This window comes from Peromyscus eremicus, chromosome 8a, assembly GCF_949786415.1.
Source record: "Peromyscus eremicus chromosome 8a, PerEre_H2_v1, whole genome shotgun sequence".
NCBI classification, from domain to species: Eukaryota; Metazoa; Chordata; class Mammalia; order Rodentia; family Cricetidae; genus Peromyscus; species Peromyscus eremicus.
The window spans coordinates 36,695,284-36,837,828 of record NC_081423.1 but is presented as its reverse complement, the minus strand read 5'-3'; the positions used below and the strand labels follow the sequence as shown (position 1 = coordinate 36,837,828).

The 142,545-nt window shown below is 45.6% G+C and overlaps 4 protein-coding genes, 1 long non-coding RNA gene and 1 pseudogene across 5 annotated transcripts; 4 read left to right on the top strand and 2 right to left on the bottom strand.

Moving 5' to 3' along the window:
* Window positions 1-13,256: 13,256 nt before the first annotated feature.
* Il5 (interleukin 5) lies at window positions 13,257-16,995 on the bottom strand. Its single transcript, XM_059269336.1, has 4 exons — window positions 16,797-16,995; window positions 16,247-16,279; window positions 13,498-13,626; window positions 13,257-13,420 (listed from the first exon to the last, which is right to left on the bottom strand). The coding sequence occupies exons 1-4, from the start codon at window positions 16,932-16,934 to the stop codon at window positions 13,322-13,324; spliced, it is 399 nt and encodes a 132-aa protein (XP_059125319.1). The 5' UTR covers window positions 16,935-16,995; the 3' UTR covers window positions 13,257-13,321.
* A 13,969-nt stretch (window positions 16,996-30,964) lies between these two features.
* Rad50 (RAD50 double strand break repair protein) lies at window positions 30,965-89,916 on the top strand. Its single transcript, XM_059270550.1, has 25 exons — window positions 30,965-31,326; window positions 32,207-32,290; window positions 37,145-37,296; window positions 39,867-40,052; window positions 40,693-40,897; window positions 44,016-44,144; window positions 44,367-44,532; window positions 45,324-45,517; window positions 46,073-46,279; window positions 47,778-47,960; window positions 49,458-49,615; window positions 51,715-51,890; window positions 52,663-52,900; window positions 56,633-56,822; window positions 57,702-57,828; window positions 58,158-58,351; window positions 59,822-59,932; window positions 61,455-61,547; window positions 61,619-61,732; window positions 64,862-64,989; window positions 66,967-67,191; window positions 83,424-83,509; window positions 84,028-84,170; window positions 86,437-86,570; window positions 88,115-89,916. Exons 1-25 carry the CDS (start codon window positions 31,198-31,200, stop codon window positions 88,299-88,301), a joined length of 3,939 nt encoding a protein of 1,312 aa, XP_059126533.1. The 5' UTR covers window positions 30,965-31,197; the 3' UTR covers window positions 88,302-89,916.
* LOC131918188 (U2 spliceosomal RNA) lies at window positions 43,742-43,850 on the top strand (annotated as a pseudogene).
* Window positions 89,917-104,855: 14,939 nt separating the features above from the next.
* Window positions 104,856-108,412, top strand: Il13 (interleukin 13). The gene is made up of 5 exons (XM_059269335.1): window positions 104,856-105,058; window positions 105,230-105,591; window positions 106,682-106,735; window positions 107,335-107,436; window positions 107,744-108,412. Exons 2-5 carry the CDS (start codon window positions 105,448-105,450, stop codon window positions 107,840-107,842), a joined length of 399 nt encoding a protein of 132 aa, XP_059125318.1. The 5' UTR covers window positions 104,856-105,058; window positions 105,230-105,447; the 3' UTR covers window positions 107,843-108,412.
* LOC131916028 (uncharacterized) lies at window positions 105,242-114,175 on the bottom strand. The gene is made up of 3 exons (XR_009380490.1): window positions 113,890-114,175; window positions 107,626-107,832; window positions 105,242-106,848 (listed from the first exon to the last, which is right to left on the bottom strand). It is a non-coding gene; the product is annotated as an uncharacterized LOC131916028 (long non-coding RNA).
* Window positions 114,176-124,684: 10,509 nt separating this feature from the next.
* Il4 (interleukin 4) lies at window positions 124,685-131,376 on the top strand. The gene is made up of 4 exons (XM_059269927.1): window positions 124,685-124,816; window positions 125,083-125,130; window positions 129,609-129,761; window positions 131,266-131,376. Exons 1-4 carry the CDS (start codon window positions 124,685-124,687, stop codon window positions 131,374-131,376), a joined length of 444 nt encoding a protein of 147 aa, XP_059125910.1.
* The last annotated feature ends 11,169 nt before the right edge of the window (window positions 131,377-142,545 follow it).

The window sequence follows — 142,545 nt, the reverse complement described above, 5'->3', positions numbered from 1 at the left end:
TTCCACAAAGGATGTTAAATAGCCCCACTTCCTGTCAATATTTTGTATAGCAACCATTGGAAATAATTCATAAACAGTTTCCTCAATCTATAATTTATTATTGTATGGATGATATCTTACTAGCTAATTCTGACTCAGATACCTTAGGGGGAAAATGTTTGAAGAGGTAAAGAAAATTGTGCCTTCTTGGGGAATACAAATAGCTAAAAAAAATACAAAGAGGAAACTCTATTAATTACCTTGGATATAAGATAGGTTTACAAAAAATTCAACCACAAAAAGTACAAATCAGGAGAGATCAATTACAAATTGTTAATGATTTTCAAAAATTGTTGGGAAATATTAACTAGCTATGACCCATAATTGGATTGACAACTCAAGAACTAAGTAATTTATTTCAAACCTTTCAAGGTGATAAGGACTTAAATAGTTCAAGAAAATTATCATCTGAGGCTGAGAAAGAATTAGCTCTCAGGACTTGACCATTATTTCAATTTTATCCTAAGATGCCATCAGCCCCAGACAGCAGGAACTAATTTTAAGAACATGATGCCTACATTCTCAAGAGGTAGGGTAGGTGGTTTTTGTTCGCTTGCCGGATTGTGGATGTTTATCATTGTTTAGGGGGGTTGGTTGCAAGTTGTTGTTGGTCATAGTCAGAGAGGAAACTAAGCAAAGGGGATTAGATTCAGAGATTTAGTTCTGAAAAGAAAAAGGGGATATAGGAATGATAGGATAAAAGCATAGATTATTGAATTTACTTTAAACTAAAAGAAGCAACTACTAGTCTTAAATATTTTATATTGGTATGGATTTTTGTATATTGATACAAGTTTAAGATTATTTTTGTTATACTATATATAGTTTCTGCTCTTGTTTAAGGTATTTTGTAATATTGATACAAATTTAAAGTTATTTTTGTTTTAACATATATATATATATATATATATATATATATATATTTACTGTGTCAGAGTTAAACCCTTTCCTTTTTTTTGTTTTGTTTTGTTTTTCGAGACAAGGTTTCTCTGTGTAGCTTTAGAGGCTGTCCTGGATCTCGCTCTGTAGACCAGGCTGGCCTCAAACTCACAGAGATCTGCCCAGCTCTGCCTCCCAAGTGCGGAGGTTAAAGGCATGTGCCACCACCGCCCAGCCCTTTCCTCTTTATTTAGACAAAAAGAGGAAAATGTTGCAGAATATTTGTTTACACTGTGAAGATGTGTCTTTGCCAAGGTGCCTTCTGATTGGTTTAATAAAAAGCTGAATGACCAATAGCTAGGCAAGAGAGAATAGGTGGGACTTCAGGGCAGAGAGAGGAAGTTAGAGGGATGAGCCTAGGCACAGGAGAGCTGCCAATGGGATGTGGAACAAGTCGGGGCAGAGGAAAGGTAACTGAGCCACATGATAGAATAGATTAATAGAAACAGATTGATTAAGATATAAGAGCTAGTTAGAAAAAAAGCCTGGGGCTGGAGAGATGGCTTAGTGGGTAAGAGCACTGACTGCTCTTCCAGAGGCCCAGGGTTCAGTTCTCAGCACCCACATAGCAGCTCACAACTGTCTATAACTCCAGTTCCAGGGGATCCGACTATACTCACACAGGCATATATGCAAGCCAAGCACCAATAAAATAAATTAAAAAAGAAAAAAGTCTAAGCTGAGGCCCAGCTTTCGTAATTAATAATAAGTCTACCTGTCATTATTTGGGGTTGGTGGAGAAGAAGAAAGTCTGACTACAACTCCATCATGTCCTTCTTTCCCCAAACTGCTCCACCACCCCTGCTAAGCTCATCCAACTGAGCAGAACATTCTCAAGCAACCACACCAGTGGTTCCAGGAGATCCATTGTTTAATAGCATAAAACAAATTGATTTAATCAACTGAACTGGAACCTTTGGAATCTCAACCTCCCCTGCCATCCCACCCTCAACACACCTACCTCTCATGTGATGTAATTCAATGTAATGCTGAGGTTTTGGGAGTGTATGGCCAGTGGTGTACACGCAAGAAGCCCTGGCCTTAATCCTGAGCATCCAAAAAGATTGCTACAGATAGAATATTAGAAATATTCAGAGGTAATCTGAGTACGGTGTGGCCTTTAGTTAATGGTAAGTAATCAGTATCTACGCACCACACTTACAGCGTAGGGAAATTCTCATAGGTAGGGATTCTCCTACTCTAGGTGAATAATTCTGTTTAAATCTAAAATCATCCCTGAATTTAAAAACTTTACTTAGGCCTGGAGAGATGGTTAAGAGCATTGGCTGCTCTTACAAAGGATCCAGGTTTCATCCTCAGCACCCACATGTTGGCTCACCCGCTGTCTGTAAATTCCAGTTCTAGGGGATCCAATACCCTCTTGTGGCCTTCTCCAGGACCAGGCACATCTGTGGTGCACAGACATACATGCAGGCAAAAAATATTTGTATACATAAAATAATAAATTTTTAAAAATTTATTTAAGTGGGAAATGATGTCATATACCTGTAATCCAGCATTTGGGGGACTGAAGCAGGAGGAGCCAGATATTTCAAGGTCAACCAACATAGTCATTTCAAGACCAGCATGGATTACATGAGACCCTGTTTTGAGGAGGAGCGGGGTGGGGGAGTGGGGAGATGATGATGGGGGGAGATGGGGGGATGGGGGGTGGCACCGATGATTAGAAAAAGACAAAATTGTCTGTTTTAGGCAAGGCCATAAGTAGCTCCTGGCTAGGATTCCTTTAGAGCATATGCTGGACTGAAATTCTGGGTCACAGGGTGCATGCACCTGAAACGTTGGCTACTAGGAACTGAGGCTCAAAAGTACCAATTTATTCCCTCGAGTGATGTCTCAGAATTCCTTTTACTTCACGTCCTGGGCAGATGTGTAATATCGGACTTTCTGATTTCTGCCAGTCAGATGGGTGGGAAGTGTTATCTCCCTGTGGTTTAATTTTGCATTTCCCTGGCAACTAACTCAGTGTGCATCTCTTCCTGTGTTTATTGGCCTTTTGCATTTCCTGTTCTGGGCAATGCTGATTCATGTCTTTTACTTTTTTTTTTTTGAGTGGGCTATTTATCTTTTTCTGATTAGTTAAGAGAACTCTGTGACACTTTCTGGAAATGTATCCATTGCCTTCAATATTCCCTAGCTTTTGGCACATCTTCACAAATGCCAAAGTGGATGATGTTGAATGAGGTGATCTTTTCCTTCATAGTCTATCCTGGGAGGGCTTTCACCCATTAATTCCTCCATTCTGGGTGGGAGGGCCTGCTCTCCACCACTCCCAGCTCTCCTTTAGCCTTTCCTGGGTCCTTGGAGGTGGACCTCAGTGGATAACATAAATGAACTCTTTTTCTTTTTAGACTCCTTTTTTAAAATTTATTTATTTATGTTTTATGTATGTGCGCTCTCTACATGTATACCTGCATGCCGGAAGAGGGCATCATAATAACCACCTATTATAGGTGGTTGTGAGCCACCATGTGGTTGCTGGGAATTGAAATCAAGACCTCTGGAAGAGCAGCCAGTGCTCTTATCCTCTGAGCCATCTCTCCAGCCACCTTTAGGTTTCTTTGTTAATTATATTTGCTTAGCCTGGGGTTGGAGGGCACAAGTGGAGACTGGAGGTTCACAGTTGATTCTCTCGCTCCTCCATGTGGGTACCAGGATCGTCAGGTTCAACAGCAAACGCCTTGGTTCACTGAACCATTTCACTGACCCATTACCTACTCAAAAAACAAAAAAAGTAAGAGTTCTTTATCCATAGATTTGACGCTGGGTTGGATGCACTGAGCAGCGATTAAAGGGTGGGAGGACCGTGGAGTCAGATGTTCATCTTTGACTCCTCGCAAAGTCACCTCGCAGACTGGCCAGGTGTCTTAATTGGAAGTCCCAGTGTCCACAAAATACTCATCCACACATAACTCTGCACCCTGGAGTCTCAGAAGTAAGTGCCTCCTCTGGTACCACTCCTGTGGTTACTGGCTCCAGATAGGTCCCTTTCCTCACATCCTGTTCCCATTTTTAGGAGTCCCCTCATTAACCACTCTCCTCAGGTTATTCAGTGTGATGGCTCATTCTGATGGTCAACCTGACACAACTTAGAATCACCTGGAAAGGGAGTCTCAGTGTGGAACTGTCTAGTTCCTGGCCTGTGGCCGTGCTGGCGTGGGGGGTTGTCCTGATTGATGTGGGAAGACCCAGGCTGAAAGTGGCAGGACCAGTCCCTGGTTCTGAGCTCTCTCTCCACTGTAGGGCAGAGGTTAGCTGAATGCTAAGCATGCATGCATTCATCTCTCTCTACTCTTTAGAGAATGGTTCTTTGAGAATTTCAAACAACATGTTTTGATAATATTCAACCCTTCCCAACTCCTTCCAGATCCACCCCATGGCCTACCCACCCAGATTTGTGTCCATTTTTTTTTTAATTTTTAACCCATCAAGCCTAGTTTGTGCTGTCCATACACTCCTGGATGGGTGGCCTTACCCTGGAGCATGGCCGACTTACCGGGGCAACACTCTTACAGAAAACTGACTCTTCATTTCCCAATACCTATCAGTTGCCAACAGCTCCTCTGCTAGAGGTGGAACTTGGTGTCCATCACTCTCCTCCATGACGAAGGTTGGTCAGGCATGGGTTTGCACAGGTCTAGTGCATGCTGTCACACTGTGTGAGTTCACATATGTAGCTGTCCTACTGTGTCTGGGAGACCATTTCCCCTCAGTCACCCACTTCCTCTGGGTCTTAGCTCTCTCCACCCCCTTTTCTGTGATGATCCCCAAACCTTGGGAGGGGGTGTGTAATATAGATGTCCCATTTAAGGCTGAGCATCCCACAGTCTCTCATTCTCTACACCTTGACCACTTGTGGATCTCTGTGTTAACCACCAACTACTGCCAATACAGGTTTCTCTGATGAGCTGAGAGATGCATTAATCTATAGGTATAATCATAAGTCAGGAGTCAGCTTAATGCTACAACTGTGGATAGATAGGTCATAGTTCCTACCATTATTCTGCTAAATATATACAGTATTAACTTGATTATCTCTCTTCTTGACTGGATGTAATGTCCTGAGCTATTTCTGCCACCGTGGCTTCTCTGCAATGATGGGCTGTAACCTGGAATTGTGAGCTAAGATAAACCCTTTCTCCCCTGAGTTCCTTTTTGTCAGAGAATTTTATCACCCCAGCAAAATGAAACTAAGACATGCGGTATAAAAGTTCTAGCCATGTCTTGCGAGGAATGCTCGCCCAGACGGCAACTTGTGGGAGCTGTCTCCCTTTCTGCCATGTGGGATCCAAGGACTGAACTTCAGTTATCAAGCTTGGTGGCCAGCCCTGAGCCATATCATCAGCTCAAATCTCCCTTTTAGTAGATAGTCCTTCTAGTGGTTCTATTTCTCCAGAAAACTCTGACACAGGAAGGAAGACTATAAAAGGACATCATATGTCATCAGGGAATTTCAATTTAAAGCCAGATACCATTACACACTTATTAGAATGGCCTAGATCCAAAATCCTGCCAACACTAGATGCTGGTGACAACGTGCGCTGACAGAAACTCTTATTCATTGCTGGTGGAGACGCAGCATGGTGCAGGAAACAGTGGGCAGTCTCTTACAGAACTAAGCATGCTTTTACAGACTCCATAGAGTGTGCTCTTTGCTGTCTATCCAAATGAGGGGAAAACATACATTGATTGAAAAACCTACATGCGGATGTTCACAGAGGCCTCATTTATAATTGCCAAACCCGAAAGCAATCACAATGTGTGCTCAGTGGATGGATGCCCACTGTGGAGAGCAGTAGAGGAAGGCACTCAGTGTTGACCTCTAGCCTCTGCACATACTCACACACATGCACATGTACACATGCACACATTGCACAGAGAGAGAAGAAATAAGAGACAATGGAGATGTATCTCTGTGGTAGAGTGCTGACTTAGCATGTTCAAGGCCTTGAATTCTTATCCGGCGAAGACAGGGGAGGGGGAAGGGGAGGAAGGGTTCATCCTGAAAGGCATGGAGGGCAGGAAATTTGTGAGTTCAAGTTCAAGGCCAGCCTGGGCTATATAGAAAAACCCTGTCTAAACACAGACACACAGACACACACACACACAAAGCCCAAATATGAATTACTAAATGAAAAGAACCAACCTGAAAAGTCTATACTTGCGTCATTCCAGAAACATTCTAACTGTTGACACAGTACAATAGCAGCTGTTGTCAGTCCTTGGGGGCAGGCAGGAACGAACAGGCAGAGCACAGGTGGTTTCTAGGTCAGTGAAATGACTGGGTCATTACACATTATGGGTCACTGTGTTTTGTGGGTCTCTCTACCCATGAAATGTACACCACCAAGAGTGAGTGTAGTAAACTATGAACTTGGAGTGATAACCATAGTTCAATGTTGGGTCAACGGTGTGACAATGGGCTGAAAAGGACGACTACCGGGACTGGAGAGATGACTCAACAGTTAAGGGTGCTCGCTGCTCTGACAGGGGACCCAAGTCTGATTCCCAGCACCTATTAGGTGCTTCACAGCCACCTATAACTCCAGCTCCTGGGAAGCTGATGCTTCTAGCCTCTGATGGTGCCTGGACCTAAGTACACATATCCTTACACAGACACATAGCATACACATAAATACACAAAAAATCTTGGGGCTGGAGAGATGGCTCAGTGGTTAAGAGGTCCTCTTAACCTGTTGCAGCGGACCTGGGTTCCATTCCTAGCACCCACATGGCAACTCTCAACTGTCTGTAACTCAGGTTCCAGGGGGATCTAATACCCTCTTCTGGCCTCTGTGGGCATCAAGCATGCATGTGGTACACAAACATACAAGTAGGCAAAGCACCCATACACATGAAAAATAAAATGCACATTTAAAAAAAGACTGCTGTACCAAAACAGGTAGAATAGTATACACAAAGGATTCTGGGGATGTAGCATTGTTAGTAGAATGTAGTAGAGTGTTTACCCAGCATGCCTGAAGCCCTGGGTTCAATTCCTAACATGGCATGCACCAGGTATGACAGCACTACCTGCCATTTCAGCACTTAGAAGGTTATCCTTAACTATATTAAGAATTGAGCCGGGCGGTGGTGGCGCACGCCTTTAATCCCAGCACTCGGGAGGCAGAGCCAGGCGGATCTCTGTGAGTTCGAGGCCAGCCTGGGCTACCAAGTGAGTTCCAGGAAAAGGCGCAAAGCTACACAGAGAAACCCTGTCTCGAAAAACCAAAAAAAAAAAAAAAAAAAAGAATTGAGGCTAGCCTGGGCTATATGAGAACATGTTAAAAAAAAAAAAAAGCAGAGTTAGCCGGGCGGTGGTGGTGCACACCTTTAATTCCAGCACTAAGGAGGCAGTGCCAGGCAGATCTCTGTGAGTTCAAGAACAACCTGGTCTACAGAGTGAGATCCAGGACAGGCACCAAAACAACACGGAGAAACCCTGTCTCTCGGAAAAAACAAAAAACAAACGAAAAAGAAAGCAGAGTTATGAAAACTCATGTTCTAGAAAGAATAAGAGTCATTATTCCTACTGTGCAATAACTCTTCGATAACTATTTCCTACCTATAGTGTTTAATCCATAGGTGATTTTCATCAGAATTTTAACTGAAAAATATATTTATCTTCCCAAAATATTACTTTTTTTTTGAGACAAAGCTTAATGACGTAGCTTAAGGTGGCCTCAAACTCACCGTGTCACTCAGATTGACCTGAATTTCACAGCCTTCCTCCCTCAACCTCCTGAGTGCTAGGATTACAGGCATGTGACATGTCTCCAATGTAACACTGCAAACTTTTTGTTTTGGTTCTTTAAATTCTTTAAGGTTTATTTATTTTATTTTATATGTATGAAGTTCTTGCCTGCGTGTGAGTGTGTGTGTGTGTGTGTGTGTGTGTGTGTGTGTGTGAGTGTGTGTGTGTGTGTGTGTGTGTGTGTGCACCATATGCATTCCTGGTGCCTGCCAAGGACAGAAAATGTGGCAATCCAGTATTATGAAGACATCTCCTACATCCTAAGAGACTGGAACTTTTTCTGGACCTCACAGCTGAGTTAATAATACACCCTGAGGTCACTTATTCAGGCATGGTGGCACACACCTTTAATCCTAGTACTTGAGAAGCAGAGGCAGGCAGATCTCTGAGTTTGAGGACAGCCTGGTCTAACAGAGGGAGTTCCTCTCTGTAACAGTCAGGGTTACAGAGAAAAACCCTGTCTCTGGGTTGGGGAGGGAGACGGAGTGAAGCCCTTGGTTAAGGACAGACACACAGTAGGTACAGGGGCAGATTCACAAGCCAGTCTTTAGGCAGGTGCAGATTCAGACTCATGCAGCAGACAGACAGACAGGAGTTGGAAGACAGAAGGTACAGGGGTCAAGAAGTAGAGAATCTGAATCAGGACACATTCTTGGTTATATGACTCCAGGGGGAAGTTCTTTTGTTTCTTTTATTTAAAGTGACACCGATGCATTATTGGTGACTCAGAGTTAATCACTAATGTGTTTAAATTCTTGCATCCTCTAGACCTGGAGTCAGGGACCGTTATGAGCCACCATGTGGGTGTTAGGACCTGAACTCAGGTCCTCTGCCAGCACAAGTGCTCGTAACCACTGAGCCATCACTTCAGACCCTGGGTTTGTGTCTTTGAGACGGGTTGCCTTATATATCTTAGGCTGCTTTGAACTTGAAGTTATCTTCCTCTCTCAGCTTTCCAAGTGTGCACCACCATGCCTAGCTAGCAGCTCGCCTTTTCAAATGAAATAATGAAGGCAGTCAATGAAAACTTGCTGTCGTTTGGACTGGAAAGGTCCACCCAGAGGTCCAGACAGAAGCGTATTCCCCAGCCTGGGGTGCTATTAGGGCATTCTGGGACTGTTCAATGGCGGAGCCTAGTAGGAGGAAGTGACATCACTGGAGGCCCCACCTTTGAAGGGATTGTAGAATCCCACCCCCTCCCCTTTCTCTCTATTTCTCAGTCACTGTGAGATGAAGTTTCCTCTTTCATGCACGGCCACCATGATGTGCCTCACTACAGACCCAAACAACAGGGCCAGTCAACCAATGACTAACGCCTGCAAAACTGTGAACCCAAACAAATGCTTCCTTTGTAAAGTTAGTTCCCTCTGGTATTTTGCTACAGTCACAACAGAAAACCAACCTCAAGTCTCTAGATTCATTCTCAATACAATTGCCTGCTTGCTAAGACACGCCTGTAACCCACATACCAGAAGCCTGAGACACAAGGATGACCATTCCAAGACCTCTCTGAAATACAGAGTGAGTTCAAGGATAGCCTGAGCAATTTAGTGTGATGCTGTCTTAAGAAATAAAAATAAATAATTTCTTTATAATTTTATAAGAATTTTTTATAAAATTTTATAAAAGCAGTTTATAAGAAACTCATAAAATAAGAAATTAAAAAGAGAGCTGGGGATACAGCTCAGTGATTGAATGTGTCTAATGTGTGCAAGACACTAAACTCAATTCTCAGTACTAAGAAAGCAAGCAAATACAGTTAATAACATATCAGAATTCTCTCTCTCTCTCTCTCTCTCTTTCACACACACACACACACACACACACACACACACACACACGACTGTAGAGATTCTGAATGTCAACTAGGGGACTTTAGCATATTATATAAACAAAGCAACAATCACATTAGCTATTCACGATCGGGAAGTATTGCTTTAAGTATTACATCCTTAAATGGGGCATGGGTGGTTCACGCTTATAATCCTAACACTTGGGAGGCCGACGTAGGAGAGTCATGAGTTTGAGACCAGGTCCAAAAAATACACTGGACCCTGCATACTAAAATACCGACCTGCCCAGCAAGGTGGTCCCATTGTCATAGTGGCGTGACGTTTGGGGGGATGGTAGCCAACTGTGGTTTCTGATCATATTTAAGACATGCTCCACAGGAGGGAATGCATGTTTGGTACTGTAAACTTGGTCCGGAGCCCACGGACCCCAGAAATCGTAGACCCTCCAGGAAGCCTTCTATTGTTTTACTAAATGGTCGTGTAGTCAAACTGCCTTCTATGTTTCTGTGTATGTTTCTACCCACAGATCAGTGCCGTTTTTAACTGCCATCAGAGAAGCTTGTTTTTGTAGTGAGCAGAGGCTAATACAGAGTTATAACTGCTCAAGTGCTGAGGGTAAGTGGCTGTGCGTGTCCAGCCCTAAATGAGACCTCTATAGCACTCACACACACACACACCCCAAAGCTTAAAGAACAGGATGAAAGAGAGGGTGGAAGAATGTAGGAGCCAGAGAGTGGCAGAGGAGTATGTGACATGTTCTCTTCTGGATATGACATGGCCGTGGTCCTCATGAACTCAGGGCAGCAGGTTATCTGCACACGATCAAGCCAATCAAAGTTTCAGCATGAATAGGGAGGGAAACGCTCAAGGCTCCTCCCCTAGATGAGGGATTGTTGGTGGCTGATGGCTGCCAGGGAAGGGAGAGTAAATTGTCTTTGGGGATGTGGCACTGGTAGGGATGTGGAGGACCCCACACCCATGCACATAGGGACAACACTAACCGGACTCGGTGAGTTAAAAAAGAAGAGCGAGAAGATTTGAAATTGGGAGGAGGCCATATTGGGGAGTAGATATGACCAAACTATATTGCATAGAGGTATGACATTCTCAAGGAGGAAAAATATTATATTGAAAAAATGAACACATAAGTAAGCATATAAATAAATAAGTATCAATAAAAGTACGTGTTTAAAAACAAAAACATACTAAGGATCTGGGAGATGCTTTTGTGGGTAAAAGTGCTTGCTGTGGGAGCATGAGGACCTGAGTGTGAGTCTCTAGCATCCATGTAAAAATCCAGGCACAGCCATGCCTGCCTGTAACTCCAACACAGGGGCTGATCAGGCAGAGACAGGAGGGTCATTGGAGCTGGCTGGCTGCCAGCCTAGCCAAAAAAGGGAAACTCCATGTTCAACAAGAGACCCTGTCTCAAAGGAATGAGGAGGAGAGTGACAGAGGAGGACACCCAGCATCTTCCTCTGGCCTCCACAAGCTGTGCACACGCAACATGTACACACAGACATTTCATGGTGTTTTATACTTGAAGAAACAGGATGAAGAGCTGGAGTTCAGATATAATACTCTGAAATGTTCCTATTTGATATGAAAATAATGAGGCTCCTGGACATTATATGACATGGGAAAGAGCCTAAACGGTATTAGGCCACAGAGGTTTTTTATGCCCAACAGTGACATGGGGACTCAGTGACCCTGGCACCTTGAGTTGGGGAAACATGAGATCCAGCTTCTTGGAGAGAGAAATTCCCCAGGGCACAAGGCCATCAACAAAAACATTTCTAGCTTCCTTCATGAACTGACCTTGAGCCTGATTAGCCAAAGTCTCATTAGTTGGGAGAAATTAAGATACAGGTTCCCACCCTGGCCCCCTGTCAGGGGAAGCCTTAACATACATTTCAATTCTAGATTCAGTCTTGGAGGAAGGGCCCATATTCATTCTCTCTCTCTCTCTCTCTCTCTGTCTCTGTCTCTGTCTCTCTCTCTCTCTCTCTCTCTCTCTCTCTCTCGCTCTCTCGCTCTCTCGCTCTCTCTCGCTCTCGCTCTCGCTCTCTCTTTCTGAAAGTGGAGGCCAGAGGTCAACCTCAGGTGTCCTTCCTCAGGACACCACCCACCTTGCTCTTTGAGACAGATCTCTCATTGTTCCAGAACTCACCAGTTCATCTAGGTTGGATGACCAGAGAGCCCCAGGATCTGCCCGTTTCTGCCTCTCGGTGCTGGGATTACACCTGTGCCCTCACCATATCCAGCTTTCTCCAGTGGGTTTTGGAGCTCGAACTCAGTTCTTTATACTTGCACAGCAAGCCCTCCTCCTATGGAGTCGTTTCCCCATTCATTCATTCATTCATTCATTCATTCATTCATCTCTCATTCATTCCTCTGTTGTTCGACTCTACTCATCTGGTCATACAGCTGCACAGGGAGATCCAGGCTCAGTCCCAGCCCCTGTCCCTGCTCCCAATATCTCTACCAAGTCCTGCTGGGTCACTTCCACCCTTGGTACTCCCAGAAACTCTAAGGAGCCGGGGGTGCTAGGCCAGCACGTACTCGGACCCTCCTCAGAACACCATGCAGGTATACTGCATACATCCAGCATTGGAAGAGACCAGTGGCAAACTGAATGAGAGTTGTTCCTTTAGCTTTATTAGAATATCGCATACATTGCAATAAATAATAACTTACTGAATCCTTAAACACATCATAAATAATATGGACATCTTACAGAATTAAATAAAAGCATACATCTATTTTTTCCTGGAGTAAACTGGAGGAGGCTTCTTCAGTGATCCTGACACCTGAGTCACATCTCAACCATTTGGTGCTTTCTGCTGATGTGGGATGGTAAAGTTGCAGTACACACGAAGCGTTCACTTTGCTTCTCAAGTTCAGTTACACTGAAAAGGACGGGCCCACGTGTGGTTGGCCCCCATTCTCAGTGCAATGAGAGGTCCCTTTCCATCCCCCAAATCTGGCTACTCCAGGCCCAGAAAGACGATCATGACACAATCTGATTCATACAAAAGAACATAAGAACAGTTAACCTCCTAGGAGTTGAGAGCAGAGATGGGCTTACTGGAGGCGGGAGAGAGCAGCAGGGAGTTGAGGGGAGGCTGATTAACGGGGACTAAACTGAAGTTAGGAGCAGGAAGCCCTAGTGTGGCATCCCTCATCAAGACAGTGACTGAGTAAGGTCTATCTCAAAGGGCCAGGAGAAAGGATGTTGGAGTGGGGTGTGTGATCCTCCTGCTTCCAAATGGATCAAGAGTTCAGAGTCATCCTTGGCTACACACTGAGTTCAAGGTCAGCCTGGGATACTTGAGACCCTGTCTCAAAAAAGGGGATGAGGGCTAGGGAATATAGCTCAGTTGACAGAGTGCTTGGGTAGCATGCACAGAGCCCTGGGTTCCATCCCAGCACCACAAAAACTAGTAACGATGGTACATGCCTGTCAACTCATCATTCAGGCAGAGGAGGCAAGAGGATCAGAAGTTCAAGGTCATCCTTGGCTACTTTACAAGTTTGAGGCCAACCTGAGCTACAGGAGTTTCTGTTATACATACACAAAAAGAATGTTAAATATTTTTATATGTAAATGATCAATGTTTGAGGACATAGATAGGTTTAACTTGAATACATGATGTAAATATAAATGGAAACAGTGTATGGTAACCCTTAATTTGTACAGTTTTGTGGGTTTTATGCATCAGTTTAAAAATCAACTCGAGATCTGCAGTCCTGTCTTCACAGAGCCCGCTCAGTCTCAGTCTTCCATTGTCCACTCAGTACTCATCACACCAAGAAACTCTTGCAGGTAATCCAGGAACTGCCTCGTCCTGCGCCTCTCCTCGCCACACTGCTCCTGTGAAAAGAACACACTGTCATCGGCTGCTGGAGAAGCAGGTGCAGCCAGACTCGCAGGGCTCCCAGGGAACTTACTTTTTGGCGGTCAATGTATTTCTTTATTAGTGACAAGTTTTGGAATAGCGTTTCCACGGTACCCCCACGGACAGTCTGATTCTTCAGTATGTCTAACCCCTGGAAGATCTCTCCGATGCATAGCTGGTGCTGAAAGGGGAAGGAAGGTTATCAAAAACCAAGTAGATCAAGGTAGAGGAAGGTTATCAAAAACCAAGTAGATCAAGGTAGAGGAAGGTTATCAAAAACCAAGTAGATCAAGGTAGAGGAAGGTTATCAAAAACCAAGTAGATCAAGGTAGAGGAAGGTTATCAAAAACCAAGTAGATCAAGGTAGAGCGCTTGTTGTATCAGCCGGCCCACCAAGGACATATATTTCAAAATATCATGTTATGTGCAACGAATACATGCAATTTAAATGCATCCGTGTAAAACAAAAAATCAGATCATCCGGGACATAGTGGGGCTTATCTGTAATCCCAGCATTCAGGAGGTGGGGTTAAGAGGATCAAGACTTCAAGGACAGCCTCTGATACATAGAGTTTGAGGCCAGCCAGTGCTGCATGAGACTGTTTAAAAAATCAAAACCCAAGTTAGGCTTTAGACTGGAGAGATGGCTCCATCGTTAAGATCACTGGCTGTTCTGGTTCATTTCCCAGCACCCTTGTGGTGGCTCACAACCATCTGAGTCCTGGGATTAAAGGTGAGTTGCACTGCCAGGCGGCAGTGTCTCACGCCTTTAATCCCAGCACTCGAGAGGCAGAGCCAGGTGGATCTCTGTGAGTTTGAGGCCAGTCTGGTCTACAGAGGGAGATCCAGGACAGGCACTAAAGCTACACAGAGAAACCCTGTCTCAAAAACAAAGAAAGAAAGAAACAAAAAATGGTGAGTGGCACCATACCCAGCCCAATATTTCTTTTGAAATTTAGGCTGGTAATTCTTTTCTATTTAGAATAATTAAATAATGTATTTTACACTAGAATAAAATATATTGCATATGTATGCAATATCATTACATAGTCATGTTAATTCAACTGTGTAGAAGTTACTAATAGAGGGCATTCTTTCTATTCTTTATATCTACCAATCATCACCTAAGAATATAGCCCTCTGAGTGTGGTGATATATTGTGTACCCTAATAAAATTTGCCTGAAGATCAGAGAACAGAACAAGCCACTAAATTAAACATAGAAGCCAGGCAGTGGTGGACACACCTTTAATCCTAGCACTTGGGAAACACCTGGACTACATGAGATTGACTCAGTCTAGGGGAGAAAACAGAGCTAGGCAGTGGTGGCACACACTTTTAATCCCAGTATTGGGAAGAACACACTCCTTTAAACCCAGGAATTAATGTCTGGGTGGAGAAAAATATATAAGGTATAAGGAGACAGGAACTAAAGGCCTTTCGGCTAGAGGCTTTTTTAGCTGAAGCCTTTCGAGTGAGGACTCAGATGATTTTAGTCAGAGGATTCATGGAATTGGTGAGGTGAGACGTGGCAGTGGCTTGTTCCTTTGTCTCGCCAATCTTCAGGCAAATTTTATTAGGGTACACAATATATCACCACATCTAAGTTGGAGAGGTGGCTCAATGGTTAAGAGCACTTGATGCTCTTCCTGAGGACACAGGTTCAGTTCCCAGCACCCACATGATGACTCACAACCATCTGCAGCTCTAGTCCCAGGTGATCCGATGCCCTCTTTTAGCTTTCGGGGACACCAGACACTTGTGGAACACATACATATATGCAGACAAAATACTCATAAAATAAAAATAAATAAAAACAATATAACCCTAAGTTATTAGTACTTTCAGAAAGATTAATATTAGAGTGGGCCGGGTCTGGAACTCACTGGTAGAGTGCTTACCCAGCACATGCAAGGCCCTGGGCTTGATCTTCAGCAATGCAAAACAAGAAAAGGAAAATAACGAAATGCCACGGGCAGAACCTAACGAAGCCTAGCAGGACCTCTTGCCACATGTAGAACTGTGCCAAGAATCGTTGATGTGAGTCTCTGTTAGATGGAGGGCTGACAGCTTCACTTGGCCACTTATATATCAGATTTGCTCAGAGTCATTCCTAATATTGATTGATTGGTGGCTTTTGAGTGTCCCATAGCCCAGGCTGGCCTCTAGCTCAACAGGTGGCTGAGAATGGCCTGCACCCCTGGTCCTCCTGCTTCCCTTTGCCCTGCTGAGATTACAGACATGCACTACCATACCTAGTTTATGGGGTTCTGATGAATGAACCCAAAGCATGGTGCATATTAGGCACTCTATCAATGGAGCTCTATCTCCAGCCCTCTCTGTTTGTTGTTTGTTTGTTTGTTTGTTTGTTTGTTTTTTGATACAGGGTCTGGTTGTATAATCCAGGCAGGCTTTGAATTTATATGGAGCCTAAGGTGGCCCCAGACTCATGCTCCCCCTGCCTCAGGCTCCCGAATATTGGGATTACATCATTTGCCATCCCATCTGTCCCTTATTCTTCATATTTATAAGCACATACTTTCACATCCACCCATATAAAAAATTTCAAAGGAAGTCAAACAGTTTTTACTGAAAACAAATGATTAGCTAGGTGGGGTGGCACCAGTCTGTTGTGTTCCAGCTACTCCCACTGAGACAAGAGGACCACTCAAACCCAGGAGCTTGGGACCGAGTGAGATGCCCACCCCAAACACAACACCACAAAGCAAGAAGCAAATGACTTGTAGCTAAGTGTGTGAAGTCGACTTATTCATGCAACCATGGCATTGAAAAATAACTTACATTTTTGTGGGTAGGAACAGGAAGCCTCACCGTCTGCAAATGAAAGAGCATAGGGTCATTTCCAAAGCATTTGTGGCTGTTTTAATCCAGTGCTTGCTGGGGACAGGGTCATCACCCATGGACTAACACTGACACATTCATAATTGCATTATTTATAGCAGATCTTTATGTGCGAGAATGAACTGCCATAAATTATTAATGCTTTAAAAAATCATTTTTGAGTCAGGGTCTCACTCTGTAGCTGGCCCGGAACTTGCTATGTAGACCCCGTTGGCCTTGAACTCACAAAGACCACCTGTCTCTGCCTCAGAGTGCTGGCATGAAAGCTGTGTGCCACCACATCCAGCTATTCATGCATTTTTGAGACCCAAAGAGGCAGGTGAGGTAACCTGTGTCTACAGTCCTAGTATTTGGGAGACAGAGGCAAGAGAATCCCCTAGGAATTGGGACAGCTTGGTCTACATAGCAAGTTTGAGGCCAGTCAGGGCTGCATAGCAAGACCTTATCTTGAAAACAAAACCAAATCGTAGAAATAAAAATTGTCCTTTACCTCGTTGCTGGTTAGCAGAGCTCGGTGAGTGGACAGCTGTATCAAGGTCTCTTTCACCACTGTGCTCATGGGAATCTCCATAGCGACGGCCCAGACACAGGCGAGAGTCAGAACGCCCAAGCGCAGAAGCATTCTCATGATTCTGAAGCCTTCGGGGTTGGCCTTTAGCAAAGGAAGAGCGCAGGGCAGGGCTGCATCCCCAAACAATTTATTCTCTGTTTGAGGAAATGAATAATTTCTAACAATCAGATAGAGGACACCTAATAAAGGCAAGTAGTGAAACTCAGTGTTTGCAATAACTTCCTTGGGTCTTCAAAGAAAAATGCACTTTTTTTTCCCTCATAATAGTAAACATCTCTACCCCCACCCCTTTTTAAAAAGCATTTTCTATAACAAAAGAAAATTGGTTTCTACAACCTTGATCCACATTTACACTTCATTCAGAACACTCAATTTCTCTTTAAAAGATGTGCAAATAGGGCAAGTCTCTGTAGAGATGCCCACACTCATACTCTGTCCTTTTCCCAAGCATCTTTCTTTTTTATCAACCCTCTGCCCCAACTTAATTCCTAATAAAGTAAAAAAAAAAAATGCATTCAAACATACACCTTTAAACAGACTGTTCTGCTAACGTACAAAACTCTTGGGAATGTCTTCCTGGGTGTGATGGCGCACACCAGCAGGTACCGGAGGTACAGTCCGGAGGATCAAGAGGTGAGGTCATCCTTGGCTACATAGCAAGTGTGAGGTCAGCCTGGAACACATGAGCCCCTGTTTCACACAACCCAAGAGCAAAGGGAAAGGGGGTGTCTTCTCAGCTGAACTCAGCTCTACGTTGACTGAAGCTGGAATTATCTGTGCTTCAGAAGGAACTGAAAATACTCTGGGAAGACACTGATTAGAGAGTCCAGTGGAGTTGAGTTACATGGTGTAGATTTGGGACCAACATTCTGTCTGTCCTCGATAGCCAAAAGCCTAAAGCAAACCGGGTGGAGATAAGCAGAGGGCTTGCTGGGTCGTAGCACACGGTGCAGGGTAGAGGCTCCTTCCTGTGCTGCTTCAGCGGCCCAGCTTGCCCGTGACCCAGTTTTCAAGCAGCTCTCGGTGGGGTCCCAGAGTGACATCAGGACTCCTGGATCTCTCTGTACCTTGTCACATGCAGCAGGAAGAATCAAGTTTTGCATTTCCTTTCATTTCCCTTCTTTCCTTCTTTCTTTCTTTCTTTCTCTCTCTCTTTCTTCCTTCCTTTCTTTCTTTCTTTCTTTCTTTCTTTCTTTCTTTCTTTCTTTCTTTCTTTCTTTCTTTCTTTCTTTCTTTCGTGTGTGGTGTGGGTTTATGGAGACAAAGCCTGACTACATAGCCCAAACGGTCCGTGAGTGTCTGCTCCTTTTCCCACAGCCTCCCAAGCATTGTGGGGGGCATGCACCACTGCACCTGCCCCCAGCATTTCTTTTCTCATTGTCCAGTCAAAACAATTCAGTCTCAACTGCACTCCCTAATTTCAAGGTGCAGAGAAGTCAAGCGGGAACCAAGCTGAAAACTTGCTCCCAGCTGACTAGCACTCAGAGTGCTGGAAGGTATTATGTTGGCTGCTGAGGGAGAGTTGTTATCAACAGTCTTTCTGGTGGGCCCTGTCTGTACAGGCCAACTGGCCAGGCAAGATGTGCCCTCTGGTACACTAGTGGGAAGTCTGTAATGGAGGCAACCAACTGCTTTCTGGGAAGGTTTGAGGCCCACTCCACAGGAAGGAATACACAGGAAGCCTGGTCAAAAGCTCACAGCTGGGTCATAGGCCTGAGCAGGGAAAGTGTTGCTGTTGTTTTACTAAATGGATGTGATAGACCCGTCAAATTGTCTTCTAAGTAACTATGTGTATGCCCGTAGATCAGTGCAGCTGTCAGCCTTGGTCAGGGACGCTTCTTTTTAAAGTGGCCAATTGTAATTGCAGAGACCCATCCATCACTGGTCAAGGTGCTGAGAATGGATGACTATTGAATGCTCAGCCCCCAAAGGTGGGTGTTTATGTCACCCCCTCCAGTGCTCAGGAGACACTGCAGGAAGGAGGAATGGACGGAATGTGAGTGCTTGAGGAAGTGGTGGACGCTGTGTGGAATGCTGACTTCTGGGCATTAGGAAGCTGTTGTGATCACCTGCATAAGACTGGGTACATCAACATTCTGTCGTGGAGGAGAGAGAGGCTCATGGGACCCACCTGAGGGTTTAGGTGCAGATGCAGTTAATGGTTGATGGGTGAAGAAGAGACATTTTCTTCTCTGGTGAGGTGCCTGTGGTCCTATAAACAGCCCTAAAGAAACACCATCACCAGAAGGGAGACAGGAGAAAGAGTGTCAGTTTGGAAAGAGGAGAGGATTAGCAGGGGTGGGAAAGGAACAAGAAAGGGAAATGGGGTGACATGGCTGATAACATCATCTACATGTATAAAAATGTCATAGTGGAATCTATTACTGTGTATAACTGATTAATGATAATAGAAACATGGATAAAAACAAACAAAAAACAGTTCAGTCTCTAGCAAAACATGGTGTCTAAGGTCTGTAATCCTGGCATTTAGGAATTTGTAGCAGGAGAATCAGGAATTCAAGGCCAACCTCAGCTACATAGTGAATTTGAGGTCAGCATATAGGTTACATGAGGCTCTGTCTGAAAACCAAAAGCCTAAGACACAAATAACAATAACATTCAAACAACCCAGTCTCTATTTGGAAAGAGGAGGAGACTAGTGGGAAGAAGGAAGGAGTTGAGACAGTGAGGAGTAAATATGATGAACCCTACAAACATGTAAGAAAATATCACAAAATTGTATTTTATACAATGAACATACACCAATGAACTACAGGAAAAACCAGCTTGGAGAGAAGGGTTATGTGTTCACCATGGACCTGTGGCTATACCACTTTCTCTTCCTGAGCTGGAAGCAGACATCATCCCATCCAAACCACACAGCTGAGGCACCATGGTAGCTGAGGTCTATGGTAGTTGTAAGAGGTATGTAGATGCTGGGAAAGAAACGAATACATCACCAACAGGTAGCATGTGGGCATAGCCTCTCCTGTATGTCCCCCAAGGCTGAGAGGTCCTTTCATATGGAGGGTTGGCTGTGCATGAATATGTGTCATCAGGGGAAACCAGTCTTTGTTCTTTAGGCTCAGATCTGTTAATCCCAGAATCAAACACAAATTGTTACGTAGAATCCTTTTCCAAAGCTGTGGCTAGTTCTTCGTAAGAGGCAGAGGGCACTGGAAAGCAGACACACCTTTAGCATGCAGCCACCTGTGTTCTCTCTCTCTCTCTCTCTCTCTCTCTCTCTCTCTCTCTCTCTCTCTCTCTCTCTCTCTCTCTCTCTCTGTGTGTGTGTGTGTGTGTGTGTGTGTGTGTGTGTGTATGCATGCAGTACATTTCCATGTATATGCTGAGGTTTGGACTCTTGCCTAGACATGTCTGAGTTGAACACTTTAGAAACATTTTCCTTGTGTTGTGGAGAGATACTGGCTCACTTCATTGAACCCGTTAGCAGTGAAGTGGAACCACAGTAGGCCTAGAATGATGCTCTCAAAACCCAAGCTTGACTCTCTCGGGACCTGGCTTCCCCCAGAGGTCATGAGACAATAATTCTATTTCCCTTCTACTGTCTCTGGCTACACTGAGAAAGCGTGGGCTGAGATGAAGGCTGCAGGGGAATTGCCAAATAATTTGTAATTTTATCAACTTCAACAAGGTTTCCGAGTGATTCAACCCCATGATAGAGCTGCCCAGGCTGCAGAGGGAGTAACAGATCAAAAAGTCTACATGCTAGCCTTTACTAAGCAGGGAAAATGCAGCCACAGCTCACCATTTTTAAGGAAGTTAGTATTAGTTGGCTATGAAAAGGATGAAGTGGGAAAGGCCATATGTACAAAATGAAGGTAGTAGGCATACACTGAAGTACAGCAGAGATCATCTGTGTCAAAGTGGACACTCGGCTGCAACTCAGCTAGGGCCATATGACTTCCATGGGCTTGTGTTTCCAGACACCCAGTTTAAAAAAGAAACTCAAGCCAGGTGCCGCCGCCGCCGCCGCCGCCGCCCCTTTAATCCCAGCACTTAGGAGGCAGAGGCGGGTAGATCTCTGTGAGTTTAAGGTCAGTCTGGTCTACAAAGTGAGTTCCAGGACAGCCAGGGCTGTTACACAGAGAAACCCTGTCTCAAAAAGCCAAAAACCAACCAACCAACCAAACAAACAAAAACAAAAACAACAACAACAAAAAAACCCGAAAACCTTGCTTACTATACATACACTGATTCTACTTAGAAAAAAATATTTCCTGTTCAAAATTGTATTTCTTGTTCATTTGTTTGTTTGTTTGAGATAGCCCAGACTGGTCTTGAACTTGCTATGTATTCCTTGAACTCTTGATCCCCCTGTCTCAGACTGCCAAGTGCTTGAATGACAGGTGGTGTGTACAGCCTTGTGGGCTCAGCACTGTATTTCTTCATTTTTTTTAATTGGAAAGAAATACACTGTAACCTGGAATGTTTCATCTTTGATAGTAAGTATTGGGTCCAGTAGTATCATATGCAAAAAAAAAAAAAATGCAGCCTGGTCACCTTGCAAAACAGAAGGAACTCTATATCCATTGTCAGAAATCCTTCCAGCCCTGCCAGCTGCCCTTCTGCTGTCTAATTCTGTGGGTTCCACTCCAACTGGCTCATACACTATCGTCTTTTGTTACTTGTTTACCACATCTGTCTTCAGAGTCCACCGGGGTTCTAGCATGTGTGAGAATCTTCTGCCCTGCTGAATAATACTGTCTTTCGCACAGATCCTGTCCTTTGTCCATCTTTCTGTTGATGGGTGCTCAGGTTTCCTTTCTCTTTTTTAAAGTTTTATTTATTTTATGTGTATAAGTGTGTGTGCCTGAATATGTGTTGTGCTGTGGTGATATTGTGTCCCCCAGTATATTGTGCACCCTAATAAACTTATCTGGGGTCAGAGAACAGAACAGCCACTAGACAGACATAGAGGCCAGAAAATGATGGCACTCACACCTTTAATCCTATCTCGTTTTTTTTTTGTTTTTGTCTTTGTTTTTTTTTGTTTTTGGTTTTTCAAGACAGGGTTTCTCTGTGTAGCTTTACGCCTTTCCTGGAACTCGCTTTGGAGACCAGGCTGGCCTCGAACTTGTCTGGCTCTGCCTCCCGAGTGCTGGGATTAAAGGTGTGTGCCACCACTGCCTGGCATTTGCAGGTTCTCATGGAGCCTGGAAGAGGATGTCAGCTTCCCTGGAACTGGAATTACAGGAAGTTGTCATGTGCTTGACATGGGTGCTGGGAATTAAACCTGGGTCCTCTTCAAGAACAGCAAATACTCTTTTTTTTTTTTTTTTTTTTTTTTTGGTTTTTCGAGACAGGGTTTCTCTGTGTAGCTTTGTGCCTTTCCTGGATCTCGCTTTGTAGACCAGGCTGGCCTTGAACTCACAAAGATCCGCCTGCTTCTGCCTCCCAAGTGCTGGGATTAAAGGCGTTCGCCACCACCTCTTCAAGAAGAGCAAATACTCTTAACCACTAAGTTATCTCTCCAGCCCCTCTTCCCTCTTTTGACTGCTGTGACTAATGCTGTGTATGGACATGTGCATAACATATTTTTCTTTTCTTTTTTGTGTATGCTAAGCTGGCTTTCAACTCACTATGTAGCTAAGGATGATCTTGCCCTGATCTTCCTGCCTCTGTCTTCCGAGTGTACATCACTATACTAAGTTCCTTCCCACCTCTCTCCTCTCCTCTTCTCTCTTTTCTTTTGAGGTGGGGACTCTGGCCCAGACTGGCCTCAAACTCTCAATCTCCCAGCTTTAGCACCTCAAGTATTGGGAGTACAGATTATGAGTGTGCTCTACCACAGCTCAGAATCACATTTCTCATAAAGCTACGTTACTAACTTTTCCTCTGTCAGTTTAATCTCCTCAACATTATTGTAAGCTTTCTTAGAGCAGGGATAGTATTTATTACGTGTGTGTGTGTGTGTGTGTGTGTGTGTGTGTGTGTGTGTGTGTGTGCATAGAGGTGTGTACACTTGAGCGTGCCATGGTATACAGGTGGAGATCAGAGTACAGCTATAGGGAGGCAATTCTTCCCTTCTACCCGGTGGATTCAGATAGTAAACTCAGGTCATTGGGCTTGGTGGCAAGCCCCTTAATAGATGAGCTATCTCATGTGGATGCTTACAGCGGAAACTTGAAACCAACATTTGAAAGAGCATTATTAATAGAAATTTCCAAACAAAAGTTAATGATTTTTTTTTCACATTTTGAAAGTACATTTTATTTATTTGGGTAATGTGCCCCAGCACATGACTGAAGGTCAGAGGAAGCTTTCAGGAGCTGGGTCTCCTCTTTTGCCATGTGCATCTGGGATTAAATTCAGGTCAGCAGGCTTGGTAGCAAGCACCCTTAGCTACTGAGCCATCTCACCAGCGTCCAAATTTTTTTTTTTTTTTTTTTTTTTTGGTTTTTTGAGACAGAGTTTCTCTCTGTAGCTTTGGAGCCTGTCCTGGAACTCACTCTGTAGTCCAGGCTGGCCTCGAACTCAGAGATCCACCTAGCTCTGCCTTCTGCCTCCAGAGTGCTGGAGTCAAAAGCATGTGCCACCATCACCCAGCCAAATTAATTATTTTAATCTTCTTTGTAGGACAATTTCAAATAAGTTATTTAGAGACTATTTTCAAAGAGATGGCCTGATCCTTTTCCTTAAGTGCTGATTGGACACATTGCTTTTATTTAGAAGATTGATATGGGAGCCAAATGCGGTGGTATATGCCTATAATCCCAGCACTCAGGAAACTGATGGGGGAGATTTCTGTAAGTTTGAGGCCAGCCTAGGCTACCTAGTGAATTCCAGGCCAAAATAGGATGTCTTACATCATGTCAGACAGAGTCTGTATGGAAGGTTTTAATCTAGTCTGGCCTACATGAGACTCTACCTCAAAACACTAAGGGTCCCAAAGCAAAATAAAGATTAACCTAGAAAGAGGAAAGTAAACTACAGTAAAGAAATCTGATGAAGACAGCCTTGGCTGGGAAATGATCGACCCAACAGTGATCAGTCATGTTATAACATGAATCTTTGATATGACATGATAAGAATGACATATTATCTCTGTGGTCTTCCTCCTCCATACCATAACTTCTGCCTAACCATGAGCAAGATATCGCACACACCCAAATGGAAAGACACAATACCTGGCCGGTGCTCACCCAAAGCCTTAAGGTCATCATATACAAGAACAGACTCAGACAGGCACAGCCCTGTGGCATCTGTGAGACACAGTGAGTGCTCAGGACGTGCTCTCCCGATTCAGATCCAGGAACGCAAGCAAAATCGAATCCAGAAACACCAGAGTTCAGCAGTGTCTCGGTTCTCCTCTTGTGATCAAGGGATGGATCATAGTACAACAAGGATCTGTGCACAGGGCAGACCTGGATTCTCTACAACACCCTTACTACGTTTCTATAAATCTAAGACTATTTTTTTAATTATATACAAATTACATGCCAGTTGAAAAAAACTAACAAACATTTTTACTATTACTGTTAAAAAGATTATGTCAGCCAGTGAGCTGGTTCTGGGGGTAAAGCCTCCTGCTGCCAAACCTGGCCACCTGAGTTCTATCCCTGGAATCCACATAGTAGAGGGAGAGAGTCTACTCCTGAAAGTTGTCCTTTGACCTCCATACACGCACCATGCCATGTGCATGTCCACATCTACACACACAACAGAAATAAATGGATAAATGTCATTTTAAATAAAAAGGAGGGGCCTAAGGCACAAACAAAATTAGATGCCAGTTAAAAAGGAAGGAGGACATAAGTTCAAGGCCTCCCTGGACTATTTAGTGAGGTCTTGCCTCAAAATAAAAAGGATGGCCAAAGGTCAGGCATGATAGCACACACCTTTAATCTTAGCTCTCTGGAGGCAAAAGCAGTTGAATCTCTGTGAGTCTGAGGCCAGCCAGGCCTGCATAGTCAGACCCTGTTGTAGTTACTCAATACTTATTGAATAAATAACTGAATAAGCAGGCTCTGGATTGTTGATGGTATTAGTTGGACTAATTAGTATGAATGCTGTAGAGATTCATAGTGTCTATTGCCTGCAGTTGGGAGACTGAACAAGAACAACTTTTGGAAGACTCCTGGCAAAAAGGCAAAGTGGGGCTGTAAGGATTAGCTATCATGATGATGGCAAGGAGAACTGAGAACATTTTTTAAATCTGTGTTATTGACCCAAGCATGGTGGTGCACACCTGTAATCCTACCACTTGAGAGGAGGAGGCAGAAATTCCAGGCCAAATTCAGCTGCAGAGTAAGTTGAGGCCAGCCTGAGCTACTTAAACTGTCTCAAAAACAAAGCAATACCCCACAAAAATAAAATAAGTACCCCATAAAAAATAAAATAATAATTTTCTTTTTGATGTAGGGTCTCACTATGTAGCCCTGGCTGTCCTGAAACTTGATGTGTAGACCAGGCTGGCCTCAATCTCATAGAGATCTACCCACCTTTGTCTCCCAAGTGCTGAACTAAAAGTGTTCACCACCATGTCCAGTTTATTATCTGTAATATTTTAGGTGAACAGAAATAAATTACCAATCAGTAATCTGAATCTTTAAGGATTGGTGACTATACAATTTAGCAAAAAGACAATGAATGTTATCATCATAATAACATTATAAATTGAAATAAAAAAGAACAAAATAATAGTTACTTAAATGTCTATGTGTGTAGTGACATATGTTTGAAAGGGCATATTTGAGGATGGCATTCATCCTTTCTGCCCTAACCCCGTTATCTCCTTTAATGGGTCATAGATCAGTAACAGTTCTTTCAATAACTGTGGTTTTCACTATGATACCATTTCAGGTCAGATGTCTTTTCCATGAGCTGATTCTAATCAATCAACTAGGCATGATCCTCTGAAGTTTTCGTAGTGACTAAATGCAAATTTCCTCTTGACTCTCTTTTAACCTCTAGCCTTCCAGCCTAAAACCTATCTTTAAGATAAGGTTGTGTGTGTGTGTGTGTGTGTGTGTGTGTGTGTGTGTGTGTGTTAGTGTTTCAATTGAATAAAAAACACTATAGGAAAATCAACACTGAACTTCCTTTGGCATAGCAACTATTACTTTTTTGGCAATTTCCCCTGATGTTTACTAATTTATGGACTATTTAAGGGGTGGTAATCAATGATTATGTGAGGTTTACATTAATCTTTCCCATCTATTATTTCTTTTTTTTTTTTTTTTTGAGACAGGGTTTCTCCGTGTAGCTTTGCGCCTCTCCTGGAACTCACTTGGTAGCCCAGGCTGGCCTCGAACTCACAGAGATCCGCCTGGCTCTGCCTCCCCAGTGCTGGGATTAAAGGCGTGCGCCACCACCGCCCGGCACTTCTTTTTTTTTTTTTTTTCTATTATTTCTTGTTCATATTTCTGTGCCATTTTCTTAATATTTTCATGCTCACCTGTTAGGATATGAAAGTGGTGTCTCCACTGACCTCACTGCTTCCCGACTTTCAGCCATTACATCTGTCTCCAGGATTTCACAATTTTAAATAATACCATTAAAACCTCCTTGTGGAATTTGTGTTTGTTTTGATGTTTTGTTTTTATTTTGAGTCAGTTCCTCATATACCTAAGGCTGGGTATATGAGACAAACTCACTATGTAGCCAGAGTGTTTTGAGATGTAGCCCTGGATGGTCTGGAATTTTCTATGTAGATCAGGCTAGCCTCAAACATGCAGCAATCCTCCTGCCTCTGCCCAGAGTGCTGGGATCACAAGCATCCCTATCTTATTGTGTCCAGCTGTTGGTTTTGAGGCAGAGTCCCCTTATAAAACCCAGGTTGATCCCCAATGGCAATCCTCCTGCCTCTGCTTCCCCACTGTTAGTTTTAAAAGTGTACCACCATGCCCCCCAATTCTTCGTAGAATTTTTAAAAAAACATTTTCTTATGCTGACGAATGGACAAGATCATTTTCATAACTGTTGATGGCATTTTTACCACATTGGCCTCTGAAAATATCCAGTGCACAAAGAAGAAATCTCTTGTATCTTTGATGTTTTTAAAGTTAGCATACAAGTAAAGCTGTTTTGGCGATTTCTCACACACACTCCATTACCTTTTGCTTCTATTCATTCTCCTCCTTCATATTCTTACTATTTCACAACTCATAACGCATTTCCACAGAAATAACAGTAATTCTGATATCAGCACTGAGAGAGAATTTTTTAAATGCAAAATCTACTAATACTAGGGTTTTCGTTTTGTTTTGTTTTGTTTTCTTAAGACAAGGCTACATGTAGCCCAGGCTGGTTATGACTGATTCTCCTGCCTTTGCCTCCTGAGTGCTGGAATTATAGGTGTGCACACATTTAGTTTATATGGTGATGAGAATTGAACCTGGGGTTTTGTGTACATGAAACAAGCACTCTAGCAACCTAAAGACATTCCTAGCCCCCAGAATAAATTTTTAAGAGTTTTGCTCACATAATGAGTGAAAGATCTCCAAAGGAGGAGTGATGTGAACAGTAACAGTGATTAGAGTTTGGTAACTGCTGGAACACCCAAAGAGCAGTGTGAATAGTTAGCTCACTGTGCCCCATATTCAAGACACTTAGAACCAGAATTCCAAGTGTTACATGGGGATAGAGGAGGTGATAGGAGTCAGAACATCATAGTTTTTGTGATGTTCACTAAGGTCCTAAAATGATAGTAACTTTGAACCTCAAAATAGCCATGTGAAGATTTCAAGTAGAATTTTCAAAATAATAGAAAACAAGATTTCCTAAGTCAGGAACTAAAACAAAAGAATAAGAACGTTCAACCAATCTAGAAAAAGTCAAGAGTAAAAGAGACACAAAGCACAGAAAGAGACAGAGAGAGTGCAAGCTGACCAGAAGCCGGGGGATCTAATCTCAGACAAGCTAAAAGACACACAGTACAAAACTGTATTAAAGCCCTTTGCCAGCTGTTTTCAAGGGATTCACAATGCAAATGACAAAGAAAACGGAACAAATACTAGTCAGAAGAGAGCTCAGTCACCAGCATCAGTGAAGACAGTTGGTCACAAAGTGTTAGAAGGATGCAAAAAGTTCCTGGTAGCTCAGGCTTTCATCACATGAATTTTGGCTCAAGTAAGACAAAATATTTCCCAGAAGCACTTTACTGAGAATTGGGAACTTGACTGATTGGTCCTTTGTTTTGCATTTTTTTTTTGTTTTTTGTTTTGTTTGGTTTTTGTTTTTCTTTGTTCTAATCCCTCATCCTTTCTTCTTAGATTTAGAGTTCCCATTATTACAAGGTCAAACTTTTTTTTTTTAAATAGAATGTAACTACCATGACATGTCCATTATTTTTTTCAGTTAACCATCTTTTTTTCTGAGGTTCACATGCTGCTCTTCCAGAGTACTAGAGTAGACCAGAATTCAGTTCCTAGCACCCACATCAGGCACCCAGTTCCAAGGCACACAACACACTCTTCAGCCCTACACATACCCACACACATACATATAAGATTAATAAGATATTTTTAAATAGCATGGCACTTCCACTAATACATGTGAATCTCAAATTTCATTTTTAAAATTATAAACATGACCATCATGTAAATATTACTTAATAAGCATGCTTGTCACCTGATTTCTAGTCTCCATCCAGAATTCCCTGAGCCCCTCACATTGCCTTCGCTTTGTTTTTTGAGAAAAGGTCTCACTATTGTAGCCATGTTGGGTTGGAATGTGCAGTGATTCTCCTGCCTCAGCTTCCTAAGAACAGGGATTACAGGCCTGGCTGCTGTGGCTGCTGCTGCCGCACCCCCCCCCCTTCCTCTTTTCTTCCTCTTCCTCTTCTCTTTCTCCTTCTGAATTTAAGCATAAAATCAAGTATGGTTGCGCACACCTTTAATCCTAGCACTTGGGAGGCAGAGGCAGGTGATTTCTGGGTTTGAAGCCAGACTGGTTGGTCTACAGAGTGAGTTCCAGGCAGCCAGAATTACATGGTGAGACCCTGTCACAAAATCACAACCGAAGAATTCAAATATAATTACATCATTTCCCCTTCCCTTTCCTCCCTCCTACCCCTCTCCATGTACTGCCTCCCTTCGCTCTCTCTCAAACTCCTGGCCTCTTTTTTCTTGTTGTTGTTCTTACACACACACACAAACACAACCTACTGGGTCCATTTAACGTTACTTGGACATATGTGATTTCAGGGCTACCCGCTTGGTACTGGATAACCAGCTAGGGCTCCTCCCCAGAGAAGACCATTTCTCCAGCTCTCGGCAGTCCTTAGCTGCCTTGTAAGTCTTTATCTGGTTTCCCCTTCCATGTTAGCAAGTCTACTGATATTGCACGTGTTCAGGTCTTGTTTAGGCAGCCACATTGCTAAGGTATCATGTGTGAAGGTTCCCTGTCATTTCTAGGAGTCACATCTCCCTGGTGTCCTGGTCCTCTGGCTCTTACGATCTTTTTGTCCCCTCTTCTGAGATATTCCTTAGGTGCAGGACTTGTGCTGTGGATATATGAACTGGGGCCAGGCTTTTAGTTATTTTTTATGAGACAGGGTCTCACTCTCAGTCCAGGCTGATGGTTAGAGGCGATGCTTCAGTCACTTGGGTGCTGGGATTACAGGCCTGAGCCTCCACAGCTAGCCCTTTCTCCTACTTTGAAAACAATTCCTACCATGTGACCATGCTGACAGGAACAGGAGCAGATTTTTCTTCCAGATATGAGAACTCTGTTTCATAACAGCATCCAGTTTTGGGTCTACAGTAGCAGCCCCCAGACTTTTGGTCTTAAACATCTTTTGCACTTTTTTTTTTGGGGGGGGGGTTTCGAGACAGGGTTTCTCTGTGTAGCTTTGTGCCTTTCCTGGAACTCACTTGGTAGCCCAGGCTGGCCTTGAACTCACAGAGATCCGCCTGGCTCTGCCTCCCGAGTGCTGGGATTAAAGGCGTGCGCCACCACCGCCTGGCCATCTTTTGCACTTTTAAACACTGCTGATGATAGAGGTGTATGTGTATTACTGATAGCTCAGTGGTAAAGCTTAACAAAAATCTACATATACATATTTTATGTGTGTGTTTGCCTGCATGAATGTGCAGCCTGTCTATGCCTGGTACACAGGGAGGTCAGAAGAGGGTGTCAGATCCCCTTGAACTGGAGTTACAGATGGTTGGGAGTCACCATGTGGGTGCTGGGAATTGAACCCAGGTCCTTTCCAAGAACAAGTGCTCTTAACTGCTGAGCCATCTCTCCAGGCTACAAAGCCTTTGCCCAGTACACAAAAAGCCCTTGCAAGGATCTCATTAACTAGCAATACGTTATTTTTTGTTTGTTTGTTTGTTTGTTTTTCTAGACAGGGTTTCTGTGTGTAGCTTTGGAGCCTTTCCTGGAACTCACTCTGTAGACCAGGCTGGCCTCCAACTCACTGAGATCCGCCTGCCTCTGCCTCCCGAGTGCTGGGATTAAAGGCGTGCACCACCACTGCCGGGCACAATATGTCCATCTTACTAGGAATTAAAACTGAAAGCACAAATATAGAGAGTACAGTCTGTTGTGATGGCATCATCACAATTATGTGATCAAGAGAAACTACTAGCCAATGGACAGTGGCAGGGAAAATACGAATAAACAGTATCATCAGTAAAGTAGATGTCACTAACAGACCACTTAACGGGTCTTCAAATGCACCCCAGCCCACCCCATTCTTGCAGTCCAGGGATCCAAGTGCAGAGAGTCAAGTTCTTGGTCTTTTCTACTTAAAAAAGTTATTCTTTTCAAACAGGGCTAGGTGGCTCTAGTAGTAACACTCCTCGGAAAGCTGAGGCAGGAGAATCGCGAGATCGAGGCCAACTTGGCCTACAGAGATAGCGCCTGTCTCAAAACACCAAAGCAAACCAAACTCAACAGTTAAGCCGGCAGCTGCCGCCCTACGTCAGTAAAGAGCAGGAAGTCAGAAACGACTGCCCAGCCTTTTAAGGAGCTGCACCGGGAAGACCTGCTCGCGAACCGTAGGCCTCCTACTTCCCGGCATGCCCCGGGCGTGCGAGAGGCGTGGACAAGGGCTTGCGCGTCCCACGTGACCCCCAGGTCAAGCGAGGCGGGAATCTGCGAGTTCGCCGTGGCTGGGTCCCTAGGCTCTCTTCGGCGGTGGGTCGGCAGCCCTGAACCGGCCCGCGCCCTCCGGGGAAAACAGAAGCCCGCGAGACCGGAAGTGCGCCCGCCGGAGCTCCCGCCCGCAGCTCGCAGCGAGTGTTCCGCACTTCCCGGTCCGCTCGGGGCGTCCGCTTCCCGGCTTTGCCCATCTTCCGCCTGAGGTTAATCTTGTCCCTGGCACTGAGATACGAAACGTGCTGCAAACATGTCCCGGATCGAAAAGATGAGCATTCTGGGCGTGCGGAGTTTTGGGATAGAGGATAAAGATAAGCAAATTATCACTTTCTTCAGCCCCCTCACAATTTTGGTTGGCCCTAATGGGGCGGGGAAGACGGTAAGTCCGGAGGCGAGGGCCGCAGAAGGTGCTTGGGGTGTCGCTTTGCGTGGCCCGTGGACCGCGGCGACCTGGGAGCCGGCCTGGCCCAGCCACTTTGGGGCTTGGCTCCTGTTCCCGCGGGAGGCCATCTGCGCCCGGGCTCTCCAGCCCCGCCCCCTTGTTCCCGAAGCATAGCAGTCACTCCTCATTAGTTTTTCCCAACACTGCACCCCCCCCCCCCGAAAAAAGGTATAAAATGTGAGAAATACGTAACCTAGAGTTTCAAAATATGTTTACTGGTAGAGCATAATGAATGAAAGAAAGAAATGGTTTAATGTGAAGACGAGCTGATGGAGCGAGCCTTAAGCTGGAGAACTATTTTACCATGCTGCTAAAAATTTGGGCTGTGCGTTGTGATACATACCTTTAATCCTAGATTGGCAGAGACATGCCCATTTTCGTGAGTTCGAGGCCAACCTTGTCTACATACCGAGTTGCAGGCTAGTCAGAAATGCCATGTTGGGTTTTGAATGCCAGGAGATGGACCTTTATGTGGAAATGTTCTGTGGTGAATATCTATTATGTATGTACTTAACATCGTACCTGGTGTGGTCCTAACATTCGAAAAGAGACCTAATAAAGTGTTTATAATCATTAGCTGCATATACATATATATATATATATATACATACACATATACATATAGTTATTTTATTTGCTTATTTTGGAGACAGCATCCCATGTAGCTTAGGCTGACCTTGAACTCCTGATCTTCCTGCCCTCCACCTGAGTGCTGGAACTCTAGACATGCACCACCACACCTGGCTGTGAATTAATATTTGTCATAAACTTCTGTGGTTCTCTTATAACTAAATAACACAATTTTCTATTTCTTTAGACCATCATTGAATGTCTAAAGTATATTTGTACTGGAGATTTCCCTCCTGGAACCAAAGGAAATACATTTGTTCATGATCCCAAGGTAATTGTGTTTGTAAAATTTAAAAAAAAAATTTATTTAAAAATTTTATTTATTTAAATTTATATAAATTTAAATTTATTAAAAAAATGAAATTTTTATAATTATAAAAGTACTAGTTGCTTATTACAGAGGACCTAACAGTGGAAAGTATGAAGAGAGGAAAGTCATCTACAGTCTAGCACCGCATGATAACCGTTGTTGATATTTTTATTAATTTTTCTCCCCATACATAATGTTTTACAGAGCAGAGATCATAGTCCTATCTAATGGTACATTCAGGTTTTTTTTCCCCACTAAGCATCGTCATACAGTGTGAGGTTATTAAAACACTATAGGGCTGACGAGGTAGTTCAACAGGTAAATGCACTTGCATGGCAAGCTAGGGGTCAAACTTGTAAAGATGGAAGGAGAGAATTGATGCCACAAAGTTGTCCTCTGACCTCTATACATGTGCCATAACATGTGTGCCCACACACAGACATGCACACGTGTGCTCTAGAGTACACACGAAAAATAATAATAAAAAATAATTTTTGAAAAAAAAATAAACCACCATAATGAATTCTTAATCTTGGCATTTGGGATATGTTTTCAATATATATATATATTTTAAGCTGAGGTCTTTATTTAAAATTTGTGGTGCTGTATAAATATCATTAATAATTGCATTATTATTTGCATTTAGATTGCTCTTAGTTTTTTTCCTATAGTCTACCATGATGAAAATCTTAGTGAAGCTTTGCTTGAATTGCAGTGTTTTTTTTACTAGTAGTGTGTATATAGGACATTGAGTTTGGCCTATAGGTTTTTCTTATTGCATATCTGTATACAACAAGAATATGAATTTACTTAGTGCCATTAAATCTCAGTTAAGAGTTTATTGTTAAATTCTTCCTGTGCTTGTAAAACCATGTCTGTGTATCTATAAATACACTTGCACATTTATATTTCAGTGTATCTCTAGAATTTTGTTAATACATATACATACTTGCTGTTTTTAGTTTTCATTAATACTCGGTTGAGTTTATGTCCTATAGGTTATTGTTGTTTGGTTTTGGTTTTTCGAGACAGGGTTTCTCTGTATAGCTTTGGAGCCTGTCTTGGAACTCGCTCTGTAGACCAAGCTGGCTTCGAACTCACAGAGATCTGCTTGCCTCTGCCTCCCAAGTGCTGGGATCAAAGGTGTGCACCACCACTGCCCACGTTGTTTATTTACTTTAAGACAAAGTCTCCCTGTGTGGTCCTGGCTGACCTGAAACTAGCTATGTAAACCAGACTGGCCTTTAATTTAACAGAGATTAACCTGCCTTTGCCTGCTGTGGGATGTTCTGTATGGCAAATGTGTTGCTAATTAGTCAATAAATAAAACATTGATTGGCCATTGGCTAGGCAGGAAGTGTAGGCGGGACAAGGAGGAGAATGGAGAATAAAGCTGGGAAGTGAAAGGCTGAGTCAGAGAGACACTGCCAGCCGCCACGATGAGAAACAGCATATGAAGATGCCGGTAAGCCACGAGCTACGTGGCAAGGTATAGATTAATGGAAATGGATTAATTTAAGCTGTAAGAACAGTTAGCAAGAAGCCTGCCACGGCCATACAGTTTGTAACCAATATAAGTCTCTGTGTTTACTTGGTCAGGTCTGAGCAGCTGTGGGACTGGTAGGTGAGAGAGATTTGTCCTGACTGTGGGCCAGACAGGAAAACTCTAGCTACATTTGCCTCTTGAATTAAAGGCACGAGCCATTACTACCAGCCCTAGTTTATTTAACCAGCCACCTGTTAGTCATTTCAGTTGTGTCATCAAACGTGACTTTAAACTTTAACCCTGGTATGCTGCCACATGCCTGTAATTCAGCACTCTGGAAGTTGAGACAGGAGGATCAGGAGGTCAAGGCCAGACTGGGCTACATGAGACCTTGTCTCGAACAAAACCAGGTTGTCATAGTTTTTGTCAAGCCGACACAAGCCTAGACATAACCTAGGAATGAGGGAACCTTGATTGAGGAATTGCCTCCATCAGATTGGCCTGTGAACCTGTCTGTGGGGCTTTTCTTGATTGCTGATTGATATGGGAGGGCCCAGCCCACTGTGGGTGGTACTGTCCTTGGGCAGGTGGGCCTGAGCTGTGTAAGAAAGGTAGCCGAGCCAGCCAGAGAAACAAGCCAGTAAGCAGCAGTCCTCCGTGGTCTCTGCTTCAGTTCCTGCTTCCAGATTCCTGACTTGAGCCCTGCCCCTGGCTTCCTGAGGTGAAACTAACTTGTAAGCCAAATAAACCTCCCCACACTGCTTTTGGTTTATTTCAGGGTTTTAGCAACAAAACCTAACTAGTACCCAAACCAAACGCACCTCCAAAAGCTGCTAGTATAACTTTAAACTTTCCCGTGACTAACGATTATGCTGGAACTATGAAAGAATTTGTGAATTTCATCTTGGAAATAGTCATCTTATTGAGCCCTCTAAAATGACTGCTCATACCTTCTCTTCTAACCCTATAATCTACTCTGCTCAGTTACTGCTTTGGGCTTGTACTTCATTGAGAAATAGGAGGGAGGGATCAGGTGAAAAGTCCTTCAGTTTTTAGTAAAAATCTACTAAACTACACTCCATGTTCATTGTGTTGAGTATAAATTATTTTATGAAGAATTCCCTTGTTTTCAGGCCTGGTTCTACCTCTGGAACTCCAGTTTAGTAAATGATAGCATCATCCACATCTTTTTTTTTTTTTCCTTGCCAAAACCTGTGGGTTGAGGCCAGGCGTGGTGGCGCAAGCCTTTAGTCCAGCGCTTGGGAGGCAGAGGCAGGTGGATCTCTCTGAGATCGAGCCAGCCTGGTCTATGAAGTGGCTTCCAGGACAGCCAGAGCTGTTACACAGAGAAACCCTGTCTCGAACAAAAAACAAACTAACAAACAAAACCCTGTGGGCTGGCCTTAATTAGTTGATTCCTTTATCTTACCCAGTTTCCAATTCACAGGCCAGTCTTTGCTCCTCCTTAAAATGTACCCAGGATTTGTCCTCGCCATTCTGTTGCTGCCACTCTTGGGTGCAAGTCACCACCACTTATGATTTGAGCCATCAGCCATCCCCTAAGTTGTGTTCTTGCCTGCACTCTTGAAGTTGCAGACCAGCCAGAGCTACATCGAGAGACCCAGACTCAAAAACAAACAAGACACACATTTTAATATTTGTTCAAGAGGAGGTGAGCTGCTTAAAGTCTGGGGAAGATTGTTCATCCAGTGTTAATACCAGTGCATAGTCCCTGAAGTGAAAACATGCTGAGTTTGTTCAGGGACTGAGAGGAGCAAGGTGGTGAAGGCAGCCATGGAAAGCCATGTCAGAGTTAGAAGACCCTAGGCTCTGGAGCCTCAGCACGCTGGGCAGGTGCTTTACTGCTGACCTGTAGCCTCAGCCCAGTTGTTAAATAGTTATTCAGAAGATTTTGAGCAGAGAAAACACAGTCTGAGTTACGTGGTAAGGATCAGTCTGTTGCTGACTGAAGACTGTAAGGTAGGAGATGGACTGAGAGGCTTAGTTAAGGTAGTGGAAGTGGGAGAGATAGACGTGGGGTGTGACCTGAGTGTAGAACCAACAGATCAGCTAATGTTTTGGATAATGATGCTGAGAGAAGCAAAAGCATAGCCTCAGGCTTTCTCCGTGAACAAATTAAGATAATTTTCCAGCCCGGCAGTGGTGGTGCACACCTTTTGATCCAGCACTCAGGAGGCAGAGGTTGGAGGATCTCTGTGAGTTCGAAGCTAGCCTGGTCTACAAAGAAAATTCCAGGATAGCAAAGGCTACATGGTGAGACCCTGTCTCAAAAAAAATAAAAATAAAAATCATTTTGCCTTTTATTGTCATAGAGGTACTCAAAAAGGAAATTTGGGTGGGTCTGGTTTACATATATAAGTTTGAGGTATTTGGTAGATCTCCAAAGTAAATATTCAGTCGCAAAAAAAAAGAATGTATCATTGAGAAGTTAGAGTTAAAAAAAAAAAAAATTAGGAATTTGTGATAGCAACAGTTCAGTACAGTCACTATTTAAAGCCTGAGGAGATCAAGTTAGAAATGAACAAAAGGGCTTCAGGGCCTGCAGCTAGAGCATTAGAACTGATGTGTTCACAGACAAGGAAGAGGAGAGGTTGGAAGTTATCTAAGGAGCGTGCCATCAACTTCACATGGTAACAGTGAAAGGGTGTTCAGATATAGGAAGCCATTTGCTTCTCTTCACAAAGTAGGCTTCAGTGGTCAGAAAACCAATCATTATTTTATGATTTTTTTTTCTATAACTAAGAGGGCAATAGCTAGAGAATTTTCTCCTTCCTTCCTTCCTTCCTTCCTTCCTTCCTTCCTTCCTTCCTTCCTTCCTTCCTTTTTGTTTTTTGTTTTTCAAGATAGGGTTTCTCTGTGTAGCCTTGGCTGTCCTAGAACTCACTCTGTAGACCAGGCTGGCCTCAAACTCACAGAGATCCACCTGCTTCTGCTTCCCAAGTGCTGAGATTAAAGGTGTGCACCACCAGTACCCACAAGAGTATTTCTTGATAAGGATTTTTTGTTGGCTACTGCTATTGGTAGTTATAAAAGTGGAATATACTACAGTGTATAGAACAATGAGATGACTTCCTAGAGGGGAATTGAGCACTGAACAAAAGATGCAGCTAATGCTGTATGATCTTGAAAAAATAAGCTCAACAGTATACTTCCCGTGTTTTGAAAATGTGTAAAAATAGCTCATTTTGAATGAGGTCTTTAGTGACTTCCCCCCCATTTTTAGATAAGCACGGTGTTGGTACTCTTTCCTTTCCTTGATAGGGCCATGCTGGTACTCCTTATGACTGTTACTCTGTTTACCATCAAAGGTTGCTCAAGAAACAGATGTGCGGGCCCAGATTCGCCTGCAGTTTCGAGATGTCAATGGAGAGGTGGTGGCTGTGCAGAGGTCTATGCTTTGCAGTCAGAAAAGCAAAAAAACGGAATTTAAAACCCTGGAAGGAGTCATTACTAGGAAAAAGTAGGTACTCACCTTGTACTTGGGAGAACTGCTCACACTGGTGTTCTGGGCCCAGGAGGCTTCCTGTCACTACTGTTTATTCTAGGAGAGTATATTACTTTTCTTTCAACAGGATTTTGTTTTCCTTTTTGATATAGTCTTCTTTTTTCTTTTAGAGACAGGGCTTATACTGAAGCTCAGCCTGGCTTGGAACTCACTGTGTTGCCAAGAATGGCCTGAAATTTTGTCTCAGCCTTGTGAGTGCTGGGATTACAGGCATATGTTTCCACACCTGACCTCAGGCTCTATTTTTAGAGTAATTTTGTATTCACAGTGTAATTGAATACAGAGTAGAGCTCCCATCTACTCCATGCCGCTACATTACAGAATCTCAGCCACTATCAACGTGTACTTTTTTGATATTGTTTATCTTGAAATAGAACAATTTTTTTCAATTTCTTTTTACATTTATATATTTAATGTGTAGGAATGTTTTGCCTCCATGTACAGTGGATTAGAAGAAAGCGTCAGATCTCCTGGACCTGGAGTTGTAGATGGTTGTGAGCCACCACGTGGGTGTTTGGAATTGAACCCAGGTCCTCTGCAAGAGCAACAAATGCTCTAAACCACTGAGCTATCTCTCCAGCCCAGAAATAGAATGATCTTATTAAAGATTTAGCAATAATATTCCATTGCCTATGTCATCTATGAATAGTTGTTGTAATTAAGTGTGTAACTATTCAAGTTTAGGTTGAATAAATGCGACTTTCATATACAGAGGATGGGTAAGGTGAAAAGTAGACAAATAGGGAAGACTAGTAATTTACCCCTTTTGACCATTATTACTGTGTTAGAGTTGGTAATCCCTTGTAATGGGTGTGGATTTTGGAGGTAGGCTTTATCAGAAAGAATGCCGGGAGTTTCCTTTATATATTTGGGGTTTGTTTTGTTTTTTGAGGTAAGGGTCTCATGAAATCTAGGTGGTTTGAAACTTCCTATGTAGCCAAGGATGACTTGAACTTCTGGTCTTCCTGCTTCTACCTCCCAAGAGATTATAGGCATGTAGCACTACATTAGCACAGTTTGTGGCAGCCCGCCTTCCTTAGCCTCCCTGCTGCTAGGATTACAGATGTGAGCCACCACACCCAGCTCACATACTTAGATTTTAAATATGCTAATTGAAAATGTTCGTATAAGTAGATAGGAAGTATTCATTCTTCCATCCCCAGAACTAAAAACACAAGAGACTTAAGTGAATACAATAGAATATGATCATCAATAGCAGACAGAGAAAGGTGAATAAAGAGAAACACAAATAAAGTGGGTGAGGAAGTGGGTTTCACCACTTCTCAGCCATTTAGCTAAGACCAACTGTAGAAAATCCTTATTGGGGCTAGAGAGATGACTCACTTGCATTCTCCAGAGGACCCAATTCAGTTCTCAGCACCTGCATCAGGCCACTCAAAATCACCCATAATTCCAGCTCCAGAGGATCTGGTACCATCTGCTGGCACCCACAATTATGTACACTCGGATTATGTTAAATTCATTATTTAAAATTTGAAATATGGGGAGATTCTTGCCAAACAAGCGTGAGGATCCAGGTTTGATTCTCAGCACCCATGTAAAGGCCAGATGTAGTCATATGTGCTTGTAATTCCAGCTCTGGGGAAACAGACAGGAGGATCTTGGGACTTGCTGGGTACTCAGTCAGCTGAATCAGGAACTCCAGATTTAATGTCTCAGAAGAAAGGTGAACATTGATTGAGAAAGATAACTTGCATTGTCCTGTGGCCCCCCCATGGGAATGTACACACAGACATTAACACAAAAACGAACACATAGACCCAAAAAGTCCTACTATGCTTTTAAAAATTCTTGCCTGCTTTTTGCACGACCTGTTTTACATAACCTTCCCATCAGTGAACTTTTTGACCACAAAGAGTTAGCTTTATTCCCCTGTGTGTATGTGTTCCTGTGGGTATGTCTGCAGGTGTGTTTGAAGAAGCCAGAGTTCAGCCTTGGGTATGGTTCTTCAGGAGCCATTCACCTCTTTGAGACATAGTCATTTATTGACCTGGAGTTTGCTAGTTCAACTAGGCTAATGGCCTGTGAGTCCCAGGAGTCCTCCTGTCTCTGCTTCCTCAGCTGATACTATAAGTGCATGCCACCACCTGAGCTTTCTTTACATGGGTGCTGGGAATTGAACTCCAGTTGGGATGCTTAGGTAGCAGGCACTTCACCAACTAATCTGTTTCCCTGGCTGCAAGATTTTCTTAGCAGGAGGACACCGTTTTAATGGGACAGGCAAAGGGCCATTTTGTTTTTTTGTGAAGAATAGCATTTGCTTGTAAGTGCTCAGCTGGTAGAGTACTTGCCTAGTATATACCACATAGACTGGGGGTGGCAGACCCTTGTAATCCTAGTACTTGGGGCTTGGGGGTAGTTCTTAGATTGTTCTTGGCTATATAGTGAGTTTGAGGCCAGTCTCGGGTAGATAAGACCTCAAGAGAAGGGTTTGTAAGATTAAACAGCAGAGTAGGTACCTCCGAAGGTCATTTCACTCACAGCCTTGATTCTCACCCTTGTAGGCATGGTGAAAATGTCAGTATCAGCTCCAAATGTGCAGAAATAGACCGAGAAATGATAAGCTGTCTTGGGGTTTCCAAGGCTGTGCTAAATAATGTCATTTTCTGTCACCAAGAAGACTCCAACTGGCCTTTAAGTGAAGGAAAGGCCCTGAAGCAGAAGTTTGATGAGATTTTTTCAGCAACAAGGTTTGTATCTGTGACTTTTGTGTCTGCAAAGTTATTTAGTTATGTTGTATTTTGTGAGACTGTGCTTGAAACCAGGTCCTTACAAGTTAGATCCCCATTCTGGACTGGGTGTTTCAGTTGGTTTTATTGCCCAGGCTACCCTCAAACTTCTGTGCTCACCCAGCACCTGGAGTTTTAGGGACACACCACCATGGCTACCTTGATGCTCTTTTTTTATTTATTTTTTTTATTTAGTGTTTTGAAACAAGGTTTCTCCGTGTAACAGTTCTGGCAGTTGAGGAACATGCTTTGTAGACCAGGCTGGCCTTGAACTTACAGAGATCCGCCTGCCTCTGCCTTCTGAGTGCTGGGATCAGAGGCGTGCGCCACCACCTCCCGGCAATGCTCTTATAAAAGACAAAATTAAAAAGCAAAAAGAGTCAGCACTCACTACTCCACCAAGTGGCAGCCATTGGGCATACTTTCAGTTTTCTTGCTGTGCATGTTTATCTGATAGAATAAATGTAATTTTTTTTCACTTAGCCATGATGTCATAAACATTTTCCAGGTTATTAATTCCAAATGTAGTATTAATGTTTGTATAATATTCTACTGTAATTTACTCAGCCGGAAATTTTACTTTTATTTCATATCTTCAAAGGTACATTAAAGCCTTAGATACACTTCGACAGGTGCGTCAGACACAAGGTCAGAAGGTAAAAGAGTGTCAAACAGAATTGAAATATCTGAAGCAAAATAAGGAGAAAGCCTGTGAGATCCGCGATCAGATTACTAGTAAGGAGGCCCAGTTAGCGTCTTCACAGGAGATTGTCAAGTCCTATGAGAATGAACTTGAGCCATTGAAGGTAATTGATTTTTTTCTTATGGGCAAATTAAAATTGTGTGTGTTTATGACATATAATATGATTTATGTAAGTATTTGCTATAAGGATGGGTAAAGCCAGCCAGTTAACATTTGTGTGGTAGGAGCACTTAAAATTTATTCTCAGCAGTTTACAAGTACACAACACTTAGTTACTGATTGTGTTTACCATGGTGGCAATAGCTGTCATCTAGCATTCTAAGAAGAAACCCCCTCCCCCATCACAATATCACTTACCCCTAAAGTACTTTTCATTTATTTATTTATTTTGGTTTTCAAGACAGGGTCTCTCTGTGTAGCCCTGACTCTCCTGAAACTCACTCTGTAGACCAGGCTGGCCTTGAACTCAGGGATCTGCCTATCTCTGCCTCTCAAGTACTGAGATTAAAGGTGTGCACCACCACCTTCCAGCCTAAAGTACCTTTTAAAAAACAGTTATTTTTATTTTATATGTTTTGGTGTTTTGCCTGCATGTATGTCTGTGCACCATGTGTGTGCAGTGCCTGTGGAAGCCAGAAAAGGGTCTGATCCCCTGGAACTGGAGTTACAGACATTGTGAGTCACCATGTGGGTGATGGGAATCAAGCTACTCTTAACTACTAAGCCATGTCTCCATCTCCACAGAGTACTTACTTTTATATGACCTTCAGGAGCATGTATATTTCTTTAAAATTACCAGAAACTCAATCCTGTCTAAAATCTTAGGTCTGTATTAGACAATCAGTCATTCTTATTTATTTATTTATTTATTTTGGTTTTTTTTTTTTTTTTTTCAATACAGACTTTTTCTGTATAGCCCTGCCTGCCCTAGAACTCACTCTGTAGATTAGGCTGGCCTCCACCTGCCTCTGCCTCTCAGTGCTGGACTTAAAGGATGTGCTACCACGCCCAATTAGACAGTTGGTCTTTAAATTGCCTGGTGAGGTTGTATTTGAAAGTAGATCATGGGTGAGTGAGTGGCACTGGTCCTCGCTGTTAAACCCTGCTGCAGCTAGACCTGACTTTACAGTTTTTGGGGGTTTTTTGTTTGTTGGTTTGTTTGTTTTTGAGATTTTCAAATTGTCTTTGTAGAGAATTTTTATAGTTTTAAAGGTGTTGCTGACATTTGTACAAAATTTGGAATTCATCCATTACATATATGCAAATTAGTATAACTTTTTGGTTTTTTTGTTTTTGTTTTTTCGAGACAGGGCTTCTCTGTATAACTTTGGAGCCTGTCCTGGAACTCACTTTGTAGATTGGCCTTGAACTCACAGAGATCCATCTGCCTCTGCCTCCTGAGTGCTGGGATTAAAGGCATGCACCTCCACCCACCAGCTAGTATAGTTTTCTAAGCCCTGTGTTGTTGATGTTTTAAGCAGCTTACAGATTAGCAGGTTTTTGGGGTTGGGGATTTAGCTCAGTGGTAGAGTGCTTGCCTAGCAAGCACAAGGCCCTGGGTTTGGTCCTCAGCTCCAGGGGGTAAAAAAAAAAGACCAAAAAAAAAAAAATTAGCACGTTTTCTTACCAAATTTTCATACATACTTGGCTTTGGTTGTTTTTTCTTCCTACCCTCTTCTGGTTTTACGTATTTATCTATGAGACAGGATCTTAGCGGTTTACCTAGGCTGACCTTAGACTCCTGGGCTAGGATCAAGGGATCCTTTTCCCTACCTCTTTCAGAGCCTGGATGAGGGCAGCAGCTGAACCCTATGGTGTATAAGAAAGGCCTTCAAGAGATGCATGCATTTGCTGGCGTTTACCCAGACATCCTGTGCCTCCGTCTGCAAGCTCAAGGAGGACCTGCATTCCAGCCTTACCTCCCAGTCTTGTCTCTGTCAGTCTCCCCTCCTGAGCCCTGGCGTTAGGTGCACACCACTGCTCCTGATTCCGGCCTGGTCCCTGAAGCTTTGTCCAACTTGGTCAGGTCTTCTGACAGTGCTGCTTCGCATGTGCTCTTACCTAGTAGTGTCTGGAACACAGTAGGCTTTAATCAGTGATATGACCATTACTGTTTGTAAGATGATTTTGTGCGAATCTTTCACTTAGCTAACATCGAGCACTTCCGGGGATATGGGAGACAACAAAGTAAAGGAAGTTCCTGTTTGTATGGTGACTGCATACTATCCATTAGTGTACAGAACATAGATATGTTACTAGCATGATTTATTTTATTTTTTTCCTGTTATTTTTATGTGTATGTTTTGCCTGCATATATATCTGCACCACTTTTATGCCTGATGTACTTGATGAATGGAGGCAGAAAGATTGGGAATTTAAGGTCATCTGGCTACATAGTGAGTTTAAAGCCAGTGAGGACTACATGAGAGCCTATGTCAACTAGAACAGCAAGAAGTTAGGTTTAGGACTGTAGCTCAGTGTTAAAATGCTTGCCTATTATGTTTGAAGCCCTAGGACCAAGCCTCAGCACTTCATCATCATTTAAGAATTCTGTTCTTAAAATGTGACATGTCACAGGCCGGATTGAAGGCTCAGCAGTTAAGAGGGCTCACTGTTCTTATAGAAGATCCACGTTCAGTTCCCAGCATTCATATCAGATAGCTCACAATTGCCTGTAACTCTAGCTCCAGGGGATCTGGCACTTGTCTGACCTCCTTGGGCATGTAAACAAACACACATGCATGTATACATAAGTAATAATAAGTCACTTCTTGGTCTTTTTTTTTTTTTTTTTTTTTTTTTGGTTTTTCGAGACAGGGTTTCTCTGTGTAGCTTTGCGCCTTTCCTGGAACTCACTTGGTAGCCCAGGCTGGCCTCGAACTCACAGAGATCCGCCTGGCTCTGCCTCCCGAGTGCTGGGATTAAAGGCATGTGCCACCACCGCCCGGCCACTTCTTGGTCTTTTGACTAGGAGCAAGTGTAGTATCTGTTCTTATCAGTTTAGCATCAATAGTTACAATGTGGCATTTCACAGACTGTAGCTGCCAGTACCTTAGGAACAAATGAAAGCAGGGTATGGGCTTTACAATGTCCTTAGTGCTTTACATAGTATCTCTAGTGTCCCTTTCACAGGCTGCTGTTAGCACTAAATGCTGAGGTCCCTTCCTCAATAATGTAAGCACAATGGATTCCATTCATGTAGAATTTGTCGTTACTTTCAGAATCGCCTGAAAGAAATTGAACACAACCTCTCTAAAATAATGAGACTTGACAATGAAATTAAAGCCTTGGATAGCCGAAAGAAACAAATGGAGAAAGATAACAGTGAATTAGAACAGAAGATGGAAAAGGTTTGTGGTCAGAAGTTTTGCTCTGTTTGAAAATTTAGGGATTATCATAATGAATTACATTAAAACCCTTTTGTCTCCACATTTTAGGGAAAAGGTAAGCCTGAATCTTGGTGTTTGTGATACCTCTGTTAAAATGGGTATTGGATAAAATTTTATTTATATTTGATGTGTCTGGGCTCTTGGCATATTTATACATTAAAGCTGTGTTTTGGATTGACACAGGTGTTTCAAGGGACTGATGAGCAGCTGAATGACTTGTATCACAATCACCAGAGAACAGTGAGGGAGAAAGAGAGGCGCTTGGTGGACTGTCAGCGTGAACTGGAGAAGCTGAACAAAGAAGCTCGCCTCCTCAACCAAGAAAGAGAGGAGCTGCTTGTGGAGCAGGGTAAGGGCTGGGCCCGCCCGGCCTTTTCCCTTCCAGCACATGCGTTTTCTGTGTGAAGGAAGACTCCACAGACTTAACCCTGAGAACACCCAGTCTCAAAGGCTGTAGAGTGTGCTTCCATTTCTGTAGTATTCTGAAATGTCAAAATTGGGGACGAAAACATAGCAACCAAAATACGTGGTTGCTAGGGATAGTGGACAGAGGAGGGACAGGAGGAAGATGGGTGTGCTTATGGCTACAGAACAAGAAGGTTCTTCAGGTGCTGAAACTGTTTAGTATCTGCACTACTGTTTGGACATATAAACTGGTGTGGGATAAAATTATATAGACTTTGGGCTTAGAGAGATGGTTCAGTGGTTAGAGCACTTGTTGCTCTTCCAGAGAACTTGAGCTTAGTTCCCAACACCTACATTGGGTGACTTACAGTCACCTGTAACTCTCGTTCCAAGGATCTAATGCCCTCTTGTCTCCACAGGAACTCATACACTTGTGGCACAGACACACATATATGTATAAACAAAAATTGTAAACCTTTTCTAAAAAATGACACAGAACTTAATGCATGCACACAAATGAGTACAAATAACACTGGGGAATTTGGAGAGACCTGATGGGTTATACAATGTTAGTATACCAGTGTAGACTTTAAACAACAGTTTTACAGTTTCCATTAGAGCAAAGTGGGCAGACTATAGAAGAGGTTATACTGTGTTATTTTTACAACTGCAATATGAGTCTACTGTTACCACAACTTAAATCAGCTGAAAAAAGTTTTGTTTTTTTAAATAAAGGTCGTCTACAACTCCAGGCAGATCGCCATCAAGAACATATCCGAGCCAGAGATTCATTAATTCAGTCTTTGGCAACACATCTTGAATTGGATGGTTTTGAGCGTGGGCCCTTTAGTGAAAGACAGATTAAAAATTTTCACGGACTTGTGAGAGAGAGACAGGAAAGAGAAGCTCAAATTGCCAGCCAGCTCTTGGTAAATATCTTGAAATCCAGGTTTGCTGTCTTTTGTGTCAGATTCACTAGGTGATTTGATAAACTTTTTTTTTGTTGTTGTGTGTTTGATTTTTTGAGACAGAGTTTCTCTGTGTAGCCCTGGCTGTCCTGGAACTCACTTTGTAGACCAGGCTGGCCTCGAACTCATAGAGATCCGCCCGCCTCTGCCTCCCAAGTACTGGGATTAAATCACACCCTACGTGATTCAATAAACTTTTTAAGTGAACCTGACTTTGTCACATTTTTAGTGAGTGTTTGACTATTAAGTAGAATAAAAACTTTTAGAAACATTTTATTTAATTCATAAGGATAAAAATAAGAGCAAAATGTAGGTCTGTGGTTTTGTTTAAGTAAAATTTATTTTTGAGGATAATTGCAAAAAACTGGGCTCATGATTACTGATGGTCACCTCAGGGCAGTGCTTTTCACAGTTTTAGAAATTTCCTATATTTTCTTCGTTCTATATGTTACTTTAAAGGGAAATTTCCTTAGTTGCTTAATGAAAGACTTACTAATGCATATTCTTGGCATTTAGAATGACCTTACAGAAAAAGAAACTCTGAAGCAAAAGCAGATTGATGAGATAAGGGACAAGAAGGCCGGACTGGGCCGAATGATTGAGCTGAAAACAGAACTGCTCACTAAGAAGCAGAGCGAGCTGAGGAACGTGAAGAACGAGCTGCAGACGCTAGAGGGCTCATCGGACAGGATTCTGGAGCTGGACCAGGAGCTCACAAAAACCGTAAGCTGTCCAAGTGACCAAGTGGCCCCTGAGCGCTCTCATGTCTAAGACACCTGCGACCCTCCATTCTGAGTGTCCTCTCTCTTGCCCTGCGAGTGTGTCACTTCATTTGATAATCCACGTAAACGAGGTTTATTTAAATGGCTTGGTCATCAGCTCCTTGACTCTAGAAGTGGGTGGGCTAGAAACCAGGCTCACTGAAAAAACTCTAAAAAATACTTGTCTTCAGACTTCCAAGCTTTAGATTCTCTAACTCAAAGGCTCTTTGAGTGTGGCTCACAGAGGTGTGTTCCAAACACAGCAAAGTATTCAACTAAGTTAAAACTCGAGTGTTTTTCCAGTTAGTTTCCACACTTAGATTTTATGTGATTGACTTGTTACCACTTTTTCTGTGGTTAAACCGAGTTTCTTCCTTGACATTTCTGTTCCTCTCAAAGTAAGCATCCTGATGCCTGGCAGAGCCTCTGTGTCCACCTCCATGACTCGGGTAAACTGCCACTGCAGTGTACATTTTCATCAGTTTACAGTTTATCACAGTGTTGTCAGGGTGGGCAAGTGCCAGTAAGGACCACGTCATAGTGGTTCTGTGGTTTCTACATGCTAAGCAATATAGTGAGTTACATGGAGACGTAATAAAGACCTAAATGTTGGCGAGAGTTTCTCATCCATCTACATGGATACATTTCCCTTAATTCTTTTCTTTTTCTTTTTTTTAAAGATTTATTTTTAATTATGCATGTATGTGTCTGTGTGGGTATGTGCAAGGGGGTCCACGTACTGAAAGAGGCCAAAAGCGTTGGATCTGTATCTGCGAGCTACCTGACCTGAGTTCTGGGAATTGAACTTGAGTCCTCTGGAAAAGCAGTATGTGCTCTTAACCGTCAAGCCATCTTTCCAGCCCCTCTCTCTCTCTCTCTCTCTTTTTTTTTTTTAAATTTTCATTTCTCCTTTCTGTTGGGCCCTTCTAGGTTTATTTACTAATTCTCTATCATTACAGTTAGTACAGTAACCTGAATAAGATTTTTCCCCAAAGCATATTTAAGTTTATTTTTTTCCTCTTTTGGTAATGAACAAAAAGTAGTGTTTTGATGTAGTGTTTTGATGCTCTTAGAAATGATTTTTGGGGCTGGAGAGATGGTTCAGTAGTTAAGAGCACTGATTTCTCTTCCAGAGGTCCTGAGTTCAATTCCCAGCAACCACATGGTGGCTCACAACCACTTGTAATGAGATCTGGTGCCCTCTTCTGGCCTGCAGGGACTCATGCAGGCAGAATACTGTATACATAACAAATAAATAAATCAAAAAAAAAAAAGAAATGATTTTTGTTTTTAGTGGCAAAACTGAAGGTTTATTAAAAGAAAGAACAATACATGCTCCAAAAGTGGAAAGAGCTGTTTCAAAGCAGGTGACCCTGAGAGGTAATTTCCATTACATTTTGTCATTGTCCTAACTCTGGCACAGAACATATAAACGTGCATTTGTTTCAATTATTGATTAGGAACGTGAACTAAGCAAGGCTGAGAAAAATAGCAGTGTAGAAACCCTAAAGGCAGAGGTAATAAGCCTCCAAAGTGAGAAAGCCGACCTGGACCGGAGCTTGCGGAAGCTAGACCAGGAGATGGAGCAGTTGAATCATCACACAACAACCCGCACGCAGATGGAGATGCTGACCAAAGACAAGGTAGGATTTTCCTTCTGTCTTAGCTATACTGGTTGGTATTTAAAATAGCTCATCTTCCATTTGCAGTAGGAAGACTGTGAAGTATTGATTTGGTATTGGCTTTGTATTTAGAGGTTGTAAGATCTTAGTATTAAAAATATGCTTATAGGCCAGGCGGTGGTGGCGCACGCCTTTAATCCCAGCACTCAGGAGGCAGAGCCAGGTGGATCTCTGTGAGTTCGAGGCCGGCCTGGGCTACCAAGTGAGTTCCAGAAAAGGCGCAAAGCTACACGGAGAAACCCTGTCTCGAAAAAAATAAAAAAAATAAAAATAAAAAATATGCTTATAGAATCGAATTTCAAACCTAAAACTTTCGTTTTCTTTTTTCATTTTAGTTACTGTTTTTTGAGATGAGCGTAGCCCTGTCCTGTTGCCCTTGCTGGCCTCTGACTTAGTGGACTCAAGTGATTCTCCTCCCTCGGCCTCCTAACTGGGAATATAAGCATATGCCATTGCCTAGATAAGTTTTAGTAACAGAAAGCCCAGAAATAAAAACACAAAAATGTGTTCAGTGTTGGTAACCTTTGACATATAGAATTAAAATTTTTTATGACATTAGAATTTTTGCTCTGGCTTAAAAAGACCATCCTGAGACTTGGAAGATATCTTGAAGGTAAAGACACTCTATACCAAGCCTGCCCACCTGAATTTAATCCTGGAACTCACACAATAGAAGGAAAGAGCCAACTCCAAAGTTATCCTTAGACCTCCACATGTGTATGCCATGGTCAGAGTGCACACACACTGATGTTAAAAAAAAAAAAAAAAGGCAATCCTCATCCAAGTCCTTAAGAAATTTTACATTTTCTGCTTGAATTTTTTCATTTGTTTGTTTTTGTTTTTTGAGACAGGGTTTCTCTGTGTAACAGTCCTGGCTGTCCTGGAACTTGCTTTGTAGACCAGGCTGGCCTTGAACTCACTAAGATCCACCTGCCTCTGCCTCCCATTAAAGATGTGCGCCACCACTGCCTGGCCCTTCTGCTTAAATTTTTATACTTTTCATTTTTAAATCAAGAATCTTAGTCATTCCAGAATTTATTTATTCAATTCATTTTAGAATTCTACTTATTATGTATGAGCACACACATGCTTTGTAGCCCCTATAGTGGTGCATACCTTTATTCTCGGCATTTGACTGTCAGAGGTAGACAGATCTCTGTGAGTTCCTCGCTGCCTGGTCTACAGAGCAAGTTCCAGGCCAGTCAGGACTACTGAGTGAGACTCTGTCTCAAAAAAGTTAAAAAGAGAGAGAGAGAGAGACAACGGTGTGGAGTTGGCTCTCTCCCACCTTCATGTGGGTCTCAGGGGTGAACTCGGGTCATCAGGCTTTTGTGGCAAAAGCTTTGGCCTGCTGAGCCGTCGCACCAATCCCCAGAATTTATTTGTGTTCTTAATAGAATGTGGAGATACAGGCTTGACTTCGTAAAGTTGATTTGTCTGTTTTATATTTCATTATAGGCTGACAAAGATGAACAAATCAGAAAGATAAAGTCTAGGCACAGTGATGAGCTGACTTCACTGTTGGGGTATTTTCCTAACAAAAAACAGCTTGAAGACTGGCTTCATTCTAAATCCAAAGAAATCAACCAGACCAGGGACAGGCTTGCCACACTGAAGTGAGTTGCTAAAACATTCCACTGATAGAAATCTCCTTATTTCATGCTTTTATTTTTAATTGTTTTAAACATTCATTGTCATGAAATGATACATCATAGTCAGTTGATTTTTTTTCTTCTTCTGGCAATTTAAATAAAATGTAATGTGAGTGGTTGGGGTCTCTTGTCTGTTAAAACTGTAGAAGAAGATTGACATCTGAAAGTTGTATTCTGTCTCTGAACAGTGCATTGCTCAGACTTTCTTGGATGTTCCCTTAAGTGGTTGTTAGATAAGAGGGTACAGTATTTCTCATAAAATTTCTAGGGAGATAGTAGATTTAGCTTTAGCTGTATTTATGGTGTGTTACTTTTTTGTTTGTTTGAACAGGGTCTTACAGTATAGCCCAGGCTGGTCTCCAACTTGAGATCCTCTTATCCTTTGGAGTACTGGAATTATAAGGTATATGTCACCATGTCTGGCTCAAACTTGTATCTCTTGGAGAGGTCTTTTATTGAATAGAATATTTAAGTTCAGGAAATTGCAAGTTGTGGCAGTTTGTTAGAAAGGATAAAGTAATTGGTATAAGCTATGTCACCATGAAAGAATTGTACAAAGAGGGACAAGATGTCTCAGAGGGTAATACTGCCAAGTCTCATGACCTCAGTTCCATCCCAGGAACCTACATGGTGGGAGAGAACTGATTCCTGCAAGTTGCCTCTGACCTCACATGCACGCCCTCCACAATGTAAAAGAAAAAGACAAGGGTACTGCTAAATACTAGGAGTAATCGCCATTGGTAAGCTCAGGAAAGGAAGCTAGCAGTGGAAGCACTGAGTGCTTGGGGAGCCAGGATGTCTGGGGTGCCCTGGGAAGATATTTCCTCAAGGAGAGGTCTGTAGTGTTTGGTGCTTCCTGGAGACTGGATAGGATGAAGGCTGCACTTGGCCTGTAGGTTGTCTGTGTGTTGGAAGCATCTTCTGTAGTCCTTTTTCTGCAGGGTTTGCAGTGACTCACAGCGGACAGTACTAAGTACCATCTATTTTGTTGTGTTCTTTCTGCTTGGTTTTAAAGAGCATGCTGAATTCAGCACATTGAATTTCCAGACTGGTGCATCATAACTTAGAAAGCTAAAACCTCCGACACATGAGCTTTGAGATTGTCTAGGATGGTGATTAAGAGTTAGGGTACTGGGCTGGAGAGATGGCTCAGAGGTTAAGAACATTGGCTGCTCTTTCGAAGGTCCTGAGTTCAATTCCCAGCACCCATATGGTGGCTCACAACCATCTGTAATGAGAGCTGAATGCCCTCTTCTAAATAAATAAATAAATCTTTTTTTTAAAAAAAAGAGGGTACTAACGAGTTGTACTAGTAAGCAAGTGTGTTGAAGAATGAGGGGGAAATGAGTGACCACAGGTAAGGAGATGACAGCAACAAGAAAGGGCCAAGGAGGCGTTTAGAGGCAGGTAGGGAGCACTGTGAAGGAGACCAGTGGATAGAACTGCTCTGCTACTCCTTTCTTTGTCTCCAGTAGAGCCAGCAGCTGGCTTCCGCTGCTCAGGCCTATAATCTGGGATCTAAGACTGTGAGCCCCAGAAATACAGCACAGCTCTGCCCTATACATTTACCTGGGAGCAGGTCCATGCTAGGATTAGCAGATGGGTCAGTGTCCTAAGGGGAGCATTCAACATATTCTTCTAACTTCTAAAGAATGTGGCTAGAGTGTAGCTCAGTGTTAGAGCGTGCTTGAGGTCCTGGGTCCTACTCCAGCACAAAACTATAAAAAATATAGGAAAGGATTTGTTCATACCTAACTCTTCATGATTTTTGGCAGAATTTGTCTTTTATCTCCTTCCTCAAATTTTTCAACTTTCTAGGGAGCTGGAGAGAGCTCAGTGGCTGCTCTTGCATTGGACCTGGGTTTAGTACCCAGCACATACATGGTGGCTCACAACCGCCTGTAACTCCAGTTCCAGGGCATCTGACACCCTTTCTGACTTCTTTGGGCACCAGGCATGTACATGGTACACGTGCACACATGGAGGCAAAACATTCATACACATAAACTAAATCTAAAAAAAGTTTTAAATTTTCAAATATCCCACATTTGTTTTTGTTTTAGCAAAGAACTAGCTTCAGCTGAACAGAATAAAAATCATGTAAATAATGAGCTGAAGAAAAAGGAAGAACAGTTGTCCAGTTATGAAGATAAGCTGTTTGATGTTTGTGGTAGCCAGGATTTTGAAAGTGATTTAGGCAGACTTAAAGAAGACATTGAAAAGTCCTCAAAACAGCGCGGTAAGTTACAGTTTATATTATCACGGCACTTTGCCTTTTGGAGTTTCATTCCCAGGTAATCGCCGAAGATCAGAGATTTTAAGACTTATGTTTTAAATTATTTTTAATTGTGTGTATGTGCATGTGAGTTGGGTGTCCACCAAGGCCAGAGGTGTCAGATCTCCTCTGGAGGTAGAGTTGCAGGTGATGGTGAGCTGTCCAGTATAGGTGCTAAGAACTAACTGGTTCTCCGCCAGAGCAGCAAGTGCTCTTAACTGCTGAGCCACCCCTTCAGCCCAGGATAGGAGATTTTATTTTATTTTTTTGGTTTTTTGAGACAGGGTTTCTCTGTGTAGCCTTGGCTGTCCTGGAACTCACTCTGTAGACCAAGCTGGCCTTGAACTCACAGAGATCTACCTGCCTTGCCTCCCGAGTGCTGGAACTACCACCACCACCACTGCCTGGCGATGACAGGAGATTTTGAAACTTTGTGTGTGTAAGAAATGCCTGACACATAGAAAGACCTCAGTAAAATGTTATGCTTTTTGTATGATACCAAAAAACTATGCAAATTGAATATAAAATATCCTTAGGAAGATTTAAATGTCTGACTCTTTATTTCATTTGGGTACATTGGGAGTATGAGGGGAAAGGAGTGATGGGCTAAGGAGATGGCACATAGAAAGATCTCAGTAAAGTGTTACACTTTTTGTATGATCCCCAGAATTGCAAGAATAATGATTATATGAGAAAAGATATGGACGTCTGACTAGAGATTTATGTTTTTAAACAGCTATGCTGGCTGGGGCCACAGCAGTTTACTCCCAGTTCATTACTCAGCTGACAGATGAGGACCAGGCTTGTTGTCCAGTCTGTCAGAGAGTGTTTCAGACAGAGGCTGAACTACAGGAAGTCATCAGTGACTTGCAGTCCAAGCTGAGGCTTGCTCCAGACAAGCTCAAGTCAACAGAATCAGAACTAAAAAAAAAAGAACGACGCCGTGATGAAATGCTTGGGCTTGTGCCTGTGAGGTAAGCCTGACGCAGTCATGGAGTTGGTGTAGCCTTTACTCTGTGTGTTTCCTGAGACTTGACAGCTTTTAAACTGGTTATTGATGGCGCTTTCCAAACCCCACAAACAAAATGGGAAAAGTTATTCCAAAAGATAACTTTAAGTATGTGGGTTGTTTTGCCTGCATGTATGGCTGTGCACTGCGTGTGTGCCCACAGTCACAGGTACATGAGCTGCCGTGTGAGGGCTGGGAACTAAATCCTGGTCCTCTGGAAGAGCCACCAGTGCTCTTAACTGCTGAGCCGTCTCTCCAGCCCCCACCACCACCACCCAAAAACCCCAACTTTTAAAATTACATTTTATTTATTTGATGTGAGTATGGGCATGACATGCCATTTGTGTGGTGGGTGGTCAGAGGACAACTTTGGGAAGTCTGTTCAGACTTCCACCATGTGGGTCCTGGGGGTCAAACTCAGACCATTAGGCTTGGTGGCTAGCACCTTTATTCACTAAGCAATCTCATCAGCCCCAGAAGACTTTAGAGTGTATTTTATGTTGTTGCCACTTTTGAAGAAGCATAGATTATTTCTGTTGTTACTGTCTCTTTCATATATACAAGAAATTTAGGCACTAGTCTGTTAAAAAGCACAGTCACATGAGGAAATACATGATTTCTATCATGGTGTCTCCTAGAACATGGTAAGACATGTACACAGGAGCTGATCTAACCAAGGAGACAAGCTCTCAGAAGGAGACAGAAAGCTAGGCTTAATAGAGAGAGCACTTGAAATGGTGCAGCAGAGGGCTCGTTAAGAAGCAAGCCGGGGGTTGGGGGGGGTTGGGGGGGAGTGTAAGAATGAGATAAGCGTTTAGAGAACGTGGCAGGAAAGGGGCTGTAAAGCCTCAAGAAGTTTGTGTGTCTTACTTAGAAGGGCAACAGGGCAATTAGAACCATGTACAAAGAGGAGAGGAGCTTGCCCTAGACTGCATCCAAAAGTTATCTCAGGTTTGAGGCATGATTTTTATGCCTGGTTCCCACAAGTTGGAAAGATGGGACCACACTATGTTCACAACTAGTGTAGCTGTCTGCTAGGTAATAAGGAGCCATTCTAAAGTCTTGATTGTGTTTTAGGAAACTTAACCTCTTATTAATAGATTGAATAGATCAATAGATTAATAGATTGAATAGACAATCTCTGGAAGCAGAGAAGCCAGAATCTGTTGTCCAGGAAAACTGCAGAAGAGTTTCAGGAAAATGAGGAGAGTCTAAGGAGATTGCTTTATGGCAGCCAGCTTCTAAAGTGGCCCTCATAGTCCCTCAGTGCTCATGTGTAGTTACCTCTCATATTGTGGCAGGATGGTCTATGTGAACTGAAATAGGCCAGGAATAGCTTTACCTGGGGGTGCATACCTGTAATCACAGCACTTCAGAGGTGGAGGCAGCGAAACTCAGGGTCATCCTCTTCTTCATAGTGAGGTCAGTGCCAAAATGGGCTACAAGGGACTTGTCAGAATCAATCAGTCAGTCAATCGGAAAGAGAGAAACAATAGCCTGGACTTCAAGATTATGTTACCTAAGGTACTGTGGCTTCAACCGTTCTAGTCTGCCATGTTTAAGTAGCTCTGGAGAGAAGTCTGCATGATGGGGACTGGAGGCCTTCCTACTGAATAGGTGAGTTTGGAAGCAGAATTTGTAGAGTTGATCTTAGGATGACTGTAGTCCTGACCAAATAGCTGGACTCCACCTCCCTGAGAGACTGTGTCAGCAGCATACCTCCTGATCCTCACATCTGTGAGCAATAACTGGTACTCTTTTTTTAAGCTGCTTGGTTTGGGGTATTTTATTATGCAACAATAGATAACTACTGTATGCATCTAGAGAGAAAGCCAGACTGCTAGAGCCACAGAGAAGGCGATAAGAACGTTCAGCAGTAGCTTGAGATTGAAAAGGCAGAATAAGGTAATTTCTAGAAAAAAAGATCAAATAAAAGATAAAACTTAAAGTTGATAGTGCACACAGAGTAATCATGAAGTTGTTCTACCATACTGAAATATTTCAAATGGCACTAGATAACATGGTGTTACATTTCAGGGCTCCTGTCATGAAGCCCCTTCACAGAGTGAGTAGCATTTCTTGATCATTGTCATGTCTTGTGACTGGTTACTTTGCTGAATGAAGAATGGTAACATTTGTTCTAGTCACTGCTGTGTAACTAACAGTGAGGCTCACTGTCATTTCTCAGGGTTCTGTAGGAGGGCTGTCATCTAGGTCTTAGCAGGAAGCATCAGTCATCCTAAATTTGCTGGGGCTGGACATTCAGGATGGCTGATACCAACCGCTGGCTGGGAGCCTGGCTGAGGGATGTCATACAGTGCTTTCACGTGGCCTCTGCATGTGTCCTGGGCTCTGGTCAGCAGTGTAGCTGGGCTACCTGAGTATAGTTATTCCAAGAGACAGGAAACTGATGCTTTGTGAAGTCTCTCTCTCATTTTTAAAGATTTCTATTTTTATTATTTTTAATCCGGTATACATGTTGAGGGGGCATATGCATACACCCATAGAGGCCATAGGCATTGAATACCCTGGGAGCTGGAGTTACAGATATTTGTGAGCCACCTGATGTGGGTGCTGGGAACTGAACTCAGCAACATACCCCTAACTGCTAGGCCATCTTTCCGCCCCAGCTGAGTCTCTTAGGACCTAGATCCAAAAGCTGGCACAGTGGTACTGCTGTCATTTTCTGTTGGTGGCAGTCACAGCCTGCCAGAATTCAGAAAAGACTACTCATATCTCTGCAGAAGGAGAGTCAGAACATTAAGACTGCTTTTTTTTTTTTTTTTGGATACAGGGTCTCACTATGTAGTCTTGGCTGTCCTGGAACTTACTCTGTAGACCAGGCTGGTCTCCAACTCATAGAGTTGCCTCTGCCTCCTGAGCACTGGGATTAAAGGCGTGCATCACCACATCCAGCTAAGGTTCTGTTCTAAAGTGGTACCAGTGTGTTAGTATTGCTGTCATACATTCTATTACTTGAAACAGAGGCTGAAAGCAGGAGAGGTCCCTAGGAGCTGCTGAAAGTGGGTCATGGTGCTGATGGGGCACTAAGTGAGGATGCACATGAGCGGAGGCTGCAGCTGCTAAAAGCAACAAAACTCAGATTCAGAAGACTTCCAAGAGCCGGCAGCAGAAGGCCGTCTTGGAGAAGTGGGGAAGGAGGGATGAGTTGAGGACACGTGAGAGGACGGCTTCTCTCCCAGAAGAGGAGAAAGTGTTCTGAAATGTATGAAGTGTACATAAATCAACAGCAAATCAAAGGTCTAATAAGCTAGGAGAACTTTTTTAAATGTGGAAAAGCAGTGGCTGGGATTTCTAATTCTGGCTCTGCTGAATGCCCTTAGGAATGCTGCTTAACCCACCTGGGTCATGTTTTACTAGCACCCGTAGGCAGGGGTTTGAAAACAGGATAGTCACATATTCTCAGTGTATCCCTCTTAAGAGGTATTTTTCAAATACAAAGAAAAAAAGTAGGCATTTACAGTGGAGAAACATGGCTAACCCCACTGTAACCAAACGAATGAGGTGGTCATCACAAATAATAGACACGTTGACATCATGGAGCTACTGACAGGATGTCCTGGAAAGGGCTAGTAGCTCTTCTGTGCTGTTCTTGCCAAAACACATAATAACCTCACTTTAGTTATGAGGAAATGTGAGCTAGAGTGAAATGATTTTCATTGTGTTTTCTCCTAAGGCAAAGCATAATTGATTTGAAGGAGAAAGAAATACCAGAATTAAGAAACAGACTACAGAATGTCAATAGAGACATCCAGCGCCTAAAGACTGACATAGAAGAACAGGAAACACTCCTGGGTACAATCATGCCTGAAGAAGAAGGTGCTAAAGTATGCCTGACAGATGTTACAGTTATGGAGAGGTTCCAGGTAACCTTACTGCCGTTTAAAGTGGAATGAAATTGATCTGTGCAGCTTGAATGTGAAATGTGAGCGTGTTAAAAACAGTAGCTGGAGCCGGGCGGTGGTGGCTTACACCTTTAATCCCAGCACTCGGGAGGCAGAGGTAGGCAGATCTCTGCAAGTTCAAGGCCAGCCTGGACTACAGAGTGAGTTCTAGGAAGGGCTCCAAAACTACACAGAGAAACCCTGTCTCAAAAAACAACAACAAAAAACCCAGTAGCTGGAGCCGGGTATAATGGCACGAGCCTTTAATCCCAGCACTCAGGAGGTAGAAGCCAGTGAGTCTTTGTGAGGTAGAGGCCAACATGGTCTACAAATCCAGTTCCAGAACAGCCAAGGCTACACAGAGAAACTCTTGCCTTGAAAAATTAAAAAAATAAAAACCAGTAGCTGGGCATGATGGCTCATACCTTTAATCCCAGCACTGGGGAGGAAGAAGCAGGTAGATCTTTGTAAGTTCAGGACCAGCCTGGTCTATGTAGCAAATGCCAGGCCAGCCAGGGCTACACAGTGAGTGAGTGAGTGAGTGAGTGAGTGAGTGAGTGAGTGAGTGAGTCTCTCTCTCTCTCTCTCTCTCTCTCTCTCTCTCTCTCTCTCTCTCTCTCCACACACACACACACACACACACACACACACACAAGCAAATTTTCAGGTTCAGACAACTGATTTGTATATATTCCTATGCTTAAAAGTATTTATAAACTATGGAAATTGAAACATAATTCATTTACCTTATTTGAAGTACCAGAACTTATTTTTACTTTTTATCCTATTAAACTTGGCTTTCAAAGGGTTTGCTCATGATAATGCAGTAAGTCTCTTAGAAGTGACTGTTGTGTTCTTAAGATGGAGCTGAAAGATGTTGAAAGGAAAATTGCACAGCAGGCAGCTAAACTGCAGGGGGTAGACCTGGATCGAACTGTCCAGCAGGTCAACCAGGAGAAACAGGAGAAGCAGCACAAGCTGGATACAGGTAATGTCTGTCTGCTCACCCCACAAAGACTTCAGTGCGCCCCACATGCAGTTTTGTACCTGCTCTGTGAGAGTGCACAGCACATCCTTCTCTTCTCTCCTTCCAAGTAGCAGCTCTGTTTCCCTGCCTTGTGCAACAGACTTGGAATCCTAGAGGGTCAGATGAGCTGTGCTCGTTCTCAGTTGTACCTGTGAGAGTGACTGGGTGGGGAGAGCAAGCAGGGTACCCTTGTTGTATGCAGTGGAACCTACTGGAATTCAGCCTCTGAGTTCTTTATCTACAAGAACTCAAAAGGATGATAGCAGTGTTTTCTGTATGTTTCTGTTCAGTTTCCAGTAAGGTTGAATTGAACCGTAAGCTTATACAGGACCAACAGGAGCAAATTCAACACCTGAAAAGTAAAACAAATGAGCTAAAATCAGAGAAACTGCAGATATCCACGAATTTGCAACGTCGTCAGCAAATGGAGGAGCAGACTGTGGAATTATCCACTGAAGTTCAGTCCTTATACAGAGAGATAAAGGTAGGAATATGCATACATGTTGTTTTGTAAGTTAGTCCAGACACAAAATTCTCTTTATTGGTGTTAAGAGACATAGCTACAGTTATTGTGAGACGCAAATGAAAGTGTTAGGATGATTCTTCATGTGATTTCTGAGTGACAGAGTGGGTATTAATAAGTAAAGATTTGGGAAGAAAGAGTTGGGTCATGTAAAGAAGAACCAAGTGTGGTTAGGTAGTGAGTTTCATGTTACTAGAAATGGTCATATGTGGCTGGATAACTATGTACGAATTCTTGTCCCCAAGTGTCGCTCTATGGCAGACACCCATGTGTTACCACTACTTCATTTGATCCCACATTCAGTGTCAGACTGCTGCCAGTACAGTGAGCAGGCCTGGGGTGCGACAGGCACTGAAGTGCACCCGCTGGCTCTGTCTCAGTGAATCAGGGCAAAGGTCCTAATCCAGGCTTTCATAATTACAGTCACTCATTCAGTAAGCACTACCCAAGTCTGTTTAGCAGTAATTGCTATAAATGTTCCTTTATTTCTTAAATAATTTTGGATTAAATAATTTGGGCTTATCATATAACACAAAATAGCATTACCTTGTACTAGTCTTGACTGGTTAGAAATGATTTTTACTTAAAACATTGTCTCCCAGCCCTGTTGAGACAGGTAACAAAGTATCTCTTTGTAGAAAAAAGAAAGAGGGGTCTCAGAATGTCCCATGGTTGCTCAAAGGAAGGAAGGTTGATTGCCAGAAAGGTCTTCTGGCAGGAAGGCATTTGGCCTTCCATCTCACCACTGAATCCCAGCATGAGAATACACACCAGTGCTGAAGTCACAAATGAATGTCTCTGTCTACCTGTAACCTTTGTAGGTTCAGAACATGTTTCAAGATTTCAAGGTTCATTGTTTTAAACTGGTTATCATGTGTGCATGTTCAACATCAGTGTTACAAGGGACTTCGGATTAGTGCAATAGTTTATCATTTCAAAGTCCCCTTTCTTCCAGAATAGGTGTGGGCACACCACCGTCAATCAGTATGCTGTTACTACCATGAAAATAACTGCTTAGCTAACATGTAAAAAGGAATGTTGGACTGAATAAACCTTTCTAGTCTTTGATCACGTAGAGATGACATAGGTCTCCACTGAACTCGTGAAAATCCAAGCATAAGCCATGTGGTATAATTGGCATCACATGGCCTAGATGAATCTTATCATTTTGGTCATTTCTGGAGCTGGGCTAGGTTAGACTCTTGCCTACTCCATTTACTTTTGTGACATTGAACAAGTTACTCTTTGTTGCTTCTCTGAAATGTGTGGATAAAAACAATGGTGCCATCTTCATGGCCCTGTCAAGAGATGCACATAAGTCGACATTAAAGCCTGACACCTGGGACATTTTTACTAAGACTCTGGAGCCTGGGATCTGAAATAAGGTAATGGAGTGTTGCATGACTGGTCTGGCTTTGTGTGTGTGTTCAGGATGCCAAAGAGCAAATAAACCCTTTGGAGACAGCACTGGAAAAGTTCCAGCAGGAAAAGGAAGAATTAATCCACAGAAAGCAATCAAGTACCAAAATGGCTCAGGAGAAAGTAAGTTCTTGTTCACATATTTTGCTTACCCAATGCCTGTGTTAAACATTTATAGCACTATTATTTTACATAAATTAAATAACTTGAAAAAAGAAGAAAAAAAATTATGGAGTGAAGATTAAACTTAAAATGTTGCTTCTTTTTTGTTTTTTGTTTTTGTTTTGTTTTGTTTTGTTTTGTTTTTTGAGACAGGGTTTCTCTGTGTAGCTTTGTGCCTTTCCTGTAACTCACTTTGTAGACCAGGCTGGCCTCGAACTCACAGAGATCTGCCTGCCTCTGCCTCCAAAGTGCTGGGATTAAAGGCATGCGCTACCACCGCCCGGCTGTTTTTGCTTCTTGATTTAAAACAGAAGTTAAGAATTGAGACTAATCCATTCCCATTGATAAGAGATTATCTGACCTAAAATTTGATAGTGGTGTGTTGGTGGTGGTTTTTACTCTTTTAGGGGCCCACCACCCAGCTCCCAAATAAGTCATACACGGAGGCTTATTCTTAATTATAAATATCTGGCTTTAGCTTGGCTTGTTTTTTGCCAGCTTTTCTTATCCCATCTACCTTAAGCCTCTAGGCCTTTTCCTTTTCTATTCCTGTATTCCTTTCTTTGTTTCTTACTCCGAGGCTTACTGTGTAGCTAGGTGGCTGGCCCCTGGGTCCTCCTCCTTCTCTGGCTACTTCTTCCTGCCCAGATTTCTCCTTCCATATATTCTCTCTACCTGCCAGCCCCACCTACCCTCTTTCTTGCCTTGCTATTGGCCATTCAGTTCTTTATTAGACCATCAGGTGTTTTAGACAGGCACAGTAACACAGCTTCACAGAGTTAAACAAATGCAATATAATTATACAAAAGTAATACACCTTAAAATAATGTTCCTCAACAGTGGTGGAATATGGGACACTTGGTTTCAAAAGTTCTTTTTTTTTTTTTTTTTTGGTTTTTTGAGACAGGGTTTCTCTGTGTAGCTTTGCGCCTTTCCTGGAACTCACTTGGTAGCCCAGGCTGGCCTCAAATTCACAGAGATCCGCCTGGCTCTGCCTCCCGAGTGCTGGGATTAAAGGCGTGCGCCACCACCGCCCGGCAAGTTCTTTTTTTAAAAGCAGATTTTATTCTTTGAGAATTTGTGTATCATGTAATACATTTTGATCATATTTACCTTCTCATTCCTCCCACTAAAGTTTCTCCTAGATCCACCCCTTCCCCTTCCCCTTCCAAGTTCATGTCCCCCTTTCTTTCCATTGTGACCCACCACGTCCACTGTGTACCAGTCCTGTGCTGATGCACAGGGGGCCGTCCATAAAGAAGACTGGCTGTCTCTGGTCTCTGATTCCTGAGGCAGAGTGTCAGTATGTATCCCTGGCACTTAATATGTAGACCAGACTGGCCTTGGAGTCATGGTGATCTCCCTGTCACAACCTTTCTCCCAAGTACTAGGATTACAGACATGTCACTATACCCAACTCATCTAGTGTAAATTTTTGTTTTGGTTTTATGTGTATGTGTTTAAATTTAATGTTTTCCCACAGATCAGTGATATCAAAGAGAAGGTTAAAAATATTAATGGTTACATGAAAGACATAGAGAATTATATTCAAGATGGAAAAGATGACTATAAGAAGGTAATTTAAAACAAAATTATTACTTGTTTGTTTATATTTTCATGTACTTAATGATTTTTTTTCTTTTTTAGCAAAAGGAAACTGAACTTAATGAAGTTGTAGTTCAACTAAATGAATGTGACAAACACAAAGAAAAGATAAATAAAGAAATGGGAACCATGAGGCAAGATATTGACACACAGAAGGTAGGGCTTTCTGCTCACGGCATCACAACACTGTTTCTACAGTGAGTTCTGTTATAGTAGAAGATAAGTTGAGTGGAAATGCAAGTAGAGGAAAATAATTCACTTTTTTCTACTGAAGTAGAGTGTGAGGGGTGACACTCAGGGTTTTCTTGGCTGCCACACCAATGTCTGCACACGTGTGTGATGCACACACAGAAGCCATCAAAGAAACAACTTTAGTATCAACCTAACAAAGATGAACTTTTAAGAGTTAACCTACTTTTTTCCTTTCTTTATCTTATTCTTTATATTTTGTGAGCTACAGTTAGAATTCCAAAGGAAAATTGGACCCCAAAGCTTTTTACAACCAGTTAGTCAGCCAAGCACTGTCTTGACTTACGTACTCTTCACAATAACACTTTACAGCAGGTGGCATTATCACCATATTCCATGCAAACTGTGACTTAGAGAAGTTAAATGAGTTTGCCTAAAATTGCCCAGTTTAAAAATGAGAACCTTAGCCAGGCGGTGGTGGCGCACGCCTTTAATCCCAGCACTCGGGAGGCAGAGCCAGGCGGATCTCTGTGAGTTCGAGGCCAGCCTGGGCTACCAAGTGAGTCCCAGGAAAGGCACAAAGCTACATAGAGAAACCCTGTCTCGAAAAACCAAAAAAAAAAAAAAAAAAAAAAAAAAAAATGAGAACCTTGTGATTTGAACCTGCGTATGTCTGACTTCAGAGCTGTTGCCTTTTGCCTACTGTGCTTTTAAACTAAAGTAAGAATAGAAGCTATTAAAAGAAATACCTGTCTTTCTGATGATAGTGTGCATTCAGATTAGGAATGTTGTGTAAGAATCAGTGTTAACTACAGTGTGATGGCCTTTATAAAGAGCCCTTTCATGTTGTCATGAAAATCAATTCAAATGTTAGCTCACACCAGATGAAAGCAACCTTTCCATGTTCCTAATAAGGAAAAACTCTAGGCTCGGTTCTCCGTGGCAAGGCTTCAGAGCACAGCTGTCTTCAGTGTGTCTTGGGTCGCCTCAGCCACTGAACATTCACAACCATGTCACTTTGGTTACCTTCAGCTGCTTATAATAATGCTTCTCGTGAGTTTGCACAATGGTAGCCTTAACTTTTTCCTTTCTTCTTAAGAGTCTCACTATGTAGCTCTGGCAGACCTGGAACTCATTATGTAGACCAAACTGGCCTTGAACTCACAGAAATCCTCTTGCCTCTGCCTCCCAAGTGCTGGGATTAAAGGCGTACACCACCACACTCAGCTTTACCATGCTCCTTGATAATTTTTTTTTTAAAAAACTAAAAATAATGGTTCTTGGGAGCACAGTTGGGTATAAACTTTTAGCATGTGAGAGAAAGCCTTGTCTTCTACTACCCAGAGACTTCACTGTTGGAAGCAAAGTATTGTCCAAATTCTGTCCTTCGCTCCTGCTCCCACCGCACTGAGTATCTGCAAAGCTTCTTCCCCAGTGTCAGGTTCTAAATTATCCCTAACGTTTGTCTCTTGTAATTCATTGTTATCGCCAGGAAAACTATCGCGATAGTTGTTTGTCATTCTTGCCAAGTGACTGAATGTCTTTTTAAGGGTAAGACTACTTAGCATCAGCTGCGCAGTGGTGGAGCATGCCTTTAATCCCAGCACTCGAGAGGCAGAGGCAGAGGCAGGCGGATCTCTGAGTTCGAGGCCAGCCTGGGCTACAGAGTAAGATCCAGGACAGACTCCAAAGCTACACAGAGAAACCCTGTCTCAAAAAAAAAACAAAACCAAAAAAAAAAAAAAAAGACTACTTAGCATCAATAGCCAGTTTCTTTCTCCCTCCCTCCCTCCCTCCCTCCCTCTCTCTCTCTCTCTCTCTCTCTCACACACACACACACACACACACACACACACACACACACACACACAGGGTTTCTCTTTGTACCTGCAACCACTCTTGCTTTCTTGGAGCTTGCTCTGTAGACCAGGCTGGCCTCAAACTCACAGAGATCCATTTGCCTGTCTTTGCCTCCCAAGTGCTGGGATTAAAGGTGTGCACCACATGGCAACAGCCAGTTTCTTAATATTGCAGGTCAACGGGCAGAATCATCCAAACTCACAGCTGTGTGTTACTCCCCACTCCCCTGTGAGATTATGGGTGAAGTGTCCCTCATCCAAAGTGCTCAATGTTAGCAATGTTTCCAACTTGTAACTCTTTGGATTTTGTAATAATTACATAGACTCTACCAGTTGAGCATCCCTAGCCCAAAAATCTGAAATGCTGCCAAACCCATTGAGGATTTGGGATGTTCAGAGTAGGAACGCTCAGCTTGTATGTGCCAGCCTGAAGGCAGAGATTGTATCTGACACGTACTCTAAAGTATCTAATAGTCTGGGTACATATTAGGAGATGAGGGAGAAAGTAGGGGAAGAACTCTGCAGTTGATACTGATCTCTTGATTGGTTAAAAGTTTGTCTGTATACCATAAGAACATCAATATTATACATGTTAATGAAGTCTTACACTCTTCAGATCAGCAGGCTATGTAGCGGGGATCCTGGGGAAGATGATCTACTAGGTTGTAGGTATGAAATATGTCTGGGCCTGGTGCGGTAGTACAACACCTTTATCCCAGCAGGCTGAGGCAGGCAGATCTCTGAGTTCCAAGGCCAGCCAGGACTTCAAAGTGAGACCCTGTCTTAAAAATACATAATAATTAAAAATAACATTTGGTTAATTTTCCCATTTTAGATAATTATTTTGTGTGTATATAAAATAATCACATTTAATGACTTTTTACCAAATATATCAATATTTTATACATAAGTACACAAAAATACATGCTCTACTCATTTATTAAGATGCTCACCCCTGCCAAAGAAGAGCTCTTACATCATGGTCATGAAGGGGCCGTGCAAGCTGCCCTGTCCTTCTGTTCATCCTGTCCCACTGGCTGAATCTCCCTCTGGTCAGTTTAACATGCTTGTGAAGAAGGCAGTGTTACCACTACCTGTCTGCACGTGCCTGCTAGGGAGCTCGTGTTAGCAGCTAGTTTATCCGTGTTAACTGATGCAATGTTTACATCGTGCCTGCTAGGGAGCTCGTGTTAGCAGCTAGTTTATCCGTGTTAACTGATGCAGTGTTTACATCTAGATACAGGAACGGTGGCTACAGGATAACCTCACACTGAGAAAAAGAAGAGAGGAGCTGAAAGAAGTTGAAGAAGAAAGAAAACATCATTTGAAGGAGATGGGACAAATGCAAGTTTTACAAATGAAAAAGTATGTTTTAGTAACTAGTGTTCATTGTTTATTTTTGAGGTTTCCTTAAACAGCCCAGGCTGGCCCCAAACTCACGGTGCTCCTGCCTCCACCACTTGATGGTGGAAATTACATGCAAGACCACCACACTCAACATAAAATAGTGTTTGTCTCAATGAAGGTCTTTACTATTATAATAGAAAGAAACCGGGAGCTAGAGGGGTGGCTTAGTAGTTAAGAATACTGGCTGCTCTTCCAGAGGACCCAGGGTAGATTCCCAGCACTCAGTTTTCTACAATGGAGTGTCCTCCCAGATCCTTTCCACCCAACATTATGTTTTTCCTCTTTCAAAAAAAAAAAATTATAAAACCCACACACATACACTCAAGAAAATAAAAACAAAAGACCAACTGGGTGGTAGTGGCGCACGCCTTTAGAATCCCAGTACTCAGGAGCAGAGTCCGGATCTCTGTGAGTTCAAGGCCAGCCTGGTCTACAGAGTGAGATCCAGGACCGGGCACCAAAAACTACACAGAGAAACCCTGTCTCGAAAAACCAAAAAAAAAAAAAAAAAAAAAAAAAAAAACAACCAAAAGAAAGACCAACATGTCAAAAAATGCCAAAAGAAAATGAAACAAAACCCCACTCCACCCCACCCCCCCCCAAAAAAAAAAACTATGGAGGCTGGGTGTAGTGGCACATGGCTGTAATCCCAGCACTTGGGAAGTAGGGACAGGCAGATCTCTGTAAGTTCAAGGCCAGTCTGGTCTACATAAAGAGACCAGCAGCAACAAAAATTCATGAAGTTTCTTTTGGATTGGCCAACTACTCCTGGGCATGGGGCCTGCCCTGGAATGTGATTGATATCCCCAGTGACACTTCATTGTAGAAAATTGATTCTCCCTTTGTCAGCAGGTATTTATTGCAAATAGCTTCTTGATTAGGAGTGGAACCTAGTGTCCATTTCCTTTTCTCAGGGCTGCGACTTCATCTCAACTCAGACTTTCTTTTCAATTTATTCATTTTATGAGTATTTGCCCACATGTGTGTATGTGCGCCACATTCATATAGTACATGTAGAGGTGAGTAGATGGTGTTGGATCCCCTGGAGCTGGCATGAGGTGATTGCAAGCCACTGTGTGGGCTGCCAGGAGTTGAACCAGGATCCTCTGGAAGAGCAGCCAGTCCTCTGAAGTGTTGAGCCATCTCTCCAGACCAAGCTAGATTTTTTTAAAAAATAATTACTTTTGTGATGAAAACTTAGCAATTTTTTTAAGACAGGGTCTCACTGAACAAACCTTCCACTACTAGGAAATGACAGGAGTACCAACCAAATAGATAATCAGGACAACTATATAATAATGCTCATAAACTTGTGAGCACTGTCTAGCACATGTGCTTAATAAATAAGTTGATAAGTAAATGAAAAAATTTAAGGCATGTATTGAAGTCTGTATAATCTACCAGGGTACCAGAAAATCTTGAGTATTCCTTTTTGGTCAGAATTGTGATTTTTGTACTTGTGCAACAGAAACAGAATTTTTAATGAGTTTTACTGTAGAAAATGACTATTTAGTTTATTGCAGATAAAATTGCACTGTGTCTTTGACACTTGTAAATAAAACTGATTGAAACCTGTTATCCAGTAACTTCTCATTGTTGGCAGTTGGTAGTTGTTGCGTTCTTAGTTCTAAAGCAGAAGTGTGTGCCTTGGTTTCGTGAATCCCCAGCAGTGCTTTACATCGTCAGTATCCAAAAGCCAGGACCTTCGTGATGCTCATGTGTTGTGAAGATTCTTTATTCCTTGCACAAAAATTAGCTGCTTCCGAAACCTCCTACTGCAGAAGTGTGGTGGGAAGAGAACTAGCTCAGAAGCCTCAGAAAGCAAGGAGTGCCTCTGCATGTGCTCATCACTGAGGAGAATGACTGTCAGGGACTTTGTGCTTAGGTTGCCAAAAGCCCGACAGTGGTCCTCACCAATCATGTCCCCTTTCCTAGCGAACATCAGAAGTTGGAAGAGAACATAGACACTATAAAGAGAAATCACAGTTTGGCACTGGGGCGACAGAAGGGCTATGAAGAAGAAATTCTTCACTTTAAGAAGGAACTCCGAGAAGCTCAGTTTCGGGATGCTGAGGAAAAGTATAGAGAAATGATGATCGTCATGAGAACCACAGAGCTGGTGAACAAGGACCTGGACATCTACTACAAGACCCTGGACCAGTAAGTGCCTTGGTGTTTGTGCTCACTGCAGTGATAGCCGAAGGCACACTGTGATTGTCTGTTTTCCCGTTTCTGACTTTTCAGTATATGACATTTCATATATACCATGAATGAAAAAATACTTGCGTCTGTATGCATGTGTGCTTACATTATACAGCATACCTCCCCTAACCAGTCCAAGAACTTCACTGTTAACCACTGGCTGGCATCCACTTAGATGCTGACCCGTCTTAGCCTTCAGCCATCTCTGCTCCCGATTTCAATAACAAAGGTGTTTGCTTTCTCTGCTCTTAAAAACCAGGTGTAATACATGTGTGTTGTGTTCAGGCTTTTTAAAGGTGGCATCACATTTCAGGTACTCTTCGAGGAGCTGCTGCTTTGGGTTTGTCCTTTTTGGTATGGCTATAGTTCATCCATGCTCCCATGTACAGAATCCTGCTGTGAATCACTGCTGTGTCCCATTCTCCTGGGCTTACATCTTGGGGTCTTTCCTAACACAAACCGTGCCATAGGACACTCTTATGACATCTTTTGACAAAGAGATAGACTAAAGCTGTACATGTGGCAGTGGGTTGTGGGATAGGCTTGATTTTACAGAATGCTGTTTTGTTTTTTTTTAATGGTTTTTCTAGCCTAGCGTGGTGGCTCAGTGCCGATAAGTCCAGTAGGTAAGAGGCTGAAGCAAGTGAATTTCTGTTGAGTTTCATGTAATAGGTTTAAAATAAGAAACAGTTGTGACCTTTGTGTACAGTCCTCTGATTCATTTTTATTATTTATTTTTTTTTAAAGAATATTTTTAGTTGGGTGGTGGTGGTGCACACCTTTAATGGCGCATGCCTTTAATCCCAGCACTTGGGAGGCAGAAGCAGACAGATCTCTGTGAGTTCGAGGCCAGCCTGGGCTACAGAGTGAGTTCCAGGACAGGCTCCAAAGCTACTCAGAGAAACCCTGTCTCAAAAAACAAAAAACAAAAACAAAAACCAGAATAGAGTACTTTTATAGCTAGGCCTTTAATCCCAGCATTTAGGAGGCAGAGGCAAGTGGATCTCTGAGTTTGAGGCCAGCCTGGTCTACAAAGTGAGTTTCAGAACAGCCAGGGCTACACAGAGAAACCCTGTTTTAACCCCACCCACCCCCCAAAAACCCCTGTTTTTAAGTTACTGATTTTTTTGTTTTGTTTTTCAAGACAGAGTTACCAATCATACATATTGATGGGGTCAGTATGATATTTCCACATATGCATACGGTACGCACAGATTAGATCTCACCACCCCCTTCTCCTCTAGTTACAAGTGTTCTATTTTGGGGGACTTGGTGGGGAGAAGATCTCCCCTGTATCCCTGACTAGTCTGGAACTTTGATATGTAGACCAGGCTGGCCTCAAATTCACAGATCTGCCTGCCTCTGCCTTCTGAGGTCTGGGATTAAATGCATGCGGCCCCCGCGCTCAACCTCTTGAGGACATTTCCGGGCTGTGTATAGGAGGGACTGTGTAACACTGGCCCTTCTGCTGCTGTCTGTGGTTTGCTGCTCTCCTTTGGCTGTGTACCTGGGAGAGGGATAGCTGAGTGGGATGGCCAGTCTGTTTCTTGGTGCATTTTGGGGTTTTGCATGGGTTCCTGTGATCGAGTACAGGTCATCAGGCTTGAGCAGCAAGTGTGTGAGCCACTGAGCTATCTTGCTAGCCTGATTTCTTGAGTTTTTTGGGGTTTTTTTGTTTTTTGTTTTTTTTTTTTTTACTTGTTTATTTGAGTCAAGGTCTTACTGTGTAGTCCAGGCCTTGGACTGACAGAGATCTGCAGGCTTCTGCCTCTGGCGTACCTGCTGGGATTAAAGATGTGGGCCACCATGCCCAGCTATTTGTCTTTTGGAGAATCTTCAGACTGAAGTTCCTTCTGCATCCTTGTCAGCATTTGTCTTATAGAAATCATTCTAACTGGAGTGAGATGGTCTCTCATATATGGACAGTGTGTAATTCACTGATGGCAAATGATAGCAGTATATTTTCGTGTTTGCTGATCATTTGTATTTTGAAGTACCTATGCAGCTCATTTCCCCCTTCTTTAGTTTATTGAACCCCTGGGTTTTTTTATTGTTTGTTTGGTTTTTTGAGAGAGGGTTTCTCTACATAGCCCTGGCTGTCCTGGAACTCACTATGTAGACCAGAATGGCTTCAAACTCAGAGATCTGCCTGCCTCTGCCTCCTGAGTGCTGGCATTAAAGCCATGTGCCCCCACTGCTCAACAGACTGTTCATTTTTAAGTTCTATATATGTTCTAGATGTTTACCCTGCCAGATGAGTAGGTAACATTTTCCCCCATTCTGTAGACTCTTTGTTGATTGTTTCCTTTGCTGGGCAGAAGCTTTTTAATTTGATGTAATTTTTGTCTACTTTGGTTTTTGTTCCTGGTACTTTTAGTATCTTGTCCCACAAAAACAAACCCTTGCCTCTTACAGAGTTGTGTCTGATGCTTCCTTCTGCAGTTAAGTTTCAAATGTTAAATGTTACCTGTCATTGACTATTGTGTGTAGTAAGAGACAGGTCTAGTTCATCCTCTGCATCCAGAATCCCAGCTTTCTCTGTTCTTTGCCCACTGTCTGTTGTTAGCACCTTCATTGAAGACCAGATGACGTAGAGACATGCTTATATTCCTAAGCTCTCTGTTCCCTCTGCTGCTCTGGTGTCCGTCTCTGTCAGTGCTGTGCTATTCCGATTGCTGTAGCTGTTAGAGTATTCTGTGGTAATGTGATAGTCTTCTCTCTTGTCCTTTTGTCCAAGATTGCTTTGACTACTGGGGTTTTGTCTGCTTGCTTCCTCATTTTATAGGTCTATATGAATCAAGAACTTTTTCCCTAGTTACCTGAGGGATGTCATTGATACTTTGATATGGATTGCACTAAATCTGTATGTCAATTTGAGACGTAAGGGAACAATTCAACAATACTTATGCCCAATCTATTAATATGGACACAGACTATCTTTCCCCTCTTTTGTGTTCTCTTTGAGTTCTGTCATTGGTATTTTATAGTTTTTTTGTAGTGGTCTTTCTCCTCTTTATTTAAATATATTCCCAGGTCTTTGTTTCTTTTTTTATAATTTATTTTTGTTTTATGTGCTTTTATGTGTTTTGCATGCATGTATGTCTGTGTGAGGGTGTCAGATCTTGGAGTTACAGTTAGTCGTTAGCTATCGTGTAGGTGCTGGAAATGGAACCTGGGTCCTTTGGAAGAGCAGTCAGTGCTCTTAACAGCTGAGCCATCTCTCCAGCCCCCGGGTTTTTGTTTCTATAGCTGTTTTCAGTGAGATTGTTTTCATATCATTTGTTGCTGGTGTATGAAAATACTGATTTCTGTATGTTGATACTTGTGATGATACCCCATGATCTTGTCAGCCTGACTGCATTTAGAAGCATCTTGAAATCTTGGAGCCTGGGTGTGGTGGCTCATGCCTTTAATCCCAGACTTTGGAGGCAGTCACATCTCTGTGAGTTTGAGGCAGCCAGGTATACACAGTGAATTCTAGGACAGCTAGGAATACATAGACCATATCTTAAAAAAAAAAAAAAAAAAAAAAAAAAAAAAAAAAAAAAGGGCTTGACTATCTGAGTTCAGTCTCCAGAATCTACATGGTGGAAGGATAGAACCAACTCCTGCAAGTTATCATGACTGCCACATGCTCTGTGACATGAGCAGGCAAGCAAGCTAGCCTGTGTGTACACACACACACACACACACACACACACACACTCGAACAGCAAGCTAGCCTGTGTGTGTACACACACACACACACACACACACACACACACACACTCGAACAGCAAGCTAGCCTGTGTACACACACACACACACACACACACACACACACACACACTCGAACAGCAAGCTAGCCTGTGTGTACACACACACACACACTCGAACAGCAAGCTAGCCTGTGTGTACACACACACACACACACACACACACACACACACACACTCTCTCTCGAACAGGGACACAAATATAAAAGAAGCACCTAGATTAGTAGAGCACACCAGTGTGTCTGTGAGGGCATTTCTAGAGGCAGCTAGATCATCAAGGCTCTGTCTTAACCATTTTTTTAATCCATTCAAAATTTGAAGCTGGGGTGATTGTGCACCCCACTTATCCCAGCACTTAAGAGGTGGAGGCAGGAGGATCAGCTCCAGCTACATAGTAAGTTTAAAGCCATCCTAAGCTTCAGGAGACATTAACTCAAAAATGTTTGGGGTAGGTTGTTGGGAAATGGTGGAACGTGGTCACTAAAGAAGACAGTGTCGGGCCTGGCCTCATCTCTTTTCTTTGCTGCCTGTCTGCCGTGAAGTGAATAACTTCTTCTTTATGCCCTCCCTCTGTGTTTCTGCCTTGCCACAGACTTACAGACCATGGAGCCAGCTGACCATGCAGTGAAACTGAGCCAAACTAAGTCATCTCTCCCTCAGGTTGTTTATCTCAGGGATCTGATCGCACTGGATGCTTACTAATCAATCTGGTCTGCCATATCTCTAATTAGGATCTAATTCAGGTCTTGAAACAAGGCATATGGTTAGAGAGCCCTTGTCTAGAAGACTGTGTCCATTTGTCTGCTTCCTTGAGTCATTCTGTCCTCCCAGCTCCATCCTGTGTGCCTGTAGGAGTGTCCTGTCCTCTGCTTGTGTTTAGTTCTTTAACAACAGGTGCTGTGGAGCTAGTAGTCTTAGCACCGACTTGTGTGCGGGAAAGAACAGGATCCTGCTGGCGGGGGTGCTGAAGCGTGCAGGGCAGATTGGCAGGAAGAAGCTACCGTGTGGAGTACAGTCAGAGATACCGTAGGGAAAGTAAAACTGGGAGTTCCAGACAAAGACAACCTATAACACGTGTTAAAATTACTGCCTCTGGAAAAAGAATTTTAACCCTGTTGTAGTAGGTAATTATTCACCACAACCTTCTGTTTCCTCATCTATAAAATGGGAATAAAAACATTTATACCAACATTCACTGTAGAGATAGTTACAAGACAAACTCCAAGACCGTTTAGAATTAATCCAGCTTCCTCTGCCGTGTTCCTTTCTCCTGTCCTTCACTCCCCTGCCTCTTTTTCGTGTGTGTGTGTGTGTGTGTGTGTGTGTGTGTGTGTGTGTGTGAACAGAATTTCACACATACCCAGATTTGTCTGGACCTTCCACTGTGTGGCCCAGGCTGCCCTGGAATTTGTACTAGTCTCCTTCCCTGGGTCTCCCAAGTGCTAGAATTCTGGGTCTGAGCCGTTCCTGGCTCCATGCTCCGGAGTTGAAGTTCCTAAACTCTGTTCTCTACTCACTCTAAAGAACTAACTCTAGGAAACACAGGTTTCCATTACTCTTATTTCAATATTCTTGAAGATTAAATGTCCCAAAGTTGGGAGCTTTGCAGAGGAGAGACCAAATTCTGAGTACTTACTACATTTAGCTATAATCAGATAATAACATAACAATAACATAATTCTTTTTGTCCATTTGTAAAAGACAGGGTATATCACATACTGTATTTACTGGAGAGATTAAGCAGCCTGCCGAAGTTACTAGCAGAGATAAGATGAGATTTCAGAAGCAGGGGACTTTCTAATCTTGTATGCCAAGCTGCTACCATGATAGCCCTTATTAAATCCTTTAAAGGAAAAGCCTGGACTTAAATAATTTATACATATAGACAGACATGTTTATGTTGTATAAATGTGGACTAACTCAGCTTTCTAATAGCCATGATAATTGACTAATTTTCGTTTATTTTATAACTCCTCAGGTAGATGTCTACATGAAATACAAAATTGTCCTTTATATTAAGCTTTTGATTACTGACTTGTTTGACACTTCTAGATAAAGTGTACACAAATGAAGAAACAAATTAAGAAAAAGAAGCAGCTGGGTGTGATGGCACAGATCTATAATCACAGCACTTGGGAGGCAGAGGCAGCTGGATTTCTGTGAGTTTAAACAGGTCTGATCTACAAAATGAATTCCAGCACAACCAAGGCTATATAGAGAGACCTTGTCTAAAAAAAATAAGGCAATAAATTAGCCAGTAATGGTGGGTGCTACAATGAAAATGAACAGTATAGTTAATTGAGGAGGTGCCAGAGGCCTGGCCTCTTCCAGGGACAAAACATTTAAGCTAGGGCCTGAGTGATAAGAGGGAGCAAGGTGTGCACAGTGGGGAGCCACAGCCATAGCAGGTACACAGTAGTGAGTGCAGCAGTGCCAGGACCAGGAGCAGGGCGTTTTGTGAAACAGACGGCAGGCGTAGTATGCTGTGCTGAATTGCCCTGGTGAGCAGTTTGGTTTTACTGAAAGTGCATGGCGAGGCAGAGCAGCCCTCCTGCCTGCTGTGTGGAGAATGGAGGATAATACTTAGGACCCGAAGCTATAAGGCCAGTGAGGAGAAAGACTGGCAAGGTGACCAAAGAGATAGTGGTGGAAGACTTGAGCATAGCCATGGGAGTGGGGAACAGCGATGGTGCCGGAGTTGACACACCTCACTTGGAAGGTGAGGGAAGGGAAGGGTTGAGGATTGTTTCTGCATGGTCTCACTTATGCAGCAGGCTCCCAGGGAACAAGGTGCTATTTCTGAAATGGGCAGGATTTGAGAGAGGAAAGGAAGAGTTCTGTGTTGGGTACTTTAATGCTTGTGTAGACTTCCAAATGAAGAATTCAAGCATGTGTTGCATATGGAGAGGGTGTGGTTACAGAAGGGAAGGGTACAGAGACTAGTTGACAAGTGGGTCTGAAGCTGCAGCGGTGGCCAGGTTGTTAAAGGTTGTAACTTGCAGACCAAGTGAAGCAAATATTTCAAGAGTCATTAAATCCTGAGATGTTGAAGAAGACAAGCTGAAAGGTGTCCTTGAATTTGACAAATTGGAGATTTTTGACTGGAAAGCCAGCAGTTGGAGTAGGGTGAAGAGAAAATGTAGGGGAGAAATGGTGACAGCACGTTGTGCTGGAAAGGGTGCCAGAACTTGGCATCATATCTAGAGGGAGCTGGGGGATCACTGATGCAATGGGAAGGTCTGCGGGGGACTCAGTCCTTGCTTACAGTGCATGGCTCTGCAGACCTGGGTTTTTGTGTGAGTTAACTGGTAGACTGCTATGTCCAGGAGCCCTCCAGCTGTCACACAGTGAGGCACCACGCAGTTACAGGTACATTAAAGAGGTCATAAAAGACTGCTAAAACCTGTCCTTTTCCTGAACCGCTGATTGAGCTGAGAGAATGAATGCCCTGGTGGGCTCGCCCGGCTGTCTGGCCTGGGGAAGGAAGGGCGTTTCCGCAGAGGAACATAAGGTATTGCACTGGTACGCAAGGGAGCTCTATGGAGCGAGCCAGGAGTGGGTAGCAGTGAGGAGATGCAGGGGTGCTTTCCACCTAGAAATTTAGCTTGCTTAAGGAGCAAAGCCAGACTGTTCAGTGAGGTCTTTTATCTACTAATCAGATGCATTCTTCTAAATAAGAAAAGTAGTAGTTATTTCCTTCAAATGGAGTCTGTGGGGTTTCTCCTGCATACAGTGGATATCTCAAGATTTATATTGTGATCCCTAAATTTGCCTTCTCCCCCTGCCAAAATAAGGGAGGGCATCTAAAATTTCACTCATTGTTTCGCCTCTTAGAATAAGAATGCTGTCGGTGTCATCGTCGCACAGTGGTCTATTTAAGGTAACACAGGAAGTTAGCAGTGCATTTTCGAGAAGAGCTGATTAGCATCTGTTATTAGTAATCATCTGAAACAGCAGCAAGCAGAAGCATTGGCAGAAACACGAGCCGAGAAGCAAGCATGTGTGGCTTAGGTGCATGACTCCCCCCACAGCACCACAGTTTCAATGAAATTGGAATACATCTCTTGCCCAAGGTGCTGTCCAGGATTTTGTTTCCCGATGTGAAACACTGTGTGTTACATCAAACTGCTTCTGAGACTCAGGAAACACGCATCTCCTGCGCTTGTATCTGAGAAACTCCCACAGCTCTGTATTTGAGGCAGAGCTCTCTGCCAGGCTGTTGAGAGCGTGGGTCTCAGCCTTCAAGGGGAGATCTGGTTGAGAACTTTATTCAGGACTTATCCTGTGCTGACCACAATGCATTATGGTTTCATACAATAGCATCCTGTGGGATTGATTACAAACCCAAAGATAGCCAGGGGCATTTCACATCTACTTCAGGGATGTTGTTTGTTTTAAGCAAACGTTTATCTTTTGATAATGGTTGAACCATTGCCTAATGTTAAAAGCTGGTATTTAGGAGGCTGGCTAAAGGAAATGAGTTTAATAAAGTCATTAATAGTTTTAATTTGGAAAAAAGTCACTTAAAGTTGCCATATTAAGGATTTTAAGTTCAGCAAGAAGAAATCCTAATTCATTTGGAACATGGTACTCACAATACCATTTCTGTTGGGCAGGAGGACTTCTGCTGACCCAAATGTAAGGAGGCAGAAAATTCTGGTATGGAGTTCTGGGGCAGTAGGAATATTAGTCAGCATTAAAAAGGCTAATCATGGAGGCTGGAGAGACAGTTCAGCAGTTAAGAGCATGTATTGCTCCTGCAGAACTTTGAGTTCAGTTCCCTGCACCCATATCAGGAAACTCACAACTGCCTGTAACTCCAGTTCTAGGGAATCCTATGCATCTCGGCTCCTTGGGCATCTATACTCATGTACATATGCTCACACAGACGTATATACATATACACATAATTAAACTTAAAAAAATTTGAAGGCTAATAAAGCATAGCCAGTTTTTTGGGCAGCCCATGCATCAAGTTTGGGACAGTTTTAAACACAAAGATGAAAAGAGTGTATGGAAAATGCCTTTGAAAGTATCTGCTTTTTTCAACCAGGATTTGCATTAATTTAGTTTTTATGCTTCCAGATTAAAATAATTACAAAAAAAGTCCATTTGTATTTGGTCTTTCCAGTTATTAGTCAGCGAGACTGCTTGAGGTATGGGGAAATCTGGGTCAAGGCTTGCCTTTGTGTATGCACTTGCTATTTTGAGCAGTAATCCAGATTTTGCATTGATTGCTTGTCTTCTCTGCTTGAGTCCTGTAGATGGTTTGAGGAGGGAAGGAAGCAAGAGCTGAAGAGGCCTTGAGGAAGGAGAAGCCTGGGTCTCTTTAGAGGATGCTGTTCTAACCTCTAAGCACCTGCTTTCTCATGTCTGCGTCTTAAGCCTTTGATTCTACACTGTTGGTCAGATGCTGAGGTGGAAAAGTAGCCTTTAAACAAAAACAACAGCCGGGCGGTGGTGGCACATGCCTTTAATCCCAGCACTCGGGAGGCAAAGCCAGGCGGATCTCTGTGAGTTTCAGGCCAGCCTGGGCTACCAAGTGAGTTCCAGGAAAGGCGCAAAGCTACACAGAGAAACCATGTCTCGAAAAACTAAAAAAACCAAACAAAACAGGAGGCCTGATGAGCGGCTCCATTTGTGACATCAGGCTGGAAGCTGCGTGTGCTTAGGAAGAGGGTAACTCAGGCTCACGGAAGCTCCTCGTCTAAAGAGCAAGTGTGGAAGGCAGTTGGCTGGCTTGGAAGCGGGGAAGAGCTGCTCCCCGCTGGTGCAGAAGCTCTGGTGCAGAGGTGCTGAAGTGGCGTTACAGTCCCTGGCACCCAAGGGTGCCTTTGTGAAGAAGCAGAGGGTATATGCTAGAACAGCTCCACGCGCTACAGTGACAGCTCTGGGTTAGGTTTGGTTTCCTTTAATTCTTTTTTAGAGCAGTTGTAGGTCTGTAACGTAATTGAGCAGAAAGTAAGTACAGAGATTGCTTACACCCCACCACGTCCATGCAGGCCCAGCTGCTTCCACCATCTGCTTCCCGCACTGGAGCTAGCAATGAGCCTGTGTTGCTGCTGCCACTGCCATGCGGAGTGTGCTCTGCATCCTTCACTGTGGACATGACCACAACGGTGTCTAAGAGAAGCCTCCCACCACAGTAGCTTCTTTAGCACAAGACTTTCTACTTTATGGCCGCATGATGCTGCCTTTCAAATGGGAACCTCCACACTTGTCATTTGGAAGATCACATTCTAGGGCTCAGGACCACCAGAATTACCATTCCTCTTCACAAAACGCAAAGGAGTATTGGAGAGATTCTTGAGGAACTCTTCAAGCTATTAGTGAATATTGAATTATAAGACTAAATAAGTTTATAAATTGCTATCTTCTTAGATCTTAGGAATTCTTACTCTCTTTTGAGAACCAATTTTTTTTATTTTTTTATTTATTTATTTTTTTTGGTTTTTCGAGACAGGGTTTCTCTGTGTAGCTTTACGCCTTTCCTGGAACTCGCTTGGGAGACCAGGCTGGCCTCAAACTCACAGAGATCCGCCTGGCTCTGCCTCCTGAGTGCTGGGATTAAAGGCATGCGCCACCACTGCCCGGCGAGAACCAATTTTTACCAGGAAAGCATACCGATTCACGTGCGCTAATACATTCATTTAGCTGACACACAGTACTCTAGGCCACAGCAGGACTATATGCTTGCCAGATAACCACTGTCCTCAACTGCCTCAAGCCCATGACATTTAAATTGGTGCCTCAGGAGAGATCTTAGATTTTTAGGGTCATCCTTTTATTTGTTTTAGGGATAGGTTTCATGTAGTGCTGTAACTCTGGCTAACCTTCAACTCGCTGTGTGGCCAAGGCTGGCCTTGAACTCTTGATCCTCCTGCTTCCACCCCATCCCCACCCCCACCCCCATCCCCACTCCCATGCCAGAATTACAGGCACATACCACAACTCATGGTTTTATTCAGTGCTGGCAATCAAACCCAGGGTCTTGTGCATGGTAGGCAAGTACTCTTCCAACTGAGCCACATCCCCAGTTCCTCTGGGTCATTCTTTACAGTACTTAATATTTAGTACCTGTAACAAGTGCTAAAGATGTGCCTCAGTCCATTGACAGCTCCAGGGCTGCTTGCCTTCCATCAGCTTGAGCCTGTCACTCACCTCTTCCTGTGGCAGCTGTCCCCACTTCTGCTCTCTCATATCATTCTCACCTCTACTGTCCCATTGTTTCTCTGCTAGGTTGATAAGTGGTTCCTGTTGTCGTTGTAGGAAAGACTTCCTCCTCCCTTCCCCATTGACCTCTACTCACAGTACCCTCACCAACTGAACAGTTTTGTTCTCTTAACACCCATGGTTTCCTGTCTTGTTTCTCCTTGGAATGCTCCCTTAAGACCTTTCCAAGTAGACGTGATTGTTCCTCCCTCTCAGGCCATATTATTGGTACCACATGTGTTACAGGTGATTTGTGCTTCGCCATACTTCACATCTACAAGTCACAGAACACACGTCAGGATAGGTGGAGATTGACGAGGTGACATTGCCTAAAACTCAACAAGGTGCTCCTGCATCACGAACCCTGTGTAGCCCTGGCTGTCCTGAACAACCTCTGTAGACCAGGGTGGTCTTGAACTCACCCCTGCCTCTGTCTCCAAAGTGCTGAGGTTAAAAGGTGTGCACCAACAACTCCTGGCCGGCTCACTCTGTTTTTGTTTTGTTGTTTTTTTCATGTAACTTTCATGTTCATGGAGGCATGCAATTCTTTTGTGTTCATAGAGGTGTGTGCTTCTAGCTTTTAATGTCTGTGTAATCCATAAAATAGATTTTGCCTATTTCAACCATTGACTTTAGGAAGCTTTCAGATTTGGCCACCACTGATGCTGCTGTATGTATGGCTTTGCATGCTTATGCAGATAGACCAGAAAGATAGCTTCTTAGAAATGAGGCCACTAGGTCAGAGGGTATGGTCATTAACTTGTTAATGCTAGATTGGCTCCCAAGAGCACTTACAAAGCATGTGTTTCCACTTGTTCTGGATAAAGCTGACGTTTCTCTATCATTTTAAGTTCATCACATATCCTTTAACACTCTTCATGGCATCATTTAATTTATATCTTCATAGTTCTATGCCTTAGATCTTCTCAATCCAAAGATTACAGATTTTTTTCTGGGTATTCTCCAGTGGTCTTCCTGACCAGCCTCCTGAGTAGTAGGTGTGTGCCACCACACTGGTTACTGTAACATTAATGTGTGTGTGTGTGTGTGTGTGTGTGTGTGTGTGTGTGTGTGTGTGTGTGTCACAGCATTCATGTAAAGGTCACCTGGTGTGTTGGGCCTCTGATGCTTTGATGTAGGGTCTGTCGTGTACAGCTGACCCCTGAGCTTCTAGGGACTCCATGTAGGAGAGCTGGATTTACAGGCACACATTACTGCATCCAGCCTTTATGTAGGATCTGGGAATCTGAACTTAGAGCCTCACACTTCCCACTTTAACTCTTAGTCATTGGAATTTTATTTTGGAGTTTGATACAAAGTCATGATGCTGGTTTTTTTTTTCTCCTTTCCAACAGTATTGAGATATTTCTAATTGATTTGAAATGTGAGTTATATTAATTATCAGAGGTTTTTATTTGTGTTAACGTCTAGATTTTCTTCTCTATCCACAAACTTTTTAATATTTCTTCCTGTCTCAGTACCAGAGTTTTATTTTTATGTTTTCTCTCTCAGAATTTTAGAATCTGTGTACAGATTTCATTGAATTCTCTTTTTAAATTCAATGCTTTGGTTGAATTTAAAATGCTGGGCTATTTTTGCTTTGGTTGCTTCTATTTATGGTGCGCTTGGAAAGAAGCTGTCTTTGCAACAGGGAATCTGCTGCCCCTGTGGACTCTTTGGAATGTGTCTCCTCTTCAGTCATTTCTTTTTGTGCTATTGAAAAGTTACGGCTTTTTCCTCTGGTGCTGGATATTTTTTAATTTCTTCCTATTTTATGCTTTTTATTGCCATTGTTAATAGGATCTGTGTGTGTGTGTGTGTGTGTGTGTGTGTGTGTGAGAGAGAGAGAGAGAGAGAGAGAGAGAGAGAGAGAGAGAGAGAGAGAGAGAGAATCATCTGTCCATCTTTTTTTTTTTTTTTTTTTTTGACTATGTAGCCTTATTTGTTGAAGAGGGTTTCTGGGTCCCATCACTTCAGCTGGCCATTGAGCTTAAGAGGGTCCTCCTGTATCCATCTCTGCAGTGATACGAGCCCCTGAGGCTGGCTTTTTATGAGAGTTTCTGGAGTTCTGAATGAAGACTTTCGCTGCATGTACTCTACTGGCTGACCCATCTCTGCCTCCACCGTTGTCTTTCCTGGCAGTGTTAGAAGCTAGGTAGTAGTACTATACAAATGGTTTGTTTTGAGATAGGGGCTCACTATGTATGTGGCCCTGGCTATCCTGGAGCTCATTATGTAGGGCAGGCTGGCCACTAACTCATAGAGACCGCCTGCTTCAGCCTCCTGAGTGCTGGTAAATGCTTGCACCACCATACCGAGGCTTATGTCTGGTTAACTTGATAATCTTTATAGTTGAGTTGATTTTCTTGAATTTTTAAGTACACAGTCAAGCCTCACATGCAGAGACAGTGGCGGACTCCCTTCTAGTGCTTATCATTTGCTCCTTCCCCTCCTGTTTACCAGGTTACTGTTTCAGAGCTCTGTGTGAGGCAGCATCTCTCTTGGTTACTGTGGGGGAAATGCTTGTGTCTGTGTTAGGTTGTGTTTGCTGTTGCGATCAGTGCCTGACTGAGACATTTTGGAAAAGAAAAGACATTTTTTCTATGTGTCACTTACCTCTGATTTTTACCAAAACTCAGTGTTAGTGCACCAAATGTTCCTTTTATACCCACTGGCTCATCAGTTTTTTGTTGTTGTGTTGTTTTGTTTTGGTTTTTTTTGTTGGGGGCAGGGGTTTGAAACAGGGTTTGTCAGTGTAGCCCTGGTTGTCCTGGAACTCACTCTGTAGAGCAGGCTGGCCTCAAACTCAAGAAATCTGCCTGCCTCTGCCTCCCAAGTGCTGGGATTAAAGGTGTGCACCCCTCACCCCCTGGCACTCATCCGTTTTTCTTTAGTCTGGTATGCAGTTGTATGCAGTAAGTTACCGTGGACAGTTTTCTTCCTGCTGTGCTGTTCTTGCTTTCTAGGGATAAATACCGCTCAGTAAACTGCAATGGTGTGCAGAGGTAGATGGTGTGCTTGTCTAAGATGTGCTTAACCCTGGGTTCCTTGCCAGCAGACAGGTCTACACCACGGCATGTGGTCTATTCAGTGCCCTTACAACTAAACTCAGTTCTGTTTCAGATGCTTGTTTCTGTCATGATGGGTAAAACAGGCCCAAAAGTTTTTGCTCTCTGATCTCTCTCTCCTTGCTTTGTAATACTTTGTATACCCAGAAGGTAGGCACACCTTGAGGATTTGATAATACTCAGACACCATCTTGTCTGCTCACTGCCTTAAAAACGATCATAATCAAAGTATCCTAGCCACTTTCTCTGTCTGTTTGCATAGTGACTGGAGGTTGAAGAGATAATGTGTGACTTTGAGCATGGGGTATCTTTCAGAAGGTGACGTGTATTGGTAACCACTCCTGTCAGTGCTGCTCCGTCAGGTGGGCTACTGCAGCCACCTCTGTCATTCCCAGAGGCTGCCTAATGTGCTGGAAACTCCCAGAGAGACCTGATCTTAGTAACAGGAGGCAGCTCTCTGACACCCCGAGCAGGCTGGCTTTCTGTACTGAACTCTCTCCCCTGCTGTGGGTCTCAGCAGAGACTGCACGCTCCTGCCTTCCTGGTGTGTGTTCTCATGTTAGTTATCAACTTGATAACTAACAATTCAATAACATTTTTTAAATGCCATTTATAAAATTAGGATCATGGTGTATAAAGCTATGGAAGGGTAGTGTTCACACATGATTAGTTCCTAGAACATTATGTGACGTATTTTTTGTGATTTTTCCTTTTTGAAGAAAATAATAGCTGGCTTGTCTTCTCTTTATGAAAAAAAGCATAAAATGTTCGGCTGAGATGAGCATGAATTAGCAAATGGAGACTTGGTGAAGCAGAATAGTTTTTTTCCAGGCTTTACTACTTCAGCAGCCCTCCATCTGATATTTAGACGTATTTATGTTGAGTCATTTCTTTCTCTTTAGCTGATGATCAGAAGATCACAGAATGATTGTACAGAGGCAGTGGCATTACGTTTAGTTTCTTTTTTTGTATATATCAGATAAGAGGCCTGCAAATGGAAGGGAGTCCGCTCACATCCTTTGCATGGTGATAGCGGTGAAACCTGCCTTCTTACCACGGCAGCGACTTTTGTAGCTGATAGTCCTGCCCCCCTGATCTGAGGTAGCCAGGGCAGGCATGGCACTCAGTTTTAACAAGCAACTTTGGCTTTCACAAATACTCTTGTTCAGTGTCTAGAGACTGCTGCTTTAAAAGAGAGTTGGCAGGAAGGGCACACTGTGGCGGTCAGTGCGTGATAGGATAGGACTTGTGACTGAGTAAAGGGTCAGGCTTCTGAGTAAGTCATCCTTTTGAGCCAAAGCTGCCTTTGGGGAGATACAGTTCTCACGGATCTGAGAAATACAAGAGCATAAGGGGCTGGCTTTTGAACAGTTCTAGGAGCTGGACATGGTGGCACACATCTTTAGTCCCAGCACTTACAAGGCAGAGGCAAGTGGATCTCTGAGTTTGAGGCCAGCCTGGTCTACAAGACAGCCCAGGGCTATATAGAGACCCTGTCTCAAAAAAAAAAAAAAAAAAAAATTCTAGAATTTCAGAGCCTTGCTTCTGCTCTGTGACAAGGTTCCCTGGCTAGCTGTACATGCCCTCACCTTTAGCACATAGGTCTGCCTACAGCAGGCCTCCTGTGGGTACCAGGGAGGCTGCCCCTCCAGTGTGCTCTCAGGGCCTAGGAAAGAAGCCTGTTAAAGCTTTATTCTCTGAAAGATTTGGGGGATTTGTTTTGAGATAGGGACTCACCGTGTAGCTTTGGGGAACTTGCTATGTAGATCAGGTGGCCTCAAATTTATGGATATCTGCCTCCTGGGTGCTGAGATTAAAGGTGTGCACCGCCACACTCAACTCTGCAGTTTCTGAGTACTCCAAGTAGTACTTGGGTCCCAGAATAAAAACGGAGACATGTGAAGACTTGGGACCTTGCTTATGCCTAGCAGTTTCAGTGCCAGGGAAACAGCACAGCTTAGTCCTGTGTAACTTCTTCTAGCCCTTTTCATATTCAACTTTCATAATTGAAATACTGGGGCAATGGTGTTATCTGTATTATTATTACATATATTACATATTGACACAGTTTAGCATAAACTATTGCATAGCTATTCTATATCTTTCATATAAATAGTATATATTGTACCAAGTAAAAGTGGCTTCCTTTTTTCAGAGCAATAATGAAATTTCACAGTATGAAGATGGAAGAAATCAACAAAATTATTCGTGATCTTTGGCGGAGTACCTATCGTGGACAAGGTAAGTAATATATGGTGTGTCCCAGATGCTTGTTCCAAAGCTCTGTCCACGGCCTCCCCTGTATGACCTTACCATGCCAGCATTACCTTCTTAGACCTCTTCCTGAGCATTTCTTTGAGATTTTTCTAAGAATTCTTATCTTTGCAATATCTTATAACAGAAAGAAAATGCAAAGTTTCTGTTCCAAAGCCCTGTAGGACTCATTGTCTGTAGCAGACACAATGGGCTGATGACATAATGGTTTCTGTGAAAGCGCAGATAGGGATAGGCCCAAATGTGATAAGAAAACTACCCAAAGGAAACTTAGCAAAGGAGCCAGCCCAGGCTGGGGGCGGGCCATCCAGGCTGCATCTTGGCAGACCACGTGGCTCCCGGGTCCTCCTGGCCAGAGAGTTTGCAAGGCAGCCAGTGCTCCCAAGGCCATCAGACTCACTGTTGTCCCCAGACTTCTTGGATGATGTGTATAAATGACAGGGGTACAGTGTGGGTTCTATAAAATACTCTGCTTTCTGTATCAGATATTGAATACATAGAAATTCGATCAGATGCTGATGAAAACGTCTCGGCTTCTGACAAAAGACGGAATTACAACTACCGAGTGGTAATGCTGAAGGGGGACACAGCCTTGGACATGCGGGGACGATGCAGTGCTGGACAAAAGGCAGGTATCTCAGCAATCTAGGGAGCCAACTTAAAGAGCTAAAAGATGGACCTGATGTTGTGGAAGCCTTGGACTACCCTCAAATGAAGGAGAAGTCCTTACAGCTTCCTTGCCACCTCGTGAAGAAGACAGACACAGCTATCTCATGGCACCATCCCGCTGCCAGCTAACATGCCCTGGTAGCACCCTGAAGAGAACGGAAGAAAAGGGTCAAAGTTACTCATTTTCACTTCCACAGCATTTCTTCTCAGAGAAAGGTCACTGCTTCATGGGCCCCCAAAAATACAGTCTGGTATCAAAATGGGCAGGAAATCTCAGAATTAATAGTAAATATACTGCCAGTTATAAATAATACTAGCAGGGGGAGGGATGTAGCTCAGCTGATAGAGTGCTTGCCCAACATGAACAGGCTTTGGCTTGACCCCCACCACTACCTAAACATGTCTATAATCCCAACTCTAGGGAGGGGAGGTGGGGGCAAGAGAATCAGAAGTTCAAAGTCATCCTTGGCTCTAGACTGAGTCTGAGGCCAGCCTGAGCTACACAAGACCCTGTCTCAGATGAACAAAGAACACTAGCAAACTGGGGCCCGAGTTGAACCAATGACGGATTCTGAGCTGGGTCATTGAGAATATAGCCTCTGCACAGGACTTAATCCCCAGCACCAGCACCTCAGCCTAGCCTTGGGCTGGGCCTTAGACCAAGGGCTCAATCTGACCACTGGTCCTACTGGAGGCCCCTGGAGGACGACAGTGGGTAGCAGGAAGGTAGGTGGGTTTGAGAAATGTTTTAATAAGGCTGGAACATGAGACCTGCATTCCAGAGCACGGGGAGGTCCTGAATGTTGATTTCTGTTAACCGTACACAAGGATGCAGATTCTCAACTTTCATATTAAAGCAGATTTTTCATAAAATTTTGAAGGCTTAGAAAATAATGCCATATTATTCATATAATTATCCCAGTTGTTGCCAGCCCAGACCGCTAACACCAATTTCAGGCAATGCATATTACTATACCAATCATAGTCTGAAGAAATGACTAATTTGTGATCTATAGACAGTATCCCTACTTGATTTGTTGGTGATGTCTAGTATTCATTATAAAGGAGTTTGGAACATGGTCTCTGAGCAAAAGTCAGTTTCCTGTAGCTGCTCTTAGGTTGTGAACAGTGGCAGCACTCGCTTCCTGGTGTAGGAGAGTTGTGAGATGATTGGTTTGGTTATGGGCTGGCCAGCAGCCTGCATGTCAGCGGCTGGTGGTAGGTTGGCAGCTGTGCGACACACAGGCAGGAAGGAAGGGTCTGTCCCCCAAGGGGCAGTAGGCTTCTGCAGTCTGCTGGCTGCCCTGGACATCAGAGGGAAGGTGTGCCCTGCCCTGCAGTCAGCAGGCAGTGGGCAGTGGGCAGTGGGATGGGAGCTCACCCAAAAGCCTTCTGCCTTCCCCGAACAGTCTGAGTCTTTGCTGTGCCTCTTCAGCCCTGAGAGGACTAGGACGGAGTCTGAGGGTTTAACGTTTGATTTTTAGTAACTATGACTGGACTCAGTGGACTCCTAGAGGTAAGTACAAATAGACTCTTTCCCCTCACTGTCACAATTACACAAGCAGACACTTTGATGTGATTTAGAACACACTTAGCTGGTTTCTCTTTTGGACCAGAGCACGTGGAGTTAAAGTCCCTGTGAAGCTCAGGAAAATGTAATGTGTTTGCATTTTCCAACAAGTTTCATCATTGAGAAACTCTAAGGGCCAGATCAAAAAGTTTTAAGGCTAGGTGTGACGACATAACACCTTTTAGCCCCGTGCTCAGAAGGCAGAGGCAGGCAGACCTCTCAAGAGTTTGGTGCCAGCATGGTCTACAGAGTGAGTTCCAGGTGAATCTTGGACTTCTGCTGATAAACTGTAATGCATCGCCCCTTAGCCTGTGATGGCAGCTTTTTTTAATAGAAGTGGAATGCTGGCAGTGCTGTTTCTCAGTGTTTTGTTTCAGTGCAAATGATAGGCTGAGAATGTGGCTGATGGCCCACCTTCCAGAAAAGCATGAATCTACAATGAACTGTCCCTAACATCAGTGACCTGTGACATTTCCCACCTCCTACTACCTTTTTGTTTTTGGAGACAGGGTCTTACTGTGTAGTTGGGTTAGCCTAGAACTCAGAGGTCCACCTGCTTTTGCTTCCTGAGTGCTGGGAACAAAGGTGTCACCACCATACTCAGTTCATTTCACCGTCCCCTTCTAAAGAAGGCTGCTGTGCAACTTCTCTTCAGGTGTTGGCCTCTCTCATCATCCGCTTGGCATTGGCTGAAACCTTCTGTCTGAACTGTGGCATCCTTGCCTTGGATGAGCCCACGACAAATCTTGACCGAGAAAACATTGAATCTCTTGCACATGCTTTGGTTGAGTAAGTATTTCAAGTTTGGGGCAGATTGTAATTTTTTTTTAAATACCAGTAGCAGAGATGGGTGTGGTGGCGCACGCCTTTAATGCCAGCACTTGGAGGGAGAGGCAGGCAGATCTCTGAGTTCAGGGCCAGCCTTGTCCACATAGTGAATTCCAGGCCAGCCAGTGAGACCCTGTTTGAAAAAAAGAAAAACAGTTGAGACTAGGCTTTGTACTTCAAGACCAGTACTTTGTACTTTCAGTAGTAATTCTCCAGATTTTCTTAGAGGGGCTGGAGAGATGGCTCAATGATTAAGAACACTGGCTGCTCTTCCAGAGGATGGGAGTTCAATTCCCAGCACCCACATGGTGGCTCACAGCTCTAACTCCAGTTCCAGAGGATTAGACACCCTCACACAGACATACATGCAGACAAAACACCAATGCATCTAAAATAAAAAGAGCTAGAGTATTGAGGCACAGGCATATCCTGCCTCTCCCTAAGTGTTCATAGGCCATGTAAAGGTGAGGAGTTCTGAGCTTTCTCTGGATTTCCTGTGAACGCGCCAATGTCAAGCACTGGAGTCAGTATGTGCCCTGGCCAGACACTCAGAGCTGGTGGTAGTAGAGCTGGGACTGTCTGTCACATGTCACATGACTACCGTGAAGAGTGAGAGCTTTAATGGAGAAAGCATCCAGGTAAGTAAGTAGATGATGCCAGGGACTAGACTGTAGTCATTGTGTACCCATTCCTCATGTCCGAAAGGCTCCAGGGCAGGGCGGCAGCTTTTACCTGTGCACACCCCTGCCTCCAGAAGAGCTCTGACAGCACCGATGTCCTGCTCCAGCCAGCTCTTCATAGTCCTGGGGCGCCAGCAAGAAAAGAGGGGGGGTGGTATCGAAACATGAAGTGCATCCAGCCCCAGGCATGTGATAAACAAGTGTGAGTTAAAACTCTTGTTGCAGCTCACTCATAGCTGATACCTCAGCATGCTGATGATGAGCAAAAATGTCCCCAGTACACCCACTCAGGCCCTCTGTGTGTCACAGCACTGATGCATCTAGTGACTGGTGGTGGCAGAATTCTAAGTAGACGTGGCTCTTCAGAAGGCAGTGTTATTCCCCTACCTGTTGTCTGCCTGAATTACTTTTAGACTTTCAGAGAAGTCTAGCAGCAGGTCAGGAGAGTCTAGGCAGGCGAGCGAGCTGGGCTCTTGTGGTTGAATGGTTTAGGTTTTCCCAGAAGACTTTCCCCTACGTGAATAGCGACTTAGGATCTTGGGGAACTGGTCCAAATTCTTGACCTGGTTCTTAGCCATATGAGTGGGGAGTGGGACTCTGCATCCCTGCATCCCACTGTGTGGGAAGGAGATAGGACTCCTTACCTGCCTAGGTTGAAGGCCCCAGCCTTTCCCCATTTCCTGCAGGGCAGCCAAAGGCCCTGTCACACGTGGCACAGGAAAAGCTTGGTTGCCACACAGCTGTTCTTGTATCTGACAAGATTTCCAGTGGTTTTTCCAAATGTATGTCCATTAGTAAAAAGGTGTTCTCAATGTATTGTTTCAGGATCATAAAAAGTCGCTCACAGCAGCGTAACTTCCAGCTTCTGGTAATTACTCACGATGAAGATTTCGTGGAGCTCTTGGGGCGATCTGAGTATGTGGAGAAATTCTACAGGATTAGGAAGAACATGGACCAGTGCTCAGAGATTGTGACGTGCAACATTAACTCCCTGGTCTCTTATGTTCACTGACTTGTTTTGGTAGGGAAATAGCCTATGTGAAGGGAACCATGTCGGGAGGGTTTGAGAGGACCCAAGATCCTGGGGCTGCCTCAATTGAAGGCTAACTGATGTTCCTCTGAACACAGTCCCCGCGGACCTAGCGACCTCCCAGTTCTGCTCAGCCGTTCATCTTCCGGCCAACTGAAGATCACCCAAATGAGTGACACTTCTCAGAGCAGTGCTGACTGGGGTGGAGGGGGGTGCTGCTGCTTTGGTGATTTATGGGGTGGGCATTTTAAAACTGTTAGTATTTTGTTTGAAGCTTTGAAGTGAGATTTAATAACTGGCTTGGCTTTAACATGAATCCGTGTATATAACCTATCATTGAGTGGAGGCTGGCAGTGTGACAGAAGCCATAGATGGTCGTCTGATGGAGTACCCAGTTCCCTCCCCATGCAGCCCTGCCAGATAGTTATTCTGCCCATGTGTTAGAGAGGAAATTCCCCTCCTGACCTGCCCATCATTTGGAAACCTGTCACTCTCTTCTCTGTCGTGTGTATCCACTTGGCCTGACCATTAATCCCAGTTACTCTCACCCACAGCTGGGCCTGCTCCCCATGAACAGACCTGCAAGGGCAAACCTCAGTTTCATTCCAGAGACCAATCTGCTGAATTCCAGTCCACATTTCCATGGAATTGCCAGCTGAAGCCTTCTGTGGATATTCTGTGTAGACAGGGTCCATCAAAGTCACGTGCTTGCAGATGCCACTTTACAGCTCTATCATGGAGTTGGTTAGGCCTGCTCTGCACAGTCTGCAGATCCGATGGGCAGCAGCTCTAGAACAGGGCTCATTTTTTCCACTCATGACTGTTTCCTTCAGATTATGAGTGGAAAAATGATAAATTCAATGCATACTGAAAATAGATAAGGAAAATTAGTTTAAAAAACAATTCTTTGGTGTATATATATACAACTTTATCATTTATTAAAGACAAAAGCAAATATTTGTGTACTAATGGCATGGATGTAATTGTTTTGCACATAGAGTTAGTTAAATCTTAATGGAATGTTTAATACTTCAGGAGGACATAAAACATCTTCAACATTTTTGAGAGTTGATTGGTAGTTTGATTCTATAATCAATTTTTAAAGTTGCTTCACATAGCCAGGTATGATATCCCAGCAGAGGCAGGTGGATCTCTGAGTTCAAGGCCAGCTGTATATACATAGCAAGACTTTGTCTCAGAAAGCAAATATTTTTCACAGATACATGTATAAAATGCAGGGGAATGTTTTTGTCCATTTATAATGTTTTTGGAAATTCTGTCACTCCCAAACCAAAATGCTGTGGGATGTCTTTTTGTATGCTGTGAATATGTGTTACTCCCATTGGCTAATAAATAAAGCTGCATTGGCCTCTGGCAGGGCAGGATGGAGCCAGGTGGGAAAATCCAAGAGAGACAGTGAGAGGAGAAAGGAGAGGCAGGGGAAACGCTGAAGCGCCCGTCCAGGAGCAACATGTAATGGGACGCAGGTAAAGCCACAGGACACGTGGAGAAACAGAATAATAGTTACGGGTTGAGTTAAGTTATAAGAGCTAGCTAGTAAGAAGCCTGAGCCATAGGCCATAGAATTTGCAATTAATTTTAAGCCTCTGAGTGATTATTGTATAACCAGCTGCGGGACCTCACGGCCGGGACTGGGCCGGATGGGACCGGAGAAACTTATAACACCAAAATTCATTTCCTGTATAAGAAAGGGCCTCTAGTCCAGGCTGGTCTTTAACTTAGTTAAAAACCTTGAACTTCTGATCCTCTGCCTCCCAAGTGCTTGGATTACAAGCATGCACTACTATGCCTGGTTTATGTGGTGCTGGGAATTGAACCCAGGGTTCATACATGATAGCCAAGCACTCTACTGACTGGGCTATATCACTGGTCCCAAATTATTTAATGATTGGTCACTCTATGAAACTCAAATCAACAACTCAATTTTTTTTTTAAAATATTTATTTTTATGTGTCTGGATGTTCTGCCTGCCTGTATGTCTGTGCACCATGTTCCTGCAGTGCCCACAGAGGAGGGTCTCAGATCTCTAGGGCTGGCATTGCAGATGGTTGTGAGCCACCATATGGGTGCTGGGAATTGAACCCTGGTCCTTTGGAAGAGCAGTCATTGCTCTTAACCAACTAGCCATCTCCCCAGCCCCAGAATTTTTAAAAATCAAGCATTCTAACACAGCACAGCCAAAGCCAGTTAATGTGATATTTGCTGCCATAGTGACTTTTCTGTTGCTGTGATAAGACACCATGACCAGGGCAACTTAGAAATGAAAGCATTTCGCCAGGCGTGGTGGCGCAGGCCTTTAATCCCAGCATTTGGGAGGCAGAGGCAAGCGGATCTCTGTCAGTTCAAGGCCAGCCTGGTTGACAAAGCAAGTTCAAGAACAGCCAGAGCTACAAAGAGAAACCTTGTCTTGGGGGAAAAAAAAAAAAAAAAAAAAGGCAGCTGAGGTATAGACTGCCTTCTTAAGGTCCCCAAGATCTGCTCGGGCCCCATGATACCCAGATCATCATTCTCAGAACTGAGTACTTTGCATGGCAAAGGAGTCTTTGCAGAAGTGATAAAAGTTAAACATCTTAACTGAGGGAGATTGCCCTGAAGGGTCCCAGGTGTCAGTTTAAGAAGATGGGAGGGAAGGTGGGATGTGAGAGAGCGCCTTGTGCGGATGCAGGCTGGAGCAGTGTCCTTGGAAAATGAGAAAGGGTTCCAAGCCAAGTGATAAAGACAGCTGCTTGAAGCCAAAAAGGGCAAAGAAACGTTTTATCCCTCAGAGCCCACGGAAGGAATGGGCCCTGATGACACCTTAGACCAGTCAAGCCTGGTTGAAGAAATAGGGTTTCAGTCCTCACCCAGGCCCAGAAGAGCCATACAACAGGGCCACCCCTCCAGCTCTCTGGGTCCTCTCTGTTCCAAGGCCCCTGGTGACAAGGTTCATTCACTCAACTCCATAACACTGACAGAGGCTTCAGAAGGAAAGAATAGCAGGCCATTCTTCAGAGTGAAGATCCCCTTCCTGAAGTCCAGAAGAGCACATAGACTCTGCATGTTAGACTAATCACTGACCGGACTGTCTGTCCCCCAAAACACAGGAAGGTTCAGAAAATAAGCCTGTCTATTAACCACCACAGCGAAGCCAAAGGCAGACGCACTGGGCAGATACCTAACACAAACATTTTCTTACCTGTCATGAAATTAGAATTTAAAGACAACAGCATGTAAGAGAACACACAAACCAGGTAGCCATCTACCAGTAAGCTATAGGAGCCCTGTCTGCAGTGATTGGGAAAAGGCAGTAATAGCCAGATGTGGTGCCTCACACCTTTAATCCCAGTGCTCAGGAGGCAGAGGCAGAGGCAGGTCTCTGAGTTTGAGGCCAGCCTGGTCTGAATAGTGAGTTCCAGGACAGCCAGGGCTACAGACAGAGATCTGTCTTTAAAGAAAAGGCAGTACAAGCTAAGTGTGAAAAGGGTGAGGCACCCCCAGTTTCAGATCTAGTCGGCACACACAGGACACAGCTTCCCTTACAGCCGCTCAGAGCTGCTCTAACTCAGCCCCCACACTAGCAAGCTTTGAAGTGGGATAGGTTCCTTTCTCGTCACTGCTTTTAGACCTTTCACTAAACGCTGCCCTTCCCCACACGTGTAACAAGCAGGCCTCACAGTAGAGCAGACGACCTGGGCTTAAATCCCAATACCGCTGTTGGCTGGCTGAAGGGCCTGTCACTCACCTGGGAAAGGGGGTTTTTCCAAAGGAAGAGTGATTTCGTATTTATAAACACACATACCAAGTAGGCAGTCCCAGCAGTGCGTTGACACATGGGAGCCCTCACCCATCAGTCTGGTCTTGCAGTATTCCTTAGCCTCAGCCACACCCTCTTTCCTAGTCCCTGTCTGTTGTGATAAAGCACGGACAGAAACCAACTTGGAGTAGAAAGGGTTTATTTAGCTAACCCTTCAGTCACAGCCTGTCATCGGGAGAAGCTGGAACAGGAGTCAAGGCAGGGCTGAGGCAGAGGCCATGGAGGAACACTGCTTACTGGCTTGTGCCCATGACTTGCTCAGTCTGCTTTCACAGCTCAGGCCCCCCCTGCCAGGGATGGCACCACCCACAGTGAGCTGGATTCTTAGACATCAATCAAGCAAATGCCTCTTACAGACTCGCCCACCGGCCAATCTGATGGGGGCAGTTCCTCAACTGAGGCCCCCTCTTCCTAGATGACTGGTTTGTGTTGGGGTCAGGGGGAGGGGACCAACAGGTACAACAGATCCTTTGTCAACTTGACACTGTTAAACTCTAGCTTTTTATTCCTACACTCTCACAATAATATCACAGTATAAATCGGTCCAGCTTTTAAAAAGTTCCACAGCCCTGGCATCTCCAGTATGCTGGAGTCTCCACCCGCAACCGAGGCTACACCTTCAAAAAGACCGCCAGGCCTGTGCAGGTATTCTAACTCGTCAGTGTGCCAAGCCACAGCATCTCTCCATTATCCCTTTATGCCTTCAAAACCAATGCCACATGAGAGTCTTACACATTACCAAATTTGGCTGCCAGCTTGAGGTACCACCTTAGCCCCCTTTAACCACAGTTGAACCCAGATTTTGATTTAATGTTAGTTTCTTATTCATCACAGCCAGATTTTCAGCCTCAGCTGACCTCAACAGATTCTTAACATTAGCACATGACCAGCCTCAGTGGTCTGCTTCCCTCTGTGACTTCACAGCCCAGGCTTCCATCACCACCTCCTGACATTTGTATTCTCCAAGCTCTTCACGCACTAAAGCTCTGCACACTCAATGGCTTTTCTGGCCCAAAGTTCCAGATGCCACCACAGTCCTCTCCAAAACAACATGACCCATTATGTCACAGCGATACTGCACCGTCGGTACCAATTCCTGTCTTAGCTTGCTTTTCTACTGCAGTGCTAAAACACTGACCAAAACCAGCTTTAGGAAGGAAGGGGTTTTGGTTTACCCGTCCACGTCACTGTCCATCATCAAGGTTAGCTGCAATGGGAGCGCAAGGCACGAACCTGAGGCAAGAACTCAAACAGACCGTGGAGGAGTGCTGCTTACTGCTTGTAATGCAGGCTCGCTCAGTCTGCTTTCTTGTACTCCCTAGGACCACCTGCCCATGGGGGCCCGACCCACAGTGGGCTGGACTCATATCAATCATCAAGGAAATGCCCCATAGGCCAATCTGATGGAGGCGGTTCCTCAATGGAGGCTCTCTCTTCCAGGTGCCAGGTGACTTCAGTTTATGCAAAGTTGATCACTGAAGAGTTTAGCTTCCAGTGAAGTGCGCTGAATGCCCAACGGTCCTGGATCCTACTGCAGTTTTGTTCCATTGGTTGTACTAGCTTTCCACACTGTTTCCTTCGTGCCTTTACTTCCCCCTTCACAGTTTAATTCCATGGCCCACTGCTGTAGCTCCTAGCTGTATTGCCTGGCCTCCATGCCCATAGTCCCCTAGCTCCCTAGCCCTGGGTAAGCCCCGCTGTCCTCCATGCCCATAGTCCCCTGACTCCCTAGCCCTGGGTAAGCCCCGCTGTCCTCCATGCCCATAGTCCCCTGACTCCCTAGCCCTGGGTAAGCCCCGCTGTCCTCCATGCCCATAGTCCCCTGACTCCCTAGCCCTGGGTAAGCCCCGTTGTCCTCCATGCCCATAGTCCCCTGGCTCCCTAGCCCTGGGTAAGCCCCGCTGTCCTCCATGCCCACAGTCCCCTGACTCCCTAGCCCTGGGTAAGCCCCACTGTCCTCCATGCCCACAGTCCCCTGCCTCCCTAGCCCTGGGTAAGCCCCACTGTCCTCCATGCCCATAGTCCCCTGGCTCCCTAGCCCTGGGTAAGGCCCGCTGGCCTCCATGCCCATAGTTCCCTGACTCCCTAGCCCTGGGTAAGCCCCACTGTCCTCCATGCCCATAGTCCCCTGGCTCCCTAGCCCTGGGTAAGCCCCACTGTCCTCCATGCCCATAGTCCCCTGGCTCCCTAGCCCTGGGTAAGCCCCACTGTCCTCCATGCCCATAGTCCCCTGACTCCCTAGCCCTGGGTAAGCCCGGCTGGCCCCTACCATGCGATCTTCTTTGCTATTTGTTTCCCAGAGCTGCTGTTGCTGGCTTCGGCCTGTCTAGAACTCCTCTCTGTACTCACCTATTCCCTGATGTCACCGATGCCTCCTAGCTTTAGAATTAGTCTCTTGGTTTGTGTTCCCCCAGCAGAGCCTCAAACTGCTTCAAGTGAAAGTCAACCAAGGTAGGGAGCTTGGGAAGAGGCAGAGGGAAGGCAGCCGACTGGTAAACCAGCTACCACAGTGGGCAGTGGGCGCTTGATCCCACAGAGACTGAGATGTGGTAAAATGCACACCAATAGACTGTCTGGAGAGGGGGAGCTGGCTGTGTGGACCCCCAGAGCTGCACCCACAGTTAAAAACTACAAACAAGAAGTCTAACAAGGCAGCAGGTGGCCAGCGGCAGGCACAGGGCAGGTCCTCACGTGTGGGCAGGCCCAGAACTCCTGTTCCAGTGGCCTGTATGCTGATGCTCCTCAGTGTTTGTCTGCAGTCCAGATCTCTTCTAAACTGACTCACCCAGCAGCCTGCGGACAGCTGCACATCCAAACACACTCGACTATCTAACGGACATCTGAAACTCAAAACGACCCAGGCCACTTCTCCTCCAGAAACTCCAAATGACAGTATAGTCTTCCAGTTCCTGCTGCTAGTCCAGCACCTTCTGTTTAACTCACAGTTCAAGCCCATTACCTCAGTTTAAAACTCAACTTTCAGAAGGTATCCAAGGACCACCCCGATGGCCCTGCAGGTGAAAGTTCTTGCCAAGTCCCGGCCCCATGTGATAGAAAGAGAAAACCAACCCCATAAGTTAGTTAAAGAAAATGTAATTTTAAAATGTTTTTAAAAGTCATCTAGAGCCGGGCACCTTTAATCCCAGCACTTAAGAGGCAGAGGCAGATGGATCTCTGTGAGTTTGAGGCCAGCCTGGTCTACAGAGTGAGATCCAGGACAGCCAAAGCTGCACAGAGAAACTCTTTTTGTCTCAAAAAACCAAAACAAAGCAAACAAGTCATCTAGAATCTGGCCATGTCTTGCCATCAAAGCCAGCAGGACTTTGGCCCTGGCATCAGCATCTCTAACTTGGAGAACCTGAGTAACCACATCCACTGAGCCCGCCCGGCTTGGTTCTGTTCCCTCACAGCTGCAGCCAATGATCTTGTAAGTGTGCCTCAGCTCTGACACTAGCTTATGTGTAAAGGCCCCTGAATTGACAGCAGTTACGGCTCTGTAAGCACATAGTAAGCTGAAAATAGAGGTCAGAGAGGCCACAGTTACCCCTCCCCCACTGGCTGTCCTGTTCAGCAACACAGTGAAGGCTGTTTCCACATCCAGACACGCAGCCGCCTGGGCTCAGAGCCACTGGCCAGCACTGTAACATATTTTATAGCATGATTGGCTTAGGAAAAGTTCAGACTGCGAGAGCAGAAGGAGTTTCTAGGGCCAGTGAGATGGCTCAGTGGGCAAAGGCTCTTGTAAACCAACCTGAGTGTGATCTCTGAGACCCACATAAAGGTAGATGGGGAGAGCCAACTCCATGGTGTCATCCTTTGAGCTCTACATGGGAACATGCATGTGCATGCACACACAGTAAGTATGTTTAAAAAAAAATCTAAAAAGGACAGCTTCTACTCCGCATACTCATAGTGCACTAAGTCAGAAAATTATAAAACCTAAGTCAGTGGCCGGGCGGCAGTGGCGCAGGCCTTTAATGCCAGCACTCAGGAGGCAGAGCCAGGCCGATCTCTGTGAGTTTGAGGCCAGCCTGGTCTACAGAGTGAGATCAAGGACAGCCAAGGCTGCACAGAGAAACCTTGTCTTGAAAAACCAAAAAAAAAAACCAAAAAAACAAAAACAAAAACAAAAAACCTAAGTCAGTGTTCAGCTATGCATGCTAAAGCTAAACACGCTGCAGATAAAACAGCCTATAACACATAGATGTTAAGACAGCAATTCAAGGGCTGCGGGGTGGAGTTCGCTCAGTAGAGTGCTTACCTAGCATGCATAGAGCCCTAGGTTCCATCCTCAACCCCATAAATAAACCAGGCATGACAGTGTGTGTGTGTGTGGTGTGTGTGTGTGTGTGTGTGTATGCACGCGCGCCTATAATCCAAGCACGCAGGAGGTGGAGATAGGAAGATCAGAAATTCAAAGTCAAAGCCAGGCAGTGTTGGCCCACGCCTTTGATCCCAGCACTCAGGAGACAGAGACAGGTGGATTTCTGTGAGCTCGAGGCCAGCCTGGTCTACAGAGCAAGTTCCAGGACAGTCCCCTAAGCTACAAAGAAACCCTGTCTCAAAAAGCAAACAAAAACAAAAAAGAAGAAGAAAGAAATTCAAAGTCAGCCTGGGCTACATACTAAGTTCTAGGGCAGCCTGGGATACATGAGACCCTGTGTCCAATAAAGTTAAGCACTTCCCACAAAGAAAGGCCTAGGGCCAATGTCTTCATTAGTGATGTCTGTCTGACATTTAGAGTAACCCAGTCATTTTTAAACTCTTCTGAAAAACAGGAAGGGAGAAAAGAATATAGCTGAGTTCATTCTACAAGGTCCACATCACACTGATAGCAGCCAGGAAACTCGAAAGATCACTCTTTGTGAATGTTTCAGGCTGACCAACCACAACAGGTGTCATATGTATGTGGCATTATACCTCACTCAGTGGCTCCTCTCCCCTGTTCCTGTCCCCTCTGGAGGGTCCCCTTCCTTCCCTGTCACTTACTCCACTTCTGCTTTCTTATCTCACAGGTTCCATTACCCTTTCTTCTCCAGAGCAGTATCGTATGAAAACATGCTAGCAAGGCAAATATCTAATACACACACACACACACACACACACACACACACACACACACGCCAGCAGCACAGGCTGCCAAAGAAAATGCAGACACACTGGAGCATATCAGTGCACCAAAGGACCTGATGAACAGGGCAGAAACGGAATGTGCAGCACAGAGAGAAACATCTGTCAATCATCTGCACGATATGACATGATAGCCCAACTAGAGAACTCTTACAATGCAGCAAATTTGAAAATGAAGTTTTCCTTTATGGGTATGAGTGTTTGCCTTCCTGTATGTCTGTACGCCATGTGCACGCAGTGCCCAAGGAGACCAGGAGAAGGCACTGGATCTACTGGAACTAAAGTGACAGACCATTGTAACCCTCCTCATGGGTGCTGGGTCCTCTGCAAGAACACCGAGTGTTCTCAACTGCCTCGCCATCTCTGTAGCCTCCACAATGTGGAGCTACCACAGGAGCTGCATTTCGTGTTCCACTAATAGGATTCACATTCTCTAAATCTCACTCACTGTGTGTGTGTGTGTGTGTGTGAGAGAGAGAGAGAGAGAGAGAGAGAGAGAGAGAGAGAGAGAGAGAGAGAGAGAGAAGCAGGCAGACAGGGTTAGCAGTCATCCTAGCAAGCATCCTAAGGTAGCAATTCTTAAAAACCGATTTCAAAATGGGCAAAGAACTTGAATATGTATTTGTCAAAAAACAGGGCAGGGATATGAGCCAGACATGGTGGCTCCCACCTGTAATACCAACACTTGGAAGGTAGGAACAGCAGGATCGGTAGTAATCCAGGGCCAGTCTGAGCTACATAGTGACTTCAAGGGCAACCTGGATTACATGAGACTGTCTAAATAAATAGGCAAATAAACTCACAAATTTTCAACATCTTTAAATACTAGGGATGTGCAAACCAAAGCCACAGTGTGGGACTGGAGAGAGGGCTCAGAGGTCAGCAGCACTAGCTGCTCTTCCAGAGGACCCGGGTTTGGGTCACAGCACCCACATGCTGGCTCACAACTGTCTGCAGCTCCAGATTCATGAGATCCGACGCCCTCTTCTGACCTCTTTAGGAACCAGGCATGCATGGTGCACATACGTAGATGCAGACAAAGTCCCAATGCAACACTTCTAGAGCTGTTAGGATGACTGCTAACCCCGCCCCCCCACCCCCCACACAGAGTGAGATTTAGAGGATGTGAATCCTATTAGTGGAACACGAAATGCAGCTTCTGTGATAGCTCCTTAAAATGATGAAGACATTTAGAGCGACTCTTGTTAAACACTTTATTTTATTTGTAATAATGTGTTTGTGCACATGTTTGTGTGTGGGTGTGTGCACATGAGTGCAGTTCCCTTAGAGGCCAGAGGTGTCAGATCCTCTGGAGCTGGCGTTATAGGCAATTATTCCTAAGAATTATGTTCTAGGGGCTAGAGAAATGGCTCAATGGTTAAGAACCTGTACTGCTCTTCTAGAAGACCCAGGTTTGGTTCTCAGCACCCACATGGCAGCACACAACTATTTGTGACTCCAGCTCCAGGGGACCTGACACACCCTCTTGTAACCCACAGAGTACACACACACAGAGACACATAAATACAAATAAATGTTTTTATTAGAGTAGGATTCATCAGTCCCATTTCTGGAATATACCCAAAGCAACTGAAAGCACACTCAAAGATCTAAGATTGGCACAGCAGCCAAGCGTCAGAAGCAGACCACACACTCGCGATCTTCATATTGTGAAATATTGGCCTTACAAAGGAAGGAAATTCTGAGGCACACAGCAGTGTGGAGGAGCCTTGAGGATGTTAGGCCAAGTCACAAAGGGAAAACTACTGCATGTTTATAGAGATCCAAGTAACAATGCTCCCAGAGCCTGGGCGAGGTGGGGATCTGGAAAGTGGCAGGCTCTGTTTCTCAGGACAGAGAGTTCTGGGCTTCAGTTGCACAGTGTGAATGCTTAACAGTCCTGACCTCAGCAAGTAGAAATGGGAGACGATACTAGCCAGGGAGTGGTGGTTCACACCTTTAATCCCAGGGAGGCAGAGGCAGATGGATCTGAGTTCAAGGACAGCCTGGTCTACAGAGGACAGTCAGGGCTACACAGAGAAACCTTGTCTCAAAAAGCCAAAAATAAATTTAAAAAATGGGAGAAGGTAAGGTTTATATGTATGTTAATGAAAGTGCAGAGGAGAAGCACACAGAGAAATACAGTTAGTGTGGGTCAGTGTGCCTAATACATCCTAGCTCTGTCTGCTGAGAGGGCTAACATGTGGCGCCATGCTGGTAATGATGCATGGAGTGCTGCATCTCGATCTCAAAACACCCACTGCAAGAAAACAAGCCAGGCTCCTTGAAGAAGTTGATTCGGGACAGAGGAAGGGAAAGAATAAAAAGTTCAGGCAGGACAGACAGCCTCAGACTCATGATCATCCGCTTCAACCTGAGTGCGGAGGTTACAGGTGTGGCTACCATACCTGGTGTGCTGGCAGGAAATTAAAATAATTTTAAATAAAGAGCATTCAATTCATCCAAAATCATCATCATCATCATCATCATCATCATCATCATCATCATCATCATCTCATAGGACCTCTCTGGGAGTGGTGGCACACACCTTTGATTCTAGTGCACCAGAGGTAGAAGGTGGGAGGTTCTCTGTTGAGTTCAAGGCCAGCCAGGGTTTCACAGTGAGACTTTGTCTCAAATCAAGAAACAAAAAAAACAATAAGTAAATAAATAACAGGACCTAACCTTAACTAATTTCTAACACTGGGACAGGGGCTGGAGCATGGCTCAGTTGTAACGTACCTGCTGCACAAACACGAGGACCGAGTTCAGACCACGGCACCCACTGGCCACATCCCTGTGTGCCTTTAATCCAGCACTGGGGAGGCAGAAACAGGACAGTCTCTGGGGCTAGCTGGAAGCCATTCCAGGGAATCAGCCCAGATTCAGTAAGGGAGCCACCTTAACAAACAAACAAAAAAAATAAGGTGGAGAATCCCTGCATCAACCTCTGGCCTCCACACACATGTGCACCCTTCCACTCACAACTGTGAGCGTGAGTGCACACAGACACGACTATACACACAGGCAAAACTATGCACATGCACATGCACGCGTGCACACACACACACACACACACACACACACACACACACACGGCGGGGGCAATTGGAACTGGTAATGAACGCTCATCCACACTCCAAGGGAAACCTGTAACACAACAAAGCGGAAGAGGACTGAGTGGTGCTCGGTGGCGGCTGTGTACCTGGCATGCGAAAGGCCCTTGTGTCAACTGCCAATGCTAGTACACAGGCACACACTGGAGGAAATGGAGACCAACCAGGAGAAGGAACGGACAACTCACAAATTCTTACACCGTCTCAGATTTTCACCAAAGAAATAAAGAACATGATAGTCGCACACCTCCCCCAGCCCCAAAGAATAAAATAGTCCTGGGATAAAAAAATAAGGCTATGGAAATATACCAGCAGAGGGACATTTTTCCAATGGAAAGCAGAGGAGAAATGACAGGAAAAGTTGAAGACCAGACTCCAAGAAGCATAAAACACAAAGAAAACCACAACAGTTCCAATCAGGAAAGAGTCTCCCTGCCCTAGTTGTGTGTGGTGTGTGTGTGTGTTTATATGCACACATATGGTTCTAATTTATGTGCCATGTGAAGGGCAAAAGGAAGGAAGATAAAGGGCACTTGGTCAGTTTGGGCCAGAGGTCTTGTGCACGTCTATCACAGCAGACAAAACTGGCCACTCCAAAGCACATCACTGGAAACAGGAGCCACGAAGACTAAAAAAAAATCCATCCACCTTCCAAAGAAAGGCTGAGGGAAGACATAAATTCAAAGGACTTTTGGGTTCTGGAGCCTCAGAAAGATAGACCTTTAAAATTCTGAAAGAAATTGTTTCCCATCTAAAATTTTATACTTGGCTAAACTGTGTGCTTATTTGATATTAAAATAAAGATATTTGCTGGGTGGTGGTGGCACAGGCCTTTAATCATAGCACTTGGGAAGCAGAGGCAGGTGAACCTCTGTGAGTTTGAGGCCAGCCTGGTCACAGAGCGAGTTCCAGGACAGGCTCCAAATGCTACACAGAGAAACCCTGTCTCGAAAAACCAAATAAATAAATAAATAAACAAACAAACAAACAAACAAAGTAAAGATATTTAGATACACACATTCTCAAAACTTTACCTCTTACACTCCTTTTATTAGCTGTCAGAAGGAGCTTGGGAGATGGTTCAATGTGAGTTAAATGCTTGCCGTGCAAGAGTAAGGGCCCAAGTTCAAATCCTCCACATCCACATATAAAGGATGGTGGAACACACTGGTAGCCATTGAGTTTACTGGCCAGCCAGACTAGCCAAAACAAGCTACAGTTTCAGCGAGAGATCCTGTCTCAAAAAAATAATGGAGAGTGATAGGAGTAGCTATCTATAGCCAACCAGCTGTGTGTGTACGCGCACGCGCGCACACACACACACACACACACAGATATCAAAAGACAAACCCATCAGAAGATGAATGTTTAACCTGATTCCGGCATCCCATGGTGTCTACATGTACTGGACATCACATGGCTCCTCCATTAATACGCACAACTTCTATGGTTTTGTATATCAGTTAAAATTAACTATATAAAAAAACCCAGGCCAGGTGGCGGTGGTGCACACCTTTAATCCCAGCACTCAGGAGGCAGAGCCAGGAGATCCTGTCTCAAAAAACCCTGTGAGTTTGAAAGCCTGGTCTACAGAACGAGATCCAGGACAGACACCAAAACTACACAGAGAAACCCTGCCTCGGACAAAACCAGAATCTAAAAGAAAGTTACTACAGGTATCTCCTGAGAAAGGGGAAAATCTGGAAGCAAGGACTGGGAGTATGTGGGGGATGCACAGCAAACTCCCTGTGCCCAAGTGGGCCTGGAAGGACAGAGAGAGGTTCCCAACCAGGGCCACAGGAGACCTCTGAGGAGGTGAATTTAGGCTTAAATCACTGAAAAACAAAAACAGAAAACTACCTGGTGACCTACACCTCGAATCCCATCACTCAGGGCAGAGGCAGAAGGATGGCACTGAGTTTGAGGCCAGTGGGGTCTAGATAGGGAGACCTTGACTCCAAAAACACAAAGTAACAACAACAACAATCCCTGTAGCACCCGACATTTGTATCCTACTTACAAATTCAGGACATGCACTGCCACAGTTTCACAGATGCCAGCAGAAGGTGTTCCTGGCTCAGAGATGGGTAGCATACCAGTTCTCCTAGTATGTGCAGGGAGCCAGACCATCCGGCACATACGATGGGCTGGAGCAGGAACGTGGAAGCCTGGTTCAGGGACCTGGCCTTTTGCTCTGAGGAGGATGGACTCTCTTCCTGTACGTGTGTTGTGTAGACTGAGAGCCATACTGCCCCATAGCGTGTCTTTTCTGAAATTCCTGGCAAGCATAACTTCCATGAAAATCAAATGAACAGTTGTACTTAACAAAACAACCCATACAATCGCACTCCTCCCAATTTGTCACCCACACTTTTGCAGAAGAGACCCAGAGCCCCGGGCGATCCAGCAAGAGCGGGAGTGGTCCTGAAACTCCAGCTGGTCCCGAGGCGAGCAGCAGGGCAGGCAGGAACGTTCCCCTACCAAGTTACTTCTGGAAACCCGCAAACTGCCCAGCTGCAGGCCATGGGCCCGTGGGTGCCCCGAGCGCAGGCCACACCCTGTGGAAATTGGTTTCTCATGGTGTAATAGGTGATTGAACACAGCTGGATATGAAGCACAATCCTGGCACTTATCCCAGCACTCCAGAGACAGAGGCAGGAGAATTGCCACAACTTCAAGGCCATCTTGGTCTAAAACGTATCCAATCTTCTGCCATTGTCATCTACAAAGTTCACACTCAAGAACAGCAAGGAAGTTACACACACACACAGTTTTTGTGTTTATTTGTTTGTTTGTTTATTGGTTTCTCCGTGTGGCCCTGGTTGTCCTGGAACTCTTTCTCTAGACCAGGCTGGCCTCGAACTCAGAGATCTGCCTGCCTCTACCTCTCAAGTGCTGGGATTAAAGCGTGGGCCGCCACCCCGGCTTTTTTTGATTGCTGTGTTTGGAGCCAAGGTCTAGCTTTGCAGCGCGGGCTGGCCTGGAGTTTGAGCAGGTGTGTCCAACCTGCAGTACGAAAGCAGCCAAGCACACCACCTTAAACTTACTGAAACATGAAGATTTAAAAACAAAAGAAGTGTCAGGTGGTGGTGGCACACACCTTTAATCCCAGCATTTAGGAGTCAGAGGCAGGAGGATCTTCAGGTTCTAGGCCAGACTGGTCTATATAGTGTGTTCCAGGACAGCCAGGGCTACACAGGGAGACCCTGCCTGGGGGAAAGAAAAAAAAAAAAATGAAAGAGAAGTTCTCGGTTCTCCCAGTGCAGCGGGCCTGGGGGCGGTGGCCCCTCTCCTGGTGGTCGTGGCAGGGGCAGGCGCGCGATGTTCCAGGGTGCGCAAGGGCACTGGGACACTGGTCCAGCCGGGGCTGTCCTGCCGCGCAGCGAGGGTGGTGGCCGCACCTTCCCGGAGACCGTGGAGGAGGCGGGGCGCACGTCCCCTTATCGACCCCATCTCCCGTTACATAAGGCCGCGCCCCTATCTCTGCGGGCCATCGCCGCGCCAGCGCGCCTTCTCCCACGCGCCGGGGGCGCCTACCCGCTGCTCCCCGCACGCCTTCTGCTTGTCTTGAGGGGCAGGGGCGCGTTGACTCATGCATGCACCACCCGAGGTGTTTCCCCGAGCCTTCCCCCACCGAGGAGACCTCCAAGGGATCTGCCGCCTGCCCTGTCCTCCAGAATGAGAAACTGAGGCCCCCAAAGGGGTCACTTATCTAGGCAAAGAACTCCAAGACCTGTGGGGCTGCCAGGGGCAGAGGCAGGTGTCCAGTTCCCAGGTCTATAGACAAGCTGGGAAGCCTCCACTATGGACAGAGAGCAGTCTATGGTGTTCCCATGAGAAGAGAGCTGGGTGAGGCTAGGTCCTGCAGGAGAGAGGGCGCCAGAGTCCCTTGAGGACCTTTGTGAGAAGATGGAGGCTGGCTGAGGAGAAGAAATGAGTCGGGGAAGAGTCTGAGAAAGAAGAGAGGGGCATGAAGGGGCCGCTGTTGGCCTAAGGGAGGAAGTAGGTGAGGGTGCATCTTGAGTCACTCCCCAGGAGGCAAATGCTGTGGCCTCTGCAGAGGGTGGTAGTTGAGGATGAGGAAAGACTAGGAAAAAGGTCATGTGCTGGCATCCTGCAGCTGAGGGCGGCCTGCAGGAGACAGGCCCAGGAGCTGCCCCCTTCAGTCATCCTGAACACGCAGGGAAGTTTGAGGCCCTAGAAGGCCAGCACCGCTTCTGCGGAGAAGGCGGCAAGTGTGGCGGCCCCAGTCTCGGCCGCATCATGCTCTCTGACTCGGGCTGGAGTTGGAGCAGCCTGATGCCTACCCAGCCCAGCTATAGGGTCCCAGCAGAATGGCCGAGAGGGAAGGCTGCCCGCTGACAGAATCGGCACCAGAACGGTTTTACACGTGAACGGTCTGGGGAATACCTGAGCTGGCTGCGTCACAATAAACTTTGTACAGTATGAACTCTGATCCCTCCCACTTATGAAGCCGAGGAGCAGCGGGGTGGACGGAAGTGAATTTCCCTCACTCCCTCTGTCCTGTTTGAATTCTGTGTCCTTGGATGATTTATGAGATATGTTCATTGAAATTAAGAAGGGGTGGGGGAGAAAGAGAAGAAAATGTCCCCGATTCTCACAGAAGACAGATATTGCCATGTGCCCAGAGGCTGCTGGGTACTTAGCAACCCAAAGGGGTCAGTATTGGGCTGGCTGCCCAGGAGCTTGGGGTGGTGGTCACCAGGTGGAACTACTGGGGCGAAAGCTGGCTTTGCTGATGCCCCCCTGGGAGATAAGCCACCGCTATCTTGGAAACTCTGTCCCAGACCCTTCTCAATAAATCCACTAAATCAGACTCTTTCCTTTAGACGGCACTGGATTTTCCAAAAAAGCTAAAAAAGAAAAAAAAATCAAGATGAGTAAAGATGTGGTTTTCAGATAATGCCCAACAAAGCAGCGACCAGAGGTGAGGCGTCACCACTTGGGCTTATAAAAGCTGCTGCCACAGGCTACGGCCACAAAGCCACCAGCTTAAGCCAGCCTACAGTTCTTCTGCGCCTTGGTTCTCTCGTTGGCTCTGGGCTTCATGGCGCTCTGGGTGACCGCAGTCCTGGCTCTCGCCTGCCTTGGTGGTCTCGCCGCCCCAGGCCCCGTGCCTCGACCCATGCCGCCCCCTGTGGCCCTCAAGGAGCTTATTGAGGAGCTGAGCAACATCACACAAGACCAGAGGGTGAGTAACACACCTCCCCCTCCCCGGAAGACGTCATGAGCAGGCTGGGTCTGGCCTTGTATGTATGATAGAGGGAAAAGAGAAGCTAGCTTGGGGGTGGGGGCAACAGTGTGGTCAGTGAAAGGTCCCCCAAAGGAAAGACCTTTACAACGGGACAGATTTTCTCCAAGAAAACCCATGGAAGAGAGGTTTCTAGAAGGGGAAACCAGATAGCTCCCAGACTTCTCACAGTCTAGGCTGGTTACAGGGACAGGGGAGGGTTGGGATGTGGATCCAGAGCTTGCTAGGGTAACCAAGGAATGGTGAGCCAGAGAGTGCCAGGTGGTCCTTGAAGCTCCATGTTGACCAATCATTATCAAGGTTCTGCAGAAGGAGGGCTGAGAGTGGGGCTGGGGGATGACCAGAATCTAGGACAATGAGCTGCATTAGTTGTGGAACGCTGATTACTGTGGTTCCCAGAAACTGCCCTGTTTAACCAAAGTGGAGAACTTGCTCAAAATGGCGGGGCCATTGGCATCTACCAACTGGATTTCCGACGCCACTGGCGTATGAGCTCACACTGTCCGACCATTGATTATTGCTAAACCTGGTGTTACGCTGTGTTGTCCCTTCTGATACCTCCAGAGGCAGGCACAGAGCCTTCGTTTTGTAAGGTTGGGGGAGGTTAATGTCACAGTCTAGACTCAAGCCTTGCAAGAATCGTATGAGGCTTCCTCTGTGTGTTTCTAACATAGCATCCCAGAGAACAGACTAGAGATACATCGGGCTCCTACTGCCTCAGCCCCGGCTTGACCAGGTCAACAGCAGCCTCTCCTACCCTTCTATGAAACTGCACTCTGGCTTCTCTGTAGGCCCCCATGCTCCTGGCCAGACTGTGGCAAGCTTCAGATGAGGCATTTCCCCTGTCGATAGCCACTCGATGTTCCTCTCTCAACTCCAGGACTGCCCCTGCCCCTCTGGAGCTTACAGTGTTGAGGGGCTGTCAGGCCCGACTCTATGCTACACTAGGGGTGCTTGTGGGCCTGGCCTGGCTGGGTGAGGCCCGTGACTTCTGCTCCCACTCTACTTCATGGTCTCTTTGTTTCCTCAGACTCCGCTATGCAACGGCAGCATGGTGTGGAGCGTGGACCTGACAGCTGGCGGGGTAAGGAGCCCGGGCTTCGGGATGTGGAGGCGGCTGTGGGTCTTGGCCTTCTTTTCTCTAAGCCCTCTTCACGCAGCTAGGGCTTTGCAAACCACCTTCAGAGCTACGCATGCCTGGAATATCAGAATTGGAGAGGTTGAGGCAGGAGGATTACCATGAGTTTGAGGCCAGTCTGGACTATATAACAAGTTCCAGGCTGGCCTGGGCTACAGAATGAGACTCTGCTTCACAGAAAGCAACTGTAAAAGCAAACTCTAGCTCAGTGGTTCTCAACCTTCCTGATGCTGCGACCTTTTAATACAGTTCCTCATGCTGTGGTGACCCCCCCAACCACAAAATTATTTTCATTGCTACTTCGTAACTGTAATTTTGCTACTATTATGAATCATATGTAAATATCGATGCACAGGGTATCTCTGATATGCGACCCCCCCCAAAAGGGCCATGACCCACAGGTTGAGAACCCCTGCCTGGGAAGCTACCCACTCACTCCTCATAATCTATGCTCCTTCTGCCCCACCCCCCCATACCCATCTGGCCAGTCCAACTGCCTTCTTGTAACCTGAGCCAGGCCCAACACCTGCCCTCTTCTCCCATAGTTCTGTGCAGCCCTGGAGTCCCTGACCAACATCTCCAGTTGCAAACCCATCTACAAGACCCAGAGGCTATTGAGTGGACTCTGCACCCGGAAGTCGGCTGGGGTAAGGCCTGCTCCATCCCTCCCTGCTGGTAGCCTGGCTGAACATCCCATGTGTGTATCTACCCAGGAGCGGGTCCACTGAGGCAGTAGGGACCCAGTCTTAGGAGGTACTGGTCCTGGGCTTAAGGGCTCCCAACTTTTACCTGAGCCTCAGTTTCCACATTTATAAAGAGGCAAAACCAGAACCCACCTGGCAGGGACTTTTGGAGAGCATTGTACGGGACAGTCCCTGGAAAGCCCCTGATGGGTGCTGGCTGCCCTCGACATTGGCGTCCCTCTAATGGATGGGCCTCTCTGTTGTCTTACAGCTTTCCAGCCTCCCAGATACCAAAATTGAAGTGGTCCAGTTCATAACCACACTGCTCAGCTACTCAAAGCAACTTTTTCGACACGGCACCTTCCAGTGACAAGAGAAAAACACAGAGACAGGCCCTGGTCATCTCAGCTGTGGAACCATTTTTCTTTCTCACATCCGACATTTCTTTGGGAGGCAGGGAGGAGGGTTGGGAAGGGATAAGATTGCCTTAGCTTTGACCTTGGCCTGTACTGCCTGCCTAGTGCCGGGGGCCTCAGCCTGGCAACTTCCTCTGTCAGTCCATCCCTATGCCTGTGGCCTGCTTCACACAGGCCGACTGAGGCAGAGAGCAGCTTGGGCACATTTCTTCTTGATCTTATTTATTATGGTTGTATGTTATTTAAATGAGTCTGTCAGTATTGGGGTGGGGGAATGGTTTGCTGCCTGCGCCCTGAGACTTGGGGCCCCAGCACCAAAGCAGTGGGCCTTGGGGTCCCTGGCAATAATTACTGTATACACAATTCTGCTACCTCACTGGGGCCTCCGGGTCTCACCTCAGGCAGGGGACAGGAGGGAAGGCCAGAACCACAGTCCTGTCTGCTGGCCGGCAGCAACCAGCCCTCAGCCGTGAAGTAACTTATTGTTTTATCCTTATATTTAAACTATTAAATAGGTTAGCAAAGAGTTAATAATATATGGAAGAATGGCCTGTTACACTTAAGGTGATGTGTGGGGAATGGCGGGGGGCGGGGGGGAGGCTTGTCATTGAACAAGTGTTTTCATTGACTGTCAAACTAGAAACTGGAAATAAAGACTGTGACAGATAGGCCTGTCTGCTTTTGCCTTCTCTTTTGATCCTTGGGGATGCTGGCCTGTGGGCTCCAGACTGAGGAGCCCAGTATGAGGCAGCCCTCCGGGCTAGGGGGTAGGGGTGGGTAGAGGATACACCCCCTGTCTACTGTTGGTGAACAGAGGGAGCTTGGGCCAGGAAGTTGGGGTTCAAGGGGGGTGTCTGGAGCAGGCGGGGAACCTCTTGGGTATCTCCCGATGACTGGCCAGCTGTGTCTGCACCACCCACACAGTCTCAGGTCTCCCTTGCCACAGTGGGAGGCACATAAGAGCCCGAGACGTGGTGCGGGCAGAAGGCTTGCCCAAGGCACATGCTGGGAAGGAGTAAAGCCCCACATTGCCCCTTTCTAACAGCCACCTGCCTATATACACGGCTCCTTTCCACTACAGTGCCCATGTGGATGTTCTCTATTGATGGGGCGTTCACTACTTACATTCTAGGGACAGCCTGTTGAATTTCTGGACCCCACTCATCACCGCTTTGTAAGCCAGGATGAATCAGTTGACATGTGGGGGACTGGGGTAGACAGATGAGGCCATGGAAGATGGCACCTCAGGGCAGGTGGACTGCCTGCCTCCCCCTTGCTGGCCCAAAAGCTGGAGGGGTGAAAGTATCTGCACCAGCAAGCTCTGGCTAACACGAGATCTGTCAGCATCCTTGGGAGATGCTGCCCAGAGCAGAAAGAGACCGAGAAGGGTAGGGTACCTCTGCAGCAGGTGTGGAGTGGGGTTCAGAGACCACTCAAACTCTAAATGACTGTAACACGAACACTTAAAAGGTCTTATTAATTTTTTGTTTTGTTTTGTTTTTCGAGACAGGATTTCTCTGTGTAGTTTTAGTGCCTGTTCTGGATCCCGCTCTGTAGACCAGGCTGGCCTCGAACTCACAGAGATCCGCCTGGCTCTACCTCCCGAGTGCTGAGACTAAAGGCATGTGCCACCGCCGCTGGCTAAAAGGTCTTATTAATTAAAAAGAAAAAAAAAAAACAGAGCCAGATATTGGGGTGAATTCTGAGAAATTAGAGAGGCCAAACAAGCCACAGACAACCTAACCTCACCAACTCCTCAGCTGATCTTGTTTCCTCAGACTGAAAGCCACTGAGTCCTCACCCAAATGGATCTCAGCTGAACTTCTGCTCAAAAGCCCCTAGTTCCCGGTCCTCACACCTTATATACCTTTCTGCTTCCTGCCATCACTTCCTGGGATTAAAGGCATGTGTCCTCCCCAAGCAAAGGCATGAGATCTCAAGTGCTGGGATTAAAGGTGTGTGCCACCTCACCTGGCGCTGTTCCCAGTGTGGCCTTGAACTCACAGAGATCCATCAGTGAGCGATAGCATTAAAGATGTATGCCATCACTGCCTGGACTCCGTGTTTAATCTAGTGGCTGTTCTGTTCTCTGATCCTCAAGCAAGTTTATTAGGGTATATAATATATTGGGGTACACACTGTACATCACCACAAATGACAGGCAGGGACCTTCCTGGAGCAGACTGGAACCTTCCATTCCAGTACTCACAGCCGCATGTCAGCCATGCAACACCAGGATGTGGCAGGAACTCTGTTATGTCAGCCAACTCTTGGGGAATCAAGTGCTCCCTTCTTGCCTCACTGCCAACAAAGGAGAGAGGGGAAGAGGCCACACAACAGCATTGGAGTCAGCCACTGTGAGAGAGAGAGAGAGAGAGAGAGGAGAGAGAATCCCTGCAGACAGGCGTGGGATGTGTGCAGCAGGACAGCACTGGCTCCCGGGAGGGCCAAAGGGGTCACGGTCACATTTGCCAAGGACCATCTGTGGTTGGCACGGCACCAGCCACCTAGACTAGGGACTGCAAGACATGGTACCAGACAGAACTTAGAAAGGTGGGGAAGAGGATGCTCTCCTCCATCCTTCCTGCTGGGGGTAATGCTGGGAAGTCAGGTGAGCAATGATCTTGGCATCCTTCTCCATCCATAGCCTAGAATCAAAAACTAGATGAATTGTTTTGGGTTTTTTTGTGGCAGGGTTTCTCTGTGTAACAGTCCTGGCTGTCCTGGAACTTGCTCTGTAGACCAGGCTGGCCTCAAACTCAGAGATTCACCTGCTTCTGCCTCCCAAGTACCAACCAGCTTGGTTGGTTGTTTAAGAAAAGGGTGATGTACGTGTGTGTGTGAACGTGTGTGCGTGTGCATATGTATACATGTGTATGTAATGTGTGTGTGACTGTGCATGTATATATGTGCATGTGTGTATGAGTGAGTGAGTGAGTGAGTGTGTGTGTGTGTGTGTGTGTGTGTGTGTGTGTAAGAAGCTAGAGGTCGCCGGGCGGTGGTGGCGCACGCCTTTAATCCCAGCACTCGGGAGGCAGAGCCAGGCGGATCTCTGTGAGTTCGAGGCCAGCCTGGACTACCAAGTGAGTTCCAGGAAAAAGGCTCAAAAGGCTCAAAGCTACACAGAGAAACCCTGTCTCGAAAAACCAAAAAAAAAAAAAAAAAAAAAAAAAAAAAAGAAGCTAGAGGTCAACCTTGGGTGTTGTTCCTCAGGAGCAATATTTTTGTTTGTTTGATTTTTGTTTTCTTTTTTTCACTTTTTGTTTGTTTTGTTTTCCGAGACAGGGTTTTTCTGTAGCTTTGGTGCCTGTCCTGGAACTCACTCTGTAGACCAGGCTGGCCTCGAACTCACAGAGCTCTGCCTGCCTCCGCCTCCTGAGTGCTGGGATTAAAGATGTGTGCCACCACCACTAGCTGAACCTTGTTTTTCTATATAGGTCTCTCACTCACTGGTCTAGAACTGGCCTATTAGGCCATCCATGCTGGCTGGTAAACAATCCCCAGAGATCCTTCAGCCTCTCTCTCCCCATCCCTGATGTTACAAGTGTGCACCATCCTACCTTCTTTCTCATGCTTTCAAGGCAAACAATTTACCCACTGAGCCAGCTCCCCAGGCCCCAAGAATAATGATTTTCTGAAAAACAGAAAATCATGTTCTGTGCATCTCCCATCAATATAGCTTCATCTCTACCCAGGTCCCCTCTACCTGACCAAGGTGTCAGCCAGTCTGTCCAAAATAAGGGAGATGGTTCAGGAGACAAACACACTTGCTGTACAATCCTGATGACCTAAACTCCATCCCTGGAACCCGTGCAGAAGGTCAGACACGCTGGTGGCATCTGTAACCCCAGCACTGTTATGGTAACGTGGGACGTGAAGACAGGACAATTGCACAGACGCTCATGGGTCAGCTGACTCCCAAAGAAGATGGAGTGATGGGGCTGGGGAGATGGTTCTGTAGTTAAGAGCACTGGCTAATCTTCCGGAGGCCCTGGGTTCAATTCCTTGCCCCCACCTACATGGTGGCTCACAACCGACTGTGTCTCCAGGCCCAGGGAATCTGATGCCCTCTTCTGGATTCCATGGGCACTGCACACACACGGTACACAAACATTCAAGCAAACCCTTGTCACATAAAATAAACAAATAAAATCTCAGCTGGGCATGGTGGTGCTCACCTTTAATCCCAGCACTCGGGAGGCAGAGGCAGGCAGATCTCTATAGCACAAATCTTAAAAGGTCTTATTAATAAAAACAAACCTGAAGCCAGGTATTGGGGTGAATGCTGGAAGATCAGAGAAGCAGAACAAGCCACAGCTTCTTCACCTCGCCAATTCCTCAGCTGATCCTGTTTCCTCAGACTGGAAGTCTCTGTGTGCTTATCCAAATGGATCTCAGCTGAACTGCTGCTAAAAGCCGAAAAGTTTAACCAGTCTAGTTCCTGGTTTTCACGCCTTATATACCTTTCTGCTTTCTGCCATTACTTCCTGAGATTAAAGGCATAAGTCACTATGCCTGGCTGTTTCCAGTGTGGCTTTGAACTCACAGAGATCAGGATGGATCTCTGCCTCTGAAATGCTAGTGTTAAAGGTGTGTGTGCCACCATCTTCTGGCCTCTATGTCTGTCTAGTGACTGTTCTGTTCTCTGACCCCAGATAAATTTATTAGGGTGCACGATATATTGGAGAACACAATATCACCACAGATCTCTGTGAGTCTGAGGCCAGCCTGACCTACAAAGTGAGTTCCAGGACAGCCAGGGCTGTTACATAGAGAAACCCTGTCTCAAAAAAACAAAACAAAAAGCTTCAAAAAAATTTTTTTAAGGTTAAAAGAGAGAACCAAAAGTTGTCCTTTGACCTCCACATGTACACAGTGGCACAGGTACACATGCACTTAAAAATACGTGTACACACACACACACACACACACACACACACACACTGAGCATTCTCTCCTCTCCCTCTCTTCTCTCCTTCTCTTCTCTCTCTCTTCTCTCCCTCCCTCTCCCCCTTCTGTGGTGTGTGTGTGTGTGTGTGTGTGTGTGTGTGTGTGTGTGTGTGTGTGTGTGTGTGTTCCGCAGCAATTCCAAAGGGAGCCTTCCTAATACAAGGTGCATATGCAGCCATACCAGGTCTGGCCACTAGGGGTCCTCAGCTAGCTGCAGCCTCATCCCCACCACAGCCCCAGTCCTTTATGCAGACTGTGCCCAGGCGACCTGTGGTCCTCAATGGGGTGCGCTGGGCCCTTCAGGAACAAAGGATAACTTACAGTGTCACAGAACAAAGCTGGTACACCTACCTGACAAGGAGGTGGCCCAGTCAGGAACAAGAGGAGGAGGAAGAAAGAGGAGACGTGTAAGTCTGAGAGCATCACCTGGACCCCTGGGAAGCTGCTGGGAGCTTTCTCCCATACACCAGGGCAGCTCTCAGCGGTGCCCAGAGACAGGGGAGCTGAGAAGAGCTGGGGGCCCCAGAGGAGCGGGGGAGGCAAAGGTGGTCAGGGCGTGGGGTGAGTGGCCCCTCCGCACCCCAGGCTCAGGAGGTTTCACTGGAGGAGGGAGGGACGAGGGACCGGGGCTCAGGTGAGAAGTGAGACACACACTCAGTTTCTGTTGAACTCAACAGCAAGCACTTCTCCTGGTCAGGCAAGGTGTTGAAAACACAATCACTTCAAGGGTTCCTCTGAGGCCAGTCCCTGGGGTGGAGGAAGAGGAACCCGGCAAAGGACTGTGTCTGTCCCCTAGTGCTGAGGGCGGCTAGGAGGATGGGGCTGACCAAGCCATGGGCTGTCACATTTACACCACCGTCAGTGTTTGCCCCTGCAGTCAGCTGGTCAGTGGAAACCAGCCTCAGCCTGCTTCTCCCTACTGAGATGGTGGCAGGTGCCACTGGCCATGTGTCCTGGCTTGGGGCACCCTGGTTGTGTGGTCCCACGCTTTAGGCTGGTGGAGACTAGAGCTCTGTCCAGAGTCACCCTCCCCCACACTGGCCTCTCTTACTCTGAAAACTAAAGTCACGAGGTCTCATTATCTTCGTTTCTCAGCTCCACCCAAAAGTGACAGAGAGCATGGCTTGCAACGAACTTTCCCAGATCAACTGATTTCTCGGCAGCCAGGGAGGGCCCCCCATGACGAGGCCATTCGAAATCCCAGAACCAGTTTTCTACTTACGACCTCACTTTCTGTTGCCCTCTCTCCCTTCCCCTCCACAGTACCATCTCGAGTGGAAAGTGATCCCCTCACAGAGTGTCTAAGAAACGCCTCCAGTCCTGCCTTCCCTGGGCTGTTGTGTGGTCAGAGGTGACGCAGGTACCAAAATTAAATATAGCAGATCTCGTCATCTCCGCTTCGAGCATCACAGTGGACCAGTGCGTGGGGGCTGCGCAGCTCTTCCTGAAACCCTCCTTAGGGAAGAGCCTGGCTGTCCCCCGCAGCCTGGCTACTGGCTACCTGGACCTGCAGCTCTGTGGTCCCTGGCCCTACTCAGGCCCACGCTGGAGTTCAAGGGACATCAAAGAAGAAAAAGCAACCTCTCATGCACTCATTCTCCTGTGTTCTCACTTCTGCTACATACTTTGTTATGATAAGTACACGTCCATTCCCCAGTGGGGCCACGGACAAAGACATTTAATAGAGAAAAGCAGAACATTCCTGAGCTTCATGGAAGGGACAGATCGGGACTGGGGCTGGCGTAGGGACAAACGGTATCCTGGGACCCTCAGCTCTTTCAGGAAGGGATAGTGTCTGGGAAGGCATGGCTATAACCTGGCCAGATGAGCTGTCTGCTCTCCTGGGCCTCCAGGCCTTCAGATCCACGGTGGGTAGTGAAGACACCGGAAGGAAGTGTGCCCAGGGGACCGACCACTCAGCTAGTTCTGAGGCTGAAATAACACCAAGGTCGTGGGGACAGAGGAGAGTACCTGCTGACTTCAACGGCCTTCCCGCTCTCTCTTGAGAAAGTCTTCCCCCGTGTCTCAGGGCCACAGCCCACGCAGACACTTGTCCACACATGTGGCTGCTGTTGTTACCTCTTCTCTTGGGCCCTGTGCTTTGGTGGAGTCCTCTCTGTGTCTGTGATCAGGGTCCCTTATCCAGACCTTTTGAAGACATAGCTAGACATGTAGCCAAGGGTTCAGGGCAAGGACTTCATGAAGGATCAAATTAACTCTGGCTTCAAGTTCCATGGTGTCCCTGATTGTAAGAATTGTTACTTGGGCCAAGTCTCAGGTGCCACTCTGAAGCAGAGCTCCATTTATCCATCTATTCATCTATCCATTCATCCATCCATCCACCCACCCACCCACCCACCCCTCCCTCCCTCCACCCACCCACCCACCCACCCCTCCCTCCCTCCACCCACCCACCCACCCACCCCTCCCTCCCTCCTTTCCTTCCTCCATCCATCCATCCATCCACCCACCCATCCCTCCATCCATCCATCCATCCAGAATTCACTTCAGCCTTACCAGGTACCACTGATCTGGTTCCTGAGCACAGCAAGGTCAGATCTAGTGAAACAGCAGAGCAGACAGCACAGGGGGGTCAGGCAGCTCTGAAGCCACAGAGAGAAGCCAGCCAGCGGCAGGGGAGAGCACAGGAATCTGAGAGTGCCTCACTTATGAGATAGGATGAAAACAGAGGTCTGGCTGGACAGAACTCACGTGAGAAAAGCTCTGGGTGTTAGGAGGAGAAAGGCACAGGTGGGGATACTGCAAGGGCCCAAGTCTTGAGCAGAAGCAGCGGACCCTAACTCCGGCACTCAGGAGGATCAGGAGCTGGAGGACTGGGAGAAAGGGCTCAGCTAGGCCATATCTGATTCAGGTTTGGGGTTTTTTGGTTGTTGTTGTTTTGGTTTTTGCTTGTTGTTTGTGTGTGTGTGTGTGTGTGTGTGTGTGTGTGTTGTTTTCTCTTTCTTATTTTCTTTCTTTTCTTTCTTTCTTTTTTTTTTTTTTTTTGAGACAGGGTTTCTCTGTGTAACAGTCCTGGCTGTCCTGGAACCTGCTTTGTAGACTAGGCTGGCCTTGAACTCACAGCGATCTGCCTGCTTCTACCTCTGAGTGCTGAGATTAAAGGTGTATGCACCAACACCTGACCTAAGTCACGTATTTATTTATCTATCATCTATCTATTTATTTATTTTCTGATTCAGTTTTTAACAGAGCCATTTTGGTAGTTGTGTGTTGGAGCCCACCGAGGTTTCCTAGTGGCTTTACCCAGCAGGTCTGCATAAGAGGATGATTGGGCCACGGGCCTGGGTACCAGGTGTTTGGAAGGGTCTACACTTGGTTATATCTAGCAGGGGGAGGTCTTTTTGTCTTGCCCTTTGGCATTGTTATAAAAAGCCCTTTTGACTAAAGTTCTGGGCTGGTGGGTATTGACCCAGGCCCTCCCGAGGCTATCCTGTGTTTCTGTCTTTCCTCTCAGCATCTAGAGATCTCTTTCTATCTAAACATTCCCCACTTCTCCCTGCTTGAGAGTTCCCTAGTTGTAAAAGTGGGGGCTGATCCCCCACAGTTGTGCAAAGTGGGAACACTAGGGTGGGGCGAGGAAGACTGCTCACCTGGTCCTGCAGAGCCCCAGGTGGGAGAGGTGGGCAGACATATCAGTGGAGGGGTGAGAGACAGTCTGATTCTGGAGAGGTGTGTGAGCAATATATGTGCAATTATATATTTATACCTCTATATCATACAAAGGAAACATGCATAAAATATGTACTGCATGGCACTACATACACATGGTTTTTATGATTTTTCTATTTGTGTGTGGGGAGCTTGAACTCAGGTCCTCATGCCTGCTCAACAAGATGTCTCAACCCTTGAGACATCTTCCCAGCCTCATACATTTAAATTTAGTATCCATACACACTTTTCTGCAGAGCTAGAGGTGAACCCAATGCTTTACACATTAGCCGAGTGTTCTACCACAGAGCTACATCTCCAAGCCCCATATCAATTTTTTTGTTTTGTTTTGTTTGTTTCTGATGTTTGTTGTGTTTTCTGAGACAAGGTAGTCCTAGCTGTCCTGGAGCTTGCTGTGTAGACCAAGCTGGCCTTGAACTCACAGAGATCCTCCTGCCTCTGCTGCCAAGTATTGGTATTAAAGGCATGAGGCCACCGTGTCCAGGCCCCCATATCAGTATTTTTTAAATCTTTAACTTTTAAAAAATCATGTATGTGTGTGTGCATTGTCCCCAGGAGGCCAGACAAGGGCATCTGATCCCCCAAAGCTGGAGTTACATCCAGGTGGTTGTAAATCACCTAATGTGGGTGCTGGGATCCTAACTGGGTCCTCTGCAAGTATAGTATACACTCTTAACTGCTCAGTCACCTTTGAGTCACCAACAGCTGAGTCACCTCTCCATCTTCTAAGAAATGTATTATAAACTGGGCGATGGTGGTGCATGCCTTTGATCCCAGCACTCAGGAGGCAGAGGCAGGCCGATCTCTGTGAGTTCGAGGCCAGCCTAGTCTACAGAGCAAGTTCTAGGACAGCCAGGGCTACACAGAGAAACCATGTCTTGGAAAAAAATTATTATAGAAAATTTCCAACATTTACGAAAGTACCCCTCTAGTATCAATTACCGAACCGCAGTGGTTAGCATGTGAGGACCAGTTCTGTCTGATGTCCACTCTCCTGACCCCTCTACTGACTATGTCCAGAACCCAGGTGAGAGCAGAGGCTGGGATGGGCTGGATGCCGCAAGTGTGGTCTGTATGTCCTATGGGTGAGAAACCTGAGCTCAGGTGGACTCCATCAAAGCTGAACTATGGACACCAGGTGCCTCCCTGAAGCCTGAGCACGGCACAGCCTGCCCTCCCCAGTGTGAGGCCACACCACAGGTTCTATGTCATCTAGATCTTTCCATCCTACCTCTGTCCCCCTGCACCCAGACGCCACTGTGCTGATGTCACCACTTTCTCAATTCATCACTCTTATCTCCCATCACCGTGACCCATGACCCCTCACTTCTGCTCTTGAGACTCTCGCTCCCTGGGGTTCTGACCCTGCCTGTTTTACAGCTCCTGGTCAGGTCATCTATCCTTCTTCCAGCATTACTGTGGCTAGTGGGTCACTTCTTGTTTTTGATTTCTTTTTCTTTTTTTTTGTTTTTAAGACAGGGTTTCTCTGTTTTAGTCCTGGCTATCCTGGAACCCAGGCTGGCCTTGAATTCAGAGATCCACCTGCCTCTGCCTCCCGAGTTCTGAGATTAAAGGCGTGCACCACCACCCCCTGGCTAGTGAGTCTCTTCTTACCCCCTCATGTCTCACAACCCAGTAGAAAGCTGTCTGTGGAAACTCCTCCATGCTCAGAGTCACAGTGGCCGCTCCGTTCAGCATTGCTGACCTCTGACCCTAGCTTGTACCTTCTAAACTGCCATCTCCCAGAAGGGCAGCTCCCTGGGCCAGCAACCTAGGTCACCGACAGACAGCAGATTCCTCACTCACCCCTAAGTGCATTCAGTTCGGGTACATTGCTCCCACGGCGGATGATTACAGCTGGGCTGGGGTGGCTTTGTTTTTCTTTTCTAATGTGTTTATGCTTGTGTTTTTTCCTAATGTTCCAGGTACTACATCAACACTTGATGTTTATTAACACATATAGTTTTCCCACACCCCTGTTTTACTGTCAGCCTGGCTTTACTGGGACACCCAGACAAAATAACTTTCCCAAAGTCACTGGAAGAGTCATCCGGAGCTGGATTCGGAGGAGGCTCATTGGAGTCTTTGTGTATGCATATGCGTGTGTATAGGTGTGTGTGTACAGATGTGTGTGGAAGTCAGAGGACAACTTATGAGGAGTCAGCTTACTCCTTCCTCTGTGTGGACCCTGGGGATTTAACTCAGGTCATCAGGCTTTGATCCATGGAGTCATCTGGCCAGCCCTCAACTCTGGGTCTTTTGTTGGTTTTGTTTTTTGTTTTTGTTTTTCAAGACAAGGTTTCTCTATGTAACAGCCCAGGCTGTCCTGGAGCTCACTCTGTAGACCAGGCTGGCCTCAGACTCACAGAGATCTGCCTGCCCTTGCCTCCAGACGGCTGGGATTAAAGACGTGTGCCACCACTGCCTGGTCTGACTCCGAGTCTTAACTCTGACACGCTGCTGCTGAGCCGTTTGAAGCCACGGGCTCCTTCCCGCTCTCACACTCTATGGACTCCCGGGACCAGTGCAGATTCGAACTGCCCCCCTCTGTCTGGTCTCCCTTCCAGACACCCTTCACTTCCTCCAGGGCTTCATAGACACACCATAGGCCCACACACGTGGCTCTCCCACACGCTGCCTCTTGCCTGGTCCTGGCACTTGGCCGCGCAATGCCAGCCCAGCTCCTAGCCTCTGAAGAGCTGGAAGGGGCTTCTTCCTCAGCTGCAGGGAGAGAAGGAAAGGCAAGCCTCGGCTCAAGTGAGCAGGCTGTGAGGACACCAGATCTGAGGACACAGCTGTCCTGGTCGGTCCTGTCCCTTTCTCTTCCGCCGTGCCTGTGACAACGTGGCGTGACTGTTCTAGCGACAAGTCTGGGCATCCACTGAAGTGAGTCTGCGTGGAGCTGGTTTCTCCAGAGACCTATGCATGGCGGAAGGAAGGTGACACTGTCCTCTTTGTCCCATGGGCTGTGAGGAGGCCAAGTTTTCTCCTGGAGTGACTTGGCAGGTGTTGGAAGGCCAGCATGGATGCATCTCAGCATTGCACCAGCCAAGTTCCAGGCCCGCGTCAGGGTCCACGGCCCAGTCTGCGCCCGCTCCAGCTGCCCCCTCAACACTCCATCTGCACCCACCTCCCCTGACTGAATAAAGTGCCCATGGCAAGAGGGAGTTCTCCCCTCCTCCACTGTGCAGCCGAGGGTTGAGGAGACGACACTCCAGCTCTTCAGAAACAAGCGTAGGGCCCAAAGACTTAAAAGAGATACATATGGGAGGGGCGGGTGTGGACAACGTCCAGGTGACAAAGCTCCGATGTCATTCATCCAACCAAAATAAGGTTAATTATGAAGTGCCCTGACACAGAACCCGCTGTATGCGAGTGCTTATCTAGGTACCTAAACTTAGTACTCAAGACAACCTCAAAAAACAAAATACAGCTGCCGCTCCTCAGTTGAGGGAGTGTGGCTGAGGGTATGCCCAAGGTCCCGTGGGGAGATACAGACCATCCAGGCCTAACAAGCTGCTGAGTCTTCTTTCTTAGTCATGGGTTGACAAGGGCTAACTAAGCGCTTTCCACGGCTCTCTGGGTGCTCACAGGAGCCCTAGGGGGAGGAGGCACACAGCTTCCTCTTCACTCTGTGGAAACTGAGACCCAGAGTGAACGATCCTCCCGTGCTCACAGTCACAAGGAACTGCCTGCTGGACTCCACACATAACTGCTCAGTGGCTCTTGGCTCACTTGAAGGGCAGGACAGGGTCTGTGACAGTCCCTTCCTGCCCTGTCCAGTTGCTGCCCACAACTCCTGCAGACTGCCTTCCACTCTCTCCTTCGTCCCAGACAGGGCAAGCACCAACTTTTCTGACCCCTGCCTCATCAGCTCCATTCACAGGCACCTGTCCCTGCGGGACGGTGTGGACGATCCCCTCCTGCCCTTTGGGAAGACTTGTTGGTGTCCCGGAAGTTCACCCACGTTTCTCTGGCTTCATCCAACCATTGACACTAGCAAGACAAAATAAACCTCGCTCCTGAGTGGAGAGTTTCCACATTCTATCCCTTTCTGACTCATCATCGTTCCCACACGGCCACAGCGGTTAAGTGCTCAGAGGGAAACCCGAGTGGTTGTTATTGCCTCTGGGACACTGTGGGATCCAGCTCTCCCCTCATGGTCCTTCTGTGTCCCTTCTTAGCAGGGTTCCTCCAGCCAAGGAGGATAAGCTCCTGCTGGGTCTCATTTTCCCCATGCCTCACCCCTGCTCACCTGCAAGCTCAACCCCACCCCTGCTCATTGTAAGCTCAACCCCACCTTTGCTCACTGCAAGCTCAACCTCACCCCTGCTCACTGCAAGCTCAATCTCACCTCTGCTCACTGCAAGCTCACCCTCACCCCTGTTCACTGCAAGCTCACCCCCACCTTTGCTCACTGCAAGCTCAACCTCACCCCTGCTCACCTGCAAGCTCAACCCCACCCCTGCTCACTGCAAGCTCAACCTCACCCCTGCTCACCCCTGCTCACTGCAAGTTCAACTTCACCCCTGCTCACTGCAAGCTCAACCTCACCCCTGCTCACTGCAAGCTCAACCTCACCCCTGCTTACTGCAAGTTCAACCTCACCCCTGCTCACTGCAAACTCAACCTCACCCATGCTCATTGAAAACTCAACCCTACCTTTGCTCACTGCAAGCTCAACCCCACCCCTGCTCACTGCAAGCTCAACCTCATCCCTGCTCACTGCAAGTTCAACCTCACCCCTGCTCACTGAAAGCTCAACCCCACCCCTGCTCACTGTAAGCTCAACCCCAGCCCCACCTCGACCCAAGCCAAACATCTGCTTGTCCTAGAAGCAACCTGCCAAATGTTCTTCTCAAGAATCCTACCCTTGGCCTGGTGGTGGTGGTGGTGGTGGTGGTGGTGGTGGTGGTGGTGGTGACACACACCTTTAATCCCAGCACTCAGGAGGCAGAGGCAGGCAGATCTCCGTGAGTTTAAGGCCATCCTGGTGTACAAAGTGATTAATTATGAAGTACCCTGACACAGGACAGCTAGGACTACACAGAGAAACCCTGTCTAGAAAAACAAAAACAAAAAGCAAAACAAAACAAAGAACCTCATCCTTTTTAGGATGGCTCTTGGTTCAGTTCCTAGCACCCAGAAGGAGGCTCATACAGTTCAAGGGGTTCCAACACCCTCTTCCAGCCCTAACAAGCACCAGGTATGCAATTGGTACACACATGAAAGCAAAATACTCAGACACATAAAAATAAAAATAGCCGGGCGATGGTGGCGCACGCCTTTAATCCCAGCACTTGGGAGGCAGAGCCAGGCCAGCCTGGGCTACAGAGTGAGTTCTAGGATAGGCTCCAAAGCTACACAGAGAAACCCTGTCTCGAAAAACCAAAATAAATAAATTAATTAAATAAAAATAAAAATAATTCTAAAAACAAAACCAAAAATACTCCTCTTCCATCTACATAGTGAAGGATCAACTTTGAAGCCATTGAGATGCTCAGCAGGCAAAGGCTTGCCATGAAGGCTGAGTGTGAGCCTTAGGACCCACAGAGAAGGGGAAGAAAAAAAAACCCCAATGCTGAGTAATTAATTTATGAATTAATTGGTTTTGTTGAGAAAGGGTTTCTCTGTGTAGTACTGGCTGTCCTGGCCTTGAACTCAAAAATCCACCTGCCTCTGCCACTGAGAGCTGGGATTAAAGGCAAGTGCCACCACTGCCATATATGTGTGTGTGTGTGTGTGTGTGTGTGTGTGTGTGTGTGTGTGTGTATTTCTTTAAATGTACTTTCTTCACCCAGAGAGAGCTCTGGTCTTTATTCTGGCGCTTGGCCAAGGGGAACAGACCTAGAATTCGCCTGTTGTTTGTAACCAGTGCCTGGTTGGTAAGGGTTTCCCAAGTGTTGAGTGTGTCTGTAGTACTACAGGAACGTGCTGCTTTGTCTGTCTTTACAACAGGCACATTTAAACAAAATATATTATATAAATATTATACTATAATATATATAATATATAAAATAGATATAAATATAAATATTTGTAAGTCAGGTGTGGTGACTCATACCTATGATCCCAACACTTGGGAGGTAGAAGCAGGAGAATTGCTATGTATCTTCGGCCAGCCTTACCTACATGACTTCCAAGCTAGCTTGAGCTTTGGCATGAGACCCTTCAAACATTTTTATTTTAAAAATTAAAAAAAGAAAAGAAGAGAAAGAAAGAAGGGAAGAAGGAAGGGAGGGAGGGAGGGAGGGAGGGAAGGAGGCAGGCAGGCTTGTGTGCTATAAACATATTCAATTTTTATTAATTAAATAACAATAATGGGAAAGTAATCCAACAGTAACTTTAGCAACAAATGTTTCTAGATGATCTTCTAGAAGTTAGTAGATGTTCGAACTAAAGGCAGGAATCCCAGTGTAAGGAACCTGAGGGACGCTGCGTGTGGATGTGAAGAGCCCTTTCTGCAGAGGCTGGGAGTGAAGGGGTCACTGTAGAGACCTTCACTCCCAGGCGAATGGCAGAGTCAGCACATTTACTGCTGGTGTGGGGCAATGGGCACCTCACCAGGGTGACATGACGTTGAGACAGTGGGTGGGTGACAGCTGGGGAATTGCAGAGACATGGCTGTTTCCTGATTAGTTGGGGGTGGGTTTAAGTTCACTTAAAAGCAGCCAGCCAAGCCGGGTGGTGGTGGCGGCGGCGGCGGCGGCGGCGGCGGCGGCGGCGGCGGCGGCGCACGCCTTTAATCCCAGCACTCGGGAGGCAGAGCCAGGTGGATCTTTGTGAGTTCGAGGCCAGCCTGGTCTACAGAGCGAGATCCAGGAAAAGGCGCAAAGCTACACAGAGAAACCCTGTCTCGAAAAAACCAAAAAAAAAAAAAAAAAAGAAGAAAAAAGAAAAAAAAAAAAAAAGCAGCCAGCCATTCTTGGGCCAGCGAGATGGCTAAGTGGGGAATGGCGCTTGCTGCCAAGCCTGCAAACATGAGTTTAATTCCCAGGCCCTACATGGTGGAAAGAAAGAACCGACTCCTGCAGGTTGACCTCTGACCTCTACACTCATGTTGTAGCATGCACAGATACACACTCACACACAATAAATGTTTAAGTTTTAAAACTTTTTTAAAAATTTTTTTGTTTTTTTTAGACAGGATATCTCTATGTTTAAATTTTTTATTTTTGTTTTTATTTCTTAACTTTTTGTGTTTTTAACAATCACTGGTTTTTTGTTTTAATTTAAAATTATAGGGTTGGGGATTTAGCTCAGTGGTAGAGCGCTGGGTTTGGTCCTTAGCTCTGAAAAAAAAAATTATAGATGCTTGTGAGCTATTATGTGGGTACTGGGAATTGAACCCAGGTCCTCTGGAAGAGCAGTCAATGCTTTTAACCATTAAGCCATCTCTATAGCTCCTAAAACTTATTTATTTTTTTTAAGCAGCCATTCCTCAGGCTTCTACCTTGGGAGAGGTAATCATCAACCTTTCCCAGAACCTCCTTATTGGTAAAGACCTCATGGTCCTGCTGGTCCCAAACGAGGCCCCACTTGACGCCACCTGTCTGTCTCCAAAGACCTCAAACTTGTAGGAACAGGTGGGCTAGGATGGGAAAGAGTCTGCCTCCACCATCCTTCTATCAGTGAAGAACCCAGAGTCAGCTTTCCCAAGACACCAGAGTTTCCAAGGTGCCCCATGGCAGGAAGCAGCCAACGCCAGATGCTGCACACGCCAGACGCTCTTGATATTACTCTGCTTTTCCCCTGGACGGCACCAGCACACTCGGACACCTGCGACCTCTTCAAGCTTCTGTGCAAAGGCAGGGCAACCCCACACTGATAAGATTAATCTGCAGGGCCCATTATGGTGTAATTTCCTATGCTGAAACTTTGTAGATTTTTTTTAAAGGGTTTCATTTTCCAATTGGTCTGATTTCACAGGAAAATTTACCTGTTTCTCTGAGGCATTTTTTCTCCTGGAAGAGAGGTGCTGATTGGCCCAAAATAACTGACAATCTGGTGTAACAAAAAATTTCCAATGTAAACTCATTTTCCCTTGGTTTCAGCAATTTTAACTCTATATATAGAGAGATCTCTGTCAGAATTGCATTGTTAGCGTCTCTTGATAAACTTAATTGTCTCCCATCACTGACGGTAGAGCTCTATTGATGGGTCTCAGCCCCCAGCTAGCTGCCATCCTGCTCTGTCTTCTAGCATGTACTGGGAACCGTACCCACGGATGCAACGACAAAGCCCTGAAAGAGATCATTCACATTTTGAACCAAGTCACAGAAAAAGGGGTGAGTACCCTATCTGGCACCATCTCCCCAGATGCTCAGGTGATTCTAGCTGGGGCGGTTCTAGGCTAGGAGAACTGAGTTGCCAGAAAGGTCGGCGGCTGGGGGTTGGAGCAGGACTCGGGACACAGCCAGACTTCGTGAGACCCTGCTACTTCCAACTTGGAGGCTGTAGGGAGTTTCCTTGGGGTGAGGAGTGAGAGGTGTATCAACGATTTCTCTGTCCTGCTTGGACTGAACTCTTATCTTTCCATCTTTCCATCGTCAAGACACCATGCACCGAGATGGTTGTACCAGACATCCTTACAGCAAGGAAGGTAAGTGGAGCCGTGGGGTCAGCTTCGGCCTACGCGGTAGGTGGGAGAGGAGCGTCACCCGCAAGTGTCTGAATAAGAAATTTGTGTGACAGAAAGCTGGCAAGCCCAAAGGAGGCATTCTTCTTCTCTGTGGAGGCTGAGTTACTCTCCGGTGTGTTTTGCAGTTTCGGATTTCACTAGACATGTCACAGAACGCCTGCCTTCTTCATCCTAACTCAGGGTGCAGGCGTCCCCAGAGTCCTATCTTCATCCTAAGTCAGGGTGCAGGCGTCCCCAGAGTCCTATCTTCATCCTAAGTCAGGGTGCAGGCGTCCCCAGAGTCCTATCTTCATCCTAACTCAGGGTGCAGGCGTCCCCAGAGTCCTACCCAGTCTTGGCACAGTCTCTGGAACATAGGAGATACACAATTTGTGCCTGCTGAGTGAGAGAATTCTCTCTCTCTCTCCTTTCTCTTCCTTTGGCCTATGCATTTCTGAAAAACTGAATACTCTCTCAAAAACAGATATGGAGATTACAGGTTGAGAAGGCTTTCACTTTGTCTAAGAGACTTCCTATGGTACTGCCGGATCTCCTCCTTCTCAGCCTGGTCACCTAAGAGCCAGCTGGGATGGTGGCCCTCTCTGTGGCTCCTCAGCTCACTGCGTCCCACCCCTGTCCCCTTCAGCCTCGTTTGGACCTGTCCTCTGGTTGGAGTCTACCCATCCTGCTTCTGCCTGGGCATCTACCTCCCCTTTCTGCATTCTGCACTGCCTCCCCCCACCTCTCCTTCTGGAGTGGGAGGGGACAGATGTGACAGCTGATAGTGCATTTTCTCTCATAAACACATGACTGGCTACCTCCGTATCAATAGCTCTGTGCACTGCAGTTCCTGTTTTCATGGAAACACGCAACTGAGAATGAAAAGCCCCAGAGCCTTGATTTCCCAGTGCTCTCCCCACTACCTGCTTCCCACGTGCGCCGGACGGGGGCGGGTCAGGACCGAAGCTCTGGGGGGTAGTTGGGGTCATAGCCCAGCACCCAGGCCGTGAACAGGGTTCATCCTGATTCACAGGGGAACCGCTCTCACGACTGGATCTGGATGATCTCATTTTATTCAGGATTACTCCAGGCCGAGTTTCTGAAGTACAAATACACATGTATGTACGTATATATGTAAACACTCATATGCATATATATGTGTATTTGTGTCTACATATGTCTACATATACATATATGTGTGTGTGTGTGTGTATATATATATATATATATATATATATATATATATCGCTGTTTTACATCTATGTAACCTTAAGTATTTATTGATCTCTGAGTCCTTCCAACTCAGATGGTAGCTACCAGAAGCTGAGTCTACTCTCCTGCCCTAGCAAAGCCCAGGGCAGGGACCAGCTCCTGGGAACTGGGCCTGGCGGAAGCGTCAGGCCTGGGTGGGAGAGCCTTTGGTTTGGGCTGTAGTTCCGCCAGTCACTGGCCATCTGGCTTTTGGCAGATCTTCATCGATCTTGGAGCCTCAGGGTCCACATGTGGAGACACGAAGGTTGATTCTGAAGGTCGTCTGAGGGCTGGAGGCCAGTTCTGGGAATTTCATTGGAAGTGTTTGTGTGAGGCTCTAGGACTCTGACCTAGTGCTCAGCCCGGCCTCCATGGCTCCAAGCCTGGGCCTCCTCACTGTAGGCTGGCTCTACACTGCGTGCGCTCCTCCCCGCCCCCACCCTCCTGCTGGCCTTGCTCTTCCTCAGTCTCCCTCAACACTTACCAGTGCTTGAAAACACGCCTTTCTTGCTTGTCACACTCTTGTTTCGTGGGCTTTCCCCCAAACGTCAGGGCCTCCTGGTTTTGCTCTCCTCCCCCTTCTTGTCTGTCCCCCAAAGATTTGGCATTGTTTACCTTCATAGTGTGGCATTTCTGACCAGGGAAGAGCTCTTCTCTAGAGGCCACAAAATTGGTTTGAGGGGGATGACTTCTTTGGGGTTCCCAAGAGACTACTTTTTCAAACTCTAGTTCATTTACTTTATCTTTTGGGAGGACCAAAGCTCACGGCCTCTTCAAGCTGGGCAGCACCCAGCTGGTGGTAGGAAGAGTGCTCTGAGATAAAACCCTGGTGTCACAGGCAATACTGGCCGGGACACGGACATCCCTGAGGAAAAGCCGTGGCAAGCACCAAGCTGGCTATTTTGTGAAGGGCCTCTGGGTGGCCCATCAGCTGGGGTATTTCCTCTTTATGAAAGAGAATTAAAAACCAAAGCCCTTGACATACTCTAAGGGTGTGTGTGTGTGTGTGTGTGTGTGTGTTCGTGCATGTAGCGGCACCCTCTCTATGGTGCCTTTTTATTTTTTTAAGACAGTCTCTCATCGCCTGGAGCTTGGCAAGCAGGCTAGGCTGGCTGCCCACTGAGCCTCAGGGATCCTCCTGTCTCTGTCACTCTAGCTCTGGGATGACTAAGGAACACCACCACATCCAGCCTTTTGAAAAACATACAGGTTCTGAGGATTGAACTCAGGGCCTCACGCTTGGAAGCACCCCAACCACTGGGCCATCTCCTCTGGCCCCCTTTGTTTTTTAAAGGATTGCCTCATCTAAAGCCCTGGCTGATTAGATTTGGGCCCAATTCGAGAGAAAGAAATACAGCGGGGATAGGAGGACCCCTTTTCCCTGGGCCTGCACGAGGCTGGTAGAGAGCTGCGAGGACCCTGAAACAGCCTGAAACAGTTGCTGCCACAGAAGGCGCCTCCTAGCTAGCCATTTCCTGCCATTCTTGTGAGCCACAGACTTGCTTGTGGTGAGGACTGAGGTACAAGACTGGCTGCCTGTCACGGTGTGCTCCCTGAGCCACAGCTAGCCACGGCTAGTCCTGCCAGGCAGGACTTTCTCAGGCAGAGATACAACCAAGCGGGCGAGTGGGGTGCCATGCCATCCTTGGCGGCAAAACCAATGGAACTGAAATGTGAAGATGCCCGCCTCAGCTGCCTTTGAGACTGGCTCTTTTGAAGTGTCCCCACTTGGTGAAGATGCCCGCCTCAGCTGCCTTTGAGACTGGCTCTTTTGAAGTGTCCCCACTTGGTGAAGATGCCCGCCTCAGCTGCCTTTGAGACTGGCTCTTTTGAAGTGTCCCCACTTGGTGAAGATACCCGCTTCAACTGCCTTTGAGACTGGCTCTTTTGAAGTGTCCCCACTTGGTGAAGTCTCTTTCCAATTCCATTTTTAATCTAATTCGTTTTAGAGGCTACATGCTGATAAGCCAGGCGTGACGGCACACACTTTTAGTCCCAGCACAGGAGGGAGAGACAGGCAGATCTCTGTGAGTTCTGGGCCAGCCAGGAATGCACAGTGAGACCTTGTCTCAAGCCAACAAAACTCTAGTGAAATATTTGGGTTTTTTTCCTCTCTCTCTCTCTCCTTCCTGTATTGGAGATTGAACCTGGGCCCTGACACATGCTAGGCAAGTGCTCTACCACTGAGTTCGCCCCCAGTCCTGATATTTACCCAAATATTAGCAGTGTAAGAGTTACCTCTGGCTGGTGGGATAAGTGAATTCATTTTTGTTAAGTATACCATAATAGTCAGAAAAAAAAATACGCAAGCATGAAAAGTGAAAACAGTGAGAAGCTGCTTGGGCGGCACCCTGCCTGTCGGCTCCCCTGGTGTCGTCATGGCACATCCTGGCTCAGGATGGGTGGGCCATGAGAGTCGCTAACAAGCTCCTGGTGATGTCGTAGGCAGGCTGTGGCGTAGCCAGGGTTATGTAGAAACAGCTTCTCTCTGTGGGATATGGAGACTGACTCATGCTGACACTCTCCATGATCTATCTGTCTGTGAGCTTCAGGGGAAACCAGAGGAAACTTGAGGCCTGGAGAGACAGGGACGTCCCCTCTCCCAGGTTCCCCACCTGGTGCATTCTGTCTTCTGAGACCTGGAGCTCTCATCTCTACCAATGATGAGCAAAGGCTCCCCTCAGAAGCCATAGCCAAGGCCCAGGTCAATGGCACCCTCTCCTAGGAGCCTTTCCTGACCACCTACTGTGCTCCTGTCTCTGGCTTTCTGGAGGACATGCCTTAATCCTTCACTGGACTATGAGCATATCCAGATCCTGCTTCTCCTTGGGCAGGGCCACATGGAGCATGCCCCCAGCAGGCACTCGGCCAAGAGCAAACATGGAGGATCCCCAGGACCATGCGGAGCCACAGCTGGCTAAGAGCTCCTGTGGGCACCTTGGGCAGAAAGGAAAAGCCACAGGGTAGAAAGATGGGGACTGGGGGTGCAGACAGGTGCTCCCCACTCTGCCATTTACCTAGGTGGGTGACTTTGCTGAAGGAACCCCCTTCAACAAAACCCTCCATGGAAAAGAACCTGGGAGTTTCTGCAGAAATATTTGCATATAGATTCCGAGTTTAGCAGACTCACCTTTGGGGTAGGAAAATCGTCACCTGCTCCAGTTCAAACCCAAGCAGCTGACAGTTTCCTGTATGGCTTCTCTTTGCAGAACACCACAGAGAAGGAGCTCATCTGCAGGGCTTCCCAGGTGCTTCGCAAGTTTTATTTCCCACATGAGGTGACCCCGTGCTTGAAGAACAATTCTGGGGTTCTCAAAGCCCTGAAGAGACTCCACAGGGGCATCAGCAACCTGTCTCCACAGGTAAGCAGGGCAGGACAACAGCTTGCAAAAGACTACACACTGTGGGAGCAGCATTAAAGGCAGCAGACAGAGCTCTCGCTCTCACGGAAGGTTCTAGTGGGGTAGTTAGAAGAGATAAAGAGTAATACAATGCCCAGTTGTCTTCATGCTATGAAGAAAGACCTAGGAGCCGGGCGGTGGTGGCGCACGCCTTTGATCCCAGCACTCGGGCGGCAGAGGCAGGCGAATCTCTGTGAGTTCGAGGCCAGCCTGGTCTACAAAGCGAGTTCCAGGAAAAGCGCAAAGCTATACAGAGAAACCCTGTCTCGAAAAAAAACCAATAAAGACCTAGGAATGAAGAGAGTGGGTGGCTGGGGAGGGGGCTGATTCTCTGAACCCCCTCAGATATTTGGATTAAGTAAGGAAGCAGGCCATGAGATTAACAGAAATTGGTAGATGAAATGTGTGTGTTCTAGTGTGGCTGGATCAGAGTTAAGAAGACAGGTTTAAGCCAGGTGGTGATGGCACATGCCTTTAATCCCAGCACTAAGAAGGCAGAGGCAGGTGGATCTCTGAATTTGAGGCCAGCCTGATCTACAGAGAAGAAGTAGACTTAGCAGCTGGGTTCACGGGAGCATTCGGATGCTGTCCCAGGGATGGAGGGAAACACCTAGAGTTACTGACAGGATGGAGCCCATGGGTGCTCCAAGTAATATTCGTTCACACTGGCTCCTGGGTGGAGAATAAGACAGCCCAATGGAAGGCCATCATCACATGGCCAGGACAGGGATGACAGTGGCTTGTACAGGGTAGGAACAAGGAGGTGGCTAGATCGTCACTGATGGATAAACTCAGCACTACCACCCCACAGCTGTCCCCAAGGGGAGGACCTGAAGCTTTTGGTTTTTGGTTTTTGTTTTTGTTTTTTTTCTGAGACAGGGCTTCTCTGTGTAGTTTTGGTGCCTGTCCTGGATCTCGCTCTGTAGACCAGGCTGGCGTCAAACTCACAGAGATCTGCCTGGCTCTGCCTCCGGAGGACAGGGATTAAAGGCATGCGCCATTGCCACCCGGCGACCTGAAGCTTTTATAAGCAAGGTTGCTGGTCTAAGCTATGTGACAAATAACTAGTGGCCCTGAGACCCAAACTGTGGCGTCGGCATGGAGGGGGTTCCTAGACTCCTGGCTATGTGCAGCGTCCCCACTCTGAAATGCATCTGATTCCTGGGCAGGAGGGCAGTGAGACTTCCATCTTGCTCCGCAGGCTGGGTGGCAACAGAGCCACGTCTGAGCCTACACGGTCTGTTCCTCCCTCCCATCTGTGACACGCCACTCCAGAGACCACAGCACGTGCCGAAAAGCAGGCCAAATCTCGTTAGTCTCATGAAAGTCACACGCAGGTTGAGAGAGCCTGGAAGCCTTGGTGTGAACATTGTTTTGGAGGCTCCCAGAGCCGGCTTGACGGAGCCCATGGGCCTGAGGGTGAGACCCAAGTAAATACTCACACAATGAAACATTTCTTTTGTAGAGAAGCTGTACTGGGAATGAGTCCACGCACACAACACTGAAAGACTTCTTGGAAAGCCTAAGAAGGATCATGCAAAGGAAATACTGGCAGTGTGGAAGTTCCACGTTTTAACTTATATGAGTTTTTAATGGTTTTATTTTTTTAATATTTATATATTTATAATTCATAAAATAAAATATATGTATTATCTAACAGCAATGACAATTAATGACACTTCACTTGGCAATGAGGTCATAGTTTAGACTGTTACAGAAACCACTCAATTCACAGTGGCTACAAGTGGTTTGAGGACAGAACAGAGAGCTGGCTTCCTTCTCAAGGAGTCCCCACCCTCACTGAGGACACAATGCACAGGATCATTAAAGGACAGAAGTGGGGGCTGGAGGGGCTGCAGAGATGGCTCAGCCGTTAAGAGCACCCACTGCTCTGTAGAGGACCAGGTTCAAGTCCCAGCACCCACATGGCAGCTCACAGCTGTCTGTAACTCCAAGATCTAACCCCCTCACACAGACATACATGCAAGCAAAACACCAATGCACACAAAATAAAAATAAATAGATTATTAGAAAGGGGACTGGAGGGATGGTTTGGCGGCTAAGAGTACTTATTGCTCTTCCAGAGGACTCAGGGTCAATCTCCAGCACCCACACTACAGCTCACAACAGTAACTCCAGTTCCAGCAGATCTGATGCCCTCTTCTGGCCTCCTATGGAGGCATGCATGTGGTACGCAGACAACATGCATGTAGGCAAAACACCCATCCACATAAAAACAAGATAAAATAAAATAAGTATAGAAGAGCCAGGGAGATGAATCTGTAGATAGGAGAGAACTGACTTCATGGGATTATCCTCTGAACCACCACACACAGAGACTCAAACCCCCTAACACACACACACACACACACACACACACACACACACACTCAACCCCCCTAACATACACACACACTCAAACTGCCTAACATACACACACACACACACACACACACACACACACACTCAACCCCCCTAACATACACACACACTCAAACTGCCTAACATACACACACACACACACACACACACACACACTCAACCCCCCTAACATACACACACACTCAAACTGCCTAACATACACACACACACACACACACACACTCAACCCCCCTAACATACACACACACTCAAACTGCCTAACATACACACACACACACACACTCAACCCCCCCTAACATGTACACACACACATACACACACTCAAACTGCCTAACATACACACACACACATACACACACACTCAACCCCCCTAACATACACACACACACACACACACACACACACACACATACACACACACACTCAAAGCAAAAAGGCACCACACCCCACCCTCCCTGGGGAGGAGTCACTGAGACCACAGGGCCTGCAGTTGATGAAACAAGAACCAGAAATTAAAAAAAAAAATTTTTTTTAAAGAGCAAGGAATTGATCACACATACCTACAATCCAGTTTGAGGCAGGCCAGCATGGATCCCCAGAACCCACAGAAAAGTGGAAAGAGAAAACCAACTCTACAAAGTTGGCCTCTGACCTCCGTATGTACATCAGATGTACATACCATCATAGTATAGTAAAGAAAAACGAGAGATCTAAGTTTTTAAAACTGTCAACCCAATGGAACTATGAAAACATTACTACAAAAAGTTTCACAGGGAAGCCAGATATGGGGTGTTCCCTTGGTCCCATGGGAGACTGGTGGTCTGAATGAGAATGGCCCCCATAGGCTCGTGTTTGAATACTTGATCCCCAGTCGGTGGAACTACTTGGGAAGGTTAGGAGCTGTGGCCTTGTTGGAGGAGTCACGTCCCTGGGGACAGGCTTTGAGGTTTCACAGAGCCCAGGCATTCCCAGTGTGCTTTCTTTGCCTCCTGCTTGTGGATCAAGATGTGAGCTCTCAGCTGTCCCTGCCGCCATGCCTCTGCTCCACCATCATGGACTACGACCCCCAGAAACCTGAAGCCCCAAAGGAAATACTTTCTTTTCTAAGTTGCCCTGGTCTTATCACAGCAAGAGCGGGAACTAAGACAGCGACTGAGACAGAACAGGGAGACTGGTTAAGACCAGGGGTGGGTAGTTAGGCCCGTGGTGGCGCACACCCTTAATCCCAGCACTTGGGAGGCACAGGCAGGTGGATCTCTGTGAGTCTGAGGCTAGCCTGGTCTATATAGTGAGCTGCAGGCCAGCCAGAACTACAAAGAGAAACACTATCGTAAGGAAAAAAAAAAGTTATTGGGCAAGAGAGATGGCCCAGTGGTTAGGGCTCAGTGGTCTTGCTCTTTGAAAAGGGACCAAGTTGTTTCCCGGCACACACATGGTGGATCACAATTATCTCTAACTCCAGGGGATCTGACGCCTCTGGCCTCTGAGAGCACTCAACTCACGAGTACACAGCCACATGCACACATACACTTTCACACATAATTTAAAAGAATAAAAGTAAAAATTTTTAAAAAAAGAATGTGAGTTATGACCAACCTGAATAAATAAGATTTTGCCTCAACTCTGTACCCTCCAAAAAAACATGAAGTAAATCTTAATTTTTCAATAAGGAAATTAATATGTAATATCTAAAGATGATAATTAAGAAAATAGTTGTAGTCATGAGTTAGGTTTGGAGAGACGACTCACTGGTTAAAAGCACGGATTCCTTTTCCAAAGGACCTGGGTTCAAGTCCCCACACCACATGGTGGCTCACATCTGTCTGTAACTTCAGTTCCGGGGCATCTGACACCCTATTCTGACCTCTGTGGGCACTGTATACAGAACACAGACACGCAGGCAGGCAATACACTCACACACATAAAATAAAAATGAACAAATCTCAAAAAATTCAGAGGGTAGCCATGAACTAATGATGGTTGCAGCTGGGGACAGGTCACAGGCCACTGCTTTGTTTTCACGCGGATATGAAAGTTTTCTTCCTTCCTTCCTTCCTTCCTTCCTTCCTTCCTTTTCTTTCTTTGGTTTTTTTTTTTTTTTTTTTTTAAGGTTTTATTTATTATGTATCCAGTGTTCTGCCTGCCCGCCAGAAGAGGGCACCAGATCTCATCACAGATGGTTGTGAGCCACCATGTGGGTGCTGGGAATTGAACTCAGGACCTCTGGAAGAGCAGCCAGTGCTCTTAACTGCTGAGCCTTCTGTCCAGCCCTGAAAGTTTTCTTAATAAAAAGTGAAGAAAAGTAGGGAATGAATGAAGAGATCTTTGAATTTGTGATAACAGCCACTGGAGGAGAATAAAACAGAGGGAAGATGGAATGTACCTGGGTTAAGGAGGGATGAGGCAAAGCTGGAGGTGACTATGGGCAGTCAGTCCATTTTAGGTCGTGTGTGTGTGTGTGTGTGTGTGTGTGTGTGTGTGTGTGTGTGTGTGTGTGTGATGGGGGTGGTGGTTGTGTGCTCAACCTTATCCATGTGCATAAGAGATAGAATTCTGTTTAGTTTTGGTGACCCAGGTTTGATTCCTGGCACCCATGTGACAGCGTACAACTGAAATTTCAGTTCTAAGGGATCCACAGACATTGCATCCGCATTGTACGTGGACATAAATGAAGACAAAATGTGCATAAAATTCTAATAAAAAAAAAATTTTTTTGAGACAGGATTTCTCTGTATAGCCCTCCCTGGCTGTCCTGGAACTCACTTCGTAGACCAAGGTGGCCTCGAACTCACAGAGATCCGCCTGCCTTTGCCTCCTGAGCACTGGGATTAAAAGTATGTGCCACCACTGCCCAGGAAAATGTATTTTTTAAAAGAACAAGAGTTATATCTTAACACTGCTATTTTAAAGGGATGGAAGCGAGAGGAGAGACCCTAACCAAGCCCAAGGCATGGAACCTGCCCCTCGGAGGGCGCTCTGTGAAGGAAGATGAAGCTAGTAACAGTGACTTGGCACTCTTTTGACCCTCAGTCACACGCATGTGACGAAAATTAACACCAGTACTAAAATCACACCAAAAATATATACCAACTTTTTAACCCCTTCAAAACAAGGGGAACAAATCAAAGCTTCAAATCTCACCCTGACCACAGTCAGTTTCACCCTGCCCACATAAAATACCAGTGTGCCAGGGGCAATAAAAGTCTAAGGCCAATTGGGGAAGATACACAGTTAACATTTTAATTTCCTTTCTCCTTTGATTGAAAGTCATTTGCATGAACTAGCTAAGGTGAGCTGCGTCTGCCACAGGATATGAGCTGTGGGTTAGCGCTTGGTATATGAGGCCAGGCTGATAAAGGAAAGGCTGTCAAACAGAAAGACCTAGAACAGACCACAGGATGCACACAGGTCAGCCAACGACACAGGAAGCATGGATGGTCAGGACACACTAACCTTCTTGTTTGCATTCCGACAGGGGATCCTGGACTCTGGATTTAAACATCCAGCCACCAACCTCTGACTGGACCAAGAGAAGACGAGAACACAGGTTAAGGATGCACATAAAACACATGAGTGGAGAAACTTCAGGGTTAAGTGAAAGGCATGAGGCTTGTGATTGGAGCAGTTACAGAGGCCACCTAGCCACGGCCAGCACCTGCTCGGTGGAGTGTACCTTGTCACTGACAGCGAGGGTGGAACCATCGGCCCTCTCTCCCACGATTCCTATCGTCACTGCTTTTACCCTCACCCACTGGATAGGCTGTCACTAACTGGCATTTGGCAATGGGTAATAAATATCTAGTGGATACATGCCCTAACGAAACCATACAGCTGTGTCTTGTGTGCAACGTTTTGGAGGGGTGCATTAAGAAATGTTGGCCTCTGCCGGGCGGTGGTGGCGCACGCCTTTAATCCCAGCACTCGGGAGGCAGAGCCAGGCGGATCTCTGTGAGTTCGAGGCCAGCCTGGTCTCCAAAGCGAGTTCCAGGAAAAGGCGCAAAGCTACACAGAGAAACCCTATCTCGAAAAACCAAAAAAAAAAAAAAAAAAAAAAAAAAAAAAAAAAGAAATGTTGGCCTCTAGTAAGAACGCCACAGGGATGTGCCAGTAGAGCAAATAAAGGGGCTCACTGCCAAACCTGAAGGCCTGAGTTTGGTGCCCAGGACCTACATGGTAGACAGAGAGAACTGACTTCCACAAGCTGTCCCTAGCCACCACATGCTCTGTTGCATGCACATGGATTCCTAAATGCTCATGCACACACATGGGCACATGCGAATAAATACATGTAACCTAAAAAATGTCTCGGGTCTTCTTTTTGTCACTGCTCTGTCTGCACCTTCGCCTGTGACCTCGGTTTGTCTGTGTCCTCCCAGTTGGCACCCCACAGTATCCAGATCCTCCGAGGATGGCACAGCTCACGGCCTCGTCGTGGAAGAGGTGCAGCGTGGTCCATCAACACACAGGCCAGGCTCTCAGCTCTGTCCACCTCCACCCGGGGCAAGGCAGGGTTTTCTCTAGTCTTGGGGCCGATGTCTTGTTAACTTGCAGGGTTAATTTATTCAACACAAGGTTCACTCTCGGGCACTGTAGCCCCTTAAGTAACTGTCATGGCTGACACCTCTTGAACTGGCCTCTCTAAAACAAACAAACAAGCCAGGTGGCGCTTGTGCACATCTTTAGTCCCAGTCCACGGGAGGCAGAGCCTGGCGGATCTCTGTGAGTTCAAGGCCAGCCTGGTCTACAGAGTGAGATCCAGGACATGCACCAAAACTATACAGAGAAACCTTGTCTCAAAAAACCAAAAAAACCAACCAACAAACAAACAAACAAAAAACCCCAACAATTTAAAAAAGATTTCCCCTCCTGCTGTACTAGGGATTGAACCCAGGGCCTTGTGCATGCAGAGAAGCACTTTACTGTGAGGTGCATCCTAGTCCTCTTGGTCTCCCACTCTGAGACTATGACATTCTCACCTTAGCTCTCCAGACTGCCTTTGTGTGTGTGTGTGTGTGTGTATGTGTGTGTGTGCACGCACAAGCATGTATGTGCATGTGACTTCACACTGCAATGTGAAGACCAGACAATTTCATGTGTCTTTCTCAACCATTATCTTACTTTTCCTTTTTATGAATGTTAGTGTGTATGCATGTGTGTATGATTGTATGCCTATGTGTGTGTACATGTGAGTGTATATGAGTGTATACCTGTGTGTGTGCATATATATGAGTGTATGCTTGTGTGTGCATGTGTGTGAGTGTATGCCTGTGTGTGCATGTGTATGAATGTATGAGTACATGTGCATGTGTGTATGAGTGTATGACTGTGTGTACATGTGTATATAAGTGTATGCCTCTATGTGTGCATATGTACATGTGTGCACATATGAGTGTATGCCTGTGTGTGTACTTGTGTGGCATGGCACACATGTTGAAGTCCAGCTCCCTCCTTTAGGTGAGTATCAGACATTGAACTCAGCTCATTAGGTTTGTACAGCAAGTCCCTTTACCCTCTGATTCATCTCCCCAACTCTCCATCTTACGTCTTGAGACAGGATCTTACTTAACCTGGAGCTCATCCCATAGGTAGACTGGCTGGCCAGTAAGTGCCCCAGATCCACCCGTTTCCACCTAGCTCTGGGCAGGTTTGAGCGGCCATACTTGGCTTCTATGTGGGCGCTGGTGATCTGAACTCAGGTCTGCACACCCACTCAGTGTCCTTACCCACTGAGCCATCTCCCCAGTCCCAAGATACACGCAAAAGAGGCACCAGGACACTTACACACTGCTGGTGGGAAAGTAAGCTGGGTAGCCACTGTGGAAACTGGTGCGGAGGTTCCCAAAAAACTAAACACAGAGCCACCATATGGCTCAGTTCCTCACTATAAGCCAGGATTGTGAGCACACCACAGAGATGCTTGTACATTCACAGTCATTGTAGCCCTGCACAATCATGAAGATATGGAACCAAGATGCCTATCCACAGATAGACAGAGAATATGTTGTTCATATACACAATGGAATCATGCTTAGGCATGAAGAATGAAATCATGGTATTTACAGAAAGTAGATGCTGCTGGAGATTATGTTAAACAAAATAAAGCCAAATTGAGAAAGACAACTTTTTCCATTTTATGCAGAGTCTGGATTTAAATCTGTGTGTATTCAGAGCATGTGCACATGGGTAAAGTGAAAGGGAATTAGGGGAGGAGGAATTTTCAGGGATGGGGTGGGTGGAATACCAAGTCACCTGTGAGAAGCAGAAACCAAAGTATTTGAAGGAAGGATGGGGAAGGAGAGGGGTGAGGGGCACTAATTAAACACATTCTGATGGTGTTTGTGTATGAGGATGCCACAATTAAATCAATCATTTTGTATGCGAACTTAAAGAATTAACAATAAAAAGGAGGCAGTCTGGCCAGTGGGGGGCAAAACTCTAGGTGGAGATCAGAAGTTGAGGCCGGCGTAGGATTTCTGCAGCGTCTATGGTACTTTTAGGTTGGGTTAAGCAATATCCTCTTTGTTAAGATTGGTATCGCACTCTGAGAAAATTTGATTCGGTTGTAAAGTCCCAGTTAAATTCTTAGCTACAATCGGAGAAACGCAGCCTTTGATTACAACTCAAATTTCCCCAGCCCTCTGAGAGGCTGGGGGAGGGGAGCAGGTGTGGGAGAACATCTGATCTGTCCCATGCTTCAGAGAGCCATAACCGTGTTTGGGTAAGACAGACCGATGTTCTGATAAGGCTGATAAAAGTAACCTGAAGGCTGGGTCGCAGGAAGCCCAAGATAAACGCCGAGAGGAAACCGGTTGTTTTTGAAGTAGCCCCTACACCATCGAGTTCCCACACAAGGGCTCAGCTTCCGAAGGAAGACGGAATACCTGATTTGCTTTGCAAATGAAACTGTTTAAGGAGCAACTCTGCTCACCTACTAACAAATGTGTCTGGAGGCTCTCCCCCTCAACCTGAATCTTGGTGGGCTTCAGAGCCCCTGGACTGTGGCTGCTGACCTTGCGCTGACTGAAGCCCCGGACTTGGGCTGACGGTGAACATCATTCATTCAGATACTACCTAGTTTTACAGATGAATTGAGTGATTCACTGGAAAAGATGAGAACAGGAAACAGCGATGATGGCTAGCCCTGGTAACTCCTGCCTGTGATCTCAGCACTCAGGAGGTGGAGTCAAGACAATCAGAAACTGAAGGTCATCCTTGGCTACATACAGAGTTGGAGGCTAGCCTGGGCTAAGTAAGACACTGTCGCAAACAAACAAACAAAAAAACATGCGGGGGTGGGGGTGGGGGGTGAGGCTGTAGAGATGGCTCAGAGGTTAAGAGCACAAACTACTTTTCCAGAGGACTGGAATTTAGTTCCCAGCACTCATGCTGTGTGGCTTGCAACTGTCTGTAACCCCAGCTTAAGGGGATCCGACGCCCTCTTCTGGCTTCCACTGGCATTCATGTGCCAATACCTCCCCACCCCTACTCCCACCAAACACAAATAAAAATAAAATCCTAAAAGCCGGCCAGGCGTGGCACACACCTTTAATCCCTGCACTAGGGAGGCAGAGCCAGGTGGACCTCTGTGAGTTTGAGGCCAGCCTGGTCTACAGAGGACAGGACGGGCACCAAACCTACACAGAGAAACTCTGTCTCCAAAAAACTGGGGGGGGAAAAAAAGTTGGGGAAAGGGCATGGCTGAGGAGGTAGATCAGCAAGTAAAGTGCTAAGTTTGGCGGAGCACTCATGTAAAAAGTGGAGCATAGCCCTGGGGAGGCAGAGAAAGGAGCATCCCTGGGACTCACCCATCTGCCATCCTGGCCTAACCACCAGGTCCTAGAGCAGTAAGAACCCTACACCTACACACACACACACACACACACACACACACACAAACACACACACACACACACACCTACACACACACCCACACACACACCCAGTGTACTTGTGTGCCCCTCAAAACTAATGCTCTTAGTCTCAAAGAAGAAAGGGAGTAGGAAATGGTGACCCAGTGTCAACTAGGCAACAGGTAAGGAGGCCGTTAGATCACATAGTTCAATCAATCAAAGAAATTCTTGAAGGCTGGGGTGACAGCTCAGCAGTAAGAGCACTAGCTGCTCTTACAGGACTGGAATTCAGTTTCCAGGACTCACATGGTGGCTCTCAACTGTCCCTAACTCCAGTTCAGAAGGATCTGATGCCTTCTCCTGACCACTGCAGGCACCAGGCACACTCACACTGCACATACATAGATGCAGGCAAAACATGCAAACTCATAAAACAACTCAGTCTTTAGAAAGGAAAAGGAAATCGTGAAGACATCCATTCCTAAAGGACACCAGGCTTTAGAGAAGATTGCTTTGGGGCTGTCCTGGGACCTTCCCGAGTGTCCAACCATTCCCTGACCCCCACCAGCTGTAATTCTGCTCTAATTGTATATGGCCTCAGGGTCTCTGGGAGGGACTGGAGAAGGTAAGTAGGAAGGAGGAGGGAGCTGGTCCCATCTCCACAGCCACGGAGAAGCCATCATCCCGGCTGGAGATGACACTCCCTGTACCCCCCTTCCAAGGGCTGTCAACAGTCATCAAGCCCGGCTGGACTTGAAGATGGCATAGCCTGGCTCGGAGGACAGCGTGTATGGCATCTCCACAGCAGGGGTTCACAAAAGCTAGCAGCTGGAAAGGGAGCAAACCCCAGGTTTAAAAAATAAAGTCCTTTGCATGAGAGCAGAGGGAAGATTATTTGGGTAGAAGGGGACCGACAAGCCAAGCCAAGGGGATGAAAGGGATCAAAGTCTAGTGAAATGGGTGTCTGAAAATGACATAATGAAACTCAGTCACTTCGTATGCTAACTTGAGAAAAAAAGTCCTTTAGTCATGAAATCAAAACTTCTCAAGACCCACTCTGAATTCTTTGGTCTGCCTAACACACACATGGCAGCTCATAACTGTAACTCCAGTTCCAGGGGATCCAACACTCTCTGGTCAACCCAGGCTCACAGCACACACATGGTGCACACATGTACAGGCAGACACAACAGAATAAAAATGTCTTCAAAGACAGTAGGCATTGGGGAGGGACTTTATTTTTCATCTTACCATGCTGCATGTACACACAACATTGATATATACAGCTGGAACAAATACAATTTATACATAAAATACAATGTGAGTGTGGCTTCTGAATTAACACAACAAACTTACTATACAGTCTGTATCCTGGTCGGTAACAGCATTGCAGTACTGCTGCTCAGATTTCCACTGATTCTAATTAGTCAAAACTGCAGGGTCAGCTCAAAGGCACTAGGAAGAACTATGTATTCTAGTAGTTTAAAAAAAGAAGAAAACAATTATATATATTAAGAAACAGGGGAGGGGGCTGGGTGTAGTGGTGCACAAGTGTAATCCCAGCAATCATGAGGAGGAGGTAGAGGAGGATCAGGAGTTTAAGGCCAACCTGAGCTACATACAGGGTTTGTGGCCAGCCTAGGCTACATAGGACTCTTATCTCAAAATGGGGGCGGGGGGAGAAACTGGGCAGACACAGGTGTGTGTAAATGTAAACTTCGCCCATTCCTTAATTCACAGCTCTATAGGAAAGAGGGTGTTCCTTGCCTTACAACTTAAAAGGGGGCAGGGAGGATGGGATACATCCTAAACCTAAAATGAAAATAGAAATACTAAAACTATAATCATAACTTTAAAAACATGTTGCAGATAAAGCAACACTTTCCCCTCCAAAATAACCTTGATGTTCTGGCTGCCAAAAACATAAACTAGAAGATCACCTTTTCCAGAACATAAATGAGACAGCCTGTAGGAGGGCTCACTGTCAGGTAAACACTGGCTGCACAGCCTTCCCCTCGGCTAAGCCTGAACATCACAAGAGCAGACACTGAGTGGAGAGAGCCTGGTTGGTAGTGCAGAGCCAGCATAACTTCCTATTAGGGTTCCTTTCAAATAAATAAATATTACTTTTTAAATTAAGAAAAAGAAGGATACTTGTTAATATCCTATTTATAGATCTGTCCCACTCATTTAAAAGCTGTACATTTATTTTAAACATTAAGCAAGTTTGTTCTCCATCTCTATCCATTCATGAAATTAACACTGAAAATACAAATGATTCCTTTTGAGGACAAAGACACAGTAAATGAGAAGCAGAAGTGGGTGTCCTACCATCTCCACACAGACCTCCCAACTTGGCAAGAATCTAATTTGGTTTTCAGAAAATGAACAATGTCCACCTGAATAGAGTTTTAACACACATGCTTTAATAAAGATTGCTGGCAATGATGACGTCACCTGCAATCTCAGCACTTGGGAGGCTGAGGCGGAGGGATCATGAGTCCCAGGCCAGC

What these genes read in the sequence shown, in the direction of transcription:
- Rad50 (XM_059270550.1), top strand. Translation starts at nt 31,198, where the DNA reads ATGTCCCGGATCGAAAAGATGAGCATTCTGGGCGTGCGGAGTTTTGGG. An exon ending in TAGAACAGAAGATGGAAAAG is followed by an intron (nt 44,145 to 44,366) that starts GTTTGTGGTCAG and finishes GGATTGACACAG; the next exon opens with GTGTTTCAAGGGACTGATGA. An exon ending in CAGTTATGGAGAGGTTCCAG is followed by an intron (nt 56,823 to 57,701) that starts GTAACCTTACTG and finishes TGTGTTCTTAAG; the next exon opens with ATGGAGCTGAAAGATGTTGA.
- Il4 (XM_059269927.1), top strand. Translation starts at nt 124,685, where the DNA reads ATGGGTCTCAGCCCCCAGCTAGCTGCCATCCTGCTCTGTCTTCTAGCA. An exon ending in ACATCCTTACAGCAAGGAAG is followed by an intron (nt 125,131 to 129,608) that starts GTAAGTGGAGCC and finishes TTCTCTTTGCAG; the next exon opens with AACACCACAGAGAAGGAGCT. An exon ending in TCAGCAACCTGTCTCCACAG is followed by an intron (nt 129,762 to 131,265) that starts GTAAGCAGGGCA and finishes TTTCTTTTGTAG; the next exon opens with AGAAGCTGTACTGGGAATGA.
- Il13 (XM_059269335.1), top strand. Translation starts at nt 105,448, where the DNA reads ATGGCGCTCTGGGTGACCGCAGTCCTGGCTCTCGCCTGCCTTGGTGGT. An exon ending in ACATCACACAAGACCAGAGG is followed by an intron (nt 105,592 to 106,681) that starts GTGAGTAACACA and finishes TTGTTTCCTCAG; the next exon opens with ACTCCGCTATGCAACGGCAG. An exon ending in GCACCCGGAAGTCGGCTGGG is followed by an intron (nt 107,437 to 107,743) that starts GTAAGGCCTGCT and finishes GTTGTCTTACAG; the next exon opens with CTTTCCAGCCTCCCAGATAC.
- Il5 (XM_059269336.1), bottom strand. Translation starts at nt 16,934, where the DNA reads ATGAGAATGCTTCTGCGCTTGGGCGTTCTGACTCTCGCCTGTGTCTGG. An exon ending in CTGTTCCTACCCACAAAAAT is followed by an intron (nt 13,627 to 16,246) that starts GTAAGTTATTTT and finishes TTCCCCTTTCAG; the next exon opens with CACCAGCTATGCATCGGAGA. An exon ending in AATACATTGACCGCCAAAAA is followed by an intron (nt 13,421 to 13,497) that starts GTAAGTTCCCTG and finishes TTCTTTTCACAG; the next exon opens with GAGCAGTGTGGCGAGGAGAG.